Source organism: Amblyomma mixtum, chromosome 1 (genome assembly GCF_055824585.1).
Source record: "Amblyomma mixtum isolate Tamu chromosome 1, ASM5582458v1, whole genome shotgun sequence".
In the NCBI taxonomy this organism is placed as follows: Eukaryota; Metazoa; Arthropoda; class Arachnida; order Ixodida; family Ixodidae; genus Amblyomma; species Amblyomma mixtum.
The window spans coordinates 161070906-161215084 of NC_143012.1; the positions used below are offsets into that span (position 1 = coordinate 161070906).

Consider the following 144179-nt stretch of genomic DNA (forward strand, 5'->3'; position numbering starts at 1 on the left):
GAGACAGCCCATCAAACATTTTTGCGCCTGAACACAGGAGGTGCGAAAAAAATAAAGAAGCTGGTTCGGAAAATGATCGAGACATATTCTATAACAGGCTAAGCGACCATTGCATTAGCACGCCGTAAGTCGCATTAACAAAGAAGGAACCTCACATGCTAAATATTAATTCACGTTCATGATTACAAACTATTTTTTTTTTTCATTTTCGACTGCATGAGATATAAGGGTGTGGTACATGTGGTCTTACAGATGGATAAGAAACCCTGTTATTCGAATTAAACTGAGTGTTAATCAGCGCCTGTCTTCTGTTCTGTCCCATCGTTCTGCGCTATTCCGTTACAAATTTTCTACAGATATCTTCAAGACAGTTGTATAAGGACAAAAGGGGCGTAATAATTTAAGACTGTTTAAAGATGTCTTGTGGGTTTCTACGTGGACACAGGCCACCACCCACCGCGGGTTCGAGCTTCGCGCGAGCCAAGGGCCCCGATCAGCCGTCACCACACACACACTGGGACACCGATGCAGCACACTCAACCTCCGCTGGGAGGAGAGCGATTCGCCGCAAAGAAATAAGCCTCCAAGTTCACAAAGGAGACGTTTATTCACATCGTCCTCCAGCTGATACACACACACTCAATAGTCACCCCGTCCCGGGGGCGCGCGAGGAGCAAGGCTCCGCTGCGCGCACGAAGCGACTCGAGTAATGCGCACCGCTAGCACGCCGCTGCAGGAGAATGCCCCCGCGGCAGTGCTGTGATCTCTCTCTCGTGTCGACCGTTGGGCCGGTTGCGAGAGAGAGTGGGCATTCAACGCAAGGTACGCCTGTCAGAGGTCGCTGGACCCCGCTGGACAGGCTCGAGCCGCTGCAGGTCAGAGGACACGTGCGGGCGAGCTCGAGTAAGCACTGGTCCGAACGGCAAAGGCCGGCACGGACAAACAGTAACGTACGCACCTTACGCTGTCTCGGAGGGATCTCTCTCTCGGCCCCGCCCGGACGGTCGCGGGATGCGCGGCCGCCAAAACGGGTCCTGGATTCCCGCCAAAAGGCGCCAATGGCAAAGGCCCTTGGGGAGCCGGGGCGGAGCTGTGGCTAAATGACAGTGATTAGTCACCCAGCCGCCTCTCCACCGCCTGAGGCGGGAGCAAGGGAAAGAGGAGAAACGACGCGGTAGGCCGGCACAGCCGCGCAAAGGCGACGGCGGAAAGCCAGATTCCCACAGTCTATAGGACGTTTTGTTCTTTGTGGGCAGGCTCTCTGTACCGTGCCAATACGTAGTAACGTGCTCGTGTCTCGCTGGTCAGACAACCTCTGCTTGTGTGCATGTTGCGAGTTGCCTTGGTTGTGAATGAGAGGTTGCAAGAAGCACATTTGAAAAATAAAAGGCATATAGATGCGAACACACCTCTCACCCCTAAGGATGACACAATGTTTGCAGTGACGCTAAAGCCTGAAAAAACTGTCCGTGAATGCGATTGGCGCGCTTTTTGCTGATAAAGTGGTTGCGTATATAAAAATACTGTCTCTCTGGACGAAAAAGAAACTGTGTCTACTGAGAGGCAGAAAAACCGGCTCTCTCGCTTTTTGAAACTCTAGATGGCTGCTTTGCTACACAGAGACTTCTGGTAGTTGTTTTGGGGATTTGTAGTGCAGTGACGGTCTAGAGGTTTGAGCATCCACCTCGCATGTGCGAGGTGCTGAGTTCGATTCCCAGTGCCACTGGGTAGCCGCAGAGCTAGCAACAGGTAGAAGCTTTCACCTGGCCTGGTGCTGAGCTTCTTTGGAGTGACACTCTTGGGAAATGGGTGTTTGACCTCTCTTTTATTAGATGAAAACATCTTGAGCCACGTCGCTGCTGTTTGGCCACAGATGTCGTTGCTGCATAAAACTTCATAAGTATCATCATCATTCAGGGATCATTTTAATTAGGGTAAACCCCAAGAATGTGCCCAATAATGCATTAATGCCTACTCCTGTCCACACACAATGTGACTGCAGTTTCGCACAATATTTAAAGGGAGATGGCTGACCTATAGTAGATTAAATAAAGTGAATGTTTTAGTTTTTGAACCTATTTTTTACAGATTGATACAGCAATGGAAGGGTAACAGCGGAAGACGTGACAGCAGCAAGTTATGAAAACTTGTAATGGTCTGGGAGTCCGTTTTTTCTGCACTGCAATATCGTTCCTGTTTCATTGCCGGATCTCATCACCTTGTTCTGACAAACGACACAAGTGCACCTATTGCTGGCAGCAAGTACTGTATCTCCTTTATTTCGTGACTGTCTCCTCGGCTCCCACGAGGGCTCGTGCAAGCGCTTGTCGGCTAACTTTGGCCGTCTCCGTCTTTGGCAGGGAGTCCAAAAAGAAGACGCCGCCGTAAAGGTGCTTCTGGACGGCGAGATTGCCTGCGCAAACAGAAAAAAATATATATATTTATCTTTAACGCTGATCGTATATGCGGCAGCTTGCGATACCGACTTCAGTCATCCGTTGATCATCTCTGGAATTACCTTTACATTTATGAAGGCAGGAACACATCGGTAAGCCAGCGGTAAAGTAACTGGCTCGGTATAAATGTAGAAAATTCCATAGTGCCCATTTCCCACTAATATGTCTAACGCTTGGGCAGATGTGTAAGAAGAGAAAGATTTCGTCGCCGCTGTTGTAGAAAGCAAAGTATGAGTACGCTCGCAATGCTGTAAAAACCATGGCTTTAAGAGAGGATGGTAGGCTAAAGTAAAGCTAAACTTGTCTTCCCAATATTCCCGCTCTAATTCATGGAAGAAGATTCAAATTTTAGCCAGTGCATATAAACGGGTTCTGTTTTCCGCAAGCAATATCTCGGTATTCTATCCCTTATAAATTTATTACTAACTATAATGATCTAGAGAGCGGAGTGATAACAATGGTAAACAAGAGCACTAGAATGCAATAAGACTTTAAGAAAACATGTGTCCTATAATTATGCTGCTTTACCTTAGCACTCGTGAATAGTGTTCTGCATGATCAAGACACAGTTTCAGCAGGGAGGTGGCTCTATTCGCTAAACATACAAGGAATAAATGGAAGGAAAACTTTCATTGCTGCACCGATCCTGAACGATTTTCCGAACGTGCTCATTCTGATGCGAATTGAAAGCGGTTGAATAATTAGTTCGCCTGCAGTACAGGATGGTGGAAGAATTGATAAAATATACGATCTGTTTCGGACAGACGGCAACGACTCAAGCTCAAGGCTGGTTTTCTTCTCCTATACACCCGCTTTTTGGGTGTGAGTGGAAGGAATAAAGCGAGAGAAACTATTTTGCAGGATGTTAGCTGCTTAGTTTCACAAAGGCAGGGTCTTATAATCGTTAGGGTATCACAGTTTGATCGTATTGGTGCTTAAAGAACAAAATTATCGGTGAAGATGGAAGGCTAAGAATAAAACAGCAGGGATAACATGACACATGTTAATGAAGAAATCCAGGACATTCTCATGATATCGCACTTGTCATCTACATTGTATTAGAGAGGTATTTTACCTATTCTTTAATGATTTTTGGTTTTTGGATAAATATGCCAAATAAATTAAATGAAAATTTATTTAATGCTTGAGGGATGTTTATATAAACATTAATATAATGGCAATGATCCTACAGTCATGGGACTGTACCGGGACCCTCGGTAAATTAATAGTAAACTAAATTACCAAGAAGCAAGCAGCAAGAAAGACAGCAATTTATACAGTGACAAAAAACCAATACATATAGAAAGACGTTACATGCGATGTAAGCGAAACAAAAAGATTATCACGGCAGAAAAAAACAAAATGAAACGCTAAAATAACCATCGCTATTACGGTATGCTATGAGATACAAAAACAAGGAAGACAGAGTGCAGTGAAAACAAATAAAATATTCATTAATGAGGAGCCATATGAAGAAGGCTGTTAAGTCTTATACTGATATAGCCTGAGTCGCTTTGGGACGTCAAACCCCCCTTAAAACAAAGCAAAATTTCCAGACTTGATTTAAACATAGACCAAGATATGGTTGAAGCTTGGTTCAGCGCGAAAGACGAACACAAAGAAAGGAAACGATACACACGGAGCGCTACTCGCTGTACTTTCTCGGGTATAGAAACATCCCCCACGACGAAGACTGGCTTCTTAGGTTCTGGCTCATTCCTTCTAAAGCTTCTGAGAAGGTGCTTAAGTAAAAAGGCCCAATTAACCTCTGTAATTTGAGCAGCCTGGGACTTGAAACAGCAGAACATCTGAGTAGCGAGACCCTCAGAGGGGAATCCTCGCCGCATGGAAGCATTCCACGGTAATAACGGTGGCCTAATGCGGGTCGATACATGCAGCTACTACACAGCACTGTTGTGCTTGTACGTGTATGTTGCGGCTGAAGTGTCAACCCACTTGTGCAGCATAGATCGAAGAGGAATACTTGTTTACATCAGTGAAAAAAAAAACGAAGTTTCATTCTTAGTGCGGCTGCACTTAGAGCCCACCCATCAATTTTGCCACACTTTCTGGCTCTAGCGAAAAGCTTCCTCCTCGACCTTCAAGCAACCTATGTGCTTTATCTATGTGGAAGATGAGCCACCTAGGTCACGTGGCCGTGTGATGTCATCACAACCTGCCGACCGGATGGTGAGGAAGCTGCGCACCACGGCGGTTGGCAGTTCAATTATTTATTGGTCGCGAGAGGTGGCTCGGGAAGAGCAACCCCAAGTCCGACTAGTGGCAGCACCTGCTATCGCATAGCAGGTGCGGTATGAGGACTTCCAGTGACCTACAAATATACAGTGTACAATTGCAAATTCCGCATATATAAGCATTAAATCATTAACGCTATTGCGCCATACCCTCCAGGCTTACCTTAAGCTTCCTGTCCAGTTTTAGTGTTCCATAATTAAGGTCCCGTATCAACGATTTCGCTGATGTTTCCCTGAGTACTGCTTGACATTGAAAACTGAGCCTCGCACTGAAACCAAAAGAGAAAAAGTGCCAACGCACCTAATTCACACGTGGCCTAACCACGCTATATCATCCGTCATTTTTGCCCCGAGAAGATGGCGAGGTCGCTTATTCTACGCCTATCTTTGAGAGACGCATCCTTTCTAGCTATCTGACGTTTGATCAGGCCAAACGGGGAGTGAGGGCGGAAGCAATCATTGTTGGCTGATGGCTGGTGCAAGTGATCCGTGGCCGGGACGCAATGTCCGGGGCTTCAACTTGAAGTGGTTGGTAAGCCGGCCGCGCATCGTAGGTTCTTGGTAGACACCTGTATGTATATTTAATTAGCTCGGATAAAGCCTTCAGCCCCCCAATTACGGAAATTTGCATTGTCTTCTTTTCACAAGCCAGCGCAGCAGGGCTCCGACACACGTCACCAGACTGATTGACTGGTGCAGTCAAAAGGACTGCTGCGATGTATGGGCGGCGAGACAAGAAAACGCTGCGTAAGATCCACCACACTCAACGGAAGGATCCCCAAAAGGCATCACTGCAAGTCTTCAAGCGAGAACGCGCGGGAAGCATCGGGCGTCAAGATATTGCTGACAACAAGCCGGCGCTCAAGGAAAGGCCATCAGCTGAACGGCGCCGTATTTTAAGGCGAAAGCCTTTAATGGCTCAGTCTCCCGTCCGTCCGTCATTCATCCAGCGCCTGAGGCGACTCATCGACGAGCGCAGCTTCCAAAAGGTGACGTCATCTTCGTCGACAGGTGGAGCTGTGGGGCGACCTTGGCGGGTGGAATTCCCCTCCAATGTTTGCCGGGTCCCGTGTTTTGGCGAACTGCCGCCGCTTTGCTCCCACCGCCTCTTCTTCACCTCGTAGGGCGTGCGGTAGAGCTCATTGCATTTCTTATTGCCGAGCAGGTGTCCTTTGCCGCACACCTGACACTTGGTCTCGCATTGATGGTTTTCAGGCGGGTTGTCCTCCGCACATCCGCGGCACTTTACGTTTTTAGGGTCCGGGCAGTCGTCGGCTCGGTGGCCCATTCTTCCGCATGCGTTGCACACTTCGTATTTTTTCCGGTAGAGCGCGCACCGTTGAGCCAATGGCGTGATGCGCACTCACCTCGGGACTTTGCTGTCTTCGAACAGTATCAGGACTGTCTTCGATTCGTTGAGACAAGCGCGGCAACAAGTACGAGGATTTCCGTGCCGAAGTTTCCCGAGCCTGGAAGAGACCACGGGAAGCCACCCCGGACAGCCCCATCGTCGGGGCAGTTCGCGCTCCAACAGCAGAAGACGCTCCGGATCCAGAGGGCCCACGTCACCTCCTAGACCCAAGGAGGAGGACACTACAGGAAGCAAGCCGCAGAAGCGCGGCCGCTCGAGCTCCCGCACCAGGGGCCGCTCCGGATCCAGAACCAGGGGGAGATCGTGTTCCAGGGACCCGGCGAACCCATGGACTAAGAAGCGGAGCCCGAGCGGGGACCGTAAAAGGGTAAGCTTTGACAGGGGGGCTTCTCAGGCTAAAGACAAGGACGAGGAGATCGATAAATTAAGGAAAGAGGTTGGGGAGCTTAAAGATATCATTAATAAGCTCACTCAGGAATTGCATAAATCAAAATTGCCGGCGGATACGTGGTCCCCCTGCCACCACAGAGCGCCACCAAAATTGGTTTCGAGATCAACACCCCCGGCGCCTAAGGCTGTGACTCCCACACAGCCTGTGACACCGGAGGAGGAAAAAATGATTGTAGAATCGGCTAGGCCGCTTCCTACTAAACGCAAAGGGGAGGACGCTGATCCGTTGGTGGCACTAGAGAAAAGATTAGAAGCCAAAATCGAAACTAAATTTGATTCGTTCGTGGCCCAAATTCTGGGAGCAATAAATCAGACTCAAAGCCAGATACAAGCCCTTACGGTTGAAGTGCAAAGGCAACGGGCAGAATTAGTAGCCATCGGAGAATGGCAGCAAAAAGCAGAGGAAAAATTTGTCCAGCTCCAAAATGGCCAGAGGCGCGCAAACTGAGTCTTTAATCTGGCAGTGGAACTGTCGCAGATTCCAAAGCAAGCGGGCGTTAGTGCAACAATATCGGACGCTATTACATGAGAAACCGCTAGCTATAGCCCTGCAGGAGACGGGCAAAACAGCAAAACTCTCGGGATACCAAGCTTTTTCAAGTGAACAAAACTGGTGTAGCAGATGTGACGAGATGGAAGGGAGCATGAGCCTTTCCAGAACATGAGGTCTGCTGAGACACCTGTTAGATCCAACCAATTCAAAAACCCAATCTGGAATTACATTATCAAAAGCCAGGCACGCATTTGAGGGAACAGATGCGGAATTTATGCGCAAACTAACCGACATGTACATTGGTGATACCCATAGTACCACCCTACCAGAATACGACGGCGCTCTCAGAGAAATCTCGCGTCACAACGTTGATTAAGAGGAACATTGCGGCAAATGAGCACGAAGTCAACTCGAGCGAAATTGAAGCAGTGCTATTGGAAATTCTTATAGGACGAAAAGAGGAGCCGAGCGTGTTCCTCTTAAATTTGTACAGTAGCCCACAGCAGAGAAAGGTGAGATTCAGGGCCCTCTTTCGCAAAGCGATTAAGGCAGCCGGGAATAACCCTTTGCTAATAGTCGGTGACTTTAATGCCACACACCCAGAATGGGGTTACGCTAAACAAGATCCCAAAGGCAGGCAGCTATGGGAGGACGCGCATGAGCTGGGATTCACCTTACGCACGGACCCTAGTAGTCCATCCAGGGTGGGTAACAGCGTGTGCGCAGACACCTCCCCCGACCTGACCTTCTCTAGAAATGTGACAGATCTAAAATGGCACAATTCAGAGAAAAATTTCGGCAGCGATCATTTCATTCTGGCCTCGATCCTTAAAAAAGGAGTTAAGACGCGTCGTGCGCGTCAACGAAGAGCAACAGAATGGGAAATATTTAGGAAGAAGCGAGAGAAAGCGGCAACTGGGAAGATTACTAACATAGAGGAATGGACGGAGACCCTCATGCGTCATGTTGGAGCGGCAACAAAGACGCTTGAAGGGCACGATGCCCCAGAGATAGTTGATAGCAAACTGCTTCATATGTGGGAGGCAAAACATGGCATGGAGCATAGGCTAAAGAAGTAAAAATGGAACCGTAATCTTAGAAGGAGGGTCGCTAGAAATAACAAGGAAATTGAAAATTATGCGATCAAATTATGTGAACAAAACTGGTGTAGCAGATGTGACGAGATGGAAGGGAGCATGAGCCTTTCCAGAACATGAGGTCTGCTGAGACACCTGTTAGATCCAACCAATTCAAAAACCCAATCTGGAATTACATTATCAAAAGCCAGGCACGTATTTGAGGGAACAGATGCGGAATTTATGCGCAAACTAACCGACATGTACATTGGTGATACCCATAGTACCACCCTACCAGAATACGACGGCGCTCTCAACGAGGAGCTCGACGCACCCATCACGCAGGCGGAGGTCAGGGCAGAAATATTGGGACTAAAAACGAAATCGGCCCCGGGACCTGACGGGATAACTAAAAAATTTTAAGAAACCTCGACGACGACTCCATAGGCGCTGTGACGGAGTATATGCAAGAAATTTGGACTAATGGCCACCTGCCTCGACAGTGGAAGTCAGCAAATGTAATTCTAATCCCAAAGCCCGGTAAACCCCCGAAACTGGAAAATTTAAGGCCTATTTCCCTAACCTAATGCATGGGGAAATTGATGGAGCGCGTAGTCCAGACCAGACTGACGCGCTTTATGGAGCAAAACGATCTGTGGCCGCACGAGATGGTCGGCTTCCGACCGGGCTTGTGCACGCAGGACGTTATGCTCCAACTGAAGCATGACATAATCGATTCGCGCTCTAGAGACGCCAAAGTAATTCTCGGCCTAGACATGACAAAGGCTTTTTGATAATGTCAAACACGAAGCAATCCTCTGAGGTCTCCATGAAATGGGGGTAGGCGCGCGAACATACGATTACATCAACGACTTTCTGCCAGGCAGAACTGCCTGCATGAAGTTCCAAGACATCGAGTCTCGCACACTGAAGTTAGGGAGCAGGGCACGCCGCAGGGCTCGGTTCTCTCCCCGTTCCTCTTCAACGTGGCAATGAGGGCCCTCCCCGAAGCTCTGCGGAGCATAGAGGCGCTAAATTTCAGTTTGTATGCGGATGACATCAACCTCTGGATTAACCAGGGGAGCAATGCGAGTATCGAGGAGCGCCTGCAGGCTGCGGCGGACACTGTCGTCGACTATGCGGCCAGTAGGAGTCTCTCATGCTCTCCGCAAAAATCGTAATTATTCGTCTATAACCCGAAGTCACTCGGATGCAAGCAAAACTGAAAATTTGACATTAAAGTGGAGGGGAAACCAGTTCCAAAGGTAGATAAAATCAGAATCTTAGGGCTATTTATTCAAGATAAAGGATATAATGATGGGACACTCAAAAGGCTCGAGGGATTTGCCACGTAAGCCCTTGGCATATTTAGAAGGGCCGCGCTGAAAGGACGAGGCCTGAAGGAAAGAAGCTTGCTTAAACTAACTGAAGCATACGTAATAAGCCGCGTGAGTAATGCAACACCTTTCTTAAACATTAGGGCTGAGGAGAAGAAGAAACTACACTCGCTCATTTTACGGTGCATAAAGAGGGCCTGGGCTTACCGATTAGCACCTCCACAGAGAAGCTGCTCTCTGTGGGAGTGCACAATACCTGGGACGAAATATCGGAGGCCGTCAGAATTTCACAGCTCGAAAGATTAAGCCGAAGAACCACAGGCAGAGCCATTCTTGAAATGGTAGGCCTGCAAACAGATAGGCGACTACGAGTCAAATCGAACATTCCGCAGGACTGCCGAGAAAATCTAATCATTCCGCCACTCCCTCGTGACATGCATCCCATGTTCAACACTGAAAGGAGGGAGAAGAGAGTAGAATCACTTATTAGACGCTTCGATTCGATGGACAGCAAGTCCATGCGTACGTAGCCGCAGCAAGTGGCAAGTCGGGTGCGGCGGTCGCCTCAGTGGTCGACGGCCGCGGTGCCCCCGTATCGGCAGCCACCATTAGAAGCCGCAACGCCGAAACAGCTGAAGAAGTTGCGATAGCACTCGCTTGCGTGGAACGGAAGCCAATTTTATGATTAGCGAGAGCAAAACGGCCATCTATAATTTGGAAAGGGTAGGATCTCGCCGGAAGCGGCAAGGATTCTGGCCAGTAGACAGCTAAACACAAAAGTTAGCCTAATTTGGACTCCCGCATACACGTTCATTCCTGGCAACGACGCTGCCCACGAGTTAGCCCGAGCTCTCTACTTCCGGGTAGCTGTGGAGCCGCCCGACTGCCGAAACATGGATGAGGGTCTGCAAAATTGTACTGAAATTGTTGAAAACAATCAGCTACAGAGGAGACTGGTACCACCACCAGATAAAAGTCTAAACAATAGGGAGGCAATCGCATGGCGACGCCTCCAAGCTAGGAACTTCGTAAACCCGGTCTGGGACTATCACGTTCATAGAGATAAAGAACACGATAAGTGCAAGCACTGCGGGGCGAGAGGGACCCTCGACCACATAATCTGGGAATGCACTAGCTCCCCAGGGGCTAACGAACACATAAATTGTAGAGAAACCTGGGAAGCCCTGCTGCGGAGCGAGGCCCCTGCTTCACAGTAACAAGCCATCCGCCTGGCGGAAGAAGCCGCGAGGAATCAAGACCTCTTCGCCCGCTTCTAATCGCGAAGGTCCCGGACCCCGTCACCAAGGCCTGCGTGCCGGGGACGGGGAGTAGGGGGCTGCCTTATCTGGAGCAAAATAAAGTTGTTAACATCATCATCATCAGGTGGAGCTGTTGGTTCGGCAGCGTCGAGCGCTGCTTCGTCGTCAGTCGGTGTGCGGCAGGTAGCGGAGGAGGATGGCTCCCAAGTGGTGCAGCGATTCCGCGCCAGGTGGTTTGGCTCAGCTGAGGAAGAGCGACCCTCAAAACACGTGACGACAAAAGATCAACGAACGCATGCATCAGTGGCAGCTGAACGCGTCGCCGACAAAAGCCTTCGCCTAGCGCACTTTAGGCTGCCAAAGTGCCCCCATAGTATTTATAAGCTGTCCATTTTCCACTGCTCACTTCGCGTCTATTGTGTCCTCCCTTAGTCGTCACTCAGATATATCCGCGGATTTCAAGCGTCTGTGGCAAGGTATACCCAGCTATTGGCTGGTTGGCAACCGGAGGTTATAACTGGTTGCGTCCGACCGACCAGACCAGCGACCGGACTTTCTGGAATTGGATGCAATATGCAGCTAATGAGGAGGTGCATCGCAGTGCTGTGTAAACAGCAGACGACCAGACCAAGCCATCGGCTGTTTATCGCAGCCGATAAGCACTGGCTACTATCGGCTGCTATCGCAGCCGTTGATAGCTAGTGTTCAGGTCTGGGGCGGTATTCTCCCGGTGTCGCCTTTTGCGACATGTCGCATTCGCTCTTCGCTGATTGGCTCGAGCCGCGGTGACGGCGGCGTGACGACACGGACCCGCCTTCCTGCTACGTCATCGTGACGTCGCCCCAATTTACTACGCTTAGTCGAACAACGGAATGCGCTGAAGCGATTCGCGCGGGCGACAGGCTACCTTTAGCGTACGAACGCAATCGGCAGTTGCGGCTTTTGCGCCCTTGGCGTGAAAACATGGCGACGTCCTTTCAAGCGAGAGCCGCCCGCTTCAGCCACTTCAGCAGTCCTTGCGATTCCGGTCGGCATGTTTACCGGCAACTACTGGTGTTGTTACTTTTCGCTATGACTTACCTTGCTTCGACGATAAAGTTTAAGCTGAAATCAGCCTAATGTTCTAGATACGCTCTCGATTCTGGAGCGCGCAAGCCTAATGGGACCTCCAGCTACAATGCTACCGTCTGCAACTGCCCGAAACGCAGCCGAAACCTAGCACAACCGTCCGGAACGAAAGAAATATAGATTTGGAGTTTTTTCGCGGTGTTTTATGGACTTAAATGAAGTAAAGCGAGTTTATATTAAATTTGCAAATGTTTTTTTGAACATTAGACGTCATGTGATGGCAAATATTCTTGCTATGAAAGATACGAAACTACTGCTGCTAGTGGATAAGCAGCGGCAAATTGTCGCTTCTCGGAGTGAATGAATGCACCGCAGACGAAAGTGCCGGCGGCTTTTTCCGTTCCTTCGAGCATCTGTAAGCACTTTTTTAGGCCACGCCCATATGCGACATGTCGCAAAAGGCGACACCGGCAGAATACTAAGAGGATTCTGGTGTGGGCTAGTTACCACCCCTGGTCGCGTGCTGCAAGTAGAGCGCTGCGATCACCTCACCATTGGCTGCATATTGCCTTCAATTTCACCCCCTCGGGTCGGTACGGTCGCGAACCACCCAACGGCCGGCTCGCATCCCATAGACGCTTAAGAGGCGCGGATATAACTGAGAGACCACTGACAGAGGTCCGAATGGATGCGAAATGGACAGTGCAAAATAGACAGTTTATAGAACATGGCCCCGGGAGGTGGACGCTGCCGAAGAATAACACAAGTGCAGCTCAAGAACGCTGATCAAAATAACGAGGGACAGGGACTTGCGCAGCTGGTATATGAGTACACCCAGATTCGCTTTATTTGACCCTGTTGCACGCGAGTGTGCTAACTGGTCGTGGCCAAGAGTTAGGCGCAACGGAGATTTCTCAGGCTTCAGGACAGCGATGCCTTGTACTGGAACAAAATGCTGCCCGAAAAGGAGACTGAGATGCAAAAAGATACGGAGGGCAGTTAATACTACTTTTGTGCTGCGATTGCGAAAGCGGCCTACAGGCCTTTCACTAAAGGCCCTCATTCTAATGACCTTCGACCTAAATACCTTTATGAATGTCATTTTCATAATGACCCTCATCATTATTTAGTAACGTCCTTTATCATTCCATCAGTCGCATTATGACTGGTTACCCATTAACTACCGGAAGAGTACTGGTGACATCACCGGGTTTCTGGTGGGCACTGCTTGTGGACGACACCGGGTTTTGTTGTCGTTGAGCCATATATAAAAGGAAGAAAAAAAAAAACTATTGAGCGAGCAAGTTTGGGCCCTTAAAAGGCACAGGGCCACCGCGCAGTCCTCACATTACGAGCATGTGTCCAAGCTAAGCAGGGTCATGACACTGGCACCCCGGTTCACACAGCAAATTTGAGCGTCCAGGTCCTGCGACGAAAGGAGGGCTTCCCATTCCTGTCATGTTCCGATGGCGAGCTGTCCCTGCGAGAGACGATCAGCAGGGCAGCCGAAGAGGATATGGTCTAAGGTGGCGTGCGATTCTCCGGAGAGTTCACTCCGGGGAAACGGGTTGGAAGTGCGTTAAAAGCTGAGTGATGGGAAGAGTTCGGGCATGGAGTCCCCTCCAGGGCATTTGTTGGGAGTGGGATAGGCGGCATTGGGGAGGGCTAGAGTCGACGGGCAAGGAGTGTTTGTTGGGTGAGTTCAGAGAACGTGTGTGCCCGCTCCCTCAAGAAATCCCGGCTGTGCTCACCATTAGCCCCCAAAGATAAGGCTTCTGGCTATGTTATCGGCGGCTTCATTTCTGGGATTGCCAGAATGAGCCAGCATCCACACGAGCTCTATACGCCTATGAGAATTTTCAATATTTTCACGCTGGGGTATGGACGCGTCTGCGGGAAATAATGGCTGTTTTGGAGTCACCAACTACGTAATACACATTGGTTTCGGTGGTTACTAATGCTGTAGCACTTTCCTCTGCTTCTCTCGGGGTACAGGGGGGCGGTTATGAAGTAGATGAGTGCAGGATTGCTGGATAATAAGCAACAAGTACCGAGCGGTCTGGACCACACGCGGCGTCTACCCAGCGCATATCCTCTAAAGCGCCATATTCTTTAAGGAGAGTTTTGGCTCGCGCGACTGAGTGGGATTAATGATGTTCTGGGTGGCCGTTCTTCGGGAGAGGCTTGATGATAGGCGCGGCTTGCATGGCGCGAGGGGAGAGAAATTAAATCTGCGGCGTTTGTGGGCACGCGAGTCTCTAAAGAGCCTACTTTAGGTACTCTTCTTTACGCGCCAACTAGACGAAGGTACTGTGTGTCCATGTGCTTCTACAAGTTCTTGTATAGCGTTGTGCATTCCTAATTTTGGGAGCCTGTACATGCTAGCGCTCTTTGATAGGTCGGGCGCTGCTTTGGTAGCCCTTAAGATCAGAGCATGTTTTTATCTTTTTCGACGCAGTAGAGGCTCACGTAAGGAGAGGCGTAGAGAATGCGACTTAGCACAAAGCCATGTAGCAGCTTCAGATTGTCTGCTTCGTCTAGACCTGATTGTGAATGTGAAACCTTTCTAAGAAAATGGTTGACAAAGCAAGTACACTGTTTTAGACTTTCAGGCAAAGGTTGTTTTCCCGTGTTCTGTAAATACAGGTATGATGAATGAGGAATCCTGTATGAGGAGCCGTAGTATGAGGAATCCTGACTTTGTGGCGGAGCATCCAAGGCAAGTGCTTGCAGCGCGGGCAGCTATTGCACTGGCTGCTTCCTGAAGGGTCGATTCTATGTTAGAAAACGAGCCGTACATGGTCCAAACCATTATAACATCCTCGTAAAGTGAGTGTCCCAAGTCCGGGATGCGGCTAAGATGCTTTTCCGGGTGATTAGGGTGATTATTGAAGAGAAGTGGAGATAACACCACCCCTTTCCGGGCGTCAGTATAATCAAGGGTGAATAAGGGGAGTCTGTATATAATCTATGTCCATGGAAGCGGTGTGCCTGCTTAGGAAGGCCCGGGTATAGTTGTAGGTCTGAGGCCCTACCTGTAGCTCTTCCTGCTGGATGACACTGCATAACTTTGCTAAGGCTTTGGTGAGGTCTACAGCCAGGATTGGTCTGGTGTGGTGTGGTCATTCAGGATAGCATGCGAAATCGGCAGCAGGGCGTCCTGTGCCGAGAGTTGGGCTCGAAATCCTACCGCGCTGTGGGGATATATTCTCTGGTATTCCATGTGTTGCGTGAGGCGAGTGGGGAAGACATGCTCCAAATATTTGCCCAGTATTGAAGTCAGCGAGACGCGACGGAAATTTCGGGCATTTATGAGCTTATTCAGTTTAGGGATGAAATTATTGTCCCGTGCTTCCATTCTGCAAGTAACTCCCCCGTTTCCCAGCACTCATTGTTGTACTCGGTGAGAAGAGAAATAGAACTCTTGAAGATTTCTGAGCATGACATTGTGATTTCGTCATCTCCAGCAGTTGTGTTGCGAAGCTTGATGAGGTCTGCCCCCTTATGGACACTGTTCCATATAATGATTCCACGTTAATAAACGATCGGTGCAACCCTGAAGCGCTGTTGTACAATAGACGCTTGCCACATAAGTGGTCCGTCTTCGAATCGCGCCGACGCATGTGTTGTTTCTCAAGGCCACCAGTAAGACGAACACATATTGCCGTATGTTTCTGGCCGCCACTTTTACTGGACGACGCCAGGTTTCGCTGCCGATGAGCCATAAAATGATTTCGCATTCATAATAAAGTTGAGATTTTGTTAGTGGTTCTTCAGGAAAGGAAATGGTGCAGGACGTAACCGACTCACTTCTTGAAGGACACCTGAGGTTAGGTTAGGTTAGCTTATATATTTTTGGGAAAAGGGTAGGAGTCGTAATTGTATGGCTTCTCGGTGGCGATCTCAACAACGCCGTGAGGAAAAAAGGAGGGTCGAACAGAGGGGAGAAAGCGAAAGGGGCCGTAGTGGAGGGCTGAGAGAATAATTTCGACCACCTGGGGATTTTTCTCGTGAATGGTCAGCGCGCAGCAAACGGGAAATATTCGTTTTTGAAAACTTACTGCTGAGGACTGGAAATGGCGCTGTAATTGTCTCACATGTCGGTGGACAGTAAACGAGCGCGATTTGTGTATTGTCTCCATCTAAACGTGGTCGCCGCGCTCCGGTTCGCATCCGAGTACTGAGGCTCAGTAGCCCAGCGCGCTAACCACCGAGTCATCGCGTCGGGTAGTTCAAATTCCACAGGCTCAAGCTCAAGCCCAAGCTCTGGGATGAGGCAAAGAAGGGCCAAATAACATGTGTAGGAAGCGTCAAGGTGCTGCCAGGGGTCACTCCGCAGCATCAGATTGGTGCACCGGTCGAGTCTAGCACCGAGAAAGAAAGCAGCGGCTTGGCTGCTGGTAGAAGCTATTCAGAAAGCGGTAGCGATGTCTAAGTTGGCAGCCAACAGGGCTGAGGCCCCCTAGTAATTCAGCTTCCTAGCGAACCGAGAAAATGTACATTGAGTAGCGCGAAGTCGACACTGTGGTTTATCCTAACTACGCGAGCACCGAGCCAGACTGCGGTAGCGGCGTTTCGTCGGAGCCTGAGAAGGGCTCCGGCCAAGTAAATCATTCGGTCGCCAAACCAATGTAAAAGGTGGATGCTGAACTGCAGGTTTCCATAGCAGCCGCGGTGGAAAAGGTTTGAGCCCTAAGGCACGCAAGGGCGAAAGGCTGGTCGAACGATATGTGCAACTGGTGATTTGGCGAGAGTGCCGTGTTAGAATCTATATCACTGGCTGCGACATGTTAACTAGCGCTAAAATACAGCGGACAGAGAGAGAGAAGCAGACGGGACACACGCTAGACATCAACTGAAGTTTAATAGAAATTAAAAAAAAAGATTCTCAATTCGTCAAATCACGTGTTCACATGCGCAAGAAACTCAACTTTGCAAAGGCTTTCTTTCATACCAAGCAAACTCAAAATTCATAGCAAGGTAATGCGCATGATTTTTGCTATCTCAGCTAGTCTCCCAGTATCAACTAGCCCAACTTTCTTGTTTCGGCGCATCCGTATCAGCTTCACATGGCGGGTTGAGGGTGCAACGGATGAGCCCAGAATGCTAACATCGGTGACACGGACTCGGCCTCGATATTTCCGGGTATGGACTACGTCTCACAAAGCGGTAGACACCGAGATGTTTTACAGTTCCTGGGCCATTTACTTTCGTCAAAAATGGATGCAATTCGCAAATCGTAGGACCACAAACGGAGCAAAGTCTCGGGTTAACGTACGGCGAAATTGCAGCACGTAGCTGTGTAGAGCAGGCGCTTGAAGACACGTTGTTTAGCCTTAGTAATAGACCGGAGTTCGACCAAAGAGGTCACCAGTAGCTGGTTTCAACGGCTTTAGCCTTTCCAGTGCGTATTGCGAACGGTGACCGTTCGTCAGTGCCGAGAGCACGAGGAGCACATGGCACTCATTGGCGTTTATCATGGTTTTGTATTAGCAACTGATTTTGCATCAGCATTCTTTATGAATGCGAAAGCATTATATGGGCCATGGGAAACGAAACCCAGCTTTGTTGTCCAGCAGCAGTGCTCTGAAAACCCCAAATGACGTCAGCACGGCCTTCATGATGTACGCACTACACCACCACAGAATAATGGATTTAATGAAGCAGACATTATACGAGTCACTGTGTTTTACAGTGAAGGGGGGCTTAACGTCCCAAAGCGACTCAGGCTGTGACGGACGCCGTACTGCAGGACACCGGGAATTTAGGGGTTCTTTAACGCACTCTGACATTGCACAGTACATGGGCTTCTAGAATTTCGCCTGCATCGAAAGTCGACCGCTGCGTCCGCGCTCGAAGCCGCGTCTTTCGGGTCAGAAACCAAGCGCCATAACCACTGAGCCACCGTGGCGGCATGTACGAGACAGTCGTAGTTATCGTCATAGTTATTTAATGTGATAGTTTTGGATTGATAAAACACGTTACTAAATGATAAACAGGGTCATTAATGACAATGAAAGTCTAAAGGCATTTAGGCTAAAGGCCTTTAAGGTAAATACTCTAAGGTCAGAAGCTTTAAGGGTAAAGGCCTTCAGGATAAAGGCCTCTAGGGGAAATTAGTTAAAGCAAAGGCTTTACTGTAAAAGCTTTTAGATCACGGTATGCTTTCGCATTCACAACACGTAAGGTCTATTGGTGCCCAGCGTAACTTTTTATCATTGTTCTCGCACCTAATTTAGCTGGCTTTTGTACCACGCTTTAAATTCCCTGTCTGGAGAAAAATAAACTGACCTCAAAATAATTTTGTGTTTATTGCGGTCCAGAAGAGCGAGAAGCTCCAGAAGAGCGGCTTAGCATGGTTAGCGTCTACCGACAGTGTAAACCGCCACTCTTGTGCCGGAAATCCAACAACAAAATGCTGAATCTGCCTCCCTTGTTCGTTTGCTTTTCCCAAGAACTAAAAGAACCTTGCACTGATGGAGACGGTCATCCTGAATCTTGCAGCACCACTGATTAGTTTGCTGCTTAGAAGCTTAACCTGGGGCAAGGCCCGGCCCGCGCTATGGCTGGGCCGGGTAACGCGCTCTCTTGCCAGGCAAGTTGCGGCCTGGGCCCCTAGATAGACGGGCGTGCGTCGAGATTTCTTAGCAATAACTACAGTACGCCAGCCGCTTCAGGAGGTCAGCGTGGCTGCGCTCTGAGCCGTGGCACCACCGCTCCGCCAGCGGTGCGCATGCACGGAGTGACGTCATAGCCCGCAGCTGGTGAGTGCTACGCGCCTCGCCGCTGCGCCGACGGCAGAGCAGACGGCGTCTGCCTCGCCAGTCGTGCGCATGCGCGGAATGATGTCAGAGCACGCAGCTGGTGTGCGCGCCGCGCGCGTGCGTTACGCTAGCATTTCGAGTCTTCAACGAAGCGGCGCCGTGGCTGATCACGTGGTTGGTCACGTGGCGCGGACCAGCTACCGGCGACGCGGCGCGCCGGCAAAACCAAGGGGGAGGAGTGGAGAGGGTGAGAGGGTGAATCCACGTCCAGGGACAAAGATGAAGGAACGCCCAGCGAAACACAGCGGCGACAGACTGACTGCAGTTCGACTGAGCGAGTTCCACTCTGCCAGCTGTAGATACCTCGTCACTCCAGTTTTAACCAGAGCTAAACCACAGCCAATTTTACCGCCTTTATCGAATGAAGTACACTTCTGGCGTTCTAGCGGAAGAGTTTCTGGCAGCGAAGAATCAAGGTTTTTCCTGAGAGGTCATAAAAAAGAATTGAACATTTATATACTTTGCGGATCTTGCGCCCGATCAATTAGCGTTGTTCTCACGGCGGGAAGATTACAAAGAATGCTATGATTTATTTTTGCTCGCCGCTGCGAACGTTCCAAGAAATGAAAGAATGCGGCCAGTGAAACTTCACCAGAAAGGTTTCCGTCGATGTGGAATCAGGGAAGTCTGAATTTTTTAATTTGCAAACGGAACATATGAAAGCCACAGTAACGCCGGATGCGCCCGCTCGGCCATGTTGAAAGATATATAGGGAGAAGTGAAATGACGCTGTCTCTGGTTGAAGAGCAGCAACGTAAGACCCTTTCGCCGGTTCTAAAGAGCAAAATAAAGCGGCTGAGAGGCGGTCTCAAGGTTGTCGGAGAATTGCCCCACTCGGTACTTTATTGCGCAGTGAGAGCGAATTTTGTCTCCCCGTTAGTGCCATGATGGTGCAGTCCGGAAAGTTTCATTGACGGCCGTTGAATTTATAGCATAGCTGTTTTCTAGACGGCCATTTCATCAAACGGTTTCCGTTCTCTTCTAAAAAATTCGTCTGTGTACGCCTCGTGCAGGTTTAGCAATTTGTGTTTTCGCCCTTCGCAAAGGTAACTTTCGCATTGCCTAACCTTGCTTACTCTAGCTAATTAAATTAAGAACAGGTAAAGCCTTGCTGACCTTTATTTGCGGTGGTGCTGCTGGAAGTGGGCTTGGATCGGGCCTTCAGTTGAGGGTGGCGGGCCGCGCGGGGCTAAGTTAAGAGATAAGGGCGGGCTTAAAGTTACCGGCTCGGGCAGCACCTGGGCTTCAAAATGAGGCTGCTGTATTGCTCTAAGTCCATTAAATTTCCTTCGGTATTACGGATGGCAATTAAAACACATACCTGGTGTGGAAAAATTTGCGCACCTTTGTATCCATCCAGCTATAATTGCGTAGATTCAAAGTATGTTTGGGTTTGGGAGTGCGTGCTTGGGCGCATGTCAGCATGTTTCTTTTTCGGAAACCTTTCTTGTGTAGTAGAATTATTTAAAGAGAGAGGTCTTGGCCATCTAAGCGCCCTTCCCAGGCGACACGTCGTCTCCTCAACAGCAGTCGCCGCAATGGCTCACTGAACACTCACGTTCCACAGTGGCCTTGATGCTGTTGGCGAGTCGCTGGCGGTCCCGCTTGCTCCCTTCTGCCGTGAGCACGACGGCTGCTGCAGGCACCTCTTCCAGCTCTCGGTGTGGCAAACCCACCACAGACACCTCGGCGATCTCGGCTGCGTGTTCGCGAAGAAGCAGCTCTTCCAGTTCTGCCGGAACTACCTGGTGGCCCATGCACTTTATCATCTGCTTCAGCCGGTCGACGACGTAGAACCGGCCGTCCTTCTCGTAGTAGCCACAATCACCTGCAAGTGTCATTCGCGTGAAGTGGGTAAGACGCGCAACAAGAAGTTTTTGTGGGTCTGTATTTTGCGCAGCATAAAGAAATATTGGAAATGTCGCATTCCCATATTGCAAATGTCTATTTAAAAGCTTACCAGAAGCTCTGTTTCCTGAGGAGGGAGTTGCCGAATGCGACTAGAGAAATTAAATTGATTGCGTACAAGACGTTCGTGCGGCCAATCATAGAATACGCGAGTGCAGTGTGGAGTCCTCATGAAAAGGATTTAAAACGAAAACTGGAAAGATTGCAAAGGATGTCAGCACGTTTTATATGCTCTAAATACCGCCGCACTGATTCAGTCACAGCAATGCTAAAAGAGTGTCAGTTAGAAGCGCTAGAAATAAGAAGAACAAAGCAGAAATTGAAACTTTTTTTTCTGGTAATGAATGACAAAGTCAAAGTTAACACCTCCTTTGAAGCGTTGCACACGGAAAAATCACAGTAAGGTATTACAACCTATTATTACACGTACTGATGTCTATCGCTACTCCTTTTTTCCCGATGCTGTAGAAATTTGGAAACAACTACCAAGTGACGTTGTGGACCAAACAGATGTAGACAAATTTGTGATAGGTTTGAACACGTTCCTGGAAGATTGCTGTGCAAATCTGTAATTCTGTGTATTTGAGTGTTTTTTAGCGAAGGGAATTCCACTTGTATCTGTATATCTTTCCCTCCCTGTAATGACCCTCATGCAGAGGGTTAACAGTATGAATAAATAAAAAAATATATATAAGCAAAGAAGAGGTACGGAATGGTGAACAGCGATATTTATTACTACCTACTACCGTGCCTCGTTGAGCTGAGCAGACATCAGCTCACTGCTTCTCTCACGGGCGTGCTTGCGCTCAGCCCCGACCGACTGTCTCCGAGTAATGCCCGACATTAATGACATAATATTCTGTGCTGGAATAATTAAAAAAAACAACAACACATGAATTTCATTCCTTTGTGTTTAATGACAGCGCATATCTGTACAGGGTGTGGATGGGACTTTCCTTGAGCGCAAGGCGGAAATAAGACACCATAGGGACTTATGTGAATTTTGTGCTGCATTAATAATTTACAGGCGCATTTACCGTAACACAGTTAAGAGAGAGTAGGACAAGCGGCACACCAATGCGTGAGTAAAATTTACCGAGAACCTATAGCAGGGAGCATAGATAATATTTATATTAAAATGAACCTTTAAACGATGCCTACTGCGAGTAAGATGTTAGCGTTCCACAAGTGTAGCCATGAGGGCAAATACATTTTATCAGCCTATGCTCCCTATGTTAAACTCCGTATTACGTTCAGAGGGTTTCAAACTGGGCCAGTCGGTAGTAAACATGGCAATCAGAAAGCTGTGGGAAGCTTACTGCATGGAATCAGAAGAAGGGACGCTTGTTGATACGATTAAAAAATTGCTGCTTAACTGCGTTTTTTGGTGATTTCTGTTATGAGGTGTGAAGCTCATATATGTGTGCTCAACGCAATAAATACTTCAGTTGACAGTTTGCGCACCAGAGTTTGTGTCGTCCCTGTGTTGTCCCAAGTCTTTTTCAAAAGCGCAATTATGCGTGACCATGCATGAAAGGCAGGAGTTTTAATTCATCAATTGCTGTCAAGAGAGCAGAAGTGTTGAAACTACTTATTTTGGATTGTAATAGGTGTAAAATTACCATTGTAGCAACGTGTGAGTGGTGCAAATGAGATCTATTTCGAACAGAGACCAACATTGAGTTAAGTAATTATTAAAACTTACATTCGAGCGAGTTGGTACAGCATGTTGGAAAATTTCCAGCACGCACAGGACAGGGAGAAACAAGAGGAGGAGGAGGATATAGAAGAGGAAAGGCAGGGAGGTTAACCGAAATAATAATCGGTTTGCTACCCTACACGGGGGGAAGGGGGTGAGGGGATAAAAAAAAAAGAAAGAGAAAGGAGAGTAACAGAAAATTGAAGTCACTATAAAACGTCACTGTTCGTTAAAGTCACAGCCTATCGTGCAGGCCAGAAGTTCTCAAGAAGCGGAGCAGTGCCTTGCAGGCCTTCTCCGCCGACGACCGCCGCGGCCAGGGGCCGAGAATCTTCATTTCCGTGAAAGGGCGTGTATCTAGGCGCTCCAGCGCATGGCTGAGAGATTGCCTTTCGGTGGTGTAGGCAGGGCAGTCACAAAGAATGTGGGTTATGGTCTCGTCTTGCCCGCAGATGGAACATGCAGGACTCTCAGCCATACCGATTAAGAATGAGTAGTGATTGGTGAACGCTACACCAAGCCAGAGGCGACACAGCAAAGTTTCTTCTCGTCGTGGTAGGCCTGATGGTAGCCGGAGCTTCAGGTCTGGGTCCAAGGATTGTAAACGGGAATTGCAAAATTGGCCGGAATTCCACGCGGCAAGCGTGATGTCCCGCGCAAGTGCGCGAAGCCTGCTCGCTGCATCCGATCTCGAAATGGGGATCGATACAAAATCGCCGTCGTCGTGCGCAGTTCGCGCGACCTCATCCGCGCGGTGATTACCTGCTATGCCGCTGTGCCCCGGTAGCCATTGGTAGATAATGTCATGCCCTTTGTTGATGGCAGAGTGATGTAGCTGTCGAATTTCTGCGACCAGTTGTTCATGGGCTCCACGGCGAAGAGCAGCTTGTAAGCCTTGGAGGGCAGCTTTCGAATCGGTGAAAATAGACCACCGCTGAGGGCGCTGCTGACTGATGCACTCAATGGCGACACGAAGAGCGGTGAGTTCTGCACCCGTCGAAGAAGTGCGGTGACCTGTCCTAACTCTAATTTCTGTAGTGCTTGCGGGTATGACGACGGAGCCAGAAGAAGATATAGGGTTCACTGAGCCGTCGGTGTAAACGTGCACCCGGTTTGCATGGTGCTCATGTAAATATTCAAGGGTGACTTGTTGTAGTTCTGTCGGCGATAAGTCTATCTTCTTCCTGATGCCAGGTATCGAAAGAACAACACGGGGATTATGCAGGCTCCAAAGTGGCGAGGACGGTCTAGAGGCAGGTGTAAACTGGGACGGCAGAATGGCTGGATGTGCGTCAATGACGTCTGTAAACGATGTGCGCGGCCTGGTAATAGGAAGACTGGCAAGATGGTGAGAGGGAACCCGGGAACAAGAGAACACCACAGCGCTTGTGGTGTTCTCTTCCTTGTCCCTGTCCTGTGTGCGCTAGAAATTTTTAAAGTAATTACTGCTGAAAAACAATACCTTAGGATGTTTGCATAGTCAAGGCACCAATATTTCACGTATTCTGCATGTCACAGACTCCTTACATTTTCAATTTGAAAGCATGAAACTAGCTTTTTTTGTTTGAATTTTCTCATCTTTTACATTTGTTTTCCCGATACGCATTCTGTTGTGTCTTGCGCGTAGACGCGTAGACGGGGGACAAACGAACCGCTCAGCCAGTGCGCGATTCCCGCCACGGTGTTGTGTTCGGGTTGCGCGTGTGCACTAAGGGCCGATGAACCTCTCGACGCTCCCTTCCTCCTTTCCCCCCGCCCTCTGCATCGGCCAGCCGTGTCTGGACACAGACGAGATGACTTCGGATCGCGCCGATGAGCGGCCGCCAGCGCGTACCGCTTGAGTCGAGTTCTAATAAATAGTTCTTATGTTCGCGAACGCCTTGTTCCTTCAAGCCAACTGCGGACATAACAGTGGCGACGAGGAAACAGATCCGAGCCCAGCGTTAAGCTACGCCCTACAACAATCATGGCTACGCTCACGCTTCCTGGACGGATACCGGAGTTCAGCGGTTCCTCATGGACATCGTGGTTTGGACGCCTTTAATTCTATTTTGAGGCAAACAACATCACGGAGAATGCCCAGAAGAGGGCCCACCTGCTTACGCTGTGCGGGGAGGAGACATACGACACCGTATGCGCTCTCGTCCAGCCAAGCACTCCAGCTGCCGTGGCCTACAACGACTTCGTAGGTGCACTACAGAAACACTTCGACCCGCGGCCATCCGAAGTCTACAGCCGGGCTCGATTCCAACGACGTGACCAGTTGGAGGGAGAAACCACAAGTGCCTACGTTGCGGCACTGAAGAAACTGGCTGCCGACTGCAACTTTGGAACGCTGCCTGCGAGCACAGCAGCCACCGAACAGTCAGCCGGAGCAACATCATTCCTGCCGCTCGCTAACCCAATGATGCTCCCCCTGGACATCATGCTGCGTGATCGATTTGTGTGTGGACTGCGTGACGAGTCCTTGCAACAGCGCCTGTTCGCGGAGAAGAACCTGACGTTTACGAAAGCCTATGACATCGTCTTCCGAACGGAAAGTGCGGGGCAGTAGCAGCGACAAATGCGGCGATCTATCGAATCAGTTCACCAGACAAGCCATTCGAACAACCAGAGCCACAACATGAAGGCAAGTTCGAAAAAACTTCCAAAGGTCCAGCACTGTTTCCGCTGTGACGAACAGCATAATCCGCAAACGTGCCGCTTTCAAGCAACTACATGCAACTTTTGCCACAACCGTGGACACATCGAGAAAGCTTGTATAACGAAAAAGAAGCAGGGTAAATCAACCCAGTGAGGCAATCATAACGTAGACGCTTCTGAAGTCGCGGCACAAGTTGAAAAGCAAGGGTTTCAATCACCTCCGTCAGCGCTGTACGACCTAAACACCGTTGCCAACATCTGCACGCGTCACAAAATAATGGCCTGCTTAACCATCCACAATAGGCTGATCCAGTTCGATACGACTCCGGAACTGCATGCACCCTTATCAGCGAGGACACCTTTCGAACAACGTGGCCGGAGCACGCACCCAGACTAAGAGACGACGACACGCACCTCAGGACGTGGTCAGGTCAGAGCCTGCCGCTACTGGGTAGTGCCGACGTCGACGTTGTGTAAACGGGAAGAAACTCAAGCTGCCACTCTTGATTGTTAAAAACAGTGGATCCAGCCTCCTGGGAAGGAACTGGTTTGATGCACTTGGGATCACCATCGGTGGCGTGCACCAGACTGCAACAAAGTCAGTGGTGGAATACCTTCAAGAGAAGTGCAAGAAAGTCTTCTCCGATGACATCCCAGGACACGAGGGACCTCCTATCGACCTGGAGTTGATCAACGACGCCAGCCCTAAATTCTTCAAAGCAATACCAGTACCTTTTGCCTTAAGATCTGGAGTAGAAGCGGAACTTGATAAATTGCAAGAACAAGGCGTCATTGAACCAACGCAACACTCCGAATGGACAACACGACTCGTCGTAGTTTGGAAGAGTAATGGCACCCTACGACTATGCGGAGACTACCGAAGCACAGTGAACAGGTTTACCAAGCCGTTCTCCTACCCGCTGCCAACGCCAGAGGAGGTCTTCAGCACACTTCGCGGAGGAAAAATGTTCACCACTGTCGACCTTACGCAAGCGTACCAGCAGCTGAAGGTGAGCGAATCAACATCTCAGTTGCTTACCATCAATACGCTGAAGGGCCTCTACAAAGTCAAACGACTGCCATTAGGCATAGCGGCAGCCCCTGCATTTTACCAGAGGTATATGGACACAATACTTCGTGGAATTCCTGGAACATGCGGTTATTTCGATGATGTAATCATCACAGGAGCATCAGACGAGGAGCATGCTGCACGTTTGGAACAAGTTTTCGAAAGGATAGCCAACGCAATCTTGCGCATAAGCAAGGAAAAATGCTGTTTTGCCGTACCTAAGGTGAAATTCCTTGGTCACGTAATTTTTTGTTATTTACATAATACTGCAGACCTCATGAGGTCCAAGAAGGAAGGGCAGATAAGGCATAATTACAAACGCCATAAGTTATTACATAGGCAAAAGGTTTACACATGACACAAATGAGGAAATACACAATTCAAAGGAAATACATTACACATCAATCTGCACACAAGAATTCATTTCTAACATTATTTTCAAAATTATCACTTGATACAATCTTGATACACTTGATACAATTGACGCTGAAGGCATCCATCCACCTGATGACAAGGTTCGAGCAATAACCGAGGCACGAGCACCAACTAACAAGCAGGAACTCCAATCATTTCTTGGACTTCTTACATTCTATGACCGGTTCCTAGAACAGAGAGCAACTGTGGCCAACGACCTGTACAAACAATTGCAAAAAGAGGTACCATGGACCTGGTCGCCAAGCCATCAGGAGTCATTCGTGGCCCTGAAACGGCTTTTTTTGCAATGCACAGCCCTCAAACATTACGATGAGAGGAAACCCTTGATCATAGCCTGCGACGCATTACCCTACGGCGTAGGTGCTGTTCTTTCACAAGCTGACAGTCAAGGAAGAGAGGCACCAATTGCTTTTGCTTCACGCACTCTATCAGCAGCAGAGCAGAACTACTCTCAGCTCGATCGCGAGGGGCTTGCTGTGGTCTACGCGGCCGAACACTTTCGCCAGTACATCGCTGGGCGAAAGGTAACTTTCATAACAGATCACAGACCACTGCTAGGCATTTTGGGGCCCCAGAAGTTAATACCGCAGGTGTTGTCACCATGCATGACTCGCTGGTGCATTAAAATGTCAGCATATGACTACGACCTTGTACACCGATCGAGGAAGAAGCACCAGAATGCAGACGCACTGAGCCGCCTACCGCTGAGCACGACTCACGAAGAACCACCTAACCCGGGAGACGGGTTGATGCTCGAGGCCCTGCCTGAGCCGCCGCTAACAGCGGATACAGTTGCTAGGTCGACGCAAGAGGACCCATGCCTAGTGGAGCTTTTCAACGCCATTCAAGAAGGCAACGTGAGCCAACTAAAGGGAGAATGCTTCAGCGCCTATCGCAAGAGAGCTACGGAGTTAAGTACGCACCGCGGTTGCATCACCTGTGGGTCACGAGTTGTTATCCCACCAGCATTACGTGCGCAAGCTATGTCACTGCTTCATGCAGGCCATCGAGGCATTGTTGCTATAAAGAAGTGCGCCCTAAGCTTTATGTGGTGGCCTAGAATCGACAGCGACATCGAAGCAAGTGCTCAGAACTGCAAGATATGCCAAAACAACCGAAAGGCGCCACCAAAGGCCCTGGCCCCACAGTGCGAGAAGGCAAGTGAGCCCTGGCATACTATTCATATCGATTTTGCGGGACCGGTCGAGGAAAGCACGTTTCTTATTACTGTCGACGCCTACACTGAATGGGTCGAGGTCAAACAGATGACCAAAGTAACGTCAACACTGGTCATTGAGGCGTTGATAACATTGTTTTCCACGTTTGGATTGCCAAGAAAAATCGTCTCTGATAACGGCAGCGCCTTCGTGTCAGCGGAGATCAGGCAGTTTTTCAAACAAAACAGTATCGCAGCCGTCACATCAGCTTCCTACCATCCGGCTACAAACGGCCAGGTTGAACGATACGTGGCGGACCTCAAGCGAGCTCTACTGAAGGAACAAGCTGGGTCATTGCACCTACGCATCGCCCGCTTTCTCTTCAAACAGCACAGCACGGTGCAAAACATAACCGGCCGTAACCCAGCGCAGCTCATGTTCGCACGCGAGCTGCGAACCCACCTGAGCGCCGTCCTTCCGGAGCCAGCACCTGAAAGCGGACAGAAGGAAGACGATCCTCGCCGCGTTGAGAGAATGCGAAAGGGCCAACGCGTTCTTGCTCGAAAATTCCACGGACAGCAGGCGTGGGCCCCAGCTGTAATAGACACGCATTGGGAAGAGATCCTGGCTCGTACACATGGAGGGGTGCATTGCCCGCCGACACCTCGACCAGCTTCGTCTTCTGAAGGCACCGCCGCAAACAACACCTTTCCAAACAAGCAGACCTTCGGCCCTTGGTACCGTGGCTTGGCATATCGTGGCGGAAGACGCACCGCTCCAACACTCAAGGGGTAGGGCAAATACAGAAACGGCAAGCGCCTCTTCTGATGGCACGGCCGTACTACAGCGCGCTTCCGCACGTGCACGCCGGCCTCCTGACCGCTACCAGCCCCTTTCTAAGGGGGGAGGAAGTGTTGTGTCTTGCGCGTAGACGCGTAGACGGGGACAAACGAACCGCTCAGCCAGTGCGCGATTCCCGCCACGGTGTTGTGTTCGGGTTGCGCGTGTGAACGAAGGGCCGACGAACCTCTCGACGTTCCCTTCCTCCTTTCCCCACGCCCTCTCCTGTCTGCATGGGCCAGCCGTGTCTGGACACAGGCGAGATGACTTCGGATCGCGCCGATGAGCGGCCGCCAGCGCGTACCGCTTGAGTCGAGTTCTAATAAATACTTCTTGTGTTCGCGAACGCCTTGTTCCTTCAAGCCAACCGTGGACATAACACATTCAACATGAGGCTTGCATATTCTACGGTACAGCATACTGGCTAAGGTCCGCGCTTATGTTTGCTTTGCTGATGCCATCCTTTGTTCGTTGTTAAAAGCAAGAAATTATTTTCTGCTCCTGGACATGCACAGGGTGGCACACACCGAACAAGATTTGTAATTTTCAAATGTCTTTCTGAAGAAACGACCAGCGTTACTTTATTGCTTATACGTTGATTGTAATATTTCAGCTAACCAACTCGCCGCTCAGCATGAGTGGTCAGAAAAAACAATTAGAAATGACTATGGACCCTTACTCAAAATTCATGGTTCGCGCTTCATTTTTCGAATATTTGTTCATTTTCAACGTATTCCTCATTCCTCTGCACTCCCTTTTTTCCGCAATCGGGGATTTTCAGAATGCCCCGTGCGTAGAACTCTGTACCTCCCCTGTAGAGAGAGCGACGCACTGCTGGAAGCGCCTGTCCTGTCTGGTATTGTTGCGCTCGCAATTCAGACTTCCAGGTCAGGGCTGGCTGCAATGCGGTTGCAATAGAACTTCCTACCACCTCCTTTCAGTTTTAATCAGGGCAGTGCGAAGTTGCACATTTCCCCCCTCTGCAGGATCACTGTTCATGGAAGTCGCTTATCGCAACATTTTTTGTAGCCTCAGGCTCAAAGAAATTAACTAAACTGACACCTCCCTGTCTTCCGTGAGGTTGTGCCCATGATTCTGTAGAAGGAGGCGCACTTATGCTTTTTTTGTTAAAGGAGAAAGTGTGACTGCTGGCGTTATGTGATCCGCCGTTTCGTTTCTGGCTCAAAGTGGTGGAACCACCTTTCATCGTCATTGGCAATACAGAGAAGGAAAACATTGCTTTGCCTTTGGTATCGTTGGAGAAAATGTGAAGTCACAGTTCCGCGCTGAACTCTGAGGCACATGGTCCGTAGTAGCCAATCCCGGCGGGCACAAATTTCATGGCAACCTAAACCTTAATTCACACCACCTGGATACGCTTAGCTAAGCCTTCAGCCACCTCCTTAACTGCACTGTGCTATGTTTAAAACATATTTTCGATATTTCATCTATTGTTATTCGCCTGTCCTGTTTGATGAGCGCACCAAGGTTCTTCCTGTTGGCTTCCGTCGCGGCTGTCCGAGGGCGACCACTCTAAGGACGATCTTAGGTGCTAGTTTGGCCCCCTCTCTTGCCCCACTCTTCAAGCTCATGCGCGCGTCGGCATAGACAAGCTGATCTTACTTCCTATGCCGCGCTGACAAATGTACAAATCCCTCTTCAATAGCATTGTTCCGGATGCTAAATTAAATGACTAAGCCTCACCTCTTCGCGCCTCCACTCTTCTGAACAAGTATGCACTCAGTTGTACAAGTAAAGGGAGAGGGCATTCCATCGGGAACAGTTGCGTACCTGACTTGCACCAGCCTTCCATGTCGAAGAGCTCGGCGGTGTCTTTGGGTCTTTTGTAGTAACTTTTCACCATCGATGGGCACCGGTAGCAGATCTCGCCTATCTGATGAGGACCTAATTTTAGGCCGGTCGCCACATCCACCACCTGGAAAATCAGGCACAAATCTCGTAACCTTACGGTTGATGTGGAGAGGACATTCAGAAGTATATGCCAGCTAAATATCTAATTTATCAGTATCGCGATCAAAAAGATAGATGCCGGTTTTATAACACACCGTCGCGTTTTGCACCACCTTGTCTCCTTTATCAACTGGACAGACACAGGGGAACTGGGGAGACGTACCTTCTAACGCAGGCGGAGGAGGAGGGATTGAGCTAAGTTAGAAGGCGAGCAAATGGGACTAGACAGGCGTCATTGCTGCGCTAATACGTAAATAGGCACCCCAACATGGCTAACAATGATGATAATTGGTCTTGGTCGTCGCTATGTGAGGCTGCACGAGTCGATGTCGTGTTCCCGACTCTCCTGGCGACAAGAATACGGTCGATGAAGAGAGTTGGGATGTGCAAAGAGACGGCCGCAGGCTCGCGAGCGCTGGGACTATGGCCGCCCTCTCCCAGGCAGTGAGAACGCATCAGGGAAGCCCACACTCTCTGCAAGAGAGCTTACGTGAAGTTCATGAGTGTGAGCATGACGGTGCACTGACCAAGCGGCGAATTAATGACGAGCTCAGGAAGTTAGCCGGGGCAACGAGCAGCATCCAGCGCAAGGAGTAATAGGGGTACGTTATTGGGATAGGCACTCTTCCTGCGTAGAGGAGATATCGATTGTCGATTGATGATGTTATTTCGCAGGCTATAGTGCCGTTATGGAATGCAGGAAATGTAATAAGACTTGTTTTGTAGCAGCCAACCGGATGCAAAATTATTGAACGTGAGCTGGGATTCACTCGAATTGACTCATAAATGTGCGCACAAACAATTACAATGGAATGCGCGATCAGTCAAATGGCTCGCGGACGACTCGAAGAAAGCGCGGCGGCTGGAATTTCTTTGGAGGAGAAATTCTAGAGGGCCGTGTACTGTGCGATGTCAGTGCACGTTAAAGAACTCCAGGTGGTAAAAATTTCCGGAGCCCTTCACTACGGCGTCTCTCATAGCCTGAGTCGCTTTGGGACGTTAAACCCCATAAACCAAACCAAACTCGTGAAAGCCCTTTTTTATTTATTGTATAGTCCTAGGACAAAGGCCTGGATGCACAGCATTTCTTCCCTCCTAGACACTCCCAGGGTATGCATCACTACGGGTATACAAATTCCTGAACAGCCGCCATCTATCTCTAATTAACGGCGTCCTGTGCCAGGTATGGCTACCTTATTCCCACAAGCCTGGTACTGCCCTGAATGGACGTAACTAGAGGAACAATTCAAAACATCTACATTTTGCCAGTTAATGTCCCGCAGTTAGAAAGCCATTGTTAAGAACTTTTTAGTGGCACTGAAATTCAAGACACCGATACCTCGCGAAATCGCGAGGGTAGGCATTTAGTCCATTTTATGAAGCTAGTCCAAGCTATGCAGACAGCAAATTCACAGGCCTTCATTTTTAGCCTCCCAGTACATAAGTGCAGCGTGCATTTCCAGCAATCGCGCTCCATCTGGCAACAGCACTGCAGTCGTGTTCTCTCTGTATGCTTGGCAAAGGGAAGTTTTTGGGAGTCTGTCATCAATTATTCCATATTTTTTCTACTAATCCGAACAATAAGCATACATTATCTTCAACGTTTTCCTCTGCCCATACCCTGCACGCTGCTGATACATTTCTTCTACTCTCTGGCATTGCTGCTTTGTAAAACGTGTATGGAGTTCATGGAGTTGAGACTGGCTATTTATTTGCTAAGAATACCTACATCGCGAGAACGAACTATTCTAGGGCTGTCATGTGCATGGGGATAGCACAATGGTAAAAAGTTCGACATAGTGCACATGAAATTATGGGGTCTCAATAATCCTGGCCGTGCTGACTCGACCCGCAGCTTATGATAGAACAGAGCGCAAAGCGACAACAGCAACTGGCCTTATCGGTATAAGTGTGTTAATCCTTGGCGGGTATCGTACAGCCGGCTTTTCGAGGAAAGAACACTACAACGGAGCGAAGAAAAATAGATACAGGCGGAAGTGGCTTCGAGAGTGGCGTAACGTGTTCGAAAAAACCTTTCTTTTCGTGTAAAAGAATGTGCGCATTTGAGGGGATTGAGATTTCTGCTTCCTTCATGTTCAAGTTAGTGCGTGATGAAACAGTCGTCACAATATTTTTTGACAAAAGACGCCTGCTATAGCCTGATAGTCTATTACAGACTGTGCTACACAATACGTGCCAGGAAAACGTGTAAATTCTTAAGTGAAAAAGTTTTAACGCATTTCCCACGGCAGATTCAAAGTGGCGCAAACGTCTGATGTCGCAAATTCTTCCAACTGATCAGTAACACATTATCCTCTAAAAAGGAGTGTTCGTAGCCGGTAGTCCTTACGCAAACTAATTCCAACGATCAAGGAAGATGAGTATTTTTACTCCAACAAGTTTCGTAGTTCTTCGCAACTGAACTCCCTGAATACTTCTAGTAAGTACACGGTAAATGTAACTAAGCAAATTGCACTTCTTTTCTCACACGCCTACTGATTTCTATTTTTTCACTTTCCCTGTGGAGGGCCGTGCTCAATCTGCAGTCCCTGCAGATACTTTCTAGGAGCTTTACATACTCGTCATACTGACCCTGCTTTCGCAATGATGTAAAGTTCTGCCGATGCTCTTCGTCAGGCGTGTAACTGCGTTACCCTGCAAAATTGAGTTCCACATATCCTCGGAGCAGCCGTGATGGAAAAGCTTGTAGCATTATCCTTGTAGTATTAGTATCATTCTTGACGCACCTTGACCTCGCCCATCGTTACGGGCACACCCACGTCATTTCCGGCGAGCGGCATGCCAGTTGCTGGCTGGCCCAGAACGATGCCACAAGACTCAGTCATGCCGTACATGTTGAGCAGCTTGTCGATTCCGACAAAGGCTTTGCGAGCGGCCTCAGCCACAGAAGTTGAGAGCACGCTTCCGCCCATTGCTATGCGCCGCATGCTGGGTAGACTTCTTCCTGTGCTCTGCATCTCTCGCACCACAGCTTGCAGTTGGGCCGGAAAAAATAATGCTGCGGTGGCCTGCTCGGCAAAAAGACACGTAGAGGGAAAGATATAAACTGATGCTCATAAAGACGCCTTACGCAGAACGTTGTGTCTGCGGCTGATATGGAGAGATAGATAATTTAGAAGGGAAATTCTTCTGAAAGTTAACCTAACAGCCACACGTCCTGATGCCTAGACCGTAAATAGGATTGATCTCGGTGACCAGCGCATTCATGTGCCAAAGATCTTCAGTTACATATAGAAGTTGTAGATTCTGTAAAATCTCTTGACGTCAGCTTTCATAAAAAAAGGCATGGGTACACGAATGCTAACCAAGTTAACAAGCAGGAAGCGTTATAAGGCAGTGACTTATCTAACTTTAAATCCTATTTACCGCTGGCCAGCAAAGTGGATATTTATAAGGCACTTTTCCTTTCACATGTCAATTGCTGCCTTTCGATATGGAGTAAAACAACGGCTACAACTTTGCATAGATGTCTTACCGAAAAGAGCACTGCATGGTATAGTAAGCATTGGTTAGCTTGGACACACACCAGAACATTTCATTAAACAAAATAATCTTTTCATACAAAATATACACTCGTTCTGTCTACTAAAAAGGTATAAACATAAATCACAAGAATACCTGCGCGCACTTGCAAGTTTTATCCGTAACACGGTATTAGAACAAACAAAATTGCCATTCATTTAAAAGTCCTATTTCAAGCTTAAAATTCATTGAACAAATGCTCCGTTATGTCCTCCTTGCTTTCCAGAACCATCTTGATGGTCCAGGGATGAACATCTGTATCATTAGCATCTACATACTGAGAGCTTCTTTTGTCACGCAAGATTCACTGTATAATATTGTCTATAAGATATATATTTACTCTCGCTTTCTATTGTTTAAACATATGCGTTTACTCCAAACTGCCACTGTACTCCATGGGAACAGGAAGCTTGAAGCCTCCTATTCCTGGTTGAATTGCAAAATACAACCTTTTCTTCCTGCTCGCCCCTTCCTCTCGCTCTTTTTTGGTTTTGCAGAAGAAATAAAAACACAATGATTGAGTGATCACTTCCATACACCGCTGAGAGTGGTTAAGAAAATTCTTTCGAGTATTTGTGTGCTGTGAAGCGGCGCGCACGCGCCTGTCGACGTTCTGTCACTGTCCAAACGGTGACTGCAGCAGTGAGCAGCCCGGCCACAATGTGGCTACGGCACGGCGCATGTCCTGTTCGGCGCATAGCCTCCTCGACCTCTGCTTGTATAGCTTTACAGAGTGCAAGAACAAGTTTACTGTTTTTTTACAGTGCTCCGGCAACGACGCAAATATTGTCTTCCTGTTCATACTTGCTTCTATATTCCCCCTCTATAATCAACCTTATTTAGTCTAAAAAGCAGCGCATTGACTCATGCGCACCGCACAGCTTTTCCTTCCACACTGCGTTCCTTCCGGCTCCCTAATCACACAATGACACTTTTATGCGTTGCATATTGCAATCACTTAGTTCAGCCCTTGGACGCGGCCGGGCAGCCACCATTGACCTTGAGCGCAACCACGTGACGTGACGTCACGACAGCCGGAGGAAAAGCTGGGCCCCAACTCGCGCGGTCGCGCGCGGCCGCAGCCACCACCTGACTCCCGCTCCTCCCGCTAGGGTCGCTGCGCCGGCGCGTGACGTCTTGCCGAGAAAATCGAGTGCCGCCAAGCAATACCTCGCCCTCAAAAAAAAAAGACCGCGCAATATGCAACGCATTCTTGGCTTAACCAAGCTAAGCCTGGGCATCCTTTTTATTTCATGATTTGTCTCTGGTACTCAGTTCTGGTTTTGTAGAGTATCATTCAGATGTTTGGATGCATATAATTCTCCCTCTTGTTGCCTGTGCACCCTGGTATAAGCTTTCTAGTCCTTTTCCTCCACCATTTTTCCTACTTTTTGCTGTCTAAGTAGCTGAAGACTTGGACTTTAGCCCTCATTTCATACATCATCTTAGTCTTTCCCGGAACGATATTTTGTTTGTGTACCAAACGATGACCTACTTATATCTCCCGGCACAGTCTCTTTTTTCTTGCGTTAGAATTACTACTGTAGGTTTCGCCTCGTCGAGTAGCCCCGGTCGGTACGGACGGATGATCATCAACAGCGTTGCTTCAGCCGCGCTCCGCCAGATGACAGCGCCGTCGGCGCCGAGCAGTTTGCTCTCTCTACGGCAGATGGCGCCACTAGTAGGACCGCCACTTCTGGCCTTCGAAGCCGGCGTTTGCAGCATTGGCGCGCAGTGCATCGATGGCATTCGAATGATATCGGTTAAACGATTAGCCTAATATCTATTCAGACCACATAAATAAATAGCACTCAGTAGGAAATTGGTCGAGTTGGGGAATCAAACCAGAGACTCCGGAGTGAGAGACGAGCACGCTAACCACTCTGCCATGCCAGCTCGATGGTTTGGGATAAACAAAGGCACGTCTAGTGAAAACGGTGTCTTCGTTCACTCCCTTCCCGTTACAGGCAGGTTCAGATGCCTACCGATGAATGCGAGACAGATACACTTCCCTTCCCCCAAAACCAATTACCGACGAGCAAGGCGCAAAGCCAAACGGGCGATGGCGTTCTGTGGACTCCGTGGCAGTGTGGCGGAATGTTCATGTGACCAAATATGGCGGCGCGCATGCACCCGCGCTCTAAAGTGTCTATAAATGCGCGCTTGCCTTGGCGCGAATACTTTGCTATGCAGCCCTCTAAGGAAAAGTGGCAGCGACAGGAAGAAGCGAGAAAGCGACAACGTGCACAAGAGACGCCAGAACATTGTGAAGAACGTCTTGAAAAGCGTCGTGCGACAACGTTCTACCTCGCAGAGTGGTTCCACTTCATCGGTCACCGATGAATCTCAACACCTGACTGCTGAGGAACGCCTTAATGCTACCAGGCGAAGGCAACGCGCCGAAGAATCGCCAGAAGAACGCGCGCAGCATTGCTAACACAATTTACCTGGCTTAACCAGACGTAAACCTCTGCAAATTTTTTCCGTTACTTTATCATCTAGAAGCTATCTGCACAGCATTTTATGATTAAGTGTAGTCTTTGAAATCGGGTTCGTATATCGGAGCCCCGAAACCATTACACCCTTTCAAAGTCGTACTGCGTAGTCATGTCTATTGTATCCCCATATTGCAGTACAGCTAATTATGGCCTCTTTCCTTCCGTCCGGTGGCGTTCTCCACGAGTATACAGTGTGGGCACCTTGTCCCGCTCCTCCCCTGTGGTTTGATTCCTCGCGATGCGTATTCCTTAGTTAGTTACCTTAACTAGGAAGAGCGCCGGTGTCGTAACGAGACGACCGCCTCGGAAGGCGTGATTGCTGCGCGCGTGCGTGGGGGAGACGACCGCCTCTTCGGCTTGGGATTTCGGCGCGGGCTGATGTTCAGGCGCGGTGCCCCACTTTCCGCCAGTGGTGTGTGGCCTCTCGGTGGGAACATTTTCCCGCCAGCTTGTCCCGTCCGAAGCAGGAGTTCCTCCCTTGCCGTAGAGTGGGCGAACCCTCGCTCGTAACCTTTGTGATGAGTCGGACGATCTCGATTCTTCAGCGTATTTTGTTGCTAGCTGGCATTATTGATGTTGTAGCAATAAACACCTGTTCGTGTCAGCCACAGTAACGTTCCTTTGTTTCCTCATAGGAAGGCCCGGCGCGGTCGATGTGCGCTTGGTAGCGTACTCGCTCTCAAGGTGGGGTCCGGCGGTTTTGAAATGTCAACCGCTATTAATCGCAGGAGAACGTATTATACCTCTATTAAGACCCCAACATCAGCTATCCTCGTAATTCGCAAATAAAAGCGATATTAGTTAACCGCATCAGTAAAGCGCTGTAGAAAAGCGCCATCTTTTACCAGGACTCTGACTTATATATCAGGATGGAACAAAAAATAAATGCTGAAAAAGCAGTATGCCACGCTGCAGACATTCTTCGCCATCATCGCGATGAAAACTTCCGCAAACTGCGGAGCAATTTCTGACGGATGCCATAACACCAACCTGTGTTTCCTTCAAAGCTGCCTCACTGAACAAAAGGGCTTGAGTGCAAGTATATGTTGCTAAAAAAAATGAAAAATCAGAGGGTTTTCTTAAGCTCCACCGTACGGGTATGATGCGATAGCTACTGAGCAAACGCGCATATATACAGCATTAGTCTCTCTTTACTTAACATTCATAGCTCCCTGTAAGGTCCTCATTGAAAAGAAAAGGGAAACGTTTGAAACGTGGAGGCGCCAGTCGTTCCATTATTCAGTCTTTTCAACTATCCCTTAATGCAGCTGTGAGGACCGCTAAACGCCATTACTTTGAATACAGACTGCCTAATTTCATTCGTGACGGAACAGCGCAAAACACCGGGACAAGAGACAAGCGCTTGTCTCTTGTCCCGGTGTTTTGCGCTGTTCCGTCACAAATGAATAACCAACATGCCCAAGCTGCTGTCCTGGCTAATTTCATTCGAACTTCACCTGAAAAATTTTGGAATCACTTATGTCAAAAGAAAAAACCTATTGACCGAATAATGCACTACGGCAAGCCTCTCACAGATAAAAACGATATTGCTGCGCAATTTAACCGCTACTTCCGCAGTGTCTTTGCTAGTGCAAGTGGTGAACACGGTCCTTTTGAAACGCCCTGTACTATGTCTTTTGTTACTATATCAAGACCTGGCATTGTTGAATTGCTCCTAAACCTGAAAAATAAAGCGTCGCCAGGCCCTGATAAAATTCCGAACGCTTTCTTGCGCCGGTATGCCGAAAAGCTTTCCGAGTTTCTTGTTGTTATTTTTCGCGCATCTTTGTCATCAGCTGTGATTCCTTCAGAGTGGAAAACTGCACGTGTCGTTCCTGTTCTAAAGAAAGGGGACGCATCACTGATATCAAATTATCGTCCCATCTCTCTCACTTCAACCTGTTGCAAATTACTAGAACACATAATAGCCAAGTTCATCATCGGTTTTCTTGACGATAACAATATCCTTTCTAACGTTCAACACGGGTTTAGGAAGGGCTATTCTACTGTAACTCAACTAACATCGGTTGTTCATAGTTTCGCATCTGTACTTGATAAAACCGGCCAGGCTGATATTATTTTCATGGATTTTAGTAAAGCATTTGACCTCGTCTCCCATTCTAAATTAATTGACAAGCTTAAACAAGTTGGTCTTCCTAACTTTATAGTTAACTGGGTTTCAGCTTACTTATCTAACCGACAGCAGTTTGTTAGTATTGACGACCATTATTCACACAGCCTGCCTGTCTCTTCTGGTGTTCCCCAAGGAAGTGTCCTCGGTCCCCTGTTATTTTTAATATATGTGAATGACATTGTAAAAGTAGTTACTCATCCCGTTCAAATCCGGCTGTTTGCATATGACTGTGTTTTGTTTAATGTAATTACATGTCGTGAAGACCAACTATTACTCAATTTAAACCTAAACAATATTCTGGATTGGTGCAACCAGTGGGACATGAAACTCAACGCTCAGAAAACCGTATTTATGAGATTAACCAAGAAAAAAAACAGCCTTTTATACCCTTACGCTCTTCCATCATTTCCACTTTCGGAGGTAACTGAATATAAATATCTTGGCGTGACGATAACTAATAATCTAAGCTGGAACAAACACATAAGTAACGTATGTGCATCAGGGTTTCGTAAAGTTTGTGTCCTCAAGCACAAACTGAAGAATGCTCCTGCGGACTTGAAATTTTTAGCCTATTCATCATTAATCAGACCCAAGTTAGAATACGCTTGCATTGTCTGGGACCCATTTACTAAAACTAACATTCAAGCGCTTGAAATGAAGGCCATTCGATTCATCTTTTCAAAATACCGTTCAACCGACTCACCTACTGCCATAATGCGAGCAAACCGAATTCAAACATTGCAGGTAAGACGTAAAATTCTCAGATTAAAATTTCTTTTCCTTCTCAAACATAACAAGTTGTCAATGTGCCCGGATCCCTACGTCAAGCCATTTTCCGCTCCACGACCAACAAGACATCGCCACTCTGATTCACTAACTCCATTCACCGCCAGAACTAACCTATTTAAATACTCCTTCTTCCCCCGCACCGTAACTGAATGGAATGCTTTACCTTTAACAGCACTATGTGACATTGACTCCATTGAAGAAATAGAAGATTGACGCCATCTAACTTATTTGCTTTGTGTTTCGAATTTTCTTTCAGTGTTTTATTTTGTATATTCATTTTGCACTGTATTGCCCCTCCTGCTAGGGCCCAGAAGGGCCTGCAGTATTCTGTAAATAAATAATAAATAATAAATAATACCACTATGGTTGTAGTGGTGCAGCGGCTACGCGGTGCGCCACTGCCTTGGAATGGCAGGTACTGCCGCCGTTCTGATTTGTTGCTCGTCCCGAGGTTGCTCGTCCCGAGCAACCTCGCATGACCAAACAATAAATTGACTTTCACGGTGCCCAGTTTGTTCACAATACGGTGGGCAGGTTGTGATGACGCGACAACGTCCCGTGACCTCGGTAGGCACATACCTTCATCGTTGATTCTCTTTGGATTTTTCGTTTTTTTTTTTTGCTGATAGTCAACGACGGCGACGTCCGATTTTTTGCGAAACGAGTTCCTTAACGTTGTCGTGTTAAAACGAAAGAGCCGAAGGAGATCAAAAAGGCATGATGAAAGCCTTTATTAAGTTTTCACATGACACAGTCGCTGGCTTCAGCTACCTTCTGAAAGTAGTGTCATAATTAATTTGTGCTATAGTTTTTTAGCGGTGATGGTGTAGCACAACCTCAGAAGCGAAATTTAAGTCATTTTCGGCGCTATATACTAACAATAATACCTTCATAATGTCAGTCCTCTTATAAGGTATAGTTATCAAGGGGTAGCGTCCTGAAACTGCTGGCGCGCTACGTGAGGAGTCGACTACAATGGCGACATAATCATTTATCCAGCTCCGGCTCGTTAATTCGCACAGAAGACGAACGTTTTAACATCCTACTTCCATGGAAGTGTGGCAGGTACGGATGGTATTTGATCCCGCAAAATTGCTCTGAGTGCTCAGCTACCATAGATACTGAGCCGCCGTGCCTTGGAAAACAGTTGATCTTTGCAGCTTTCCGGCCACTTCTCAGTAGTTTATGTGCGAGAGCTAAGCCCAGTTAATTCTTTTTGTAGGTCGCGGTGAAACTTCCTGCGTGCGCCCCTTTTTACATGCCTGATCACAAACCGTATTAATTTCGTCAGTCTGTGGAATCATTAATTAATCTTTAACCGAACTTCAAGCACTTGCTTTCTCGCCTTATTTAGTTTCACTGATTATTATCTTCATTCCATGAGTTTTGAGCTTGTGCTGATTATTCTCCTCCTTCGATGGGTTTAATAATGTAGTGAATTCTGGAAGTAATAGATTGTAGGCGACCCTTCATTGTATGTGAATGTGCTGCTTATACCGCACTTATCTGAGCATATTAATATAGGTCTCAGAAAATTGTATTTTAGTCTCAACTTGATAGCTAAATAGGCTGTTGTCTTGTGGTTATGTTGCACCACGTCATTTGACAGTGTCTGTTCTTGCAGCTGACGCTTTCTGCTGTACTTCAGCTTTTCGATAAGATCTGCAAGTTTCATGCTCGAAGAGACGCTTCAGAAAGTGTCTCGAAACGGTGGCAACAAAATGGGGCTAGGCACAACTTCGATGTGTACTGCAACAGTGCCGTGCGGTTTTTAAGCATCAACCTTGCCTGCGCGAGGTGTGAGGTTCGATCGTAAGTGCCACTGGTTTCAAACGGGTGCAAGCTTCGCCTGCCCTTGTACTCGACGTGTCTGAGATAAAATCCTTGGCAAATGTGTCTTTCGCACAACTTTGTGTGAAGAACGATACCTTAAGTGATGGCGCTTTGGCCAAAGGTGCTTGTGTGCAATTGAACTCGTCATCGTCCTCTTTGGCTTATTTACCGTGTACTTATCGACGGCGTCAAGGAATTCCAGAGGAGACGTCATGACCGGCGCCACAGCGCACGTGGCGCCGCCCAGCATGGCTAAGAAGGTGAACAGCATTCCAGACTGGTGCATGATAGGAGTTGTGCCCAGCAGGAGATCGTTTTCTACCCAGGGCATATGCAACCTGCATACAAGAACGGCACGACTGTAAGAAAAACAAAAATGTGTTACTCCCACTGCTTTCGGCGATTATTGGATCTAACAATGAGCTAATGCGTAGTGCGTGGTCATGGATTATTTTCGATCACTCAGGCCTCTTCAAAGTGCCTTGCCATTGCACAGCACATGCAGTTATTGCATTTTCCTCTACTGCAATGCGGCCTCGCTTTCGTTCCGCGGCCACGAGCAGAGCAGCTGAACCCCATAGCTTCATAGCCACAAAAGCGATGGAGCTGATATGTTTGCCCAGTATTTACATGCACCACATACAATGCACATATGGAAAAGAGTGCCTTTGGGGAGAATTTATCTCGTATCTTCAAGGAATGATGACTGCTGTGAAGCGGACACATGACCTCATCGGCCAGAAATGAATTTTGTTACAGGTTCCAAACACCAATTAGTTCACAGAGGACTGCATTTAATGTTCATACGGGAAGACATGCTTGATGTCCGTTCGCCACCCCAAAGTTCCCTAGATGCCCACCTGGAAAATAGGGTTACTGCTCTAGAAAACACGAACACTGTACGCGAAAGTGGGCTGGGCGACACGCAGTCTCTGGAGGCTTCTGCCTCTGTTGTCAGTGTTTTCTAGCGCAGCAACACTATTTTCAAGATGAACATCCGCCAGCTAGCCCATCCTGGCGCTCTACTTGCTTAGATGCTGCTTTCTGTAAGAAATATAATGTGATCCGTAGCAAAAAAAAAGTGCAGTGCTCCGAGTTCGATGCGAAGTCACGCCGCCGAGTGCAAAATAGCGTACTCGTTTAACGCCTTTGTCCACTATGCTACCGAACGTGACTCAATGAATGCACACAGCTCCCGAAGACACAAATCAATCGGCAGCAATAGCACCCAAGAGAGTGGCGGGTGTGATTACACGCGGGCTTGAAAATATTTTCTCTCAGTGTCACGATCAGTGTGCGCGGAGCCTTGGAAGCGTTCCCACAGGAAACACACTCTGACGCCTGCGCAAAGAGCTCGCTACTGACCTGCACTCAGTTTTCACCCTCTCAAAAGCAGCCGGGTTACGCCAGTGGTACCGCACACTATTCTCCGCAGTGCAGGCACTGCGCAGAGGTAGCTAGCGTATACCACGTTGCGTGGGCTTGTAAATTTAATCCGATAGTAGAAACTGTTCCAAAACCTGGACTACCAAACTAGGCAGCCCACCCACATGGTTTAGGAAGATTCTATCAGAAAAAATGCTTTCAATCAATCAATCAATAAATAAATAAACCAATCAATCAATCTATCCATCAGTCAGTCAGTCAGTCAATCAAACAAATAGTCAGTCAATCACAGAGGAAGTGGTCATGAGGAGACAGAATAGGTATGCGTGCCTGCAATATTTTTTTCTAGCCATCAGAGATATTACTGTTACTTTTACTGCTACTGCTGCATGCATCTCCCTATGGGGAACTGCATGGTATCGCTGCACTGCTTTAAATACAGGTTGCACCGCAGCGGTTGTGGGAAGAAGAGTGTTATAGCGGCGTGTGCCGCCGATGAATGAGAAGCCGTCGCACCTACCAAGCAATCAGTACATCAAGTTCCCTTTATTCAAGGATACGCATGTTCTTATACACAGGCGACACTAGTCCCACTAGCGGCGGTGACCATCAAATCAAAACCAAAACAAAATATAGAGCATATTCCCTTTCTTACAAAAACAAAGGTACATGTATTAGTGAACTAGTAGATTAGTGTATGTATAAAAAATTCTATTTACAATAAGAACAGCGTACGTGTAGCATTCGCTGTAACAAAACCACCAAAAACAAAAACAAACCCATCTCGGTGTTTCTGTCCTTCGGAGTCCCAATTAAAATGTGTATAACACTCGCGAGGGATCTCACTGGCTCTTCTTCACAGCAGTACAACATCGCAACCTACACTTGGTAGCCGTAGCGATCTGGGGGTCGCCTACTTCTTGGTGGCTGCACCCTGCGTTGCGGCTCTGGTGTTTTAGGGAAACCACCGTCGACTGGGATCAGCTCGGGCTCATTGCCAGTGACCGGTGCCATGGTCGACTGTTTTGCACCAACAGCTGAAGTCCTGGCGGTCGCTTCCGGAGTAGAGCCCTGACTTGTTGGCGGAGAGCTGTCTTAACTAGCTGTACAGTTCCTTTAACCCCATGAATAAACTGCAGCAGACGCTCGTGGCACCTTTGACAAATTCGACGCATTCCACGTCTTGCAGTCATCAAAGCGGAAAGATGATGGTCTCTTCTTGCTGATAACTTTTTTTGGGTAACTGAATCCCAGGTCACTTTTAAAGTAAATTGTGAGTTTCTTTTGTCGGACGTAGTCGCCCACATCCACCCTGGTTCTCCGCGGGCCTCCGAGCCTCCGTGTATCTTTTACTGTACTGTTGTTTTTGCTTCACCCGCTCGCGTAGGTGGCGGAGCCCCGAACCAGGGCCTGAAAAGAATGTGGCTGACGGGTGCCCGACCACATACAGCCGCGTTTTTGACAACTCCGTGCAAGAGAAGGGCTGGGGCATTCGCAGTTGCGGCGTGCGGCGTGCAACAGTAGACTCCCAGGTATTCTGCTACCGCCTGGCGCACGGGACGTTGCTCTAGCATAGCCACTTCAACGAAACATTTAAAAACTCTGTTAAAGCGATCTACTTGGCTGTTTGCTCGCGGTTAGTACACGGACGAACGCCTCAAGCGGGTACCTCGATTCTTTAGGAAATATTCGAACTCCCGAGAAGAAAACTGTGGCCCGTTGCCGCAAACAATTTCTGCCGGGTAGCCTTCGCGCGCGAACACTGATACCAAGAAGCTTGGTACTGTGCGGTTTGTAGTTTCGCTACAGAAGTGTACTTAGAACCACTTTGAATAGTAATCTACCACCGTGATTGCATACCTGCAATTGTGATGCGCTCTCTCAAATGGACCGACAATGTTCATTCCCAGCTTCAGGCAGGGTTGTTCTGGTAACGGGATTGGTTTCAATGGTGTAGCCGTCACCTTGGTTCTTTTGTCCGTGGTCTGGCATATGCTGCACATCTGGATCGCTAGTTCGACTTGCCTGTCCATGCCTGGCCACGAAAATGTTTCTCTCAGTCGTGCTTTCGTTCGCACTACTCCGGGATATGCTTCGTGGGTAGCAGTAATCACCTGGGACGTAAGTGATGCGGGAACCACGAGACGTTCGCCACGCAAGATCAAATTGTCCTCCACTTAAAGTTCGTCGCCCACTCTGAAGAATGGTTGAAGCTCCTCTGATAAGGATTTGTGTGCGGCCACAATGACTGGATATAGGCCGTGCTTTGTTGCAGCCCGCTATCGTTCGACTGGATGGATGTGGGCGACCTGGTCATAAGCAGATGCGAGGTCAGGCTTTTCTGTGTGAGGAAGGGGAAAGGTGTCTGCAACGACGGCTTTGTTTGCCTGTCGGAGGTCTACACAGAGACGAATGCCTATATCTTTCTTTTTAACCACCACAATGGAGGACACCCATACCGATGCCTCAACGCGCTCTATCACGTCCATCTTTTCCAACCGACGGAGTTCTTCAAAGACCACTGGTCTGAATGACAGCAGAAGGCGCCTAAGTTTTGATGCAACTGGCTGGACTGCGGATCGCATTTTGACCCGGTGAACAAAACCTTTCGCGAGGCCAAGCTCGGGTTCGAATATAATTTCAAACTCTCGCACTAATTCGGTTGGTAGGTTAGTGAGCTGCTTGGCGCCAGTATGGTCGCAGGTCTCCTTTCCAGCATTAGTAGTTAGCGTTGTATCAAGACACTGCAGCGACGAGCCATCAATTTGCAGACCTAGCGCTTTGGTGGTATCAATACCCAAATGTGAGGTACCTTGTTCCACGACATAGAAGAGAAGGCATGTTGTGCAGTCCTTGTATGTAATTCTGCGAAAAAACAACCACGGACTGGCATTGGCTTCTCTGAACAGTCTACTAGCCAAACTTTATGGCCAGAAAGCGTCTGTCCTTGGAAATGCTGCCTAAATAGGGCATAAGCTATAATGGAAACCGATTAGCTTGAATCCACGAGGAAAGTCATCTCCGATCGACCAGTCACCACGGTAATATGAATTGCAGGGCGAGCTGTCGTCACGGCCAGAACCCTCGAAACTTCCTCGGACGAATTTTCGCTTTCTACAGAACGAAGTGGAGCCGCGTCTTGTTTGTTGCAAACAGAGCGAAAGCGACCAGTGATACCGCAACGTTGACAACGCTTCTTTCTGGCTGGACAGCGAAATGAGGCGGCATTATGCTGGGATGAACCGCAGCGGTAGCAATGTGACTGGTAGCTACGTGAACGTTTCAAGCTGCCGCCGGAATATGATGCTCGCACTGGCATGTTTTGTGGCATGTTTTCACGGGTATTTATGCGTCCAACATCTGCAGAGGCAAATTCTTGCTGGTCGTTGGTTGACTGTTTAAACTGTGTTGCCATGAGTACGTCTGTAGCGAACGACAGAGACGGCCCTTCCAGAAGAAAGCGCTCCCGCAAGCTCCGGGATGGTACACCCGCAACGAATTCGTCACGCAGCGAATCTTCCAGGAAAGCAAACGAGCACGTAGCAGAAACTCACGCCATCCGGTAACGTACTAACTGATAGCTTCACCAGCTTGCCGTACACGCCTACCGACACGGTGCTGCTCGGGCACAACATTGCTTGCTGTCGTAAAATGAGCGTGCAGAGCTGCGACTGCGATGTCATACGACGACCGTTCAGGCTGTGTGTCGGAAGTGCGCTGGCTATCTCCTGATGCCATATCACTAGCCGCTTGCGTACCGGGCGTAGCTTTGTCTGAAGATGGAAGCGGCAGGGTGTAAAATATGCGCTAACCTTCTACGACGATACTGAGAAGCAGTAGGGCCTTGCAACGACCCGGTGTGCAGTCGGAGGCACCCGAAGCAAGCAGGAAGTTCTCGAAGGTGCGGAGCCATTGCGGCCATGCCAGAGCAGGTCGGCCACGCGTGGGTAGGGACGGGGTGGTGGAGCGAGCCCTGAAATGCTCATGGCGAAGGAAAACCGATGACGAAAATAACGCCCCCTCCCCCCCCTCGCCCTCAAAACGATTAATCCTCGTCGCCAATGTTATAGCAGCCTGTGCCGCCGATGCATGAGAAGCGGCCGCGCCTGCCGAGCAACCTGTACATCAACTTCCCTTTATTCAAGGATACGGGGCGTGCTTTTATACACAGGCGACACTAGTCCCACTACCGGCGGTGATTTTCAAATCAAAACCAAAACCAAATATACACCAGAGGAAACGCTGCATGCGAGGTAGCCAAAGGTAGCGCCCGCTCAGAATAGCAGGCAGAGGATGTGGCGATGGGAAGCAGAGGGAAAGGAGTTACGCCGAGTAAACACTCTAAGCGGTTTTTCGTCCTCTTGGATGAACGGTTGGTCCCATGGGTTGGCGAACTGCGTTCCCACAGCTATTAGCCTTTCTGGAGACTAAATACAGAGAGGCTAACCGCTAGTCTAGCCATGAATGATTCCTAGGTCTCAAGTGCTCGTCCGGGGGCGGCAAAGAAGGCTGCAACCGTTCATTCTAGGAGACGAACAGCTGAACGAGGAAAAATAATTTCGTGTTGGGGACGGGTACAGAACCCCTGCTTTTAAGAATGGGATCCGGGCACCCTGGGAAGAAGAGCATGACTACTCTTTTCTTCGTTTTTCATAAAATGACGAGAAAACATATAGTAATACAAAACTTAAGCTACAGTTCAGCTGACGTAAGTGAAGTTAAAATTTCACATACAGCAGCTCCAGCCATCCTTATACGGCGGTTACATATAAATCTATCATGAAATAGGTGAGTAGCCCAGTCGCGATTTGTAGCAAATATTGCTTTAATGCACGCAATGTGCGGTTGTATTATTGTCGTGCGCTTCTGCAGCAGGCTTTGCATAAGCTTAAATATAGAAGACGGGTTTAATAACGGCGTTATTTGTGCAATATTAGCGTTCGAGCCGTCTGTTTATTGACGCACAGTCCTTCGCTGCGTTTCGGCGGCGTTCGGCGCGATCTGCATTACTCATCGCTGTTGCCGCGGGTTTGTGGTGTCTTTTCAACTACCGCAGCGGTATAATTACTGTACTCGCTGCGCTCGGCGCACGTCGAGTGTGTGGCACCGCGACGACGACAGGCCGCTTGCGACTTTAGAGCACTGCTTCAGTGCCCAGTAATATGAAGCCGTATGCGTAAAGCAACGAAACGAAATACTTTTTTCGCGCAGAACTCAACTTGAAAATGGTCGCGCATATAACCGCCGCACTCACATCTGCCGGTGGCTCCAGTACTACTAAGCATCTCTTAAAGCGACAGTCATCGCCTGCGCACGAATAGCGGTGGTGCTCTTGTTCGCGAATGTCCATACCTGATTATTTTTATTTGTCGCGTACTCTCGTGGTCTTCGATTGGAAAAGGTACCAATTTAATAGGCATTAATTTAATAAGTCTGAAAATGGTGCCGTTGATCGCTACGTTTGTCTCCTTGCTGTCGATGGCCTAGCATTTAGGCCGTGAAATCTGCGCTTGGCTGCCTCACCCCACGGTTAGCCTTTTCGCTGGCCAAGATTACTTTCAGGGGGCTCGTTGCTCCCGAAGGGGCGAAAAGTCGCTTACAGTATAGGCAACAGAAAGCACATCAGCCAGAACGGGAGGTAGGAGGCTGCGCTCACGTGAATCATGGTGGATTATTCGTCTTGAGGTGGGGTCCTTGCTTACCCACGATCACGTGACCACACCATGGCTCGTGCCTGATGCAACATTCGCCTTTATCAAGCGGGACGCTCGGTACTCAAAGGCAGCCAAACGCTACGAAGCGCAAATCGTATGCTGCGCGTATGCGGGTGGCCAGACCCCATAAAAAAGCTGGCAGACCGCACAGGAGCTGCTGCCCGTAAAGAGGCTGCTGGAAAGTATGTGCCAGCACACTTCTCATGGCGACAACGTATATTGCATGCTACTAAATGCGGTTAACTCAGCGGTGGAGCTTCACACTTGATTCGTGGCACAGCTCTAAGCATGAGTGCCCTTGCTTCGCCGAAACCACAGTGAATGGCGTCTACATAGGCTTGCATGCTGCTATAAACAAAATGGTTTTCAGGCAACGAAATGCGCATCAAATGTCGCACTTCTCGGCGGACGCCTCAGTCGGAGTGTCAGGGCGGGAATGAAGGTGGCAGCGAGTGAAGCTAAAGAGAACGAGGTGCCGTGGTGGAGGCCTCCGGAAAATTTAGGAGGACACTTAGTCTCTTATTACGTGTGATAGTGCGCCACCATCGCCTTGCGTCCACAAACGAGCTTGCAGTGGGGGTACGACCAACTCTCATACACACCTAGCGCTTGTTGGTTGAGGGTTCGGCTCTCATATGAGTCCCGACTGGCTTTACGGCTAGTAGTTCTGTGCTACACATCACGCGTAGTCGAACAAAGCCAGTCCTGTACTTGTGCGGCAATTTGGAGCATCACAATCTTTGATCAAACCACATCACTGGGCAAGCTGATCGTTAAAGTTACACGTGAGTGTGCCAACTGTGACCGGTTCCGCTACCGCTATGCGCCGACACTACGCTGCGCCTGACGACCACGAAGTCGCCCCGATCTCTTGGTGCTGGCTACGCCTGTCTACGCTGCCAGATCCTTTACGGCTGTTCGGTCTCTTGAGGACGCCTAATAAACACACCGCTACAATTGGTGGAGGTGCGGGGTACATCGCCTACCAACCTGGAACTCCGGAGCCGTACGCTGTCGCCTGTGTCAACCATGCCAGATGAGACTGCCCCAACACCCGCGGCCAGTTCAACCGCAGTCATTTGTTCTGGCGTCATTCGCCTGCGTGACCCTTCCCTCTTCAGTGGCACTGCCGACCAAGATGTTGACGGCGGGTTGTCATCGTATGTGCGAGTTAGCAGCTACAACAAGTGGGATGACACTATCAAGCTGAGTAACGTCATCTTTTATTTCACGGACGGGGAGAACCTCTCATTTCGAAACCATAAAGTGGACCTACCCACTTGGCCCGTATTCAACAAGAGTTTTGCGGAAGTGTTCGGCCGCCCTGCGGTGCCCAAGCTCCGTGCCGAACAGCGCTTACGGGACCGCGCTCAGCACACTGACGAAACCTTCACAAGTTACATTGAGGACATCGTTGACCTCTGCAAACGTGTCAACGCCGTCATGCCATAAGCGGACAAGATCCACCACATTCTCAAAGGCATCGCTGACGACGCATTTCAGATGCTCCTAGGGAAAAGTCCACCACAGTCAGTGAGGTTATTAAGCTTTGCCAGAGCTACGACCAGCTCCGCAAGCAGCGCGCTTCTACACGGCGTACTGGTGTCTGCGACGAGGCCCTCTCCACACTGGCCCTGGGCGTTACTACTCCTGAAGACTCCCCTCTTCTCAACCAAATCAAAGCCTTCGTTCGCGAAGAGTTCGCTCGCCAGCTGTCCCTCATATCACATCTTCAAGGCCCCGCCCGCCAAGTTCCTGACTCGACCCCGTCTTTGGCTCCTACCATTCACCGTGTCGTGCAAGACCAAGTCGCTGATCTGCTAGTGTCCAGCCCTGTGCTCCCGCCTGTGACAGCACCCCTGACGTACGCCCAAGCGGTGGCCAGGCCACGACAACCGCCTGCAACCGAATCCTACCAGGGCGTCCCTCCTTTCCGTCCTCCCCCGCCGTCTCAGCCCCCGTCACAAGCTCCGTTCTCAAGAGGACGACCACATCCTACGAACCCCTGGCGTACTGCGGACAACCGACCCATTTTTTAAGCCTGTGGTCTGCCCGGCCATGTCGCGCGGCTTTGCCGCCAGCGCCTTCCGCCTTCTCCACCTGATCTGCGCTCCTACCTATACGATGCCGACCTATCCTCGCCGAGAAGGCCACCCCGTCCCCCCTTTGTTTCCCCCGATCGCCAAATTTACACCACTCGCCGACTGCCTTCCCCACGACGCCGTTTCCCTTCTCCGATACTGCGACGTACTAGCTCCGTACTTGAGGGAAACAGTCGCAGTTACGGAGGCAAGAACTCCGCTTATTTCGAACTCCTCAAGTCCTCCGTGTCGTCCTGCTAATGTAATCGTAGTGTTCTTGGAAGGCGCTAAGGTTCTCGCCCTCGTCGACACGGGCGCTGCAGTATCTGTCATAAGTGAAGCTCTCTGCCGCCGACTCCGCAAAGTGACTACCCCACTTCTTGACTTTTCGTTTCACACCGCCTAATCACAGCGCATTCAACCCTCAGCCGCTTCTACGGCCCGTGTCCTCATTCAAGATGTTTTGTACACCATCGAGTTTATTGTGCTGTCTCACTGGTCACACGGCATCATCCTGGGATGTGACTCCCTTTCGACTCATCGTGCCGTTATTGACTGCGCCCGAGCAAAAACTGCCTTTTCTACGCTGTGTGACGCTTCCTTTTGCGACCTACCTACGCAGTCTGTCAAAGTTGTAGTCGTAACTGATAGCGACATTCCTCCGTTTTCTGCTGCCCTCGTACCCCTCTCCTGTGCCGGCGTCACTCATTCAACTGTTTTCTTCACGCCTTCCGAAACCGCTTCCCGCCATCCGTGCCTCCTGCTTCCCTTTGTTGTTCTCACGATCAACCATGGACAAAGTGCAATTTACGTCTCGAACCCATGTTCGTGCCCGTCAGCGGTGCTCCGAGGTGAATGCCTTGGGCGTATTGAAGAACTTAATTCCTGCCTTCCTTACCCTATTCTTGATACCACCGCTACCTTTGATGTCGATGTGCTCAGCTCCTGTGATGTTCAGAACGATCCACCACCCTCCGACGTCTTCCACAGTGCCATTGACGCTGACCTTACACCCGCACTAAGCGATCAACTCGTCGCCCTCCTCCAGCGCTTCAGTTCTTCTTTCGATCTTCCTCAGACTGCCTTGTGCCGTACGTCTGTCGTTGCGCACACCATCGACAGCGGTACACACGCCCCTCTTCGCCAGGGCCCCTATCCTGTCTCGGCTTCTGAGCGCCGTGTCATTTCTGATCACGTGGACCACATGCTTCGTCGGTATGTCATACAGACGCCCCTCCCCCCCTAGTCCCTGGGCGTCTCTGTTGTGTTGGTAAAAATGAAAGATGGTTAAATCAGGTTCTGTGTTGATTACCACCGGCTCAACATCATCACTCGCAAGGACGTCTATCCTCTGCCACTCATCGAGGACGCCCCGGACTGCTTGCAGGGAGCTTAGTGTTTCTCCTCGCTGGATTTGAGGTCAGGCTACTGGGAGGTGCCCATGGCTGACGCTGATCGCTCAAAAACTGCCTTCATAACACTTCACGGCTTATATGAGTTCAACGTCATGCCGTTTGGCCTTTGCAACGCCCCGGGAACTTTCGAACGCCTGATGGACACTATCCTTAGTGGACTAAAGTGGGAGAGTTGTCTTTGCTATCTCGATGACATCGTCGTCTTTTCTGCGGACTTTCCTTCTCATCTCCTCCGCCTGAGTGCGTGCTGACTTGTCTTACTGACGCTGGGCTTCAGATGAATTTGAAAAAGTGCCGCTTTGCGGCCCGACAACTCACCATTTCAGGACATGTAGTCTCTAAAGACGGTATTCTTCCGGACCGCGCCAAACTTCGTGCAGTTGCCGAATTTCCGAGGCCCACCTCACTGAAGCAGCTCCGTAGCTTCGTTGGCCTTTGCTCGTACTTCCGTCGCTTCATCTCGACTTTCGCCTCGATCATCGCTCCTCTGACCCAGCTACTCGCAGGTAGCTCCAACCTCTCCGCTTAGACACCTGCTTGCGATGACGCCTTCGACACCTTGCGCTGCTTTTTGGTCTCGCCTCCTATCCTGCGCCACTTTGGCCCGACTGCACCAACTGAGATCCACACTGACGCCAGCGGTATTGGACTGGGTGCCGTTCTCACCCAACGCAAATCTGGCTTCCGTGAGTATGTGGTCGCCTACGCCAATAGGACCTTGAGCAAAGCGGAGGCCAACTATTCTGTTACCGAACTAGAATGTTTGGTCATCATTTGGGCCATTGGAAAATTTCGTCTCTATGTCTACGGTCGCCCGTTCTGTATAGTAACCGACCACCATGCCCTGTGCTGGCTGGCCTATCTCAAAGACCCGTCAGGCTGCCTAGCTCGCTGGGCTCTCCGACTGCACTAGTATGACATTCATGTCATTTACCGTTCTGACCTCAAGCAGAATGACGCGGACGCTATTTCCCGCTCGCCGCTACCTAGTGCTTCATCGCCTGCCCCTGTGTCTGCTTACGACTTGTCCTCGCTTGCCACAGCCGACATGTCCGCCGAGCAGCGGAAAGACCCTTGGCTCGCCACTCTTATTAACTACCTTTCGAGTCCTACGACTGATAATTCGTTACGTTCCCTCTTACGTTATGCCCGTCACTTTCCTATTCGGGACGGTCTCCTCTATCTTCGCAATTACCTGTTCGACGGACGCAAATGGCTCCTAGGGATCCCTCGTCATCTACGCACCGATATTTGCGCCGCTTTCCATTCGGGCCCCTAGTGTGCACACGGGGGCGTCTTGAAAACTTACACGCGACTGCGTCTCCGATTCTACTGGCGTGGCATATACCGCTTTCTTCGCCACTTTGTGCGATCTTGCCCATCCTGTCAACGGCGTAAATGTCCGCCTCACACCTCGCCTCCTCCATTGCAGCCATTACCCCGCCCTGCCCGCCCGTTTGACCGCGTTGGCTTAGATCTCTATGGCCCCTTCCCTCCCACTCCCGCTGGTCACCGCTGGATTATCGTGGCCGCGTATCATCTCACACGTTATGCCGAAACGTCTACATTACCATCTGCATCCCCCCGTGACCTGGCTTCCTTTCTTCTAAAGAACCTGATTCTTCGTCGTGGCGCTCCTCAAGAACTGCTCAGCGACTGTGGACGCGTATTCCTGTCTGACGCTCTTGAGGCCCTCCTCTAGGAATGCCGCATTATCCATCGAACCGCTTCATCTTATCACCCTCAGGTCAACGGCCTGACAGAGCTTTTCAACCGAACCCTCAGTGACATGCTGGCCATGTACGTGGACGCCAACCACTCCAACTGAGACCAGGTTCTTCCCTTCGTCACCTACGGATATAACACTGCGACACAAACCACCACTGGATTCTCTCTCTTCTTTCTTCTGTGCGGCCGCGAGCCCCCCTGCACGATGGATACTCTTCTTCGCTACCGGCCCGACATTTCCGAGTCCACGCCACTGTTGGACGCTGCCAGGTACGCCAAAGAATGCCGTCAGCTGGCTCGCTCGTTTACCACGCAGACCCAGTGGCAGCAAAAACATGACCGCGACACTTTCGCGACCTCTACCTCCTATCCTGCCGACTCCCTTGTGTGGCTCTGGGTGCCTCCCACAACTGCCGGCCTTTTGCGGAAACTGCTAGATCGGTGTCATGGTCCCTAGCGGGTTCTCAAGCAAACATCTCCGGTCAATTATATTGTTCAGCCCGTTGCACCCGCTGCGGCCTTGCGTCGCTTTGGCCGCGAAACCGTCCACGTCAACCGACTGAAGCCGTACTGCGACCCCTCTGTTCTTCGATCCCCTTAAGACAACAGGCTGGCTCCTTTTCACCCGGGGAAAACTGTAGCGTGCCAACTGTGACAGGTTCCGCTACCGCCATGCGCCGACACTACGCTGCGCCTGACGACGACGAATTTGCCCTGCTCTCTTGGTGCTGGCAACGCCCGTCTACGCTGCCAGATCCTACACGGCGGTTCGGTCTCTTGAGGATAAACGCACCCCTGCACACGTAACATTTTAATCAATGATGCGTGATGCATGTAAGGAAAAGGCCCTGGTCATAGCTGGAGTCGCACCACATCAATCAAAAGCGCTCTAATCTAATTCTGTTTCAATTATAAACTCCGCCTTTGTAGTTAATGCTATTGTAAGTACTAGTATTGACTATTACTGGTTAACATTAGATTTTTTCCTGCCTTTGATGATGTCGCAGTGTTTCGAACAATCGCGAGTTCAGTGACAGCACTTTATGGACGACTCCCGGTTTTCGTGTTCGTGAGTCATGTACTGTGTTCTCATTAATAAATTTTACCATTATGGGATTGATAACGTGGACTGATATCGCACATCAGACGGGAGGGCTTTGCATTTCGCCTCCGTGCAAACGAGGCCATCGCGGCCGGGTTCGCACCAGTTACTCCAGCTCAGAAGCCGAGCGCCCTAACAACTCAGTCACCCTGGTGAGTATGTAGTCGTAACGAGAGTAGCCGAAAAAATTTCATGGTGCTTGGATAACTCAACTGTAATGAGAGAGAGGGGTTACGGTGGTGGTAACAGAGAAAACGGCACGCGATGAATCAGAGCAGGTATTACAGAAGGCGTTAAGTTTAGATCAGACTGACGTCAGCCTGGACGCAATTCCAAGGAGGATTTTCGCCCGAAGGAAGAGGCTATGCCATAACTTGACATCAATTTCGGGATGATGTTGCACGAGCATGTCACGCGGTACTTCGAGTTACTCTTGGAGGCCATACAAAAACCTCGTTTGTTTTCAAGCAACCTGTAACCCAACCTGTAAACAACCGATTCCTTTAAAATAAATATTGTCACGTGGTAGCGACGGCAGTCCAGCCGCCACTGCCAAGATGGTAGCCTTTCATGTTCCGGACACCCCCTGCAAGTCGTGACGCCAGCTCTGAGTCATTCACTGTAGGACCTGACTTCAGTACACCGCGCAAGCCGACGTCTCCTAGGGGACGCACCTGAGTTCTGGACTCTTCCGGAACCTATCCGGAAGCGAAAGCAAACCACAACGTCCGCCATGAGCTTGCCCCAGACGTCGACTCCAATCATTCTGCAGCAGCCCCGGGTGCCACCAACCTTCGACGCTTCGGATGGCGCCGACCTCGAAGAATGGCTGGAATCATTCGACCATGTGCCTATCTATAACAACTGGGTCGATGCCACGAAATTTAGGTACGTCTTCTTTGCCTTGGAGGGACCAGCAGGAATCTCGCTTCGGAATGAGGAAGCTGCCCTTACGAATTGGGAAACTTTCAAGGAAAAGCTTCTGGAGACTTTCACAAACGTGCTGCGAAAGTAGGGAGCCCTGGAACTGCTACAGCCTCCCATACAACATCTAAAAGAGACCATTGCAGTTTACACTGAGATGAAGCGTCTCTTCCGGCGTGCCAACGCAAACATGAAGGAAGAAGAAAAGGTAAAGCTGCTTATGCGAGGGGTTAAAGACCAACTCTTTGCCAGCCTCGTCTGCAACCCACCGAAAACCGCCGCGGAATTCGTAGAAGAGGTATCCACTATTGAAAAAAGCTCTTGATGCCATAGCCTGCCAGTATGACCGCCAGCAGCGTGTTTTTTCAGCAAGTAGCTAACAAAGATAACCTGCGGGAGGGTATAAGTCCAGTTGTGTGAGATGGCCTACGATTGCTGCCAACGGGAACGCAGCCGCAGCTTACATCGCTCGCTGACGTCATCCGGGACGAGGTTCAAGAGGCCTTGGGTGTGACGCCGACAACCACGTAGCCTCTGAAGCCCCAGCCATGGCATACGCCGCAGCAGTGGGCCGTCCTGCACCTCGACGACGGGACCCAAGCCGCTATCGCCCGCAGCCAGCTGCGTTGAACCGCCGCCCTCTCGCCCCAGCCCGCCTGACCTACGAGTGTCGCACACGGGCGAGGAAATGCGACGAGTGGAGAACACACGACCAGCGCCGCCCACTATGCTTCCACTGTGGTGAAGACGGTCACATCCCCCGGCACTGCCCATACAGAGGAATGGGCATCCGAGGATTCTCTTACGACGCCCCACGACCCAAACCCGGCCATAGGCCAGCCGAAATCGCGGAGGTCTTGCGCCGGGAAGAATACACATTGGCGAGCCTGCCTATCACGTTCTCCGTCACCATCGTCATCGCGCTATCTCCTAGCCCAGGCTACGTCGTGCGTGGACGCTCCCCCAGCCTCTGATGGTTAAACTGAATAAAGGAGCCTCTGGAGGTGAGGTTGCTTCTAAGCACAACAACAAAGATCCTCCATCAATGAAAACGGACTATGCCTCAGCTACGACTACAGCACCGACGACGACGCGGCCACACTTGAAGCTTTTACCGCTGTCCAGAGAAGTAATGTGTGAGTACGACCACCGCAGCCTCACTACTCGACGAACACAAGATAAGACACCGAAAACAACGTGCAATACGAGAGCGCAAGCAAGTGACCTTGAAGTAACGGTCGACGGTCACGCGGTTACTGTCTTGGTCGACACGGGAGCTGACTACTCCGTCATGAGCGGCCCACTCGCTGTCAGACTCAGAAAAGTAACAACAACTTGGGATGGCCCGCTGATCCGCACTGCAGGTGGCAACCTCATTACGCCGTCAGGACGCTGCACCGCGAGAGTTACAGTAAATGGGCGAACCTATGCTAAAGCCTTCCAGGTCCTACAGTAATGCTCGCGAGAAGTGATTTTCAAAACGGACTTTCTGAACGAACATCACCCAGTAATCGACCTTCGATCTAAGTCGATCAAGCTTTCCACGGACAAAGCCATACCTATTGCGACGAGCGCGACTCATCACGTTGCCTTAAACGTCCTCGACGAAGCATGCAGCGTGCCGCCCTGATCAAGTGTCGTCCCCTGCATAGGTACTGGAAGCATCGAAAATGCCGAAGGTGTCGTCAAGCGGAACACCCATGAACCCCTGGATTGAGGAATAGGCGTCGCAAGGGGAGTCGCCCAAATCCGAAATGGCCAAGATAGGGGGCTGTTAACCAACTTCACCGATGAATACCAGCATCTAAACAAAGGTTCAACGTTTGCCTTTCTCAACGAGCTGGCAGACATCGGAGGCATATTTGCCCTCCCCGACCAACCCGTAGAACCATGTGAACAAGGCCATCAACCCACGTTTGATGTCAACCCAGCATAACCCCGCACCTCCACCAGATGTCACGTGGTAGTGACGGGAATATAGCGGTCAGGAAGGCAGTAAAAAGACTTCTAAACGAAGCTCTTTATTTGGGGTGACTTGCGCCCGCAAAAGAACTGAATCACTCGGCGGTGGGGTAAGCAACAGACGTGCTCGTCAGTCCTTGAACTACGAATGCCGGTCGCTCGTGGCATTACTCAATTTAAAGCCGGCGAGGAAATTTCGACATAACAGGTCAAGTTCATCTACAGTAACCTGGAAAAACGTAGATGCAGTTCTTCACGGCTGTCATCAATCGAGATTAGTCCGGTCGCTTCTCGCGTCACAATCAAAAATGATAACGTCCCGTTCCTGCGGCCTTAAGCGCGAACGAATGAACACTACAATAATACGTGGCATTATTTCACATTGTCTCCAAAACCTGGCGTTTTCTAGGAATAATGTAATCGCTGTCGCATTTAATGTAATAGCCTCCGTGGTCCCTGTCGGGTCGCGACACTGGGTGCACAAAATGGTTGTTTTGGTTTATTGGGAGTTAACGCCAAAAGCGACTCAGACTACGAGGGACGCCGTAATGAAGGTCTCCGGAAATTTCGACCACCTGGGGTTCTTTGCCAGACGGACAGTCGCATATGCCCGTCTTCCTTCGCACGGAGGATCTCTGGCAAAGTGCACTGATATCGCACGGTATACACAAACCTCTAGAATTTCGCCTCCATCGAAATTCGGTCACCGCGGCCAGGATAGAACCCGCGTCTTTCGGTTCAACATCCGAGCGCCGTAAACACTGAGCCAGGTTAGGTTTACTTTAAAATATTTTATCACTACGGTAATTAAATGTGTTTCTGATTTTTCTGCTGTTTGCAGCCCAAGACGGATGCGCCTTCTGTGGTCATTTTGTACCTGTTGGTGTAAAAACTGGCCACGTAGTTGTAGTGCGTGACCTCAGCTCCTTTAGGCATGCCCGTGGTCCCCGACGTGTAGCACACAGCGAGGACAGTGTTCCGGGGATCGGCGACCGGGCTCTCCTCGAACTCTCGTTCCTCCAGGGCTGAAAAATCTGAGGCCGAGACGAAGCCCGCAGCGCGTCCCATGCAAAAAAGGCCCTGGGTAGAATGATAGGCATCATAAGATGTCCCTGCAGACTTCACCAAAGGAGCACTTCCCAGCGCGATCAGCTACCATCGGGTGCTTACAAGTTGAGATATGCATTCTCTGATCAAGGCAAACTAAAAACGCCGGCCAACACTCTCATTGACTCTCGTAGTAAGTTGGTAGAATGAAAGGGCACATGGCTCGCGTCATTGTATCTCACTGGTGTTCTGGTTGCAGTTGTCGTCATCGCACAGATTTTTTGAAGGGCGTATGTGCACTGCCAGCGTGCCAAGAATCTGGAAAGCAAGTATTTCGCCGAGCATTTTAAAATACATGCAATAACTTTAGCGTCTCTGGAGCTGCGCAAACGTTCCATAGAGCCTTTTCCAGTAAATTTTAGTTTATCAGCAAGACAGCCATTGCCGCAAGGAGTGGCTAGAGTCTTCTGTTTACTCTTGTATACCCTGCCGGGAGGTTGCAGCAACGCTTCAAACAAAACTCTTTGGGACCCTCTCCGTATCGCACTGTTCTTTACAAACTGTCGACGTGCTGCATTAATCGTACTCTATAACACCGCATCAGGGGGTCACCGGTCGTTTCATCTGCATGACTGGCACTGCGATCCACCCAATACTGGTAACGAGCCTCCAACCAGTTATACAGGCTGCCTTCGCAACAATGTAGTCGCAGTCAGGGCCATAGCATTACAGGATGAACGGTGAAATTCACCTTAATGGGAGGGGAAAGTTCAGTTGAGCTCCGTTAGTTATCTTCAATCTAAGGACCTCTGAGCAGATATGGGCGTCTAAAATTAACAAGTCAGTTTGGAGCATGGGAGTGTTATGATCGTCTCTGCGTGATTTAGCGCCATGCACGCTCCGAGGTGAAAATTCAAGCCAATAGCCTCTTCCACTGCATTGGTGGCCAATGTAGAGCTGTGGCGACTACAGTCTGCATTGACTACTCCATATTCTGATTCAAGGGCAATATGCGGACAGCGTCTCGCTGTGTGCTAGTTATTCCAGCTTTTTTTCCGTTGCGCCGTTCAATCTGGTTAAAAAAAAGCAGTATTTTGCTGACCAGGCACGTTTATGTGCCTGCGTATCTTTTATCGTTCACCGCCGTTCATTACTGCCTGTTTCTTACAGCTTTCAATGCCCCCGCCCTCCACAGTTGACAATCGTCTTCAAGCACACATTAAAATAATAATAGGCACTGCCTTCAGACTACATCTTCACCGAGAAACGCGCGGACGCACGCGTGTCCATATTCCCGGGAGCAAGAAACGAAGAAGAAGAAAGTAACTCCTAATGAGGTGTCTCTATTCTGTCGACATCTAACGTACTCCGCGGCTGCCCATAAAGGGGTTTTGAAAGGGGCTCTCAATAAAGGTGCGGTATTCCTGGGACGTTGAAGGACGCCCAACGTCCAACGGACACCAACCACGAATATGCTCCACCAAGATTTTTTTAGTGCGTTTTGTAGAAACTGAGTTATCTGTAGTCAAACTCTGAAGTTCAGCCGCGTAGCCCCTTTCCCTCTCCTATCATTGCTTTCTGCAAGTTCAAAGCTTGGCACTGCTCCGCCGGCTGCCGACGGGCGCCGGGATTCCCCGGGGGAGGAGGGCAACCTTCCTGACCTGTGGGAGCGGCTGACTGGCCGCGACCACGGTAGCTGTGTGACGCCTGAAGAAATCTAACCAATAGCCATTTCTGAACAAAATTACGCTGCAGTGCTCGGCTGAGGAGGGCACGAGCATGAAAAAGTCGCCGGAAAGGACCTGCTAAATTTTGGAAGCGATTGTGGGTTCTCTGCTCCCAAGAGAAGTGTATTATTTTCCGACGGCAGTATGCACTGAGTGGGCTAATTTATCCGCTCTTCTCTGAACGTGTTTCAAAGCCCATTTAAAAATAGACGAAAACCGAAAATCTATATCGGGAAAGATTGCTGTCCGGAACGGTAAGAGATACTGACTTGGTGTGGGCAGGACATGAGAAGCATGATGAAGACGCTTGATTGCGACCGCCGTAACTATGTTGTTATTCGCTTATGAATTAAAAACTGCGTCTGGTGGCTCCGGACACGACGCCTCAAAGCCGCCGCTGTTCAAAACCTCTCGGTACGAGGGCTCTCAGGCCCCCCCTGAAGGCCTGCTTTTTAAACAGGAAGTTTGCGGTGATATGGTGGCCGCCATATTGGAGGCAAATGGCGGAGAGCCATGGAAGAGGCTTTTCCTTGCAGTGGGCGTAGTCAGGTTGATGATGATGACACAGAGGAAGGAATTTTGCGCAAGCAAAGAAGCAAACAGCGATTAATATTTTCATTTAACGTGAGAGGTTACATTTTTTAGAAAAGCAGGCGAGGAAATGATGGCCACAATATCAGAGGCTAGGCCGTTCCAGTATTAAGCTGCAGAAAAAAGAAATAAAGTAGAAAAAGGAGTAACCTGCTATAATGGGCCGGCAACATTAAGTGGATGACTGACACAGTGAGATATACTTGCTACGGCTGTGATGTGTCAAGTCTGCTTGAGGGAAGAATAAAATATAGGACGGTACACACAATACTTAGAAGGAAAGGGACGGTGTTCAGAATTGTGTTTTAAAGATTTAAATGCTGACGTCATGTGAGTATCAAGAATGAATAAATATAAAAGAACCGTTATGAAGAGTTACCAGTGCACTAAATAAATACAGTTGATACGGGCTTGAGGAGGCTCACCATTTTCGACTTCGGCAAAATAGCAACAAAGGATTCTCAACTAAGGCTTCCTGTGCACCGCGGTTTCTGCTTGAAAGTACGGACGTTGAAAATTCGTTTTCATCAGTGCTGGATTGGAAAGGCCAGGAAAAACCTCCAAACAACCTTTATTTCCAATCGGAGGCTGATGTTGTCCAGGAAAGAGCCAAATACCTGGCCGACGATGTGACGGCCACTGCTTCAGCCCGTTCTACTGGGTGTTGTTAGGTAGTAAGTGCCGCTTTAGTTGTTTCTTCCGCAGCATCATGGTCGGACGAGATTGAGAAGGCAACTGCGAATAGCCTGGTAGTATTATTCCAGGTGGCAAAGGATGTACGATTTGCCCCAAAGTGGACACCGAGCCAATGGAGCATGCAGCAGATTGGAGCACTATACCGGCCTCACTCCGAGGAACGAGCCCGGCCGGGCTTGCTATATTATCCGGGCTCGACCCGCTAAGCTCGCCGTGAAGCCCGGCGCACGCCCGGACTGCCCTTGCAGCAGCTGAATAGGTAAACTGCTCACTGTGTGCAAGTATTCCCCGGATACACAAGTAACAAGTGTTCGACCGAGGCGAGCAAGCTTCGCCCTAATTCTAAGAAAAATTGATTTGGTAAATCCAAAAAATGGGCTTTACGAACAGCGATCTTGTCTGTAAGTAGCCCCGACGTTATAAGCGCAAAATTTGAAGGGTTGCATTCGCGTGTAATAAACGATTTTTGCTTACGTATTGAATTATAACAAGTCCCGCCGGGGTGGAAGTCCCGCAGCAGCGCTAGGCTGCTGACCCGAAAGACGCGGGTTCTATCCCGGCCGTGGCGGCCGAATTTCGATGGAGGCGAAATTCTAGGGGCTCGTGTGCTGTGCGATGCAAGTGCACGGTAAAGAACCCCAGGTGGTCGAAATTTCCGGAGACCTTCACTACGGCGTTCCTCATAGCCTGAGTTGCTTTGGGACATTAAACCCCCCTAAACCAAACCAAACCAATTATAAGAAGTGATATTTTGCGTCTCAGGATGCGTTAATAATAACAAGCCCTAGAAGGTGCTTTTTTTAATGAGCACAATTTCACGAACTGACTTCATGGCCGCATTTTAGCGTTCAAGTGCTGACGCAAAGAAGAGCGTTTGTTTATTGCGAATTTTCTGTTAAGAGATCACAAGTGTGCTAAACTATGACGCTCTTCCGTATTGGCGTTTCTTGAAGCTTAGGGATAAGTTTTTGGGAGGTCCAAACACAAAATCAACGATGTTATTGGAACAGACAGGCGCCTGTGAAACGATTTCATAGGGGTCCTTCTCCTGCGGTTCTTTTGAGGCTTCAGTGTCTAGTCGCGAGCAGTAACAAAAAAACGAGTCGATGCAGAGCGCCTTTCGGTAGGCGTACGACGTCGTGTGTTCGTTCATAACTGAAACAGGTCGAGGCAGTGGGGATGATTTATTTGGCGAGCAAAATTTACGAGCCATCTGTAATGCACCACACTGCTCCATTAACAAAGCCGCTTTGCAGGAACTAGGTGCTGGATTTTTTTTAAATTTAAAGCTTGCAGGAACGGTCTTTCGCTGCTCCTCTTCAATCATTGCTAATCAGCCTTTAACTTCTTGCTTGTATTCTTGAACGCAGCCGCACGGACGCGTCCGATGTTACTTGGACACTACTGTGAGTCACGTGCGACTAAAAAGTTTTAGAAATGACGTAGTTAAGGTTTCTCTCATTCCACGTCTACGAAGAACTCCCTGTAAGGATTTCAGCGCCGAATTCAGTACCGAGATATTCCGGGCAAGACGCGAAGAAAAGAGTACCGTGCTTCGTGTAAACAGAAGTAAATAAAAGATATAAAGCGTTGCGTTTTCTTCTGAACCAACACCATGGCCCTGTTTCATTTGTGTCGCTACTAGAATTCTACAAGTGCAGCCTGTCAGAGTTTAGAGCACAGGGGGTTTGCTTCTGAGCCACATTGTGTACTTGTAAAGCATAAGTAGTGATCAAAGTTTCTTGAAGGTAAAAGGATTTTTGCTAGTGCCTCCTTGAAGGGGTAGAACTTCCAAGAATTCTACAGCAGACTCATTGCACGGTTCAAAAGTAAACCTACTGGACTGTAAACTTTTGACGAAGGTTTCAACCCGCAATAATGAATGAAAAGCCAGACGAACCACCTACGTACGGACCGAGCCCGCAGATTCAAGTACAGGCCAGGCAGAATAATTCGGGGTGTGCATATATTCGAAAATATCGAAAAGTGAATCGAATATCCTTCTATTTGATAATTGGAACAAATCGAATAGCGCGTTTTCAAAATTATTGGAAACAAATCGAATATGTTCTCAACTTTTTGAATAATTATCAAATAATGCCAGGAGGTTCAAATAAGCCATTTATTTTTTCGACGAATATTGCAAAAACGGCCCCCACCGAAGCCGCCCACCATCCTTCCTCGAAAAGTATGGCGGAGATGAAAGGTTGAGCGCTATGATGCGGTCCATCTGTATCGTGGCGTTCTTAACGTTTGTACGCGGCCTCTAAGGTTGTAGGAGGCGGTAGAGCTCGCGAAAATTAAGGAAAACCTTGCCTTGATTAGTCTCGGAGGCCAAGGCGGGCACGTAGGTAGGGACCACCTGTCTCATTTTCTGCGATGTGGTCTTAGTGAAGTCGGACACCCAGAGGGTATCTTATGAGCACAAGGCTTACCCCGGCCTGATGTTCTGCTTTTCGGGGGTGTAATGCTTGTAAAAATGTTTTTGATAAAACCAAGCGAATAGTAATGTTTCTATACTTATAACTCGAAGGTCTTAGAGTTAATACAGTGACCTAATGTTGTTGCGCGTTAGTGAAGATTACCGTTGCATCTTTTAGCAGCTATAGATCTAATTACAATAGTACAGGATTGCCGCCACTGGCTCTTTATTGTTTTGCACGATATCTCGTTTCGAACAAATATTGCCATGAATCTGTACTGTTTGCTTGTTCACGCTCGAACCTGCCGGCACTCAGCTTTATCAGCAGAGTGGTTTGTTGGGCGAGTTGGTTTGCCATACTGAAATATACCTGCGCTTAAACAACTTAGACAACCATAGTTTAAGAATTCACTGCTGTACTGTGGAAACGCTATGGTGAAGAGCTTGTTTCAGAAGTCTGCCCTGCAATCCAAGTGTGTGTGTTTCTATCTTTCAGTCCGTGTCTTTTAAGCGCAGGTATATTTCAATCAGCTATATTGCCATGAATCTGTACTGTTTGCTTGTTCACGCTCGAACCTGCCGGCACTCAGCTTTATCAGCAGAGTGGTTTGTTGGGCGAGTTGGTTTGCCATATTGAAATATACCTGCGCTTAAACAACTTAGACAACCATAGTTTAAGAATTCACTGCTGTACTGTGGAAACGCTATGGTGAAGAGCTTGTTTCAGAAGTCTGCCCTGCAATCCAAGTGTGTGTGTTTCTATCTTTCAGTCCGTGTCTTTTAAGCGCAGGTATATTTCAATCAGCTTTATCAGTTTGCTGGCGACGTGAGATGCGGCTACACTTATATCGAATGATCGCAGCCACGAGTGACCGCTTCCACATTATTCCAAATTGTTGTAGTTGCTTCGGCGCCTATCTCGATGGCTCTTTACAAGCTTTAAGTTGAGCGCGGCATAAAGCGGCAGAAATTGTGTTTGACCACCAACGACCAGGCTTGTTACTATCACTGCCACTGAGTCATTCAGTTCTTTGTGTGCGCAAGTTAGCCCCATAAAAAGATTCTTTTGAAGCATTTACAGTGATTTTCTGACTGCCGGACCGCTGTCATAACTACGTGAGAATTTTTGCACATGTAGCGAATATCAGCGCTCATATTCGATTTTTATTTGGTTCCGTCCTATCACTAGTGGATTCATATTAAATTCGGATTTTAGCTACACTATTCTTATTCGATTTGGTTTTGAAAATGTACTATTCGTACACCCATAGAAATAAAATATTTTCCGGTGTAACCCACATCTGGCTTTCGGCCGGCCTGAGCCTGTGCAGTGGTCTAGCCGCTGACTTAGTAGTAGAATAACTACGGCGAAGGTGTGGGTTTCTGTAGCAAGAATTCAAGTAGGATAGGCTGCCACATTTATGCATAATCCGAGTCTGAACGGCTGTTCTCTCGTGCTAAGGCTACAAATTTAAAATAAAGCACTAATGTTCTGCAACAATGCCCGCGCTATCACCACTTTCATACCACCCTTACCCTCAACTGGAAAAATAATTTGCTCTTCAGTCTTCAGGAGAAAGAAGACAACCATAGTTTAAGAATTCACTGCTGTACTGTGGAAACGCTATGGTGAAGAGCTTGTTTCAGAAGTCTGCCCTGCAATCCAATGTAAGCATAGCGACACTGCGCTGTAACTAGAGTGGCTTGGTGCAGAGCAGCGTTGTCAAGCAAAACGCAACTCAATAGAGGTGAGAGGAAAAGAAAAGAATGGAGGGAAGGCGGACTATCGGAAAGATGGTTCCAGGGTAGACGTCTGAAAAGTTATCGACTTAGTGCCGAGTGGGCTCATGAGCGAAGTCGCGAGCCTACCCACGCATCTATAGAAGCCCCTGCGTCTCCTTAGTGTCCGAGAAAAAGGGTTACAAGAAATGACGTGTGCTAGGCAAGATCGATCCTGTCGTAGAGGGAGTAACCGATATTGGCGCACTTGAGCGTTAGTTGCTTCTGGCCTGGACGTGTGATTTTTAGCGTGTGATACACTGGAACCTAATTGTACGTATGTGATGTGTCCGAAACCTGCATTGCTTTCTATTTTGGTCACTTGACGCTTTTCTCGCAACGCATGGCTGCTGAGCCTTCCTCAGACTGTCTTGTTGCTGGTACCTCGCGATGGCATTCCTGAATTTTTGTTTTCTCCTTTCCCGTCAGGTGTTTAACAGAGTCCACGGCTACTATTTACCTTCTTTCCAAGATTGGTAACAGCTTTCCTGGCCTTCTCCGTGTAATCTTCGTCCGTCAGGATATGTGTGCTGTCGCTGTCCTGCGCTTGATAGCAGAGTTCACCTGGAATTAATCGCAGCGTAGTGGCCAAAAGAGGATTTCATGAAAAATTCAGGGGGGGGGGGGGGGGGGGCACTTTGTTGACCTAAAGTGCGGTGAGGCGAAAGCCTTAAGGTGGTGGTGGTGGAAAACATTTATTTACACACACACTACTGGAGGTATTGCATGAGCTGACCCAGAGGAGGCCAGCCCTTACAAGTACTAGGTGGAGGTCCCTAGTTCGGGACCCCAGTGGCGTCGGCCGCCGCCCGGGCTCGCGCTACCAAGGCCCGTTGGGCCTGCAGGTCAGAGCAGCCGAGCAGGGTCGCCTCCCTGTCCTCCCGGCTTGGGTTAGGGTGAGGGGGGATAGCAGGGTTGGAGGGGCAGGCCCACACCATGTGGTAAATGTCCGAAGACTTCTCCGCACAGTGCGGACAGCTGCCCGACAAAGAAGGGTCGAAGTGTTTGAGAGCTGCCGGGAACAGCAAATTATTGGTATACAGGCGAAGCAGAAGCCGCTCCTCCACCTTTGAAAGACCTTTACACGGGCGGGGATAAAGATCGTGGTCAGAATGATAAAGCGCCGTAAAGCGCAGATTGATAAGGTACAGATTGATAAAGCTTAAGCGCGGTGTTGCTGCTTGTGTCACTGATGCGTTGTTAAGATATTAGGCTTCGCCTCTAAGAGTGAAACGCGACAGCGTCTTGCAACGCTGCCAGGGAGTCCATAGAACGCCATCGCCCGTTCGGTTCTACGCCTTGCTCGTCCGTAAATTGGTTTTTGAGGAAAGGAAATGTATCTTTCTCTCATATCTCGGTGGACACCTAGAGAGAGAGAGAAAACTTTATTGTCGGAAAAGAAGGGTTCCTGGATGCTTAGTGGTGGTGGTGGTGAAAAACTTTAATGAGGAGAGCTTGAGGGTTAAAAAAAAAAATAAATAACCCTGCTGCATGGTCGGTATCCTTAGTCCGGGACACCGCATGACGAGGCCCCGTCTCGCGCCCGCTTGACCAGAGCCCTTTGGGACTCCAGTGTGGAGCAGTTGAGGAGGGCAGTCTCCCATGCCTCTCGGGTGGGGGTGGGGGAGGGGGGAAGGTGAGGATTCTGAGTACATGCCCACACCATGTGAAAGATATCGCAGATCTCTCCACAGTGCGGGCAGCGCCCATCTGTGTTCGGATCGAAGTGTTTTGCTATTGCAGGACAGAGAAGGGTTCCTGTCTGCAGGCGCCGCAGAGTTCGCTCCTCCGCCTTACTCAGCCCCTTGGCAGGTGCCGGGTAGAGACGGTGGCTGTCGCAATAATAAATTAGGATTTCGCGGAACCGCAGAAGCGGTTTATGAGCTTCTGAGCCATGAGAGCTAGGATGAGGAGCCCGGTGTGTGAGCGCTCGGGCGGCCGCATCAGCGGCCTCATTGCCTCGTAGACCCTGGTGGCCAGGAGCCCAGATCACTTTTGTGCGAGTTGGATCGGCGAGAGCGCGTCTTAGAATTTGCGAGGCCAGAGGTGATATTTCGCCTGCAAGATAATGTTCACAGGCCCGGCGAGAGTCTGTAATAACCGTTTTCGATTTTGGATCGGCGGCAGCGAGAGCTATTGCGACTTCCTCCGCTCGTGTTGAATTTGGGGCCCGAAAAGATAGCCCATCGACATTCATTCCCCGGTGGACTACGGCAGCCGTGAAGAATCCTGCGGGCGACGGCCCTGTGATGTCCACGTAATAGACGCCCTCTTTATACCCATATTGCCTCTCAAGCGTGCGAACCCGCGCTTGTCGTCTGCCTTCATGTGAAGCCATGTCCATGTTACGCGGGAGCGGAGCGACCAAGAGCATGTGGCGCCACAGCACCGGGATGTTCTCCGTCCCCTCTGGTATGCATGTGTGTTGGATGTGTAAGCGGTTTAGCAGGCGGCGCCCAGGCACCGTCTGCGATAGCCGCGTATATTGGTTCACGAGGTGGGCCTCCCGCAACTCCTGATAGGAGTTTACCACTCCCAACGCCTTCAGTTTGGCGTTGGAGGTAGCCACCGGGAGGTCCAGTGCTCGCTTTGTTGCCTTCCTGATGATGGCGTCAATGCGCTCGTCTTGGGCCAGGTGGCCGTTAGCTGATAGCTGGCGGCGACCTCTTTGGCGCGTTCGATGGCTCCTGCCTGGACGGCGGGGTCCGAGCTGCGCAGCACTTATTCCGAGGTGTCTGGTGAGGGAGCTTCCATAAGAGCTTCCGGAGGAGGATCCTCCGGGCAGTCCTATAGCATATGATTGAGGGTAGCAGTGCTACCGCAGTGTTTGCAGGTGGGGTCTATGAGATCGGAGTAGATCTGGGCGTAAATGTACTGGTTCGGGTAAGAATGGGTTTGAAGTCTTCTCCAAGCCACCTCTTGGTGTTTGGAGAGTGACTTGTGCGGGGGAGGATAGATTCTTCTAGAGAGTTTGTAGAATTGGGTAATGTCGTAGTACGAAATCACTGCCTCCATCTCGGATCCCCCTGGACGAGAGCCCACCGCTCAGCCGGCAAAACCTCGAACGTGTTGGTGGGCTGCTTCGTTCCCTGGGTTCCCTGGATGGGCAGGAGTCCATACCAGTTCTATTTCTCGTTGCAGTGTAATATTTGTGACGATGTTTCTAGCAGTTAGGGATATTCTACCGCGAGAGAAGTTGCGTATGGCAGTCTTGGAATCACTGAGAATGATGTCAGCGTCAGTATTTGCTATGGCCAAGGCTATGGCCGCTTCTTCTGCTTGATCCGCGTACTTGACCGTGACCGAGTCCGCAGAGATGCAGTCGCTTCTTCCTGCATTGAATTTGGATGCACAGATATCGAGGCCCCTTGGCTTAAATTATAATCGGCTGCATCGGTGTATACTGCTCCAGGTTGATGGAGGTACTTTCTATGCAGAGCCCGCGCTCTGGCTCGTCGTCTGCCATCGTGGAAGCCCGGTAGCATAATTTTGGGGAGCAGTTTAATGACTAGTTTGTCGCTCACTCCTCGTAGTCGAGGGACCGGTCGGTTAGACATGGGTTCAGCGTTTACGCCTATTCGATCGAGAATCTCCCTTCCCGCTGTAGTGTTGGCCAGTCTTTAGATGTGCATCGCCTTGTGTGCAGTGATGAGTTCTTCTACAGTGTTCTGTATACCCAAGGATAAAAATCTGTCCGTGGGTGTGTTTCTAGGAAGCCCTAGACCAGCTTTATATGCCTGTCTGAGTAACATGTATAATCTGTCGATGTCCACCTTAAATAGTTTGAGGTATGGTAGAGAGTAGGTGAATCTCCTAATGACGAATGCATGTATAAGGCGACAGATGTCGGCCTCCTTCATACCTCTCCTTTTAGCAGTAATTCTTCGAATGAGCCTGACTATCTGGTTGACCGTTGTTTCCAGACGGGTGATTGTAATGTTGCTCTTACGATTATTCTGAATGAACAGACCTAGTACTCGAATGGTTTCGACCTCCTTTATCAGGAGACCTTGAAGGTTCACCTCTATGGTGTTTTCTTCTCTGTTTCTTATGTCTGATTCGAAGGAGTTCAGACTTGGGTTGAGAACGTTTGAGTCCTATACTACTCGCATGCTCCTGGACTACTTGTACTCCTCTCTGAAGAGTTTCTTCTATGTGAGCATCGGAGCCATTAGCCACCCATAGGGTAACGTCGTCCGCATAGAGTGTATGACGTAAGTCCTCTATGGCATTTAGCTTGCTAGGCAGCGATATACACCTAAACATCGCCGTAACGGGAAGGGAGAAAGATGGGAGTGAACGAAGATACCGTATTCACTGACGCGCCTTTGTCCATTCCAAACCATCGAGCTGGCATGGCTGAGTGGTTATCATGCTCGTCTGTCACTCCGGAGACCGGGGTTCAATTCCCGAGCTCAACCAGTTTCTAACTCGGTTTTATTTATTTATCTGGCCTTACTAGAAAGGTTAATTAGGCTAATTAAGTGATTAAGCAATGAACTAAACTCGGTTCGACTTACTTGGAGCATCACTATACGATCCCTTTAATTGGTTGCATGGTAACTAGGTAAAGTACAATTGGTCCCGTTTGAAATTCGCGCACAGTGACATCATAATCGTTTTGATCAATTGAAAAGCCTGACATTTCTGTCGACAACTCCTCCTTAGAACGATGAGGCATTAAAGGCTTCCGCCTTAAAATAACTCCGCCTATAAGGCTTCTGCTTGCCATTGGAAGATCGTTTCTAAAGTTTTAATCATGCCAGGAAGACGCACCATAGCAACACAAAAAAATCATAACAGGCAAAACGGGGTCGGATGTCATCGACAAGTATTTAGAGGGAGCGCAGTTACATAGGACATATAAAAAACGATCCTGCGGCCAGGCCTGTAATAACTCAAACTTCCTACAACCTCGGTGCATGAATTCCTTGCAAAGATTTCGTGGCAGTTCAAAACTATGTTAAGCACGAAATAGCCTATATCGTAGATGTTGACTGTTCTGGAATGCGAATGCTATCGGTTGCATCCATTAAAATAGCGGCAGAAGGGAAAAACCGGGCACGACCGCATACCAAACTCTTTATTCCGTAACTTGGATGGGTCTGCTTTGCAAACCCTACTGGATACTTTCAACCAAGTGTGGCGTTCTGGTGTCATCCCTGGAGAGTGGAAGCATTCTATTGTGGTCCCAATACCCAAGTCAGGTCAGCCTCCAGTATCTCTTTCGGCCCTTCGTCCAATTTCTCTCACGCCTACCATCTGCAAGCTTTACGAAAGTATTCTCGCCGCACGCTTGTCGTGGTGGCTAGAATCACAAGATCTGTTACCCAGATTCCCAAATAGGTTTCCGTCCCCAAATTGGAACGGAGGATGGTCTTCCTACTTTGGCTACTGACGTGCTTCACCACTCTCCGCAGAGTCACCTCGTTCGAACGGTGATCGCGACAGACAAAACAAAGGCATATGATAACATCCTTCACTCTGCCATTCTTGCCTCCCTTCAAACTCTTGGTCTCCCTCACCGGTTTCTTCTATTCATTCACGCCTTTTTAACAAATCGAACCTTCAGTGTACGGGTCCATGGAAAGCCCTTTGGTAACTTCACTTCCAATAGAGGAGTGCCTCAGGGCTCCGTTCTCGCCCCCACGTTATTCAATGTGGCTTTTATTCCTTTTGTTAAAGCCCTAGAGACCATCCCTTCTATCCGTGTGCTTGCGTGCGCCGATGACATAACCTTGTGGTGCTGTCACCCAGATGCGTCTATCCATCAGTCGGCCCTCCAACATGCGCTAGATGTCTGGACATCTCGCCTCCCACCTCTGGGTCTAACCCTCTCGCCTACTAAGTCTTGTTTCATTCGCATTGGTAACAAAGCCGGCTTACGGAAAGCTGCCCCTTTAAACTTTACAGTAGATAGTTCTCCGATTCCTCAGGTAGAAACTGTTCGTATTCTTGGCCTCCTCCTTCATACCTCTGGAACTGGCACCCCTTGGCTGACAGTCACACGTAAATGAGCTCACGCTACTATAGGTCTGATTCATTGCATAGCTATGCGATCTGGTGGCGCACGTGCTCATACGGCCCGCCAGCTTGTGCGCACAATCCTTCAGCCACGGATAATATATCAGGCACAATTTCAACGTCTCACCCGCAGACAGTGGGACTCCCTTGAAGCTATCAATCGTGAGGCTATGCGCGCCATAACATTTTTGCCTCGTTTGACACCCATACCCGTGCTTCAGGAGTTCGCCCAAATTAATACTCTCAGTAAACTCATCGACCAGCGGGTGGCAAACAAAGCTCGCAAACAGTCTCTGCAGCTTCATTGTTTAAAGACGCTCCCTCCGTGGTCGTATTGTCAGCTCACAGACAATCGTCCCACTGTTTCCCCGTCGGTATCAGCCGCGCATCTGCCTGAAGTGTGCATATTGTACACCGATGCATCACATACTGCAGAGCGGGGAGTTACTGCTGTATATAGTCCCTCCCATCCGCATCTCAACTCTCGTGCGACGTACACCGCAGATACATATACCCCCCTGGCATTGGAACTTCAAGCCATTTACAATACCATTGCTTCCCTTCCGCTCATTCCCACATTCAATGCAGTTCATATTTATACAGACTCCCTCGCCGCCCTTAAACAGCTTAAGGCTGTTCGACGCACATTCCAGATTACACAATCAATTCACGTACTCTGCGCAAAATACCCATGTCCTGTACGCATACACTGGATTCGCGGTCATGCTCACGATCCACATAACATTCAAGCAGATGCTATGACTCACACTGACACATCATACGACCCGCCACCTTCCCCTCTTCCCCCAGATCCGTTCCTGTCCCATGTCTCCGATTCACAAGCTCTGCGCCAGCGAACACGCGCTCTAATTCCTCCGTGTTCGCACCCTCTCCCCCGTAGTCTTACTCGGCAGGAGTAGGTATCAGTGCGCCGGATTCGGGCACGGGCGGCCCTGACCCCATCTGTCCGTTATCAGTGGGGTGATAAATATCTGCCAGCAACTGACAGGTGCCCTCACTGCGGCGCTGCACCGGACAGTTGTGATGTGCGGCACCTGTTGTGGACTTGCCCAGCGACGGCCCCTATTAGAAAACGGCTCCTGAGGGAGGTCGGCCTGTGGTGGAACCGCGACGGGGACTATGTGAAGTGGACTACGGACAATCACTTTACCAGCAGCCTATGCGAGGACCTCGCCGAAAGTGGTCTACACTCCTTCTTTTAACTTTCTGTAACCTACATTCCACTCCCCCTTTTCTCAACTTATGCCTCATGGCAGAATTCTCGAATAAAAAAAAAAGAAGTTTCATAACATGGCAGGTAACATCGTTTCTGTCGTCGTCATAGGCCTGCGGTTACACTCAAGATTTCACCCATCATAAACGTATTCGCGATTTGCCTAACTTTGTCCAGAAGCACACGAAGGCAGCTCCCGTTGTCTCGCTGTATTTATCCATGTATCCCGGTTCTGCGCCATTCTTAGCCAATTTATACCCAATTTATAGGTAAAGAGGAACATGAGCAGCGGCAGCAGCCGCACCGCTACCGCGCGGAGCGAGAGCGCTGGCTTGATGACCGAAGCTCGGACCGGCATTTTGGCTAGCTGTCCTTAAGCTATTTCCCCGGAAATCCTGCTACAATTTGGTGGAGCTGTGCTGGGTACAGCCCTTGGCCTACGTCCTGGAGCTTCGCAGAAGAACGATCGCTTCAGCTATGTCTACCGACGCATGCCAGTCAGCTTCCCTTTCGCCTACAACCGTCGTTTGCCCTGGCGCTCTTCGACAGCGGGACCCAGCCATTTTTAGCGGGTCCGATGATCACGACGTGGAGGATTGGCTTGCCTCCTACGAGCGGGTAAGCGGCCACAACCGTTGGGATGATGCCATGAAACTGAACAACGTGGTGTTCTACCTCGCGGACGTGGCCAGCCTATGGCACAAGAACCATGAAGCAGACTTTACCACCTGTTCTGCCTTTAAACGAGCCTTTTCTGACATCTTTGGGCGCCCTGCAGTACGCAAGCTGCGCGCCGAACAGCGCCTGCGAGTGAGAGCCCAGCTGCAAGGAGAATCGTTCACGAGTTATATCGAGGACGTCATCAACCTCTGTACAAGGGTAGACTCGTATATGTCCGAGGCGTACCGGTTTAAGCATTTGCTGAAAGTCATCCAAACTGAAGCATTTCAGATGCTTATCGCCCGGAACCTTACTACCGTTGCCGAAGTATTCACCCTGTGTCATAGCTGCGATGAGCTCCGCAAGCAGCGAATTCTGGTGCCATCACCTTCCGTGCAGCCTGACTCGCTTTGCAGCCGCGCTGTAACAACCTCTCACAGCTCGCTGCTTGACCAGATAAAAGACTTTGTACGTGAGGAGGTGGCTCGACAGCTGTCAATTTTTCACGGCGTTCAGGGACCTCCCTCCAACCTGGATCCGACCCTCCAAACTGTGATTCGCGAGGAAGTGACCGAAGCGCTACCACCTGTTCGTCCGCCGGTTCCTGCTGCAGCGCCGCTCACGTACGCCGACGGCGTCCGAAGACCAAGGGCCGAGCCGTTTGTCCCGTTCTATCCTCGGACGCCGCCGCCTGCCTTTCCAACCCGACCACCTCCTGCTCGTGTGAACCCTTGGCGCACCCGTGACAACCTCCCCATTGGCGCACCCGTGACAACCTCTGCCGACGCCGTGGATGACCCCACAACCTACGTCTCCGCGGCGCCACAGACACCGCCACGTCCGTCGGCTGCCGAACACCTTGATGCCTCCGATCGCCGCCCGTATTCTCGCCGCCGTTCGCCATCCCCGCGACGCCGTTCTATTTCGCCACTGCGTCCTCATTCCCCTATGCGCCAGGAAAACTAGTTGCCGCAGTTCCCGAGGCAAGAACTGCGCATCAGCGACAAGTTCAAGGCATCGTTTGTCCCCAGCGAATGTGCTCGACGTTTCTGTGGAGGGCCACACCGCCTTGGCGCTTGTCGATACTGGCGCTGCTGTGTCTGTTATGAATGAGAAACTTTGCCGCAAACATCGCAAAATGACGACGCCGTTATCCGGATTTTTGCTTCATACAGCTACTGCGCAGCGAATCTCGCCTTTAGCCGCCTGCACAGCCAGGGTTATCATTCACGGTTCTTTATATACTGTTGAATTATTCGTCGTTCTCTCATCGTGCTCGCATGACATTATTTTACGTTGGGACTTTGTTCCCAACATGACGCCCTCATCGACTGCGCTCGTGCCGAGCTCAAACTTCTTCGTGCAGTGCTGCCTCGCCTGATTCGTCATCTTCGTGGGGCAAACTCTCTGTGGCTGACGACATCGAGATTCCTCCATGCTCATCTGTTCCTGTCCCTGTCTCCTGTCTCACCGCATCTGACGGCGCCGTCGTCTTTACACCATCCGACGTCTACATCTCTCGACACGGTGTGCCTCTGCAATTCGCTGTGCTCACTGTTCAAGACGGCTGCAGCCTGATCCCGATCTCGAACCCTTTTTTGAGCCCCTGCATATTCCTCCGTGGCGAATGCCTTGGCCCCATTCAGCCCGTCGACTCTTTGCTATTTCCCGAACGTTGCGCCGAATCATGTTCTTTTGCTACTAATTCTCTTACTTTGCCCGCATCTCCCGCTTCGGCCACAGACGATGCCTTTGCTGATTCCGTCGCCGCGAGTCTTGCCACACCACAACGCGCCCGACTTCTTCACCTACTGAACCAGTTTCGCTCTACTTTCTACGTAGCTCAAAACCGACTCGGCCGCACGTCTACCGTGACCCACAAGATCGACACCGGAGCCCACTTGCCGCGTCGTCAACGCCCGTTCCGAGTTTCCGCAGCCGAACACCAGATTATCAACACTCAGGTGGACGACATGCTTCAGCGAGGCGTCATTCAACCATCCAGTAGTTCATGGGCATCTCCTGTCGTTCTTGTGAAGAGAAAAGATGGCACAATGCGATTTTCCGTCGATTATCGGCGGCTTAACAAGATCACCCGCAAAGACGTTTACCCGCTGCCGCGAATCGATGACGCCCTTGACTGCCTCCAGGGCGCGGAGTTCTTTTCATTTTTAGACCTACATTCGGGGTATTGGCAGGTCCCTGTGGCAGAGGCTGACCGTTCCAAGACGGCTTTTGTTGCACCAGATGGCCTGTACCAATTTACCGTCATGCCTTTCGGCCTGTGTAATGCCCCAGCGACTTTCGAGCGAATGATGGACTCCATTTTCCGCGGCCTGAAGTGTACCACATGCCTGTGCTACTTAGACGACATTGTCGTCTTCGCGCCTCATTTTGAGACGCACCTTCACCGCTTGGAGCACGTGTTGACATGTTTAACTGCAGCGGCGCGCCAACGTAATCTCAAAAAATGTCGCTTTGGCGCCCGCCAACTGATAATTTTAGGTCACGTCGTCTGTAAGGACGGCGTGCTTCCTGACCCACCTAAACTTCGTGCCGTCGCTGAGTTCCCCAAGCCGTCGACTCTGAAGGAACTTCGCAGCTTTCTCGGCCTGTGTTCTTATTTCCGACGTTGCGTCCGAAATTTTCTCTCTATCATCGCGCCACTTACGAACCTTCTTCGGGGCGCCAACGACCTGCCCGATTGGTCACCTGACTGCGACGACGCCTTCATCACCTTACGCCAGCTGCTCACAGCGCCTCCCTTTTTACGACACTTCAGCCCCACTGCTCCCACTGAAATTCACACCGATGCCAGTGGCGTTGCCCTCGTTGCTGACCTTACGCAACGTAAACCCGGATTTCCCGTGTATGTCGTAGCCTACGCGAGCCGTGCGCTGACAAAACCGGAATCCAACTACTCAGTAACTGAGAAGGAATGCTTGGCGATTGTTTGGGCAATCGGAAAGTTTCGCCCTTACGTTTCCGGCCGCCCTTTCGATATTGCCACGCATCATTGTAGTGTTTGTTCGTTCACGCTCAAGGCTGCAGGAAAGGGTTGTTATCACTTTTGTTCGTGACGCGAGAAGCGACCACACTAATCTCGATTGATCGCAGCCATGAAAGGCTGCATCTAGGTTTTTCGAGATTACTGTAGATGATCTTGTCCTGCTATCTGGAAGTTTCCTTGCCGGCTTTAAATTGAGCGATGCCGCGAGCAGCGGACATTCGTAGATCGACGATTGCCGAGCACGCTTGTTGCTTCCGCCACCACCGAGTGATTTAGTTCTTTTGCGGGCGCAAGTCAGCCCTAATAAAGAGCTTCGTTTGCAAGTATTTCTGGTGTCTTCCTGACCGCTGGACTGCCGTCACTAAAACGTGACATCTGGTGGAGGTGCGGGGTAGCCTTCCATGTACCGGACACCCCCTACAAGCCGTGACGCCAGCCCTCTGAGTCATCAACCGCAGGACCTGAGTCCAGTCCACCGCGCTAGCCGACGCCTGCAAGGGGACGCACCAGAGTTCAGGAATCTGCCGGACCCTACCCGGAAGCGGAAACCAGCCGCAACGTCTACCATGAGCTTGCCCCAGACGACGACTCCAATCATTCTTCACCAGCCACGGGTGCCACCAACCTTCGACGCTTCGCCTGGCGCCGACCCCGAAGAATGGCTGGAGCAGTTTGAACGTGTGGCTATCTTCAACAACTGGGACGATGCCACGAAACTTAGGTACGTCTTCTTCGCCTTGGAGGGACCAGCAAAAGTCTGGTTTGAGAATGAGGAAGCTAACCTGACGAACTGGGAAACCTTCAAGGAGCAGCTTCTAAAGACCTTCACGAACGTCGTGCGAAAGGAGAGAGCCCAGCAGCTGCTACAGTCTCGCATACAACGCCCAATCGAGACCGTTGCTGTGTACACTGAGGAAATGAAGCGTCTCTTCCCGCGTGCCGACGCGATATGAACGAAGAAGAGAAGGTGAAGTTGCTTATGCGAGGAGTTAAAGAGCAACTCTTTGCGGGCCTCGTACGGAACCCACCGAAAACCGCCGCGGAATTTGTAGAAGAGGCATCCACTATGGAAAAAACTCTTGATGCCCGAGCCCGCCAGTATGACCGCCAGCAGCGCATTTTCTCAGCAAACTGCCTGGACACCACTAACAATGATAACCTGCGGGAGGTTATACGTGAAGTTGTGCGAGAGGAGCTCCGACGGTTGCTGCCAACGGGAACGCAGCCGCAACTTTCATCGCTCACTGACGTCATCCGGGACGAGGTTCAACAGGCCTTGGGTGTGACGCCGACACCCACGCAGCCTCTGCATCCCCCAGCGATGACTTACGCCGCAGCTGTGCGCCGTCCTGCACCTCGACGACGGGACCCAAGCCCCTATCGCCCTCAGCCAGCTGCGTTGGACCGCCGCTCACTCGCCCCAACCCACCCGTCCTACGAGCGACGCGCGCAGCCGAGAAAATGCGACGAGTGGAGAACTCCCGACCAGCGCCGCCCACTATGATTCCACTGTGGCGAAGCCGGTCACGTCCTCCGGCACTGCCCATACAGAAGACTGGGCATCCGAGGGTTCTCTTACGACGCTCCACGACCCCGACCCGGCCAGCGACCAGCCGAAATCGAGGAGTTTTTACGTCGGGAAGAATACTCATCGCCGAGCCGCCTCCGCAGCCTCACTACTCGACGAAGCCGAGATCGGACACCGAAGACAACGTACTATACCAGAACGCGAACAAGTGACCTTGAAGTTACGGTCGACGGTCACGCGGTTACTGCCTTGGTGGACACGGGAGCTGACTACTCTGTCATGAGTGGCCCACTCGCTGTCCGACTCAGGAAGGTAACAACAACCTCGGATGGCCCGCTGATCCGCACCGCAGGTGGCAACCTGATTACGCCGTCAGGACGCTGCACCGCGAGAGTTACTGTAAATGGGAGAACCTATGCGACAACCTTCCTGATCCTACAGCAATGCTCGAGAGACGTGATTTTGGGAATGGACTTCCTGAACGAACATCGGGCGATCATCGACGTTCGATCTAAGTCGATCAAGCTTTCCACGGAAAAAGCCATACCTGTTGCGACGAGCGCGACTCATCACGTTGCCTTAAACGTCCTCGATGAAGCATTGAGCGTGCCGCCCCGATCAAGTGTTCTCGTCGGCATAGGTACTGGAGACATCGAAAATGCCGAAGGCGTTATCGAGGGGAACACCCAGTTACTCCTGGATCGAGGATTGGGCGTCGCGAGGGGAGTCGCCGAAATCCGAAATGGCCAAGCGCAGGTGTTGCTAACCAACTTCTCCGAAGAATACCGGCATCTAAACAAAGATACGACGATCGCTTTGCTCGACGAGCTGGCAGACATCAGAGACATATTTGCCCTACCCGACCAACCCGCAGAACTATCTGACCAAGGCCATCAACCCACGTTCGACATCAACCCGGCATTACCCCGGAGCAGACAAGACCAAATACGCAGTCTTCTTCAAAGGTACACCGATTGCTTCTCATCAGCATCGAATGTGCGACGAACCCGGCTTGCCAAGCACCGCATTGTCACAGATGAACACGCACGACCACTGCGACAGAGCCCCTACCGCGTATCGCCGCTAGAACGCCAAGCTATCCGCAAGCAAGTTGAGGAAATGCTTCGTGACGACGTCAACCAGCCATCGAGGAGCCCCTGGGCAGCACCGGTCATCCTAGTGAAAAAGAAAGACGGCACCCTTCGCTTTTGCGTCGATTACCGCCGCCTGAACAACATTACGAAGAAGGATGTCTACCCCCTCCCCCGCATCGACGATACACTGGACCGGCTGAGCAACGCTAAGTACTTCTCATCGATGGACCTGAAGCGCGGCTACTGGCAAATTGAAGTCGACGAAAGAGATCGCGAGAAGACTGCGTTCATCACGCCAGACGGACTCTTCGAGTTCAAGGTGATGCCATTCGGCCTCTGCTCTGCCCCAGCGACGTTCCAGCGAGTAATGGATACGGTGCTCGCAGGCTTGAAGTGGCAGATTTGCCTAGTCTACTTAGATGACCTGGTTGTCTTCTCCTCAAGCTTTGAAGAAAACCTCAGAAGGCTTCAGATAGTGCTGGAAACGATCAAGTCTTCAGGCCTGACACTGAAACCAGAATAGTGCCACTTCGCCTACGAGGAGCTGCTGTTCCTTGGTCACGTCGTAAGCAAGGATGGAGTTCGCCCAGACCCCAAGAAGACGGCTGCGATCGCAGAGTTTCCACAGCCTAATGACAAGAAGGCTATACGCAGATTCCTTGGATTGTGCGCTTATTACCGGCGATTCGTCAAGAACTTTTCGCGCATCGCTGAACCTTGACCCAACTTACCAAGGCTGACGTTCCTTTTAAATGGGAAACGCCGCAAGAGGAAGCTATCAACGAGCTGAAGCGCCGCTTACAGTCCCCTCCTGTGCTCGGGCACTTTGATGAAAATGCCGAAACCAAAGTTCATACCGATGCAAGCAGTGTGGGCTTAGGAGCGGTCCTCGTTCAGAAAAACGGCTGACAGCTAGGAGAAATTTATTGCCTACGCTAGCCGTTCACTGTCGAGAACGAAAGCCAACTAACTATTCGACGAGAGAGAAAAAATGTCTGGCCATTATTTGGGCCACGTCCAAATTTTGCCCCTACCTATACGGACGACCATTCAAGGTTGTGAGCGACCACCATGCTCTGTGCTGGTTGGCCAATTTGAAAGATCCCTCCGGCCACCTTGCTCGTTGGAGCCTGCGTCTTCAAGAATTCGACATAACTATAGTCTACAAATCTGGCCGCAAGCATTCCGATGCAGACTGCCTATCGCGAGCCCCCGTAGACGCAGCACCGGAAGAGGAAGACGACGACGCTTTCTTAGGACCGGTAAGCGCCAGCAGTTTCGCACAGCAGCAGCGCTCGGATCCTGAGTTGCAAAGCCTAGTTGATTATTTGAAAGGCAAGACCGTATCGCCTCCCCGGGGGTTCAAGCGCCAACTGTCGTCCTTCGTCCTTCACAATAATGTCCTTCTGAAGAAGAACTTCGCGCCCAGCAGGACAGTGCATCTTCTTGTCGTGCCCAAAAATCTCAGGCAAGAAATTATGCCGGCATGTCATGATGAGCCGACTGCAGGGCATCTCGGGATTGCTCGCACGTTGCACCGCATCCAGGAGAAGTACTATTGGCCGCGGCTAGCTACCGACGTTTCCCATTACGTGAAAACGTGCCGTGAGTGTCAGCGACGCTAAACGCCTCCGACTAGACCAGCCGGACTCCTGAACCCCATACCACCGCCAACTCAGCCCTTTCAGCAAATCGGGATGGACCTCCTCGGCCCCTTTCCGACTTCATCATCAGGTAACAAGTGAATCATCGTGGCCACCGACTACATGACCCGCTACGCCGAAGCAAAAGCGTTGCCTAGTGGTACCGCAACAGAAGTTTCAAAATTTTTTGTCGAACAAATTCTCCTTCGACACGGCGCGCCCAAAGTGCTCATCACAGACAGAGGAACAGCATTTACAGCGGAGCTGACGCAAGCCATTTTAAAGTACAGCCAGACAAGCCATCGGAGGACAACTGCCTATCATCCGCAAACCAACGGACTCACAGAGCGTCTGAACAAGACCATCGCAGACATACTCTCCATGTACATCGACGCCGAACACAAGACGTAGGACTCTATTCTGCCCTACGTGATCTTCGCCTATAATACTGCCGCCCAGGAGACAACCAGGTTTACTCCATTCCAGCTGGTATACGGCAGGAAGCCCACGACAACACTCGACGCAATGCTCCCGCACGTTTCCGACGAAGACAACCTCGACGTCGCCGCCTACCTTCATCGCGCCGGGGAAGCCCGAAGACTTGCACGGCTTCGCATTCAAGACCAGCAGCACACCGACGCCCGACGCTACAATCTGCGCCGACGAGACACGCATTACAAGCCAGGTGATCGGGTTTGGATATGGACGCCAGTTCGCCGCCGTGGACTGAGCGAAAAGTTGCTGCGACGCTACTTTGGCCCGTACAGGGTTCTCCGTCGCATCGGTGACCTCGACTAAGCAGTCATCCGCTACGGCACGACAGCATCTCAGCGACGCCACCCACGCCCGGAAGTCGTACATGTCGTACGTCTGAAGCCATATTAAGAACGCTAAAGGACTCCAAGTTTCATTCTCCGTGTTGATTTTCATTTTAAAGCATCGAGACGATGCTTCTTTGGAATGGGGTTAATGCCACGTATCATTGTAGTGTTTGTTCGTTCACGCTCAAGGCTGCAGGAAAGGGTTGTTATCACTTTTGTTCGTGACGCGAGAAGCGACCACACTAATCTCGATTGATCGCAGCCATGAAAGGCTGCATCTAGGTTTTTCGAGATTACTATAGATGACCTTGTCCTGCTATCTGGAAGTTTCCTTGCCGGCTTTAAATTGAGCGATGCCGCGAGCAGCGCACATTCGTAGATCGACGATTGACGAGCACGCTTGTTGCTTACGCCGCCACCGAGTGATTTAGTTCTTTTGCGGGCGCAAGTCAGCCCTAATAAAGAGCTTCGTTTGCAAGTATTTCTGGTGTCTTCCTGACCGCTGGACTGCCGTCACTAAAACGTGACAATATCGTCACGGACCATCATCCCCTGTGCTGGCTGGCCTCCTTGAAAGACCCTACAGGCCGCCTCGCTCGCTGGGCCCTACGCCTACAAGAATATGATATCCGTGTCATCTATCGCTCCGGCCGAAAACATAACGACGCCGACGCTTTGTCCTGCTCTCCACTGCCGCCAGACGTCTGCAATTCGCCAGTCGGTTGCGTATAGCTGTCGTTTTCAACAGATACCATGGGCAGCGAGCAACAAAAGGACCCCTGGATATCTTCGCTTGTACGTTTTCTCTCAAATTCCTCGGCGGCACACGTGCCCCGTGCCCTACGCCGCCAGGCCGCTCGCTTCGCCATTCGTGATGATCTCCTGTACCGCCGCAACTACGTCTCTACCGGCAGGAAGTGGTTGCTTGTCGTCCCTGCCCATTTGCGGTTGACATTCTGCGCCCTGTTTCACAACGACCCAAAGTGTGCTCATGCCGGTGCCTTTAAAACATACACGCGACTCCGTGTCAGCTATTATTGGTGCGGTATGTTCACCTACGTCCGCAAATACGTCCGCTCGTGCCCTGACCGTCAACGTCTCCAGACGGCTCCTCACCACTCAGTCGGCCAGATGCAGCCTCTCCCTTGCCCTTCCCGTCCTTTTGACAGAGTAGGGATTGACCTCTACGGCCCCCTTCCTTACACTGCTGCTGGCAACCGCTGGGCTATTGTAGCCGTCGACCACCTCACGCGTTACGCCGAAACCGCGGCTCTTCCTGCTGCTATGGCACCACACGTTGCCTCTTTCATCTTGCATCACTTCATTCATCGCCATGGAACGCCCCGGGAACTGCTGAGCGACCGTGGGCGCGTCTTTCTGTCCGAGGTCGTGGAATCTCTTCTCAAACAGTGTAATATCACTCACCATACCGCCACGGCCTACCATCCTGAGACTAACGGTTTGACGGAACGGTTTAACTGCACCTTGGGCGATATGCTGTCGATGTACGTGTCTTCCGACCATTCCGTCTGGGACCGGATCCTGCCGTTCCTCACCTACGCCTACAACACCGCCACGCAGACCACCACCACCGGCTTCTCGCCGTTTTTTCTCCTCTACGGGCGAGAACCTTCCTCACCACTCGATACCGTACTTCCTTACCGGCCCGACGTGTCTAAGTGCACCACTATTTCGGAGGCTTCCAAGCATGCCGAGGAGTGTCGTCGGCTCGCTCGGTCGTTAACATCCGGCGAGCAGGGGCGTCAAGAATTCCGTTTCGACACCAGCCACACTGCTGACAGTTTTCTACCCGGCTCTCTCGTCTGGCTTCGCGTGCCGTCTACCACACCCGGCCTTTCCTCCAAACTTCTCCCCAAGTACCACGCACCTTACCGCATTGTAGAGCGCACTTCCCCGGTCAACTACATTCTCGACCCCATGACACCCGCCACAGATCAACACCGATGTAGCCGCGAGACTGTTCATGTGTCACGCTTGAACCCGTACTATGATCCGTGTGTACTATGATCCGTATGATCCGGGCTGAAGGCGAAGCCTTCAGCCCGGGGGTGATTGTAAAGAGGAAGATGAGCAGCGGCGGCAGCCGCACCGCTACCGCGCGGCGCGAGATCACTGGCTTGATGACCGAAGCTCGGCCGGCATTTTGGCTTGCAGTCATTAAGCTATTTCTCCGGAAATCCTGCTACACAATCTTTTTTTCTTGAGTTCAGGTAGTATAATGTTTATTTCCTGCCTCACCCTCCTCACCTTGTGCGTCTTCAAAGCTCCTAGCAGGTTACTTCATATGGGTCTTTCACTTACCAGAATTTTTTGTCTCCAAACTTTAGTGTGAAAGCTTTATTTCACTAGCAAAGCTGGAAAACCCAGTGCACAATGGAGGCCTCAACCTTTGACGGGCAAGCGGGGGAGGCCCTGCGAACCTGCTGTGTCATGGCGCGAAACAGGCGCGTCACCACCTCCCCCATGGCTCACTCAACGTGGCTACAAGAGGGGAGGGGGGGGGGGTGAGTGGGGCAGCCTCGTAGACCGGTCGCGGAGCTCCCCTGGTTGCCTGTTCGCACATGTTCCCATTATCGGTCTGTTGCTCCAGGTAATGGACTCTTCTCCTGCCGTTGCCGGCGCGCTCCACCGTTCCCGAGCCCGACATGCGAGAGCCATCGGCGCCAGAATAAAGGGAGCAACCGCACGGAAGCGATGTACGCGCCCTCCTCGTGCCGTGTGTTTTCATGCGGTTGTCTTGAGGCGGTGTTCCCTCAAGTTGTTTCGCACGTCGTACTCGGTGTAGCTACGTTAAAATACTCCATCTTTTTCTTCCTCGGTGTGTATTGAGAAGGTATCTAGATAACAAATTCCTCATGATGGATATTGATAAGATTCCTCATTCCCGGCCTTCCGCCACCTTCATTTTGTAAAATTATCTGATCCTCTCTCATACCCATCCTCACTTCGTAAAGTAAAATTCCCTACATCATATATACTGCGCTACATAAAATACACTAAAAATACTAAAAGCAAAGGGCAAATCATATACCAGCTTAGCAAAACGTTCAGTTGGGCGAGTTGGTAGATATTCATGATGTAAACAGCGCGAACTACAAGGGACAAGAAAAAAAGGGACACAGGACGAGCGCTGACTCGCAACTAAAAGGTTTATTCACTGAAACCTTCTTATATGAAGAAACAATCAAAGGGAAGAAACAACACAAAAATTAAAAACCATGAAACGCAACATTCGTCAGGTGCTCCCGAGAAAATCCATCTCCCTATCGCAAAGGAAAACAGATGGTTTGCTGACGCAATTCAGTTGATCCCCTGCGATGTGAAAAGCCTCGACAACTTCTCGTGTCGTCTGATCAGTGTGGGTGTATAGTACACGTGTTTGATTAAATAATGCGGTGCATTTTTTCTTTTTCTTTTTCATGACTTTACATTCTAGACAATGTTTGACCAAATGTGAAAGGTCATCACCAACGCGGACGAGTCAGCGCTCGTCCTGTGTCCCTTCTTTTCTTGTCCCTTGTAGTTCGCGCTGTTTACATCATGCATATACCAGCTGTATTGATATTGGTGATTGTAGTGGTGCATCAAAGTATCGACGATACGGTATGGAATATCTGTACTGGAAATCAATTTTGGTTCGGTATCTGGTGCAGGTATCGAAAATACAACTTTGAGGGTATCACGCATGGGTATCGAAGATACTTTTTCCAAGTATCTTGCTCATCCTGCCTTGGCACTGCGCATGAACATTAAGAGAGCACTGAAAGAGCAACTTTGACATCCCACCAGCTGGGGAACTGGCGCATCTCTTAACCACTGCACCTTTGCTCCAGTGGTGGTATGAGGACTACTCGCCGTCTATGAATCCTGTTGAGGGGCTCGTGACGTCTTTAACACCAAGTGACCACCAGTGCAGCACTGAGCGATCTCCGCAAGATTTCAAAATCAGTGAAACCTCAAAATTTGGAAGTCGGCCTAACTCCAAAAGTTCTAAAGGATCCCTAAATTTTTGGAAGTAGGACCAGTCCCCAAAATTCCAAAGGACAATTAAAACTTTGCAAGTAAGGCCACCCCCGAAATGCAAGAAGGCGGATTAGTGGGAAAGACTGGGGAATGCAGGTCTATTAGCGGGTGGGATCAGTATAATCCGATAAGATAATTTGCTTCTGTTTGTGGTGTATGATTACCTGCATCACAGACTTTTTGGTGGCACACATTCGCTCTGTTCAATGTTACATTTCGCTCATAGGAAGCTTCTCTTCATAGAGATTGTATAAATTTAATAATCTTCTTAATTTCTTTTCGTTTCCTGTACTGCTCATTTCGCTAGTTTATACTTATGTTAATTACCCTGTATGGTTTTGTTGCCTGCCAAGCACTGCCGCTCAAGCCATCGATTTCATCGACGGGCGTAAATATAGATACTGTTTTTTTTTTCTCTAGCAATAATTTATTATTAATGTTACTCTTAGCAGTATTATTATTAGAAGGTACTCGATCATTCTAGGCGATGGCTCATGCATACCATATAAAGGGAGTGGAGGCGGTACTAACCGGAGTTTCGACGGAAAAATTGTCGTGTCAAAGACACCCGTTGTAGATAGCACAGCAGACAACCTGAATGATGTCGCATTTTCTCCTAACCCGAACACGGCAACCGCATTTCGATGGAAGCAAATCTCAAAAGGTTCCCGTGCTCTGTGAAGTGTCAGTCTGCATTAAAGGTCCCCAGTTGGTCGAAATTATTGTAGAGCCCTCTTCTACGCATGACGTAATGCAGCGCAACCGCACGAGGCCAAGAGGCTTGGTGCCGTTGCACTGCTTCACTTGATATATCTCTAAGCAACTCGCACACCAGTTCATGCCGTATCTCCACTATAGCACTGCCCTTTTTTTCTTCTTTTCCTTCCACTTTCTCCCCTTGGCTTTCGGCGCCGTCGAGGTGACAACAAAGAAGTGGGAAAGTTACTGCGAAATTTCCTGTCCTCAGAAATCACTAATTCAAGAACGTGGTTAAGAAGGCCCGCAAGTTTTTGCTCATATGTGCCGATGTCATTGAGTCCACTATGTGGAAACTATTGTTCACTGCATCCACTTCCGGCTTTGTTGAGCCTCGTGAATGATGCTTAGCACTCCAAATACTCAGTGGCCAAGATTGGAAGCAAGAAATAATATTCGAACTATAGTCATATAGTGTAGCAGATCAGTGGTAAAAACCGCGGTTCTCTTGTACTTCCGGCAGCATCTGAAATGAACTGTGCCTGGAGAAACGGCGCAATGAAAATCTCACGGCGCCCTGAGTAGCGAATCAGATGATAGTACCACAAACATTTTATTAAGGAAATCCTCCCGGCTGCCGCTAGAATAGAAACTGCGGTAATTGATTGGGCCGGTCTACCGTGTGCACTTCGGAGGGCCGGAACGACGACACCCCACGTGCGAAAGAAGGAAAGTTCGGACTGCTTATCGGCGACAGGTGGAACGCCTTATTAGCCGCTGACCGAAGGCGTGGGAGTACACGGCTGATTGAACAACAAAAAGAAACTTAGTTCTGAATGTAGCAGGAATAAAGCACTACCACGCACAGAGCTTAAAGACTAACAACGTGATTTCCAAGAGGCAATCTAATGTAGAGTAAACGAGTGGGGAATTACGAAGCCACATAGACGAAAGAAAATATGTGGTGTCGTTAAAATAAGGAAACGATAATGCCGGTGCAATGGTTGAAAACAGATTCATAAACATACACAATGCTGCGAAATTGAACGAAGCAATACAAAATTACAAATGGATACAGGGATAGAGATACGCGGGCAAAAAAATGGCCTGGCTTAGCTTATGGTTAAGCCTAGGATGCGAAGCATACGGCATCGGTTGTCGAACGCTGTCGTCTAGATGCATACTGTGCACGTCGCTTGGCAAGCCGTACTTCTCGTTCTTCTCCCGTTCCCGTGGCTCTTTGTAACTTACGCTTTGCGGTCTGGCGAGCCGCCCTCTCCCTGGCCGACATCTCGCTGCTCAACTGACTCAACGAGTGCGTCGCTTTGTATACAATTGCGTGACGTCAGTATCTCCTAGCGGTAGGAGCGGGACTTATGCCGCCGGCGGAGGCTGCGCGTCCGCAAGCGAGCGCACGAGGCCCCAGCTTTCACAGCTGTTGTGACGTCATATCACGTGGTAGGCGATGAAGGTCAAGTGGTTGCTACGCGGCCGTGCGTGGCGCAGCAAGGAAGAGCTCGGTTGTGCGAGTAATATGCTTCGCATAAAAGGAATTTGAGAGAGCAGGGGCAAGCGGTGGCCTATCTTCACAGTGGCAAAGTCTGATGGCAAGGAAAGCAGCAGGGTTGCAGATGCTCGCTGCGGGGCCCATGTGGGGTCGCGCATGCCACTGAGCTTGGGGGCTTGGGCCGCGCGCCTTCCAGGCCGCGGTCACCGCAGCCGACATATTAGACCCGGACCCCAGGCTCGCGTGTCGACCACATGCATGGCGCCCATCATACGCGTCGCACCCACCGACTTCCTCCAAACAATTTGCCCGTCTGGCGTTTTCCTCGTCACCGAGTCATCGTAGCAAAGGAAGCCGATCAAACAAAAAGAACGGCGCGCAAACCCCACAGCTATATCTCGAAAAGAAGGCGAAGATGTCACAGGAGTCACTGCAACACAGTGAGAGACACGCGTACGGACGAGCGGAAACTTACAACTGGGCGTTGATTTCGTCGAGCGAGGGGTGGAAACGGGCAGGGCGACAAAGGACATAACGGCGTAGGGGACAATAACTAACAACAGCAACAAAGGAAAAATTGCTGAGGCTCAGCTTGGCTAAGCCTGGGGAATGCGAAGCATATTAGTGGCTAGGCTTGGTAATACATGGCTTTCCTTGGTTGAATACTTGGTCATTTTAATACAACCACTAGAAGCCTTCGTCGTGGGGGAAGACAACGGCATGGCTACAGCGGAACGCCGACTAACCCCGAGACGCGCGTTAGGTGAGCGCCTGGATTGCCACGGAAGCCTGCGTTCAAAGGGCAAGGCATCGCGCCGAACGGGTGGTGGCGTTCCTCCCTTCCTTTACGGTGCGGTTCGGGTGTCCACCGAGATGGCAGAGAATTACTGCGCCATTTCCTTTCCTCAAGAAACCTTGGGTTCAAATGGCAAGGCATCGCGCTGAACGGGTGGTGGCGTTCCTCCCTTCCTGTACGGTGCGGTTCGGGTGTCCTCCGGATGACATTAGGCCCGTAAACATTTCATGCTTACTGTACTCTCGGTTACGGGAGAGGCAGAGATTTTTGTCCTGATCGTTTGGAAGTCAATAAACTTCTCTTTATAGTACGAGACACAAGGACATTCAAGTGGTTGTATTAGAAACAACGCTCTTCCAGCCGGTGCTCTCGTTCTTCGGAGGATTCCATGGCGCGCCTTTGTCGTCTATAGGCATTCCGACGCTCCAAACGAGTCGACATACTACTACACTCACTACCGTCCACACTGATTGAAGCACAGTTTAACTCTTGCACCAGAGTCGATACACCACTGTTTGCACTGGTTGAAACAGTTCGACGGCGCGAGGTGGAGGCCGGCTCTCTCATCCGATGTCACGTGGTGTGACGTCAAGGTGCCACGTGGTGTGACGTCACGGTGTCACGTGGTGTGACGTCACGGTGTCACGGGGGGGGTCCCACGGCGACGGTGTGAGTGGTAGCTCTAGCAATATGCTTCGCATAAAAAAGATATCGCGGACGAAACCTTACACGAGTAGCACTTCTCTTCCAGGTGTGGCCTAGTCGTTCCATGGACTCACTCGCTGCTTAATGAAGCGTGAGCATGGTAGGCGGGAAAAGTAGGGTGCTTCAAGGCTTGGAAGACCAGCGCCGACTGCGCACGTACACAAGGAGTGCGGACAGCTTCCTTCAATAACATTCGGCTACCACTGAAACGATATTTTGGGCAAGTGGTTTACATCCCTGGGACAAAACAGCAGCGCGAAAACCACGAATAAAAAAAGGGAGAAATATGCGCAGACAAGGTTAAAGGCTGCTTTTGTTTGCCCATGTCTGTTTCTTTCTTTTGTATTCGTGATTTTCACCCTCCAATCATATCCTAAGAATTCGGCTATCCCTTTAGAAGGTTAGCTCTTATCAGCTTCTTCTGAAGTTCCGCGCCGTCATCTTCGTCAACGTCAGCAGCACCACCTGCCTCGGCTCAGGTGGCAGGTGGCAAACAAGGAGGGAGCAAAATACCGATTTCGAGTTTTAAGGAGTAGGAAGGAGAGGGTATATGGGAGATAGGGTTGTACGTGGATGAGCACGCACGTCCGCCGCCCGGCGTTCAGCTTTCTTAGGGTTTTCCACCTGAATGACGCTCCCCAAACCGCACAGAGTATAGTTGCAGGCATGGGCAAGTTCGGATTCAGCTCCGACTGTCAGGCTTTACGTGAAAAAAGAACAGCAGAAAATACCTGTGAAAATTTGTTGCTGTCAGACCGCATACTCGTAGCCGTGATGTAATTTTCCAACCACCTTAAGTTGTATTGCTTCCTATCTTCGTCAATTTTTTTTGTAGCACGTCGCTTGCCACCTTCTGCCTCACGACGGCGTGTAAACTCTGCGGTCTTTGTAGCCCGGGAGGACTTCAAAGATACTTCCAAGGATACTTTGCGCCTTTGTTATCAAGCTTTTTCGAGTGATATATCGGCATCAGTATATTAAGCCTAACTTCTATGACTCATCTCTTGCAGCTGGATTCTTGTCGAGAAGCATAGTATCACCTACATACCGGCGTTTCGCCTCGTCAACAACTGTTACGGCTTTTTCTCTGCTTCTCATAGTTTCATGGGGTTTTCGATCGCCTTCACCCGTTTCGTGTTTAGTTAGTACGCAGATCGCAGTGTATGGGCTCACAGATTCCGCAGCCCACCCTAAGGCTTTAGCCCTTGTTTATTTGTCGTTCCCGCGTGTTCTGGATTACGCTGCGCCCCTGACCGGAAACTTAGAAAAGGCCGGATAAGGCCCGAACATTTACACACACCGTCCCCTCAACCCGTGCACCTTTGCTTCGCTTGCCCTCTCCTCACCACCTCTTCGCTCCCTCAGCTTCGGCCTCAGAAATTTTTCTTCGCCAGTCCTCTCTCACCCTCACATTACTGAGCCAAAGCCCTCCTGAGGGTGTCCATGTCTGGTTGCATAAAAGATGGGAAGGGGGCGACAGTTAGGAAAAAAAAGTTGAAAACACAAACACTAAAAAGCCACTAGAACTTGTATATAGGGACATATACAGATTAAGACACACACACGCCCGCACAGAATTTCGCACTACAGGGACATGTCCACTGTCTGAACTCTATTTTCAGAATACGTACGCGCGAACGCGGACGCGCAAGGGGTTCAAGCGCATGCGCACATTTCCGCTCCACGATTGTGTAAAGGCCACAGCCCATTTGGAGGACCACGGCTTGATTGAAAGGCGGTTGTGGACGAGCTCCAGCATTTCCCAGAAAACAAGCCCCACTGATTAATCCAGAAAAGCAAGAAAAAACGAATGTCTGTCGGAATTTGATGGCTGGCCACGCTTTGCATTTTAGAACATAGGAAGGAGATGCCTTTGTGGGAAAAGAGTGGCATGGTGCTTCGCGATCTTTTGTTAGCCTTGCCGTATTGCTCACGCATTGCGATGGACACAACAGGCGCGTTTCCACCCCGTGCGTAGAACTCTGGACCGCTTATATCCATTCCTGAGAAGAAAATGGACCCAGTGCGCAATTTACAAACCTTCTAACCACGTTTATCTAGCACAAATGAAAGGAATTAGATTTTGTTGTAAGTTATGGCGAATGTAAGTTTATACGAATTCCACTAACACGCTAGAAGAGCCTGCGATAAAGGACTTAAAATTAATTTAAAGGGCAACAAGGGCCTCGTTGGGTGGATCGCTTTTCTCCGTTTCTTTCTCTGTTCCTTATTTTCTGCGAAACTCCTGGCTACTGCGTCTTCAGCCATATTCATAGGGTGCATTTCGTTCACGAAAGGACTTCATGTCGGTGGCTGAAGTAGATGCTGTCTATCTTTTTGGTGCACGTGAGATGAAAGGAATGAACGGTTTCCCTACGCTAACTTACCTTCGGTAAGCGATGTCTTGGCGAGGACGATGGTCGCTCCTGCCAGAATGCAGCCGAACATGGCGATAAGATTTTCCACGTTGTTCTTCAAGTGCACGCACACCCGGTCACCGGCAACCACGCCATGTTGCCGGAACCCTAAGGCGTACCTCTTCATGTGGGCCAGCACCTCCGCGCGAGTGAGGTTTACGAAGTCATCCACCTAGGACCAGCACCAGAATCCTTTAAATGCGCGCCAAATTCCACTTCGAATGGGTGGTTTAGTTTTGTGCGGTTTGCGTCCGAAAGTGACTCAGGCTATGGGGACGCCATAGTGGACGGCTCGTGATAATGTCGCCCACCTGGGGCTCTCTCGCTTGCATAGACATCGCCCAGAACACCGGCCTAGAGCATTTCACTTCTATCGAAATACAACTGTAGCAGCTGAGATAGAGCCCGCGTCTTTCGGGTCAGCAGCCGAGCATAACTATACTTATCAAACGCAACGGCTCTTCGTGGTTACGCCCGACGTCCACTGTAAGCGCGGTCGCAAAATCGCGGAGGAGGAGGAACGGTGAGCAAAACATTCGCAATCGCTTGATCTCCTATGGTGTCGTACCTTGTTGCTAAAAGCACTAACATAAGCTGCTTCAAACGACGCTGATGTCTGGTTCATAGCTATCGAACAAGCTTGCTAAGCGTTCAGATTCAAATTCAGAACACGAACTTTGTGTAACTGAACATCTGCTAGTGCCTACCAATACAGTCGTAGTGTTGTCGCAGCATATCGAAAGAATAAGTAATTAAGGTCGAATTACGGTTGTGAAGAAATATGGCACTCCTTTTCTTGGTGTTCCTCATAGCTTCAAGAAAAACAAACGGGTATTGAAGAATTTTTCTTTCGTTACCGGTACCAAGACACACTGCCGATCTGATCATGAAATGAACGTTTCGGAATTGCAAAAACAGAAACAAAACTGTCCGATGAACGAAAACCGCGTCGCGTAACATACGACCGAATTCATAGAGGTCATAAGTGGAAACAGGAGCCGGAACAGCACTGTACATGTTATCTGTCATGTATTGCGCTCGACGTCATTAAACTCTGAAATAAAAACTGAAAAACTCCCAAAACTAGGTAAATTATCGAAAATGCTAGGACAGATCGGGTTCATTCTTCTGTGCCCGACTAGGAAAAATAGAAATTGTCCAGAATTGAGGGGCCTCGTTTTTGTCGCAGATCTAAAGCTGGGATAATTAAGGTAGAAAACGACCTCATTGCGATCACTACGAAAGTGGCAGACATATAATTCGCGTTTCAGTTTATTTGGCCCAGTATAACGGCAATATGGCTGCAGATAAAGAAATGTTTACTTGGACCTACAGTACCTCATACACCGTGAAGATGCCCTCTTCGTAACCTCGTTTGCCGACTTAAAGTACCCAGCTTTTGTTATTTCTTACGATGAAATATTGTCACCGACAAATGGTTGAAGAAACAGACCAGGTTCTAAGTAGACGAGGTCGGCGTGCCAGCCAGCAGGCAGCTCGAGCGAGGAAGAAGACGTTCTTCGAGCACCTGGAGTGCCCAAAGCTCGGCCAATCCTAGCTTAAACAGCTCGGCCGCGGTACGGCGCCACTGAATGGTTTGTACGGTGGCATTGTTCCCCCTCTCTCAAGGGCACCGACTCGGTGCCGCAGCAGTGGGCAGCACGAAGAGAAGGGACGCCGGATGTGTCCGGCGGTAACTGTAGACACGCCTGAAGCGCTAGCGGGCGTGGTACGGCTTCATCCGGGCGACATGGATGACTTGGGAGGTCGGCCGTCTGGAGGAGCGAACGGTTCCTTGGGGAACAACTTCGTAGTTCACCTCACTGACTTTGCGCAGTACCTCGTAGGGGCCGAAATATCTGCGCAGAAGCTTTTCGGAGCGTCCACGCATGCGGATTGGGCTCCAAACCCTGACTTGTTCGCCGGGTTGGTAACTAACAGCTCTGTGGCGGAGGTTATAGCGGCGAGCGTCGTGGGTTTGCTGGCGCCGGATGCGCTGTCGAGCGAGTTGGCGGGCGGCTTCGGCGTGACGAACGAAGTGGTCAGCACCCACAACAGTTGAGGGAGTACTGCTCGGAAGCAACATTACGTCCAGCATGGTGGTGGCTTCGCGACCATGCACTAAACGAAATGGAGTGAAGCGCGTCGTTTCTTGCAGAGCAGTATTATAGGCGAATGTTACGTAAGGAAGTATGGCGTCCCAGTTCCGGTGGTCTGCGTCAATATACATGGAGATCATGTCGGCGATCGTCTTGTTGAGCCGTTCGGTGAGTCCGTTCGTTTGAGAGTGGTAAGCGGTTGTTTTGCGGGGACAGGTGCCGCTAAGGCCCATAACCTCCAGCGTAAGGGCCGAGGTGAACGCAGTTCCTCTGTCAGTTACAACGATGGTCGGTGCACCGTGACGAAGCACAATGTTCTGAACGAAAAAGTTCGCAATTTCGTCAGCGGTGCCACGAGGGAGAGCTTTAGTTTCACAGTACCGGGTGAGGTAGTCGGTGGCGACCACAACGTAGCGGTTACCCAGCGAGGACTGTGGAAATGGGCCGAGTAAGTCCATGCCAACTTGGTGGAAGGGGGCTTGTGGCGGATCAATAGGCTGCAGTAGTCCGGCTGGCTTAGTCGATGGCGTCTTGCGACGTTGGCACTCGCGTCAAGTTCTGACGTAACGCTGTACAACTGCAGCAACCCTGGGCCAGTAGTACTTCTGGCGTATACGCGCCAACGTGCGCGAAAAACCCAGGTGACCAGAAGATGGGTCATCATGGCACGCCTGCAGGACTTCGTCGCGCAAGGCCGCGGGTACGACGAGCAGATAGACAGCTTTCGTCGGGTGGTAGTTTTTCTTATACAGAACGCCATCGCGCAAACAGAACGACGACAGTCCACGTGAGAAGATTCGCGGTGGGGACTCAGCGCTTCCTTCAAGATACTCAATGAGAGGCCGTAGTTCAATGTCGTCTCTTTGGTGTTGAGCGAGGACGGACGTGGAGATGGCGCCGAGAAAAACAAAATCGGTGTCGGGATCAGCTCCGTTGTCCTCAACAGGAGCACGAGACAGAGAGTCGGCATCACTGTGCTCCCTGCCGGTCTTATAGACGATGGTGACGTCGAATTCTTGAAGGCGAAGGCTCCAGCGTGCAAGCCGCCCCGAGGGATCTTTGAGGTTCGCCAGCCAGCACAGCGAATGGTGATCACTGACGACTCTAAAAGGGCGGCCGTATAAGTACGGGCGAAATTTGGTCACTGCCCACACAATTGCCAGGCATTCCTTTTCAGTGGTGGAATAGTTCGCCTCCGAGCGTGACAAGGTGCGGCTTGCGTATGCGATTACGCGTTCGAGACCATCCTGCCACTGCACAAGGACCGCACCGAGGCCGATGTTGCTGGCGTCTGTGTGCAGTTCAGTGTCGGCTGACTCGTCGAAGTGGCCAAGGATGGGCGTACTTTGCAGACGAGTGCGGAGGTCTTCGAAGGCCTGTTGTTGCTCCTGGCCCCAGAAGAACGGTTCGGCATCTTTCGTGAGGCGGATGAGGGCTCAGCAATCTGGGAGAAGTTCCGCACAAAACGCCAATAATAGGCGCAGAGGCCCAGAAAGCGGCGCACACTTCGCTTATCGGTTGGCATGGGAAAAGCAGCAACGGCGGCAGTCTTATCGGGATCAGGGCTTACTCCCTTAGCGCTCACGGTGTGGCCCAGAAACTTCAACTCCTGGAAAGCGAAGTGACACTTTTCGGGCTTGAGGGAAAGACCGGCCGAACGAATTGCGGCGAACACGGCGCGCAGGCGCCTCAGGTGCTCTTCGAACGTAGCGGAGAAGATGACAACGTCATCCAGGTAGACGAGGCAGGACTGCCATTTTAGGTCGGCAAGCACGGTGTCCATCATCCGCTGGAAGGCGGCAGGATCCGAGCACAGTCCGAAAGGGAGCACCCGGAATTCGTACAGACCATCCGGTGTAATAAAGGCGGTCTTTTCCCGATCGCGGTCACCTACCTCGATCTGCCAATAGCCACTACGTAAATCTAGTGACGAAAAATACGTGGCGTGGCGTAGCCGGTCCAGGGAGTCATCAATCCGCGGCAGAGGATAAACGTCCTTTTTGGTGACTTTGTTTAGACGCCTGTAATCAACACAGAACCGTAGGGTTCCATCCTTCTTCGCCACAAGAACAACAGGCGATGCCCACGGGCTCGTCGACGGCTGTATCACGTCGTCCTGGAGCATTTCTTGAACTTGTCGGCGAATAGCGCCACGTTCCTTTGTAGAGACCCGATAAGGCGGCTGGTATAACGGTCGCTGGTTTGCGTCAACAATAATGCGATGCTTTGTGAGTGGAGTCTGCCTATCTTTAGAGGTCGATGCAAAACAGTCGCGGAAAGATTCGATAATGCTCTCCAGGCAGCGTTTCTGATGAGACGGGATGTTCGGGTTGACGTCGGTCTTTATGGGAGTGGTCGGTGCCTCCACTGATGCCGGGATTTCGGACAACGCGTGCTGTCCCGGGAATTCACGAAGTTCTTCGAAATACGCAATAGCTGTTTTGCCGGGCAAACACTGAGGTTCAGAACCAAAATTGGTCACCAGAAGTTCGGTTCGCCCACTGTTCAATTCAATAATTCCGCGAGCTACACAGACTTGCCGACCAAGGAGCAGCGAGATGTTGGTTTCAGCGATGCCACGAGTGCTGGGCCTGTTATCGCACTCTACGGTGACAAACATGCTGGCTCTTGACGAGATTAGTACCTGGTCGTCACAGACGCATAGCTTAGCCCTGCGTGGCTCGGTATCGTCGTCGACAGGGCCTTGAGTGGAAAATAACACGATTAGCTCCTGCAGACTGATAACGGCACCGTACTCCGAAGAAAATCCAAACCGAGTATGAGGTCCTTGGAGCACTCGGGTAACACAGCAAAGCAACCAGGGAAAGTAACTCCGCGGATCTGGATTCGTGAAATGCAGACACCGATCGGAGTTACGACGTGGCCACCAGCTGTTCGGATCTGCGGCCCAGACCAAGGGGTCAGAACCTTCCTCAGGGCCGTGGCTAACCGACTGCTCATTACAGAAAAATCGGCGCCGGTATCCACTAGGGCGGTAACGTCGTGGTTGTCGGCGGATACCGGAATTTCGGCGGAAACTAGTCGGTCGCAGCGCGTCGTTGAGGTCGTCGGGTCAGGTCGTCGTTGGTAGGAGCGTCGCGGCGAATCTTCGGATGGAGGCTCTTGACACGGTTCAGTAGCGGCGGCCCTACCCCTGAGGACGCCGTCTTCAGTTTTCCCGATGTGGGGACGCACCTCTGAACTGGCCAGAGGACGACGGGCGGCCGGGCGAAGAGAACCGCCTTGGGGATGGCGATCGGGACTGACGCCGCTGCGGGGTGGAGGACTGCACGTTATCAGCCAGGTACAGCTCGATATCCCGTGGTCTTTCACCGTAGCGCGGTCGAGGTGCATCAGGTGAAAACCCCCCTTAAACCCATTCTCCGGTAGGGGCAGTGACGGAGGATGTGGCAGGGCTCCCCGCAGTGGTAACAGAGCGGCCGATTGTTTGGCGTTCGCCACACGTGGGCTTTGCTCATGGGGGGCCTGTACTCCTGCGGCACAGATGGTACTGCTGCGCTTGGGTACTGCAGAGATGGCACTGGCATGGGAACGACGGGGGAAAAGGCTTGCCTCGCTGGCCCAGGACTTCGTAGTGCCTCGCTGTACGTCATAACAGAGGGCGGCGCCGGGTGTGGAGCTGGGGGGCGGCTGCACAGCTCGTCGGATTTCGTCACGGACCACGTCGGTTACGGCAGCGACATTGGCCTGCGGAGCTTCAAAACGAAGTTTGGCCAATTCCTCACGCACAACGCTTCTTACGAGCTCCCGAAGCTGCTCGGCGGGCAGCGACGTAGGCGTGTACTGGGTAGCGGCTGCTACAGTAGCTTCACGTCCGTAGTGCGTGCCTCGTTCCTGCAGAGAGCGCTCGATACTCGTTGCCTCCCTTGTGAAGTCAGCCACTGTTCTTGGCGGGTCACGCACCAGTCCGGCAAATAGCTGTTCTTTTACGCCGTGCATTAAGTGGCGCACCTTCTTCGCCTCTGGCATAGCAGGGTCGGCCCGATTGAACAGTCGCGTCATGTCCTCGATGAACATCACGACGCCCTCGTTGGACTGCTGGGACCTCGAGTGCAGGGCGATTTCAGCCTTTTCTTTTCTTTCGCTGGTGGTAAACGTCGCTAGGAGTTCTCGGCGAAAAGCCTCCCAGGTGGTAAAGGAAGCTTCGTGGTTCTCGAACCATGTTGTGGCCGAGTCCTGCAGCGCAGAGTATACATTGCGCAATTTGCGCTCGCCGTCCCATTCATTGAAACCTGCCACTCGGTCAAAGTTGGCCAACCAGTCTTCTACGTCCTCGAACCTGTCCCCGTGGAACGGTGGCGGCGACCGAGGTGCGTGAATGACGAATGGCGGGGCATTCTCGGAACGCTGTGTTGTCTGGCTAGCCACGGTTGATGTCATTGCTCTCACCGCTCTTACCGGCGCTGCCAGTTGGCCGAACTCTGGTTGTAGGCCTCCCAGGCGGCGGCTCGCTTTGTGGACGGGTGTTGTGTCCACGCATGGAGAACAGGTGTCGAGAGAGTCCTCGCAGTCACAGTACATGGGACGCTACCCCGCACCTCCACCAAATATGTCACCGACAAATGGTTGAAGAAACAGACCAGGTTCTAAGTAGACGAGGTGGGCGTGCCAGCCAGCAGGCAGCTTGAGCGAGGAAGAAGACGTTCTTCGAGCACCTGGAGTGCCCAAGGCTTGGCCAATCCTAGCTTAAACTGCTCGGCTGCGGTACGGCGCCACTGAATGGTTTGTACGGTGGCAATATATTCTCGGTCAGGCAGCTACAGTTCGAACGCCTTTTTGCATCACCAGGTAGTGAAATAACGTAGACAGTCAGCAGGTGTCATCCACACCAGGACGAAGATAAATTACCACAACACGCGAAGCACCCTTACTGAGGAACACTTTGTTCTTTCCTGAGCTCGTATGCTGAAAGTTATGTAGATTAATCAAACAGCTTACCTGTTGTTGATTTCTGCAGAGGTAATATTGTTGACTTTTTTGTACAAAGTAAAGCCTTTACATATTTACCGCCAGTCCCTGAAATTCTCGGCATACGCAAAATAAAATATACACACCACCAGCTGAGGCTGTGTATTCTTCTGGCCCGTACCAAAAATTTATCGGGAATCTCGTTCAGCGTAATACTTGGGCAAATGCGTTAAACGGCAGAACTTTTGAAATCCCTTCCTTGGGATGAACGCCAAGAACTAGGCCGTCAATTAAGTGACTATAATCAGTTGCATTTGCAAAGGTTTATAGCCTAAAGGTTCAGCCAAGGCTTAAAATAGAGGACCAATGGTTGTCAGCAAGAGGATAATAGAATTCTCGCAAGCATTGACGCAGTGGCACAAAGCATATAAAACTTTCAATTAGCGTCACAAGATGTCGTACAATCTACCGCGAAACATTGCTGGACAATGATAGAAGCAGCAAAATAAACTAATGGTGTCGTCCACCCCTCCTCTGAGTTTCATAATTACATCAGTAACGCAGGTGGCTAGAATTTCCGGAGCCCTTTACCGCGGCATTCCTCATAGCCTAAGTCTCTTTGGGACGTTCAATCCTCATCAACCAAACCAGTACAGTTGTGTTATTTCCAAGTTCATTCACGACCAAATTTCAGCTTCAAATATCGGTCGTAACAATAACGTTTGTCTCTACCCAACCACTGGCCAGAGCTCTGCTGCGGTGACGAGCGCTTGCTTCGCTCAGGCTCCCGCCTCGCTTCTGAATGCCACAACTCTCATTTCTGCTGGAATGCAGAGCTGCGGAAACAATAAAGAGAAGGAAGCTTTTCTTTTCTCAGTGTAATATCGCGGCTGTCTTCACAAGAATTAAAACACAGTTATTTTCGTTCAAAAAGAGCAGCAGCGATCAATTAATGCCAGCGTCCAATAAAACATGGACAGAATAACTGGAATAAAAACACAAGGAGAGAAAGATATTTGCTGCTGGAGAGGAAACATGGACGGCACTATTAACACTCCCACGTAGCGCCTTCCCCACCTTGGAAGTGAAAATCAAAAGTGCTAGTATTCAGTCTCTCTCAACTAGAATATTTTTTGCTTCGTGTTGCTGCGCAGCTCTAATCTTCGCATCTCATTCGGCTTTGTCAGTGCACTCCATAAATCCAAATATTCATAGTGTCCTCTCTAGCAGCTTTTATCTAACCTTTTGTCGCCGTTGGTTTGGATTGGTTTCTGGGGGTTTAAGTCTTAAAGCGGTGCAGGCTATGAGGGACGCCGTAGTGGAGGGCTCCGGAAATTTCGACCACCTAGGGTTCTTTAACGTGCACTGACATCGCACAGTACTCCTCGGACCTCTAACTTTTCGACTCCATCGAAATGCGTCCGCCGCAGCCGGGCTCAAACCCGTATCTTTCGGGTCAGCTGCCGCGCGCTATAACCATTCAGCCACCACGGCGGCCTTTTCTATCCGTTCCATGAAGTGCGTATGATAGGCGGAAGGAATTCAGCGTTGTGAATGTTATCGGGGGTTTCGCGCACCACACGAACCGTGTGAACGATGCCTGATGTCGTTATATCTCGTACTTATGGGGGTCTAGGCATCACAGTTAAAATCCCAGACTTTGTAGTGTTCCGAGTGGGCCTTTGAAAGCTTTCCAAAGGTTTCCAAAATTTCTGCCAGTCCTCAAGGCAGTGTGTATCTTAGGGGCCCGGTGTCCTGCATTCATCAAACTGACTGCGTTCTAGAGACATTTTAAATATCAGTGCAATTTGCCGCAAATACTGGCATGTACAGAAAGCATTTCTTGTAACGTCTCGTGTATAGAAGGTTACTGTTTATGTAAACAGCAGCTGTCAACACTGACCCACGGTCTGCGAGTGCCTTTGCTGCTGCTAACCAATGGCAGCAGTACTGAAAAAAAAAAGTTTTATGTTTCATAGTAAACAATCATAAATAAGTCAGATGGAAAAAAAAGCCCAGCGCCTATAATTTAATTTTGATATCAGATTTTTCCTTAGCAAAACAAAGAAAGATTTCGCATTATTTTCTTGTTGCGGAGGAATAGTGTGTGCTGGTCATGTATTTGGGCATCGATTCACTCCTGGCTTAGGTTCTATCCGACCGTAGGCGACGAAGCAGATATCAAGTCTTCCCCGAAGTGAAGAAAGAATGAGAATAGGTGGGAGATATTGGGGAAATTTCTTACACAGCGGCCGTCACTTGTAAATGAGCTAACATTATATTTGCGCATTATGACCTACCGCATGCTATCTACAATAGAATTTAAGGTTGACTAGGTAGGCCCTTTCTAAGCACTGAAAAAATTTTGAGGTGAGTCCTGGTAAAAGAGAAAGCGTTCGACAAGACGGGAAATTCTGCGCGCCAAATTTCTTAAAGAAATGCAATTCAATGAACCTGGTGTCCTAGATTAACTCAAGTGTTCAGGTAATAGAGTTGGTCGTCGATCTTGTCTTGGTCAAAGTTAAAGAATTTTTGTGCTTCGCGTATTTGACCGATAAGATTTATTTTAGCACCAGGCTATATGTCGGACAGAAGGTAACGTTGCGCTGTTCCGATGGGACTTGAATACAAGTAATTGATTGCTTGCTGCAAACCTCTACCCCTGCCTACCCACACCGATAGCCTGAAATACGTCTGTAGTATAGTGTGGAAGTACAAAACGAAAGCAATGAACGGGCGACCAGCGAGCAGAAAAGAAGAAATCTCGGGAAAGATGCAATTAGTGCTGCTCCCATCAATCGTTTTGGTGTTTCGAAAGGCACCTGCTGCAAGACAGTCAAGAAGAGGTAACATAAAAACATTAAGCAGTATAAAACGTCTTGCGAACATAAGCGCCACAATCCGTACAGTGGGAGAGAACATTTATTTTTACAACACATTCTGAGAATAGAGGCAGCTCTGTCCGCTCTGACCAACAATTGCATAGAAAAACCTTGCGTTCAGGCGCTACGAATCGAACGAAATCGCATGTTCATTCTACACGGCTGAACGAAAGAGCACCAACATCGAGGCTAAAGAAGAAAAAAGTTGGTTGAAGACAGGAAATTCAATAACATCGCGGAACAAGGCTACGCGCAGAGCCCAGCTGTAGAACTGTAGAGCAAAACAGCCAGGTTCGATCAGAGTACAGTGGAATAGAATACCACTGAAAATTGTCTAGATGTTCACGAAGCCAACTTTATGTGCATTCTTTGCCGGGATATATATTATGGTGATGTTGGACAAGTGCCTCATTTTCCCCCTGCCCTGCCTTAATTCATGAAGAAAATTGCGAAATTGTGTACATTGAAAATTCATTACAATTTATTGCGTTTCAAGTCGGCTGACGTTTCATATTAGGTCAGCGGGAGGCCAGCATAGGTATATTTTTCCGCTCTGTTCCGCTCTGTAATTCCACGTGTTTCGCTAAGTCGTTTAGCTTCAAATTTGAGAAGGGATAATCTGTCCGTTCTTCCGTCAGATAAAGAAGGTGGGTTTGTTGTGTTGAACAGAGATCAGTTTGGAAAGAAGGCCATGGAAGCCGTACTGTCAGTCATGCAAAAGGCGCAAGCGGTATCTGGGAAGAAACTACGGTTGGCAGGCAAAGCTCTGTGTAAGAAACTTAACCTTGAAAGATTAGCGAAAAACATTGAAAAAAGCAATGCTGTTTTTTTTTGCAGTTCCTGTTCACCGCTAAAACACACAAAGTGGAGTGTCCCCTAACGGTGATTGTATCGGAAAATGGCACGTGGCAAAAATCAGTCGCAGTCTTCCTGCAGAGCAAACTAAATCTTTTAACGATTGACGATCCCTTTCAAATTCGGTCCTCTGAAAAAGTTTTGGAGTTCTTGGAGGAGAATCACGACAAAGGTTTTCTGGCCTGCTCTTTTGACGTAAAGGATTTATGCTACTCCGTGCCACAGGAAAAACTCCTCAGATGTGTGGAAGAGTGCATTGATTGTTTTGGGTCAATAGCTTTTCAAAACGCAGCAGGTTTGTCCGTAGAAGGTTTTCTGGAATTGCTTTCATTTTATCTCAGGTCAACTTACATTCAATGGAATGACCAGGTTTTCATTCAAAAGCAAGGGGTTTGTATAGGTTCTTGTATTGCTCCAGTTCTTAGCGATATAGTTTTAGCTCATTGTGACAGAGTCGTTTCTGACCGCCTGAAGGTTTTTAACAATGTGACTGTTTTTAGATACGTCGATGATTTTTTTAATTTTATTACAAGGGTGCAGTGATTTCTCGACCACTGTCAGTAAGCTTTTAGCCCTTTTTGGTGAGTGTTTTAATCCTTTAGTACTGACGCATGAAATTCCAAAAGACGGTATTTTACAGTTTTTAGATTTGAAGCTAATTTTCACTGACAAATCTACGTGTTGGGAGTACCATCCAAGAGCTAACAAACCCCTCTTACCGTTTCATTCATCTCATACAAAACTTGTTAAGAGAGCAATCGCTAAGCAATGCCTAAATAAGGCACTAAAAAAATCGTGTTGCCCTTCACTGAGCCATAATTTCCAAAAGCAAGTGACGCGTCTTCAGTCAGCTGGGTATCCGACAAACCTCATTGTATCTGTATCTGAAGGAATGTTAAAAACCGTAAAGAGAAAAGACAAGAACCAGATCGAAGCAAATGGAAACAGAACGGTAGTCATCCCCTATTTGCACAACACCTCCCATCGCCTAAAGAAGATTGCGAAACGCAGTGACGTCAGAGTAGTGTTCTCGGCGCCTGAGAAATTAGAAAAACTAGTCAAGTTGACTAATCCTTTTCTAAAGCCTAAAGAACCATGCGGTATCAAGCACCGGGATCCTTTTGTACCATGTGTTTCTGGTGTGGTCTATGACATTCCTCTATCGTGTGGCTCTAGGTACATCGGTCAAACTGGCCGATGTCTGAACGAAAGATTACTGGAACACAGGAGGAAGGTAGGCAATTATAGAGACGGTAATCTTTCTGAACATTGTCATGATTGTGCTGTAAAGAATAAGAAACCATGTAAACCTGTCTTCAGCGCATGCAAGATTGTGGCCAAACATAGTTGTCAGGATGTGAGAGAGATAATAGAGGCAGATTTCATTAGAAAAGCCGGTCCATCCTGCGTCAGCGCACCATCTGTCACACTGACTAAAAAGGAAATAATGTTTTTGGGAGCAGCCACGTGATGTCGGCAGGGTTATCAGTTTGACGTCATGCAGCAAGGTGTATAAAATTGTGCTTGTGTATCAATAAACCTTCAGTTGAAAGTAAGCGCTCGTGTTGTCCAAGTCTCTTCTCTGTCCGTGTTTTTTAGCGCTTGTACGTGTCTGTTTTTGTATCCGTGGTTAAAAATAATTGCGGCAATTTGCACATTTGGTTGACCCTTTACCCCATTCAGAAATTAGTTGCCAGTAGTTCAAATGTCTTCAAAAATTTTGCAGAGAACTCAAATTCTGTGGACGCAATTCGCTGAAAGAGAAGGTAGGTTTAGCTGCCCACCGTAGCATAAGTGGCAATAAAAGTCCGGCCATCTTCAGCGCAGATAATTTTCCGGCGATCATAAAGAGCTATTTGTACTACACATTTTGACAGTGGAGCAAAGCGTGGTATCGTTTACTTGGGGCGGACAATAAGCGTGCTCACCAGCGCTGTCTTGTCTGGGTTCGTGAGCAGCTCCTTCCTGACGAGGTCGTAGAAAGAGCAGACGGGAATCTCGATGCTGGGTAAGCCTGAATAGACGACGCCATCTTCGATGCGTGCTTTCATCTTCATCGAGGGCGTAGCGTTGAGCCCCTGCATGCAAGAGGTAACATTGTTCACCCTTACTTCTTGCTGGGCTAGTTGGTGCATGGTTGTTCTTAAAGACGAGTTGCGCACACATAAAAGGCAGACAGAGAAAGAACAGAGCACCGCTTGCATCTTTTGTTTCATTAACAGACGGAGTAAGCAAGCTGGTGGCGGCAAACAATAGCGTGATTGGGGCCCCAATCGTGCCCGACGGGTGGAACCCGCGTTTCAAATGTTTCCGATTTGTCTCTCTCACGTTTCAGTGTCCCCTTGTTCGTTTCAAGACGGCCACCTCGGACCTAGTTCGTATGAAATAAAAAATCAATCAATCAATCAATCAAGGAAACAAGCATTCAATCAATCAATCAATCAATCAATCAATCAATCAGCCGGTCAATTAATAAATAAATGAATGAATCAACCAACCAATCAATCAACCGACCGATCGATCAACAAGTATTACGAAAAGTGTTCTTGGAGGCTGACGATTCATGGTTGTTAAAAAATATTTTATTACGTGAAGAAATGACCCTTTGCAGCATGTATAATGTAATTTCAGATGTATAAAGGAGCTTAATGTAATGCCGCTATCTGTAGTGCAAAATGAAGTAAAATAGCAGGCTGCAAGTTCTTTTTTGTTTTTTACTGTGTTTTTCGGTCATATCTCGCTAAACAAATGTGTTAGGAGAAAAAGAGGGCATAGTCGTTACCAATATGGATAACATTGTTAAAGTAGCCGAAGAGGCCAACACAAATCTATACAGTAGCCCGTATAATTAGGGAATAAATGAGATAGACTGTATCACACAGCCATGAGACATCCCGCCAGTAAGAAAAGAGGAAGTGAAGACAGACTGAGGAGCAATACGTAGGCGAAAAGCTGGAAGTGAGGATCAGTTAATAGCAGATGCGTTGTAGGACGGAGGGGACATTCTGCTGTAAAAACTAGCCTTTCTCTATACATAATGCCTGATGACCTAGAGGGTAACAGAAGCTTAGAATAACGCTAATATAATACCAATACTAAGAGACGAGGCGTGAAGGACTTCAAAAAGTACAGTCCGACCAACCTATTGACCATTGCCTGCAAGGTATTTATTAAGATAATTGCTAATAGTCCGGACCACCATAGACTGCAATCAACCAAATGATCAGGCAGACTTTCGTAAAAGATACTCCACAATAGACCATATTCACAGTATCAATAAGGTGATAAAGAAATGCGCACAATATAACCAACCGCTATATATATACATAGCGTTCTTAAATTACGAGAAAGCATTTGATTCCGTCGACACGTCAGCCGACTAGCCGGCATTGCGGCATCAGGGTGTACAAGAGCCTCATGAAAAATTACGAGGAACTTTAGCGGCTAAAGTGCTGAAAGGCGAAAGCCTGAGTGCTGCATTCTGCTACGTGATTGTTCACTGCACATTTTGTTGGTGCATTAATTAACTGCCAATTAATGACGCTTAAGCTTCGCCTTTACAAGTGGAACGCGACAGCGTGTTGTAGCGCTGCCACGGAGTCCAAGGAACGCCACCACCCGTTCGGCGCGATGCGTTGCCCTTTGAACGCAACGCTTTTTGAGGAAAGGAAATGGGGCTGTAATTCTCTGTCATCTCGGTGGACACCTGAGCCGCACCGTACAGGAAGGGAGGAAGTGTGAGTGAAAGAAGAAAGAGGGGCCGTAATGAAGAAAATGAAAATTGTATTTGAGGAAAGGAAATTACGCATTAACTGTCTGACATATCTGAGTAGACACTAGTCGAAAATTGTATTTGAGGAAAGGAAGTTGCGCAGTAACTGTCTCACATATTTCGGTGGACAGCCGTCAAAATTCGCGCGCGGTGACGTCACGACAATTTGGACCAATCTGAAACGCGGACAATTACGCCTTGCTCGTCGGTAAATTGGTTTCTGAGGAAAGGAAATCTGTCTCTCATATCTCAGTGCACACCTAAACCTCACCGTAACGGGAAGGGAGGAACATGGGAGTGAACGAAGACACCGTATTCACTAGACGCACCTTTGTTCATTCCAAACCATCGTGCTGGCATGGCGGAGTGGAAGCGTGCTCGACTCGCACTCTGGAGACCGGGGTTCGATTCCCAAGCTCGACAAATTTCTTACTTGGTTTTATTTATTTATCTGGTCGGACTAGAAAGGTTAATTAGACTAATTAGTTAAGTAAGCAATTAACTAAACTCAAACTTACTTGGAGCATCACATACGACCCCTTTAATTGGTTGCATGGTTAGTAGCCAAAGTACAATTGGCCCCGATTGAAATTCGCGCACTGTGACGTGGGACGACCGTTTCGACCAACTGAAAAGCGTGACATTCTCTGTCGACAGCTCCTGCTTACAACGATGAGGCATTAAAGGCTTCCGCCTTAAAAAATACTGGAAGGTATCTGTAACGGTGCATAGCTACTATAGTCCTCCACAAAGTCTACAAAAAAATTCTATTATGGAAGGATGTCAGGCAGGGCGACGCGGTCGCGACAATGCTGTTCCATCCATCCATCCGTCCGTCCGTCCGTCCGTCCGTCCGTCCATCCATCCATCCATCCATCCATCCATCCATCCATCCATCCATCCATCCATGCATTGTGCCGTCGCGAGGCGAGGCCGCGCTTGGTGGCTGCTGCCTAAAGGCCAGGATACATGCGACGTTTTTTTCGACGACATTCGCGCGGCAGCAAACGTCGCGGCGGCGCGACGTCCGGCTGGAGACACATAAAGCGTTGCAGCGGCGGCGCGCCGCCGCGTATCCCTCGACGCGAAAGCAAATGTGATCAACAAGTGGCAAGCACCACTGTGCAATGAGGTCTGTGAGAACAGCGGCGCTGACCATTCTGTTAAAATCAGGAAAGTTTCACTTCGACACCATTGTACAAATTTTAGCACGCGCGCTTAAGTATCTATAAAGACTTGCGCGTTCGAATGCGTGCCGTCGCGTACCTTTGGACGCCCGCTCAGCCGCGGAAACCAGCGGCTGCGGTTTTCTTCGACACATTCGCTTCAGGGAGGGAGCGCAGGCATTCCGATCCAAGATTCGGTTGTGTTCTCCAAAAAAAAAGCGACATTTCAAGTCTGATGGAGCGTTTATTTTCACGACAAAAACATTTCAGTGCCAAAAACACTGCGTAGCTCGACGGCCGTGGCGGCCATGTTGGCGGCGGCAGGCAGAGGACCGGAAGAGCGGGCTTTCTGCGCTGCTATTGGCTCGCTTCAGCCGCCGCTTCCGGTCTCACCGGACGCCGCGCGTCAAAATCTAGCCGGTCCTGATCGGCGGCGGCGGGCGTTTCTCTCGACGCCGGGCGTCAAATCCGCGCCGTCGAGCGAAAATCGACGACTCGCCGCGGTAAAAACGCTCCATGTACTCCGGCGCGTGCCTTTCAGTCCTCTTCATCACACACCGGGATAACGGTAATCTACACACGACCACTTTAGCATGGCATTGGAGTGGATTGGATTGGATTGTATCGAATTGGATCGGATTAGATTGGGTTGGATTGGATTGTATTACATTGGATTGCATTGCATTGAATTGGATGGCATTGGGTTGGATTTCAATGGATTGGATTGTATAACCGATGCATCACCACAAGTCTAACCACAAGCACCAACACCACCCACACTACCAGCTGAACCATGGCGTACCTACGGATATTGCTTTCGCAATTACCTGGCTTAACCAAGCTAAGCCACAGCCATTTTTTGGCATGCTCAAAATGAAATTATGAAAGATGGACAGGTTACTTATGGGTGGCGATGTAACGGTTAGCAGAAAGTGGAGCCCAAATTTACAGCTGAGCAGCTCCGTGGTCGTGATTCATGGGTCACCCTCTCTAGTAGCTAGCAGGCACGCTGCTCCTTCTGCAAGTGAAGAGTGAGGATAAAGGTAGCTGCCGACAATGGAGGGCTCTGAGGCAACACGAATCACTCATGGGGAAATCTGGTTGTCGAGAGTAGCGGTCAGAACGAATTGCAGTGCACAACAGTCGTAGCCCATTCAAGGACTGTTCTAAGCTGCTGGTAGCCACATACCTCTCTTTGTTGCATGCCACAACGTGCCTCTGTATTAGTTCATTTCTGTACTTAGAATTTGCTAGGGTGCATGTCAGGCTCCATACTTTTGCGTGTGGCGAAATCTTCGCCATAAAGTGCTTTCTTTAGCGCTAAAGCGTACTCAGCTTGCTTCTCTGCTTTTGTTATGCACGTGCTTTACTTTCAATTGCTTCTGGTTTTTATGGTGGTCAGCGCACTGAGCGTACCACGTGGCTTTCGGTCACTGACATGCCGCAGCGGTCGCCCGCTCTCAATTTCTGCTTTTATTATGTCAGCATCTTGCTAGAAACGTCATCATAACTGTGTTTTTACGTCTCTTTTAAGTTGTCTCGGGACGTGCTCTGGGATGTATAATCAGTACGTATTCTATGTATTATTATCATTTCTTTATCATGAAATATTCCGTATTAGTTTAGTATCTTCGCAGAACTTTTCTTAACAATGCGCAAAAAGCTGTACATCTTTGAAATGTTGCTCGGTTATAAATCAGAACATGCTGCGTCTATCAGCAACTCGTGAAAACTATTCTTTCGGATTTGGCACTGAGCAAAACCGTTTTTGTCGTGTCGTACATCCAACATCGCACCAGTACTGTTACTACCTTCAACACAAATTTAGCTCTGCTGATTCTTTCTTATCGCCGGTCAGTAGCTTCATTATGTCGTTTGTGTAAATTGAGGACCAGCAATATTTTAAGCAAAGGTTCCTAACGATACCAACGAATATTACAAAACGCATTGATGAGCGTCGCATATTTGGGACCCAGTCTTATCACGTGAAGTATCTTCACTTTTTTAGTTCTGTGAACTTATGTCACTTGAAGACACCTTCTCGATTCCCTTTCTGTATTCACAAACACTGCTGCACTGCGTAAGTAATCTTATTTTTCTCTCAACCTGCGCCTGTATGTTGTTTACATGTTTGCTGTTAGTATTGGAGCTATGACGCATCCTAGTACACGGAGCAATGCTTGAGGTCAATCTGTGCAGGCAAATAAACATATATATATTCCTTAGCGACACGTTCAGCGTTTTGGATTCCAGCTTATAATTTGTGTACGGCCACCATTGCAGACGTAATGGAACACTTCTCACTCATTACTAATGACTCTCACTCATTTCCACGGCAGCAATACTGGTTCTGAGTCCATGAAATCATATAAATAAAGGTGTAAATATGAGCAAGCCACCTATTTCAAGCACGCAGCGCGACAGTCAACTAGCTGGAACACATAATGCTAGATGTTGGGATGATGGCAGAGCGGCGCAATACATAAAAAAGAGACTGCTCTTCCAACTGGTGATGCTTGGAATCCTACTGGGCTATTAGTGCGCTAACTTGCTTTAGAGCGCAGCTCTTATGCGCCAGTTCCTGTGTTCCACCTCGCAGTCTGCGTAACCTGTTAAGTAAGAGGCGCAACCGGAAGCGCCACATTCCACTGCGAGAATGTAGGAAAGGACACCCAGGACATGGCTGCCGCAGGAATATCCCCAAGGGTGGCTATGAGCATAACGCGCCTCCTGCCAGCCGTGAGGAGCTGCTCTCTATCATTGCATTACCGACTATCGTAATCGCCTGTCAATTTTTGTAGCGTGAGCTACACTGGCCGAGGTTTAGCAGTTTCGCGTGGCTCCTGGAGAGCCGTGCTGGGCATGCGCGAGGAGCAAGTGACGTCACTACGCACCGCTGGCGTGCCTCGCCCCGTGCGCTCGCCATCCTTTCCTTAAAATGATCGATCGGAGGCTGAAAGGTTGACAACGACAACGCCAATGAACACAATGAACGCCGACGGCCTATGGGTTCAGCGCAGCGTTTGTGGCACAAGCTTGCCAATGCCTGCAGCGCATATCTCTCTCCCATCACTCCGTGTACCTATAAGCACGATTCATGGGTCAACTGACCCAGGGAGCCATTATGCGAACTTCCTTTCCTTAAAATGATCGCAGAGTGAAACGTCAACGCCAACGCCAATTAACTCAACGAACGCCGACGGCCTATGGCTTCAGCTCCGCGTTTCTAGAACAACGTTGTCAATCCCAACGCATGCAGCGCATACCTGTCACTACCACCACTTAGCTTAAAGCACGGTTAAGGTGTCCACTGTTCTAAGATGGGAGTTATGCTCCTTCCCTCTGGTTCAGGTGTCCACCGAGATGTGGACACGAGATGTGGACACCTCGCCCTCACCTCACGCTACGTATATCCTGGCATAGCAGAGCTAAGCCACTGCTAATGTTTTTCCTTCTGGCCATCACATTGGCAGAAAAGGGTTTACAGCTTTCGAGCCTGCTCTCTTTGTGTTTGGCTCCTTATTTGGCCTTGAGCTAGCCGCGGTTTTCGAACAATATTCTCCTTAATTTCCTGAGATTGACACTTCAAGGCATTTAATGCTTCCATCTGTCCAGCTGGTCGCTAAAATCATCATAAGCGACTGCTTTCACCAACCTCTGTACACGTGCACGCCGCGCTTCCCTTGGGCACCAATGAACTCGGTGCGCACTTCCGATGCAGCTTGTCAGACAGCGCAGATGTCATAGATGTATCTAGTTTTTGTTATCTGCTCGTACTGCTGGAGCGGGAATTCCATGCAGGAACAGCACTGCTCACACAAACGCTGCAAAAGCTGGCCGCTATATCCGGCGCTTGATGAGGGTGGTCAATGTGCTTAGCAAGCAGCACCGCTGCGCTGCACAGACACGGTGCATGGGGCAAAAGAGTGGCAGCTGTGCATTATGAAGGAAATACAGTGAAAGCTCTGAGTACAGAGCAGCAAGCGCGGTTCAATACTATCATAATTACACGTGGATAGCGAGCAGCGTACTCATCGGCGAATCCCGGAGCTAAGCGGCCTTGGTGGTCGGTGAGGTGGGGCGTTTTTGAAGGGGCGCACCATGTCTGTCACAGCCCCCCAACGTGGGGCGGACGACGTAGCAAACGAACGCGCTGCGGGACAATAGCGAGTTTTGAACTAGGTTCGTTTAGGGTGACAGGGCAATACCAGAACGCATGTGCGCACACGCAGAACGGAAACGCCATTTTGGCCTTTGGGCTGAGCCCACCGCGGTGACTCAGTGGTTAGCGCACACGGCTCCTGAGCTGGAGTTCCCGTGTTCGAACCCGTTTCGTTGGCGAAACGCGAAAGCGTCCTTGTACTGTGCTATGCCAGTGCGCGTTAAAGATCCTGAGGTGTTCGAAATTATTCTGAAGCTCTCGACTGCAGTACCGCTTTCTTCTCACATTGCCTCCTTTACCCCTTCCCTTACGGCGCGGTTCAGATGTCCACCATGTGAAACAGATACTGCGTCATTTCCTTTCGTCGAAAACCACTTTTCAATTTTTTACTTTGGGCTAGTGTTTAAAGCGAGCGTAACAAATGAAAAACCAAAATGTGATAAAGCTAGCGCTGGTCATCTGCATTGCCACAATTGGAATGAGCATTTTTTTTCTATTTCCCGAAGTGAGGGCTTCATCCTACACGATACACCGAGTAGTTTCGCAGTGAGCTACGATAGTCATGTTGAGCTGGCATTACAGGCTGAGCTGTAATAGTGGGGCGGGAGATAAAGTTTTCTACTAGTGATTTGCTTGTTTGTTCTTTTTATTCCTTCAAGAAGTGCGTTCAGATTGTGTGAAGTTTTATAATGAGTTCGTGATTGCTCTTTTTTTTTGCAGGAAGCGAGGCAGCGAACTTCCCTTGCCGGTCATTCGAGATTGAATTCAGTAGCGAAGCACAAAAAAAAGCTTGCTCAACGAATAGTGCTCAGGTGATTCGTAAACGTCAGCTTTATTTCCTGCAGTGGTCTTCCAAGCCGTAAAAAAAAATTCCAAGCTCCATATTATAGCGCAATTTTAGACCCTTTCTCTTTGCAGCAGCTTCAAAGCTACGTCAATTTGGAAATTCTGAGACAAGCATAGTTCTTAATACGTCGTGAAACTACAACAGCTCTCTTCTCGTCATTTTAGGCTTAAAATTACCTGAAAAATAAAACTTTTACCAATGAACTATCATTGGCATAGTGCCGGCAGATCGAAAAAATAACGAAAATGATAATTAGGAAAGCCAAAAGAAAACATCCAGAAATTTTCCGAAAACAACCAAAAATCGTGAATTTTGTTTTAAGACAAGCGAATCTCGGGTTATGACATCGAACATCGCGGTTCAGTGAAGCGCGTTGGTATGCAATTTCTGGCCTGCAGAGCTTCGCTTTGCAAGTCTTGCTCGGCGACCCGAGCGCAGTTCTTTTGTTTATAGAGAGCGGGAACGAAATGGGAAGCATGAAAGGAAAAGTGTTGTCTGCTGTCCATACATAACAGTCACGAAGGCATTCGTAGAGTCCGGGTCGCGACGCGTCGTTTGTTTTGTTTTGAGTTGGCACTTTTTAGAGCGCAGCTCTTTGGCGTCCGTTCCTGGGTTTCGCGTCGTCGTCGGCGTCCGCGTCGGCGTCGGCCTCGTAACCAGCTCCGCCCCCAATATCACGCTTTTCAATTGGTCGAAATGCTCGTGACGTCACAGTGCGCGAATTTCAAATGGGGCCAATTGTACTTTGGCTAGTAACCATGCAACCAATCAAAGGGATCGTATAGTGATGCTGCAACTAAGTTGGACTGAGTTTAGTTAATTGCTTAATTAATCAATTAGCCTGATTAATATAGAGGAGAATGAAGAGGTCAGAAGAAAAGAAAAGAAAGACGCGCGCCGCAGCGACAACAGCGGCCGCGGAAGAGACGGTGCTGAAAAAAAAAACATACGTACGAAGCCGCGTTCCCTCCACCACCACGCACTTCCCCACTCAGTAAGACGTTGCTCGTTTCATATACGTTGTGTCGAACATCCTAGACAGTTCCAACAATTGACAGGTTAATGACAGAACACGATGGATAGAAATACAAGAATATAAATATGAAATAGCCTAATTAACCTTTCTAGTTAGACCGCATAAATCAATAAAACCGACAACGAAATTGGTCGAGTTGGGGAATCGAACCAGGGTCTCCGGAGTGCGATACGAGCACGCTAGCCACTCCGTAATGCCAGCTGAATGGTTTGGAATGAACAAAGGCGCGTCTAGCTAATACGGCGTCTTCGTTCACTCCCATCTTCCCCCTTTCCCTTACGGCGAGGTGCAGGTGTCCACCCAGATATGCGAGAGAGATACATTTCCTTTCCTCAAAAAATAAATTTACCGTCCAGCAAGGCGTACAGCCGAATTGGCGATGGCGTTCTGTGGACTCCCTGGCAGCGTTGCAAGACGCTGTCGCGTTCCACTCTTACAGGCGAAGCTTAACATGTTAACCACACATCAGTAACACACGCAGACAGCCAATGGACGCGTCATTCGCTGGCAGCACTTGATTCATCATTCACAACCACATTCTTAACGTACGCTCCCTTGCCGCACATGCCAAGGACGTACACCACGATCACATTCTGCGCCATTCCTCTGTACTTTGCTTTGCTGAAACCTGGATGGATCCCGAAGAGCCTCTCGAAATCATAGATTTCCTATACTGCTGTGGTGCTCGCAGAGACCACAACAGAGCGGCGGGAGTCGCTATCTACTTGCGCACAGGTCTCTCTGCAATACCAGTCGAAATGTTTGCCACGTCACATGAAGTTGGCGAACTGTGCGCCGCAAAGTTGCCCAACGGCTTGCGGGTAGTAGCTGCCTACTTCGCCCCTACCGCACTCACGAAAGACGTCGTGCACTTCCTGCAACTCGCATTAACCGTCCATCGATCCACACCGATGTTAGTAGTGGGGGACTTATGCGGGAGAACATCCCGTTCCTCTCGCTCGTAACGCGTCCCACGGCTGTGACAACCTCGCGAGGCACTTGTATAGATCTCGTCTTTGAGAATCAAGCATTGGTGTACCAAGTTGAACATATATCAGTCTATTTCTCCGACCACAAAGCTTCCTTCATGACTGTCAAGAACTGTTAGTGGAGTCTTTGTTAAAGGAATACGTGTGAAAAAAAAAAAAAAAATTCTGTGATAGCGCATACATGTGTTGCTCGATTTCTTTGCCTCAATCTATCGAAAAGGTGAAACAGCTTATTTGCTGCGCTCAAATTTCGCATTAGGAAGTAACGTAATCGTCGGTAACTTTTTTCTCTCCAGAAGGCTACCTACTCTCCGCCGTTCAACTCTACGGGTTGAGGTGACGCACCGCCTGCACAGCGCACTGCACAGCTGAAAATTCGGAAAATAAATGTTTACTGCTCTCCCGGTTGACCTTGAAGGCGGTATTGGAGCACCTGTGTTGCGTGACAGTTGGTAAAATTGGAGCGTGCTTCAAAACACCCCATTCAAAAAGGCATCGCTATGTGGTGCAGTTTTTACGAGCTCTTTTTCACCACGTATTCGTCGTGCTGTGTGTCATGCCCATCAGCTCGTGGTCCGGGCATGAGGGTACCCCTACGGGAAGGGCGTTGCTATGTCCGTTCTGCGGAGGACATGCTAGTGGTAGGCAAATTAGTATGGCTTAACGACTTCCTGGCAGCAAGCAACTTTCGCGCCCGGGGCGTGCAGGCTGCCATCACATAGTTTTTCGAGCGTCTACAACCCAGCAGTAAAAGTGCAGCGATGTACTTGCTTTCCATAGCGTTTTCTCCGTAGTGCTTTTCTCCATAGCGTTCTTCATAGCGTTTTTCAATAGCGTTTCTCCTTTCCATAGCGTTACAATTCAAGCTTCTTAATAAAACGGCAACCCGACGGAAGTTTTCGTTAAGGGAGACCAGTAGCACGCAATTAGCGAAGCGAGAGCCGCCAAAAACCGCCCACGAGCGGTGATTCGAGAGCTGCTGGCGTTTCCTTTGCTATAGCAGCGCCATCATGTAACAGGTCTTGAAGCGACTGCGAAAAACCTCTCCCCACGCCTTCATCGGTCTACAATCGCTCTTGCACAGTTAACGTACACTGACAGTAGACCGATAGCGAAGGCTTTACCAGTGGCAGTACACGCCCATATACATTAGAGTCCAGCCAATACAGACGTCAGTGCAAATTCCTGCTATAGCGGCAGAAGGGAAGCTAACTGCAGCATCCTCTCTTCGTCATAACGAAAGTATCGAAAAGAAAAAAATACGGGGGCACCTAACCAATTTTATAATATGCGAATTCATTAATTATCGCTGAATGCGTTGCAGAGTTAGGCTGCTGAGTTTAGTGTTGCGGCAAAATGCCGCTGGGGTTAGCGCTGCTTCATTACGTTTTTGAGTGTAATATTGCTGCTCATCAGTTGGCAACAACGCAGGTCGACAAACCGGCAGCCGCTCGGGACTTGGGGGAGAATGTTTTTTTCGCTTTATCAGCTCGCTTCGCACTTTTCGCTGCTTTGCGGTGGTGTCGTACTTCTTCGGCAGTGAATTGCCGCCTCCGACCATTGTTTTGATGTCTCGCCTGATTATGTAGAGGCAGGCGATTCAATTTCGGACAATGAAGACTCTATAAGACGCGTTTACATGAATACGGCAGTTCCGCTTCGTATTTAATAGCCTATCTCGCCTAGCCTACACGCAATTGTTTCCATGTACCTTCTACCGCGATTTGAAGGCTATCGCGCGAGCGCCGACTGTGATCAGGAAGAGCGCCATGGTGAGGGAGGCATCAGTCCAGCATCCCTCACTCTCTCTGGTGTTCCCTAAGCAGCCGCCACTCGCTTGTGGGAAAGTAGATTTTTATTATTTTTTTTGCTTCATCGAACAGGCATTGATGGTATTGCGCACGACCTATTCTTCGCGTGTTATCTGGAATTGGACGCGACGATGCTGCATGTGCCGTGTGTAACAGGTGTGATATTCTTTTGCAAACATCATTCGCGAAATTTCGTTGGTGGTCAAAGAAAATATGACGAGGCGATGTGTGATGGTATATTTTCTTGAACTCAGAAAGCCGTTGAAATGAAGCAGTTCCAAGGATCAGGTTTACCAGATCTTTCCCACCAATTTTGTCGTCATCCGCTGCTGTAATAATCATTTCTGCGTACTTTTTAAGATCAGGATAGTCAAAAGATCAGAAAAATCATGCTTTAGCAGATGTCAGCACTTTTTAGCGTAGTGCGCTGTTAAATTTGCGTCCTTTTTTGTGCATGCCACTGATTTCCACTACGGGGATCGATGGCACATCAGGCGCCTGAAATCCAAGCCACCAGAAGTAAGCGATCTCCTCCCTGAAGTCAGCCTTTGGCAGTGCTCGCAATGGGCAATAAGCACGGTTTCGCACATTAAGTTTCCCTTTCTAACTCGACATTTCGTGTTCTCGTCGCTCTCGTCTTTTTGCACGACAAGGCTGGCGACAAGGCATGAGGTCGTCCTGATTGCATCTATCCTGTATCTTGTCCCCTGCTCAGTTTTATGTTTTGTAGTCATGTCATACCAACTAGCCCCTCGTTGCACACTCTTGAAAGGCCAGCCTGTTACGCTGTCAGCTGCATGAGGAGACCAGCAATGTCTTCGAGAAAGACGTTATGCAAAAAAACAGCGCGAACAAACGGGGACAAGACGAAGAATACACAGGAACAAGCGCATAATTTTTGCATAATGTATCACCAACTCGCCCGCTTAACTATCCTGTTGAGAAAGACGTGTCTAAAAAGAAGGATGCTTTGCATCTCAATGGGACGATGCTAGCAGAGGACAGGACTCCGCTAGACAAAACACGTACGCAACACGAAAGGCACCTCGTCTGTTCAGCCTTGTGTTGTGCGACAGCACAAGCGGCGCCAAAGCTGTGCATTTTTGTGATGGAAATTCCAGTGCTTCTAGTTCCCATGCTTCTAGTTCACGTTATATTATGGGTTGGGGATACATTTAAGAAGGTATATGTGCAAGCGTTTTCAAGGCAGCTGACCTTGCAGTGACCATTTTACCGCACTAAGGTTCTGTGTTGTGTGTGTTGTGTTGGGTTTAATGGCACATAACCGGATAAGGCTATCCTGCGCTAAGCTCAGGGTATAAAAAATTGTTTTATATACCGTGTTATACAAAACTGTAAATCAACCTTGGTGTAATGAGCCTAAAAAGTTATTTCGTGCTGCCTAGTCAAGATAAAAGACAAAAATTTAGAAATGGCTTATGGTAAAACCTTTAAAGAAGGTCAGGTAGCCTCAGCGGCCGTCCTTGGCTGGGAAAGGATGTTGAGCCTCCCAACCAACCAAATAAAAACTTCAGTTCTCTTCACAGGAATGAGAATGTTGCTTAAGTGCATATAAAAGTACACCGAGATATTAGGTAAAAATTTGGAGTTTGTCGATCAAGCATGCTTCTCTTAAAAATCCAAACACACAAGCAATGTCAACAATTTTATCTTCTTCCAACATTAACATCGGGTCCAATGAAATATAGTCAAACTGTGTAAAATACTTTTCTGTTTGTTTTTCGACTTTCGTGCACTGGTGTAAAATGTGACTAACTGTTAATTCTCTTCCACACTTTTCGCAACGCGGCTTTTCTTGCTTTGTCAATAGAAACTTATTAGTAAGGTATGTCCTATAAGAAGCCGGCAGAGAATAACTTCCTTGAAACGCTGTTGGTGTGTGCAAGACTTCCCTTCATTTAAAACTGGCTTTATCAAGTGTAGTTTGTTATTTACTTCATTGTTCTAAGCTAACTGCCATTTTCCCGTTAATTTACGGTGTACTAAGTGCATGAAATATTGAATGGTATGTTTACTTTGTTTATTTGCTTGCAACGGGCTTGAGCAGCACACAAGTCTGCTCTCTCGTTGTCTTCGTGTATGACTTGGTACACAACAGAGATTTATGTTTTGTCCTTGAGCTATGGCTGTCCTTGTGTGGTGCATGACGTCGCCAAGTAGAGGAATGATTGCATTGCACTTAGCATGTTTGCACTTAACGAGTCTGTGTATATGATACTGTTCGCGAGGTTCTCGTTTACTGTTTTTTGCACGGCTATGGCGATGGCGTAAAATTCGGGGAAGATAGATGCGCACTGTAGAAGTCTTACTATTTCATTCCAATCCCCTGTACCACTGCGCTTCTGACATAAAAGACTGTTTTTGAACCATATGAATAAAAGCGGTGAAAGTACTGTACTTTTCCTTGAGTGGACGAAATTCTTGTATTATATGTTGCTGTGGAGATTTTTTTTTTACAGAACTGTGTAAATGTGAAATCGTAGACTGGTGAAATATTGAACCATGTAAGCTGTGCATGTCGTCTTTGCGCAATACCAGGCAATGTGTTTAGTACGCCAAGGTCCTGGCACATCTCTTCAAATCGCAGTAGTAGTGGTATGGTAGCGTGCGGTTTATTGTTAGAGTGTTCTGAATGGGCACTCTGTAGCGACGGCGTAACATATATGCTTCTCTAGCGAACAAATTTTTGGAACGTATGTACGAGCATGTGAGCATGTCTCTGCATGTCTGTAAGGGATGGTTAGTTAGTCTCTACATAAAGACTGTTTATGGGCGACTTTCTGTACGCATCAGTGGAAAGACGCAAACCTATATTATGTATGGCATACAGTCGTTTAAGATACGAAGGCGTCGCTGACCCATAAACTATATATCCATAATCTAAGGTAGAACGTACCACACCGGGATAAATTTGGAAAAGAGACGTCCTATCGGAATCCCAGTGTTTTCGTAACAGTATATTTAGTATACTCAGGGATTGACAAGTTTCTGTTTGAGACCATTAATATGAGGTAGGAACGTTATTTTTTTGCCAAAAGTAATGCCTAGAAATTTTGTTTCATTTTTTATAGGCAGATTGGTTTTTTTTACATGTAAGGAGGGGTCGCATTGCAGGCCTCTTTTTAGTGAGGACAAAACACCCACTGTTTTCTGTGTCCAGAACTGAAATCCATTTTTGTCTGCCCATGCCTCTAGTTTGTTTAGTGTCAACTGTATTTGTCTCTCGCATGTTGCGAAGTTGGAGGACATGCAGGCTATTTGAAGATCTTCGACGTAGACTGAGTACATTATTGTCTTCGGGAGTATTTTGTTAATGGAATTCATCGTTGCAACAACAAGAGTTGTGTTTAAGATCGCCCCTGAGGAACCCCGTTGTCTTGAACGAAGTACCTCGAAAGGGTTGATTCCAGGCGTACTTGAAATGATCGGTTCGACAGGAAGTCATTTAGGCAGTTAAACACACTGCCGCAGTTGCCTAGTTCTGCAAGGTCACGAAGAATCCCAAACCTCCACGCTGTATCGTAAGCTTTCTCTATATCGATTAAGACGGCAAGGCAATGTTGTTTATGTATAAAAGCTTCTCCGATTGCATTTTCGAGGCGGACTTGATGGTCTGTCGTTGAGCATGGCGTGTATCGCGTTGAGCATGGCGTTGAGCGTGTATGGAGCGAAAAACTAGATCAAGTGGTTTATGGTCCTGTGACTCGGGGCCTGTCTTTTTTTGACCGATCCAGGGAGCTCCACCGACCGTCCGACGTAGACGGCACGCGGCTGCCCTGGGTCCTGTCCATCGCCTCTGGGGAGGCGCTCGACGATCATGCAGAGGGCCCGTTCACGTTCGAGTTTGACCTCGACCGGTGGCAAGGGGCCTTGAGGCCCGCCGACCCGGGGATCTGCGCAGCCTGATTTTGAGTTGGCGGAGTAGCGTTAGCTACTCCACCTTGAGACGCCGATGGCCCCACCACAGGCTCACTGTGTGTGGCCTGGACTGGTACCGAAGACTGGTGTGGCGCGCCGCGTCCACGCACCACAGAGGCGAAGTTTGTTTTTGCAGTGAAGGTGAATTTGTTTTGCTTAGTGTATCGCCTTCCTGCTTCCTTGAAAGAAAGATTTTCAGTAGATTTCAAGGTAATTATTCCTTTTTCTTTCTTCCAGGACGGACAAGCCCTGGAGTATTCCATATGGTCTCCTTCACTGTTTGCGCAACGCGGCATAACAACACATTAATCGGATTGGTGGTCCTTCGAAGAGCACTTCGCGCAAGTTTTGCGGCCGCGACCACTCTGCGAGCCGTGGTCGAAACTCTGGCAATTGAAATATCTGCTTGGGTTGGGTATGTATGGTCTTACATTTATTTTCAGGTATTCGACTTCAATACTTTCAGGCAATACGCTGGTCTTGAAAGTGAGTATGAGGTGTTTCGTGTCCATTTCTTTGTTGCTCTTCCTGATCATTTTTCGCTGAACATTTATGACATTTTGGTGGATGAGGCCCTCAAGCATTTCTTTTTTAGATACTTGGACAAAGTCGGTTTCAGATACGACGCCTCGGACAGTGTTTAGAGATCAATGTGAAGTAACGGAGACTGGAATCTCCTCTATGGGCACGAGGTTTGGGAGCTTAGAGTACTGGACGGTGTCATGCAGCTCGAGGAGTAAGTCACCGCTGGGCATTTCTGATACCTGGTACCCACGGCCCAAGGTATCTGTCAATCAATTTGCTACCAGAAACAGGGATATGCGTCTTGCTCGTTTTTCTTCTGCATTGCTATGCACAACATGAAATTTCGAAAACTTATCTTTCTTTTCAGAAAAAAGTGGCCTGCATCGTTCCACCTTTTTTTTCAGAGAGCGATCATATTTAGAAAGGGGGGAAGCCACAAAAAATTCATGTTTTTGGTCATGGTGCCAGCTATCCACCACGGAACCCAACGAGGGGACGGGACAAGAACTTGCGAGCAAGTCCCTCCCACGCCAGCTGTACACCTCCATAACCAAATATGACACCACTCAGGGTGCTTGGCCCCACAAGGTTAACCGTAGCCGCCAAGAAAAAAAGGAAAAACCAGGAAAAAAGGAGGAGACAGGATAGTTGCAAGAAAGGAGATAGGAAAGTGAAAGATGGATGGGAGGATAGCAAAAGGCGACTGCCGATTTCCTCCGGTGGGGTGAGCCCGGAGGTGCTGCCTACAGGACGCTGGGGCCAAAGTGGTGTGTTGCCTCCGCCGAGGGGCCTTAAAGGTCCAAACGCTCGGAGTCGGTTCAAGAACCAGGATGCCGTTTTCTGCGGACACACCAAAGCCACGCACGGCTGAGCGTGTGCGCTCGGGTCCGTGGTGACACACTGCTAACCATCGTCCCCCTGCGGGGATGTCCGTGCGGATGCTCAGGAACCCGTGGCGTCGCAACTCACCAACGTCTGCATGAAGCAGACGCCCCTGCGGTGGGCGCTAGGTTCCATCAAACCGGAACGAGGGCGCGCCTACTGCCTCATGGGGTGCCGACAATGTTCTGGTTCACATAATCGCCCCCAAGAGCTATGGCACTGCTTTCCAACGGAGTGTATGAAGTACGGTTTCGTATTGCATCCAATAAAATGTGATAATTTTATTGGTGATGCTAGGTGCACCTGACTTCTAGCAGCGCTTTTCCTCTGGTCCTATTTGTTATCGATCATTTAAGCTTTACACATCGAAAAAGCCCGCACTGCAGCATTCGTCGTTTTCCTCACTCGTTCTCTCGCGCTGTGCATATTTGAACATGCTAGTACTGGTCCGAAATTTATTTTGCGTGCTTCTTGCAGGTTGAGCTGCACAAACGTGGTTGTCCTACGGCAATAGGTTAAAAGCACGTTGGTTGGCAAATGGCGCTCTAAAGCAATAAAAATCTGCCCTCAGTATCGACGAGATGGGACATCGGTTGCCTGCAAGCTCGAAACTGAGACTACAACTATTTAACCAGCGGACGTTTGAGAAACGCCTGTCTAGATTTCTGCCATCATTGGCCGTGTCTTTGCTACGCGAAACTTCGGTTTCAAGATGGCTTTAGCTTCATCTGCATTCCACTAGTGCTTATTTACACTTGGAAGACGCGAACCCTACAAAGCCGTAGTGTATTGTGTTCGTACCCCTCTAGCGCACCAAAGCGAGGCCTGTATGCCTTCTTTACTCGGTTCTTTAATTACGTGGTCGTTCAAACGATGCTCACATTTATCGCGTTAAGCTTGCTTATTCCTTTGATATAACAGCGCATATTACACGAGAAGAACGCAAAAAACTGCAAGCGAAGGGACAAAAAAACGGGACTTTTTGCATTGAAATACAGAGTAGACACCGGACTTCCGGGAGAAGGCGCTCAACTTCCGGGCACTTCACTGGCGTTCGCTTCGGCAGACGGGAAAGTGGCACCCAGTGGAGATCAGTGCTGCGCGCATTCTCATTATTAACCTCACGATAGCGTCTCCGGAGGCAAGCACTACATTCTTTCCGCGCTTCAGCCCCATGGCTGCTTCAGGGAGCAGGAGGAATATAGCTGCTATTTCGCTCTTCGCTGTTCTTGTTCTGGCGTACTTGGTGCAAACTATGAGTGACTGCCACTAAGAAAATCAGCGCTATAAACCTTGCACTACTCGCTATTGGAAAAAAATATGACCTTTTCGAACCGAGACGTAAATCATCTGTACTTAAATTTGAGGGTTGATTAGAAATTTATTCCCTCCTACAAGCAGACAAATTGCACTGTGCAGCTTCAAAGAATACTGCCGTGTACTGTAACTCTATGCCTTTCCATTCGTCCCAATCCTATCCTCCAAGCGTGACAGCCATGCTGCTGTGTGAAGGAGTTCTTTCTTGGGGATCGAAAATACCATGATTTCTCTGATCATGATTTCGCTGGCTTTTTTAAGCCATATTTTTTATTTTGCACTTTTGTTATTGCTTATGTCAGGAGCGCAAAAGATTTTTAGTACGGTTCCTACCAAGTTTCATCTCAGTTATTGGTCCATGCGACAGATGGATGGTTTGGTTTACCGGGTTTAACGTAGAACAGCTACTCTGGCTTTGAGGGACGCCGTAGGGAGGGCTCTGGAAAATTTCGATCGACGTGGGTCCTTTAACGTGCAATGACATCACACAGTACACGGACGTCTAGCATGTCGCGCCCATCGAACGACTGGATAGTCTCCTTAGCTAATAGTTTCTGGACCAGTTTGACTGAGGCACAGGAGACCTCAGCATTGTAATAGTAGTTCACTTCTGAATATGCTCACAACAGATATGGCGCCAAATATAGGAAAATCAAAAACAAGTAAGCACAGAGTTAAAAACAGGATTGACCCCTACACTGAAAGCATAAATCAAACATTCTATAGCAAACGTTTATAAAATATTGCGCACGAACTACTAAATACTTATATGGAACTCTAGCGGCAGGACAGACAGGTTATCGAACATTTCAAGTATAAAGCTCCAGGCATGTGTGTGACTATATTGTCAATTTTTCATTCACTGACACCAACCACCTAAGAGGATTTACGGTTTTTGACACGTTCATCTTCGTACGCGTGTCACATACGGTACACTTGTCTGAATTTTCTAGAAGGTCTTGTTCGTGTGCACCAAAAGCATAGTTCTTCCTCTTATCAGTCCGTTCATGCAAATTGATTTTGACTTTTCATGTGTTTCAGTCGCGTGTTATTCCCTCACCTTTACCATGGCCAGCTTTCCAGTACATTACCAACTGGCTTCATCTGCTGGCCGCCAGTAGCAAAGACCGTGTAATTCGATGGGGATATTTTAGGCTCGTAAGTTTCAAAGAACTAGGGAGTCCCCGGAGAATTTGCACAAAAATGGTGGTTATCATGGCTGACGCTTCCTCCTTGGTATAAAATGTGTCCCTGAATTCATTATTTGATTGTTTGATCAAGACCCTCAAATGACAAAGGTGGTGGTTATTTTGGATATATTTCGTTTCTCCTAATTATTGTTACTGTAACTAACCAGTGAAAGCTCGCTCCCTGCCTGATTAAGCATTTACACACGATATTTTCTCCAATTAGAGCTATTTTCAGTATAATCAGTTTTGTCTTCGAATAAAGACCATGTTGTGGCTGTGGAAAAACTGCATTTCAACGCTTGTTTTTCATTTCATAAGTTTCATTCGTCAACGGCTGCCTGTTATTAAAAAATAGGTACTAGACCCTTTTGAAAGCCACATGATAATTCTATGGCTAACGTAAAGCCATTGAACGATATTTAAAGTTTGAAGTTTGAAGTTTATTTCCATTGTTACGAAGGAGGAGCCGGGACTAAAAGCTGTGGTGACAGCTTGACAAAGGGTCCCGGCTCCTTTACATTCCCGACAGTACAGGAGGAGGACGATGGCTATACTCATACATACGTACATACATACATAACAAAGATAGCAAGATGAATACATCACTCACTGCTGGAAAAAAATAAATAAATCAGCATTTTACAGACCACTTGTGCACATCATGCACTAACGAACACACAAAAAAAGATAATGTCATAAATCATCACAAAGGAACACCGCGAATAAAATTAAATAAAAATAATAAACGGCACCTGAAGTTCAAGGAAAACAGTTTGTCCGGCAATATTCCAGAATTTCAAGTTTTGATTTGTTGGTTATATCAAAATTTTCTTGGATTAATTTGTTCAGCAGAGTTGGAAGGTTATAACATACAGATATAACATATTGCGAACAATATCTCGCTTGTCTGCTGACTGCTTCAGCAAAAGCGCAGGATATGCTTCAAACTTAATAAACAGATTCACAACAGCGGTGCGGAACGAGGACAGAAGGAACACGAAAAACACACGACGGGCGCTGCGTGTTCCCTCTGTCCTCGTTCCGTAGCGCTGTTGTGAATCTGTTTATTAAGCACGAGCGAACTAGCCCACACCAGAATCCTCTTCGAAGGTATATGCTTCAAAGTTGCCGCTGCTGCGGTACGCTGGCTCGAATTCAGCTACAAAGTTCTAAAATCTATTAATGGGCCCGACATTATCACAAATCAAATGCTATTGTAACGACATCAATAAGTTTGGAAATTATGTACCTGCTGTATTAATATCCGTGAGTGCGGAGCAATCCTGCTGCCGTCCAACGAAGATTGGAGAAGATGTGAGAAGATGGGAGGTTTTTATGAAAGCACGGAGTTGGTAGTGCTGCTAATTGAGAATAAATCTGGCCAATGTCACATCTGGCGGCACGACAAGATTCTGACTGGAGTGGAAAGGGCGTACTGTGACGCGTGAACGCTGTATGCGGTGCTTGCGCTCTAGTTTTTTATTTGCAGCTCATCCGGTTTCGTGCCTGGGATAGGAAACAGCTCTCCTAGGTTGTTTGTGCCAGAAGGTTTGCGACGGAGGTTCCTGCAGCTGGCTGACGTGGAATCCAGGCGCCGTGGTAGTAGGCGCAGCACAAGCTAAGCTCGGTGCAATGCAAACGCCTTAAACACGCAAGAACGTGCCCGGTGCAGACATTTTGCAGACCTTCCACGAAATATTGTGACTGGTCGGCCTCCCGGCGGGTGCCTTGCTGGGGCGGTGGAGCGCCCGATGTAACTATTGATCATAGTTGTGCCAAATGTCTTGGCCCGAGCCCTGGCATCCGGGATATCATAGCGGGTACGCTATTTATTCTCCATCCACTCTGTTTCAATTAGTAATCGAAACTTAAGTAGAACTTCCTTTTTAAAAATTCAGCTTGAAAAACTTGAACCAAGGTCATCGTACTGAAATCATGAAAAAAATTTATACACGAGCATTAAGTGGAAGTGTTCCAATACCTGTTTATTAAACACAGTTCTGGCCATATTTTGTAGGTGATTTTGTGGTACCAGCCGCCGCGGTGGCTCAGTGGTTATGGTGCTCGGCTGCTGACCCAATAGACGCGGGTTCGATCCCGGCCGCGGCGGTTGAATTTCTTTGGAGGAGAAATTCTAGAGGCCCGTGTACTGTGCGATGTCAGTGCACGTTAAAGAACCACAGGTGGTCGAAATTTCCGGAGCCCTCCACTACGGCGTCTCTAATAGCCTTAGTCGCTTTGGGACGTTAAACCCCATAAACCAAACGAAACCAAACCGATTTTGTGGTACCGCGTTTCAAGTAGGGCTGGCTTGCAGAGGAGGAGTTTGCAATGGCGTCCTTAAAAAAAACCAGTCGCGTACCGCTGCCCTGCAGGCATGCCCATACAGACCCACAAGAATGTACCCCGTCTCCGATAAAATTAAAGGAGCTCGAAAATGACAACCAGAACGAGCGCATTCTTATCAGTTGTGGGGAGGCCATGAAGACTTACACCAGTGAGATTTCTTGTAAGCACTGTTAAACGAATGCATATCTTTTACATCACAATACACCGAGCTGCATTCTCGAATCAGGCCGTACTGTTGGAAATGCCGGAACTAAAAGGAACGATGACGACCAACTGCCTTCGGCTGGAGCACGTCCAGGGTACGAAAAGAGCTGCCTGACAGAGTTAATGTGAGGCGAGAACAGTGGTTCGCAAGTGTCTGCAGAAGCCAAGGCGTTAGGCGGCAGTGGAGAAGAGAACCTGCTTAACAGATTGGGTGCTACGGAGGTCACTTCACCCGTGAAGGGTCAAAATGACGGTTCACAGAGAAACACCAAAGAGAAAGCTATATTTTAGAATGCAAGTAATGACTTTGAAGCCACTGCTTATTCAGCTAGCTCAGGTTTATCGAACAGGACCTCTAACCAATGTAACTTTTCTTAAGCACAGTATACTGACGGAAGATGAGATATGTTTGATTCGAATATTTCAATAAATTATCAAAAACTAAATATGCGCTCCCATTGCCAACAATTCTTCCTCAACGTATCATTTCAGAACGCAAAGAACACCGGTTCCTAAACTACAGCCTGATTAACGTAAAAAGGCACTACACTACCAAGTTCCTGCGGCTGTTTCTAATTTACCTTCACGTATTACTCCAGTCTGATGAGAACATTAAGCAATACTCTATAAGTCGTAGCGTTCTATGTGAATAACAGTTCTTTAGCGATTTCCTTACGATTCTTGTGCGTGTTCTATGAATCTTGCGGCTTTGCTTTATGATTATGTATACTGGTTTATTCTATGACGTTTAACGTCCCTAAGCGATTCAGGCTCTGAGGGACGCCGTAGTGTAGGGCTTCGGAACGTGTACTGACTCCGCATAGTACACGGACCTCTAGAATTTCGCCTCCTTCGAAATTCGACCGCCGCGGCCGGGATCGAACCTATGTTTGCTATTCTGATTACATATTAATTTTGTTGCGTTCTGTGAACATCTATGGAGAAAAGCGAGTGTTATAAAATGTTCGGTGAATCATTGTTTCATAAACTACATATACGTCCTCTATTCCCCAAACTTATATTTTGAATCAACTGATATTCCCGAGTACAATAAAAAAAAAGCTTTTTTGCCTCGGTCTTACGTAGTGTAGTGGGCGCTGAGGCCTTCGTCACTCAAGCCTGCCTTTTGCCACATCTTCCCCTTTCCATTCAAAGACATAAATGAATTGAATGGAGAATAAATATATTGTGACAGAGGACGGAGTGAGCTTAATTCACATTCGCAATAATGGTGGCCGCTCCCGCGAAGACGAAGATCAGCGAAGATGATTAATGCATGTATGTACAGATGAAGGCGAAGATCGCGCACTGTGCTTAGACTTTCTTCCCTCACGGCCGAAAGCGACCGGACTGGCACAGGTTAGAGCGAGGTTAGGCGACGAGCAAAGGGCTTCAACGCGAAACATGGACGATCTCTGCACCGCGGTAACGACGGTCCTTTACACGATTGGCAGGTTTGACGTGATAGTTTGCAAAGGACGTTTGTTCGAAAACGATGTACGGTCCAATAAAGTGACAGAGAAAATATTCGGAAACGCCGCGTGTTCGCATTGGAGTCCACAGTAACAATTAATCGCCAGGGAAAAAAGGAAACAGCACGGTGGCCGAAGACATAGGTGCTTTTTCGGGAGGTTTCGCAGGCGTCAGTATTCAGGGGGGGGGGGGGGGGGGGGGGGCAACGGTGTGGCAGGAGGCAAGACGTGAAGCAAATTCTTTGTAGCAGAGTGGAGAAGAAATTGGGGGAGGGGAAGAAGAGAAAAATGCGCAAAGAGTGACGGCAAGTTGGCGGTCATGCACAAGATAAAAAATGGCAAAAGCTGGTTGTTCATTGCAATACAGTGTTGTAAGCAAAGGTAAAGAAAGGGAGCATGGTGTCCCAGTTGGTGCGATCGGGCTTGATATTCGTGGACCCCATATCTGACAGCGCGCGATGAAAACGTCACTGTTAGCCCATTGGTCTGGGGGTTGATAGGCGAAAATGGTTTTGAGGGACAGTTCTAGACTCATAAAGAACTTCGGCAAGGACATTGGAGAGCAATGACTTGCCGCGGTCACTAATAAGGACATAAGGGGCTCCACGGAGCAGAACTATGGCATTCAGGAAGAAATGGGCAATTTCATCAGCAGAGCCGGAAGGAACGGGGCCCGTGTCAGCGTATCTGGTTAACTGGTGAATGACGGTGGCCATCCAACAGTTTCCTCTTGAGGTAATGTTAAGGCACCAAAGAGGTCAATTCCAAAGACTTCGAAGGAGGAGAAGGTACAGGGCCCGCAGTAGGAGACGAGGCGCGCTTGCAGCGTTGCCAAGGAATGCAAGAGGCAACATACTTGCCTGCAGAGATTGAGAGGCCAAGCCAAAAGAAACGGCGCTTGAAGCGGTCATACGTTTTCTCAAACCTAAGTGGCCAGCCTTGGTGTTGTCGTGAAATGCCGGCAAAACTTCAGCGCGAAGTGAATGAGGTATTACAGATACCTAGGAGTATTCTGGGTTTATTTGCGCAAAATACACGACACAAAAGAAACGAGGTAGACAGGACAAGCGCTTACAAAGAACTGAGGTGTTTATTGACGGAACATTTGCTTAAATACAGCAGCTGCTCTTATCAAACAAGAAGAGGGAAAGAAGAGACTTCACATACATACATATCAGATCAGCACAGATCCCATCATCGCACGAGTGAATGCATGCTTCGAGCTCTAATTCTGCGCAAGATAACTGATTTCTTTTTTTTTGGAGCAAAATTAAAAGATTGCTGACACACGAATTACCCGATTTTTCTACCTCATTAGCCTAAATTATCTCTCTTCCAATTTGTGTCTTGCACCGGCGCAGTACTGACGTTTTTTCGAGCGCGGGAGTGCAGTTGCGGCAATCTCGAATATGGTCAATCATTTTGCTACCTGAACTGTTTCTGATATCTCTTGCGTGTTCCCTCAGCCTTTCATTAAGGCACCTCCCAGTTTGGCCGATATACTGCTTACCAGAGGCAAGCGGTATCGAGTACACAACGCTCTTTTTACATGCCACAAATCGCTGCTGGTGCCGCTTCGAACAGGCGACGGCCGCATCCTCCGCATTCACTCTCTTGCAAATCCTGGCGAGTTTTTCTGGAGCATTAAAAACCACTCTAACGCCAGCCCTAGCACCGATCTTCTTAATATTATGCGAGATTCCGTGAATGTACGGAATAACCGCCACTTTCTTCCGGTCAATTTGATCGGGTATGCTGGCTGGTTTCTTCAGCAGGTTTCTTCAGCAAGGCCGGCTGGCAGCCTGCGCTCGAAAGGCGCTGCAACTGGATGTCAAAGCTGCGTCCTACCAAATGTAGGCAGGACTTGCTGAGGGCGTTGGAAAGGCACGATTTCACAATGCCTCGTTTTACGGTTTTGGAGTGTACCGAGCTGAAGGGAAGCAGGGGCTTGTTGCCTCTGGGCTCGAAAGCCCAACATACGTGTTCACTTGAAAAATGAAACCCTATATCTAAACACCTGATGAAATTATCTTCCGGTAACTCGTGCGTCCATTCTAATGGTGCTAGGCACTCGGCAAACGTCGTTAGATGGTTATGTACACTAGCCGAAAAAGATTCTTTGTCACAACCCACGAACACAATGAAATCATGAACAAATCTAAAAACCTTTAAAACGTTAGTGTCGCCAAGGCAGTCATGCAGCATCTTGTCACGTGTCGCTAAAAAGTTGTCACTAAGACATGGTGCTAGGCACGATCCAATGCAAACTCCTTGTTTTTGAATGAATGTCATATCTTTCCCCTGTGCGTAAGGGGAAGTCAGGTACATTGTTAACAGTTCGACGAAGTTGTCAACCGATAAACCTGCATTATTTTGGAAGGTTGTTGCGCCATGGCTGTCAATACAATCGCGGACATTTTTTAGGAGACAATCGTGAGATATGGAATAATACAAGTCCTTTATATCTACGGACAGGGCTGACATGCGTTTGCTGTTGTTTGAATTTACAAACTCAATTATTCCGTCCGAACTTTTTACCCTAAAGGGATTGTGCTGTCCCGAGTCCAGTTTGAATTTCCCGCCTGGGCGCCAGCCTCATCTGCGAACACTGGACTACTCTCTCCCCGCTCTTTCTCTTCCTTCTCCCCGCGTGTCTTCCCTCTCGCCCGCGTGCTTTCTCCCTCTTTACACCTCCCTCCTGAGGTGTCATGTTACGTAACTCGTGACTCTCTCGTTCCTTCTACCGCGCTGCACGACTGTGGCAGCACCGCGTTTTTACAAGTTGTAAATGCCTGGATAAATATTCGATTTTCCTTGTGTTTGCGACCTGTCATCTATCTGAGGAGTGGCCGCATCCCCAACGCGTGCCACGGAATCAGAATAGTAAAAACGCGATGAACGTCGAGTCGGTGTATCGCGCGCTCTTCGAAAACACCTAGGCTCCGCTGGCTGGCTCCGCTCTTCAGAAGTTCCGTTTTCGCATCGCAGCCACGGACGACATGGCGTCACAGGACCGCAAGTCGCCCGCTGCTCAAGTGAGTCCGGACCAGTCTCATTTTGCATGCTCTGAGAACACAGCAAGCTATGTGCAGTCACGGCATTCGTCGCGCTCAGCTCGTTCGGAGCGTTCGGCCGTCTCGACAACGCCAAGCATGCTGGCCGCCAGAGCAAGAGCGGAGGCCGCCGCGGCGCGAGTACAGGCTTCTCTCAAGAGGAAAGAAGCCGCGGTGAAACTGGAAAAGGCCAGATTGGAAGAACAAGAGAAAAGTGCGGCTGCGGCAATCGAACGCAAGAAAGCCGAGCTAGACACAGAGTTACAAGTCATGCAGTTGGAAAGAGAAGCGGCCGCCGCGGAAGCGCAAGCGGACGTCCTGGAGGCTGCCGTAGATCAGCACGGCGGGGAGCATCACATCTGTCGGACTGTCTCCGAGGCATCCGAAGACCGCGCTCAACGTACTTTTGACTACTTGCTTGACCAGGCTCACGTGCGCATCGGCCCGCGCCAGCAATCGCAGCAGCATGACGGCGAGGAGCATTACGTCTGTCAGAACGCTAATGAAGCACCTGAAGACCGCGCTCCATGCACACCAAGCGCTCGCAGCCAAGGCATCATGCAGAGCATTGCTCGTCATCAGGGAGATGAAGCTAACGCCCCTGAACTGACCGCCATAGCAAAGTATCTGATTCGGCGCGACCTTGTGAGTACCTCGCTTACGAAGTTCGACGACTGCCCTGAAAACTACCGGTCGTGGAAATCTACGTTCAAGGGAATGACTCAGATTCTCGAAGTCACGGCAAGCGAGGAACTTGACCTTCTCGTGAAATGGCTTGGGACCGAATCGTCAACCTACGCGAAGAGGCTGCGTTCCGTGCACGTCGACCGACCAGAGGCGGGGTTAAAGGTAGTTTGGGAAAGACTTGAGGAATGCTATGGTCGCCCAGAAATTATAGAAGAGGTCATCTTTCGAAGAATTTCGAACTTCCCCAGACTGACCGACAAAGACACCCAAAAATTGAGAGAGCTGGGAGACCTCCTTCTTGAAGTTGAGGCAGCAAAATGTGACCCTCACCTGACTGGGCTCTCCTATCTCGACACCGCAAGAGGGGTAAACCCCATTGTAGAAAAGCTGCCCCAGCGCTTGCAAGACATGTGGATCGCGAAAGGCTCCAAGTACAAACAGAATCATCAGGTCGCCTTTCCCCCTTTCTCGTTCTTCGCCAGCTTTATCAGGGACCAAGCGAAAACGAGAAACGATCCTAGCTTCAAACTCAGCTCCGCAAGCGGCACCCCTTCAAGGCTCACAAGAGTAGACAGACGGGCAACGGATGGAAGCCCAAGAAGAGCACCCATCTCAGTGCAAATGACGGACGTGGAAGCAAGCACTGACCATCCGCCCTCAAACGCATTAAAGTGGCACGATGCAACCAAGTATTGTCCTCTGCACAGGAAGCCTCACCCCCTCCGGAAGTGTCGCGCATTCAGGGAAAAGCCGCTGGATGAACGAAAATGTTTGCTGAAAAATTTTGGGATATGCTACAGGTGCTGCGCTTCGACAGACCACTTTGCAAGAGACTGCAAAACAGTTCTCAAATGTGACGATTGTGGTAGCGATCGGCATGCCACGGCGCTTCATGCTGGAAATGTCAGCCACAGGCCTCCTGTAGCTCAGAACGATGCTGAAGATGCAATTCTAGACAAAGATTTTGCACTTGAGGTGTCATCCAAGTGCACAGAGGTCTGCGGTCAAAACAACGGTGTCAAATCCTGCTCCAAGATCTGCTTGGTGAAAGTCAGTCACCCGACTCAGCCTCACAAGACTGCAAAAATGTATGCCATCTTAGACGACCAGAGCAACAGGTCCCTTGCGAGAACAGAGTTCTTCGACATTTTCGGACTCAATGGTGACAGTTCCCCCTACACACTGAGGACATGTGCTGGAACTACGGAGGCAATAGGAAGAAGAGCGTCTGGCTTTCTCATAGAAGACATTCATGGCTCCGTGAAGCTTCCCTTGCCAACGCTTATCGAATGCAACGAAATGCCTAACTACAGGAACGAGATTCCAACACCGGAAGTGGCATTGCATCACCCTCATCTCAGAGCTGTGGCTGAATTCATTCCTTGTTTGGACCCGGAGGCCAAGATTCTACTTCTCCTCGGGAGAGACATCCTCAGAATACACAAGGTTCGACAACAGCGCAACGGACCGGCTGATGCGCCATTTGCTCAGAAACTAGATCTGGGATGGGTCATAGTAGGAAATGTCTGCATAAGTCGAAGTCGCACACCGGACTGTGTCAGCAACCTCAAAACGAACGTCCTCGAAAATGGACGTCCCTCCCTTTTCGAGCCATGTTTGAACCATTTCTTGGTCAAGGAGCAGATCACTGCCATGCAGCGGTCGACACACTGCTTCCAACCAGCTCAGCACGCTGCTAAGAAACACAGCTATGACGATGGGATCGCTGAAACGCTGTTCCAGACAACGGAGGATGACAACAGACCTTCACTTTCTGTCGAGGACAGGAAGTTCTTGAAGCTGATGGACGAGAGAGTTCTGAAAGGACGAATCCAACAGTTGGGTAGCGCCACTTCCCTTCCGTTCTCCAAGGCCTTGGCTTCAGAATAACAAGTGCTTGGCCGAGTCACGCCTCACTGCTGTCCAACGGACTTTGAAGAGAAAACCAGAACTGATGGAACAATTCACGAGCTTCATGGACAACATGTTCAAGAATGGCCATGCCGAAGAAGCTCCACCGGTTCAAGGAGGAGAAGAGTGTTGGTACCTCCCCATCTTTGGTGTTTGCCACCCACGAAAACCCGGCGAAACACGAGTTGTGTTCGACTCCAGTGCACAGTTCAAAGGCGTGTCTTTAAACAGTGTGCTGCTTACCGGTCCAGACTTGATCAACAGCCTGCTCGAAGTGCTCATCCGATTCCGGAAGGAACCCGTGGCCATAACTGTGGACATAAAGCACATGTTCTACTGCTTCCTGGCACGAGACGACCACCGAAATTATCTGAGATTTCTGTGGTTCCGCAACAACAACATCTACAGTGACGTGGTGGAGTACCGAATGAAGGTTCATGTGTTTGGAAATAGTCCTTCACCAGCAGTTGCAACCTATGGGCTGCGGAGAACAGCGCGAGAAGGAGAGGAAGAATTTGGCAGTGACGTCAGGCAGTTCATCGAGAGGGATTTCTATGTGGACGATGGGTTGAAGTCTCTCTCTGCAGACAAGGAAGCCATCAGCCTGATACGCCGCACACAACAGATGTTGGCTGCGTCAAACCTCAAGCTCCACAAAATAGCCTCTAACTGCCCTACAGTGTTGGAAGCATTTCCAGAAAAAGACCGTGCCAAGGATTTGAAGGATCTTGACTTGTGCAATGGCACGCCGCCAATCCAACGCAGTCTGGGAGTTTCTTGGAACCTGAAGAAGGATGTCTTCACATTTACGACTCCAATCCAAGAGAAGCCATTCACTCGACGCGGTGTCTTGTCAGTGGTGAATAGCCTGTACGACCCACTTGGGTTTGTTGCTCCAGTCATCGTTCAAGGGAAGTCCCTCCTCCGAGAGCTGGTCGTTGGGACATGCGACTGGGACTGTCCACTTCCTGAAGACAAGAGAGCCGCGTGGGAGACGTGGAAAGACTCCTTGCAATTGCTCGAGCAGCTGGACATACCTCGCACCTATTCCCCTGCCTCACTCACTACCGCACAGCGCAAGGAACTGCACATATTCTCCGACGCATCAACCAAGGCTGTGGCTGCAGTGGCTTACCTCAGAGTGACATATCCAGATGGTGCGTGTCATGTTGGGTTCGTCATAGGAAAGGCTAAGCTAGCACCACATCCGGAACACACCATTCCAAGGCTTGAACTGTGCGGCGCGGTGTTGGCAGTGGAGCTAGCAGAGCTCGTCAGTCGTGAAATAGATATGGAGCTTGATGCTGTAAATTTCTACACTGACAGCAAGGTGGTCCTAGGTTACATACATAATGAGACTCGGAGGTTTTATGTGTATGTCAGTAACAGGGTCGAACGCATCAGGAGCTCTACACGGCCAGAGCAATGGCACTACGTTCCTTCAGACGTGAACCCTGCGGACCTCGGAACAAGGTCTGTGCCAGCAGCCCAAATGGCAGGATCGGCCTGGCTGACAGGCCCGGAGTTTTTGTATCATCAAGAACACTGCTCGCGGGTATTGAAGGGCAAGTTCGACTTGGTCGATGCTGATTCCGACACGGAGGTGCGGCCCCAGGCAAATGTTCTCGCAACCAGTTTAAACGTGCAAGAACTCGGCAGCAGGCGGTTCGAGCGCTTCTCGAGTTGGATTAAGCTGACTCGCGCAGTTGCAATGCTCGTGCGGCTGGTGAGCAAATTTCGGGGCACCTCTCACAACGTGTCAGACTGCCCGCATAACAGCTCATCTCGACAACTAGGGCCTTCTACAGAACACCTAGCGCGAGCGAAGGCAGTCATTATTCTGTCTGTCCAGAAAGAAGCCTTTTCAGAAGAGTTGAAAAGCTTGCAACGAGGAAAGCGACTTCCGAAGTCAAGCCCTCTGTGGAGGCTGGACCCATGGGTTGATTCCGACGGTCTTTTGAGAATTGGTGGCAGACTAGACAGAGCAAACCATTTCGACCAGCAAGAGCGGAAGCCCATCATCATGCCAGGACGACATCACGTCACCACCCTGATTGTGCGGCATTACCACGAGCAGGTCAAACACCAAGGACGCCATTTCACTGAGGGAGCAGTCAGGGCAGCTGGGTTCTGGATCGTCGGAGCTAAGCGCAGCATCGCCTCATGCATACACAGTTGTGTTACGTGTTGCAAGCTCAGAGGAAGGCAGCTGCAGCAGAAGATGGCAGACCTGCCTGCAGAGAGACTAAGCACCGAGCCACCTTTCACTTATGTCGGATTAGATGTATTTGGCCCGTGGAAAGTCGCTTCTCGTCGGACTAGAGGCGGTGAGGCCAACAGCAAAAGGTGGGCCGTGCTCTTCACTTGCATGAGTATCCGCGCTGTTCACATCGAAGTGATCGAGAGCATGGACACCTCAAGTTTTATTAATGCTCTCCGGAGATTCTTCGCTATAAGGGGCCCGGCAAAGCAGCTGAGGTCCGATTGCGGTACGAACTTTGTTGGAGCGTGCTCAGAATTAAAACTGGACACCAGTGGCCCAGACCACGAGAAGCTAGGAACATTCCTGTCAGACCAAGTATGCACTTGGGTATTCAACCCCCCTCATGATTCTCACATGGGAGGAGTGTGGGAAAGAATGATAGGAGTCACACGGCGAATTTTAGACTCCATGCTTCTTGAGAGTACCTCTCGTCGCCTTACTCACGAAGTCTTGGTAACCTTCTTGGCGGAAGTCTCGGGGATAATGAATTCCCGACCCCTCGTTCCTGTCTCAACGGACCCCGAGTGCTGGGAAGTGCTGACTCCTTCAACACTCCTGACCCAGAAAGTCCGCGGCAACACAGTGCCACCAGCCTTCGGTGAAAAGAATGTGTATCGGCGACAGTGGCGGCAGGTTCAGTGGCTGGCCGACGCCTTTTGGTGCCGTTGGCGACGCGAGTTCCTTACCACCCTGCAGAGTCGTCGGAAGTGGCAGGGGACAACTCGGAATCTCAAGCCAGGTGACCTCGTGCTCCTGAGAGATAGCCAGATTCATCGCAACGAGTGGCCCATTGGACTCATTGTGAACGCCATCGCGAGTGCGGACGGCAGGGTGCGAAAGGTCGAGATCAAGACGGCGACACGGGGAGTGATAAAGGCCTTCCTCCGTCCTGTTACTGAGACAGTCCTGCTTATTCCGTGCGAGGACTGAACACATCACATAGTGGTTATATGTATAACCAGACGGGGAGTGTGCTGTCCCGAGTCCAGTTTGAATTTCCCGCCTGGGCGCCAGCCTCATCTGCGAACACTGGACTTCTCTCTCCCCGCTCTTTCTCTTCCTTCTCCCCGCGCGTCTTCCCTCTCGCCCGCGTGCTTTCTCCCTCTTTACACCTCCCTCCGGAGGTGTCATGTTACGTAACTCGTGACTCTCTCGTTCCTTCTACCGCGCTGCACGACTGTGGCAGGACCGCGTTTTTACAAGTTGTAAATGCCTGGATAAATATTCCATTTTCCTTGTGTTTGCGACCTGTCATCTATCTGAGGAGTGGCCGCATCCCCAACGCGTGCCACGGAATCAGGATAGGGATCGTTAATTCCTAAAACACTCAACTTCTCGTGCAAGAACCTGGCTACAGCTTGCTGACAGGACCCCTTTTCCGAAACAATCACTCGGAAAGGCCACGCATCCTTGTGTGTCTTGCCACTGAAGAACATGTTTAAGGATAACTTCTCAGCTTTCTCTACAGAGTGCACTGGCCCATCCAGCTTTAACGTCTCCATAAACTTCGTTGCGTTTCTGTTAACGTTCGCGAGTGAAAGCTTTTTACACTCTTTCGAAATACACTCGGACACTCCGACACTCGGGACTCCGACTTACACTCGGACGAAATAATTGAGTTTTTAAAATCAAACAACAGCAAACGCATGCCAGCCCTGTCAGTAGATATAAAGGACTTGTATTATTTCATACCTCACTATTGTCTCCTAAAAAATGTCCGCGATTGTACTGACAGCCATGGTGCAACAGTCTTCCAAAATAATGCAGGTTTATCGGTTGACAACTTCGTCGAACTGTCAACAATGTACCTGACTTCCACTTATGCGCAGTGGAAAGATATGACATTCATTCAAAAACAAGGAGTTTGCATTGGATCGTGCCTAGCACCATGTCTTAGTGACATCTTTTTAGTGACACATCACAAGATTCTGCATGACAGCGTTCGCGACACTAACGTTTTAAAGGTTTTTAGATTTGTTGATGATTTCATTGTGTTCGTGGGTTGTGACAAAGAATCTCTTTGGGCTAGTGTACATAAGCATCTAACGACGTTTGCAGAGTGCTTAGCACCATTAGAAAGGACGCACAAGTTACCGGAAGATAATTTCATGAGGTTTTTAGATATCATCATCATCATCATCAGCCTGACTACACCCACTGCAGGGCAAAGGCCTCTTCCATGTCTCTCCAATTAACCCTGTCCTTTGTCAGTTGCCGCCACTGTATCCCCGCAAACTTCTTAATCTCATCCGCCCGCCTAACTTTCTGCCGTCCCCTGCTACGTTTGCTTTCTCTTGGAATCCACTCCGTTACCCTTAACGACCAGCGGTTATCTTGCCTTCGCATTACATGCCCTGCCCGAGCCCATTTCTTCCTCTTGATTTCAACTAAGATGTCATTAACCCGCGTTTGTTCCCTCACCCACTCCGCCCGCTTTCGATCTCTTAACGTTACACGTATCATTTTCCTTTCCATAGCTCGCTGCGTTGTTCTTAACTTAAGCTGAACCCTCTTTGTTAGCCTCCACGTTTCTGCCCCATAGGCGAGTACCGGTAGGATACAGCTGTTGTATACTTTTCTCTTCAGGGTTATTGGTAAGCTACCATTCATGATCTGAGAGAACCTGCCATATGCGCTCCACCCCATTCTTATCCTTCTAGTTATTTCCCTCTCATGATCCGGATCTGCGGTCACTACCTGCCCTAAGTAGACACATTCTCTTACTACTTCCAGTACCTCGCTACCAATGGCGAACTGCTGTTCCCTTGCCAGGCTGTTGAACATTACTTTGGTTTTCTGCATGTTAATTCTTAGCCCCACCGTTCTGCTCTGCCTGTCTAACTGATTGATCATGCTTTGCAGTTCTTGTCCTGAGTGGCTTAGCAAGGCAATGTCATCAGCGAATCGCAAATTACTCAGGTATTCTCCATTAACTCTTATCCCCAATTGTTCCCATTCCAGTCCCCGGAATACCTCCTGTAAGCAGGCGGTGAATAGACTTGGCGAGATCGTGTCTCACTGCCTGACACCTTTCCGCATTGGAATTTTATTGCAGACTTTATGGAGAACTGTAGTAGCTGTGCAATCGTTGTAGATATCTTTCAATATTTTCACATAACACTCTTCCACACCCTGATTCCGCAATGCCTGCATGACAGCTGAGGTTTCCACTGAGTCAAATGCTTTCTCGTAATCAATGAAGGCTATATATAGGGGTTGGTTATATTCTGCGCATTTTTCTATCACCTGATTGATAGTGTGAATGTGATCTATTAATGAGTATCCTTTACGAAAGCCTGCCTGATCATTTGGTTGACTAAAGTCCAAGGTTGTCCTGACTCTATTAGCGATTACCTTAGTAAATACCTTGTAGGCAACGGACAATAAGCTGATTGGTCTGTAATTCTTCAAGTCCTTGACGTCTCCTTTCTTATGAATTAAGATAATGTTAGCGTTCTTCAAAGCTTCTGGTACCCTCGAGGTCACAAGGCATTGCGTATACAGGGTGGCTAGTTTTTGTAGCACAATCTCTCCTCCGTCCTTCAACAAATCTGCTGTTACCTGATCCTCACCAGCTGCTTTCCCTCTTTGCATTGCTCCTAAGGCTTTCTTTACTTCCTCCTTCGTTACTGGCAGGATGTCCCATTGCTGTGCTCGACTGCCTCCCTCAGTAACTTGATTAGATTCGCTACAGTGTAGATTTTTGTAGAACTCTTCGGCTAATTCAACTATCTTATCCATATTGCTGTTGACATTGCCCTGTTTGTCTTTTAGCGCATACGTCTGGTTTTTACCTAAGCCCAGTTTTCTCCTCACTGATTTTAGGCTACCTCCATTCCTTAGAGCATGCTTGATATTTTCATGTTAAACTTTCTTATGTCCGCTACCTTGCGCTTATTTATTAACATCGATAGCTCTGCTAGTTCTATCCTGTCTGTGGAGTTAGACGTCCTCATGCTTTGACGTTTCTTAATCAGATCTTTAGTCTCCTGAGATAGCTTGCTGGTATCCTGTCGAACAATCCTACCACCTTCTTCTGCGGCGCACTCTGTAACGATAGCTGTGAGATTATCATTCATTGTTTCAACACTACGGTCGTCTTCTTCAGTTAAAGCGGAAAATATGTTCTGCAGCGCAATTCTGAATTCCTCTACCTTCCCTCTTAATGCTAACTCGTTAATAGCCTTTCGCTTCACGAGTTTCCTCCGTTCCCTCTTCAAATCCCTGCTAATACGAGACCTTACCATTCTGTGGTCGCTACAACGGACCTTACCGAGGACCTCCACATCCTCTACGATGCCAGGGTGAGCACACAGTATGAAGTCTATTTCGTTTTTAGTCTCACCATTGGGGCTCTTCCACGTCCACTTCCTGTTTGCTCGTTTGCGGAAGAAGGTATTCATAATCCGTAAATTATTTCTATCTGCGAACTCTAGTAATAACTTTCCCCTACTGTTCCTAGAACCTATGCCATAGTCACCTACCGCCTTGTCTCCAGCCTGCTTTTTACCTACCTTTGCATTAAAGTCGCCCATCAGTACAGTGTACTGTGATTTTACTTTAGTCAAGCTTTCAACTATCTGGTCATCATGGCTTGATGTAGGCGCGTAGGCCTGCACCACCTTCAGCTTGTACCTCTTATTAAGCCTAATTACGATAGCTGCCACTCTCTCGTTAATACTGTAAAACTCCTCGATGTTGCCAGCTTTATCCTGATTAATGAGGAATCCCACACCTAGTTCTCGCCTATCTGCTAATCTACGATAGCACGGTACATGCCCGCCCTTTAGTACTGTATACTCCTCATCTGTCCTCCTAACCTCAGTAAGCCCTATGACATCCCATTTAATACCGGCTAATTCCTCCAATAGCACTGCTAAGCTAGCCTCACTTGATAAGGTTCTTGCGTTAAACGTTGCCAGGTTCAGTTTCCAATGGCGGCCTGTCCGGAGCCAGAGATTCTTAGCACCCTCCGCTGCGTCACAGATCTGACCGCCGCCTTGGTCGGTTGCTCCGCAGCTGCTGGGGACTGAGGGCCGAGGGTTAATTGGTTTGTTCATAGAAGGTTATGGCCATGTACTACACCAGGGTGGTCAAATCTTGTTCTGGTGAGGAAGTGCGTTGTCGGTTAGGTTCACCGAAATCAGGCCGCACTCCAAGCCTGGGTATGCAATTCCATCGACACACGGAGTTTTTTTTTTCATCCGGTGGAAAATTGCGTGGCACCAGGATTCGAACCCCGGTCCTCCTGCACGCGAGGCGGATGCTCTACCTCTACGCCATCGCTGCTTTTAGATATAGGGCTTCATTTTTCAAGTGAACACGTATGTTGGGCCTTCGAGCCCAGAGGCAACAACCCCTGCTTCCCTTCAGCTCGGCACACTCCAAAACCGTAAAATGAGGCATTGTGAAATCGTGCCTTTCCAACGCTCTGAGCAAGTCCTGCCTGCATTTAGTAGGACGCAGCTTTGACATCCAGTTGCAGCGCCTTTCGAGCGCAGGCTGCCAGCCGGCCTTGCTGACATCAACTGCCTAGAACCTGCTGAAGAAACCAGCCGGCATACCCGATCAAACTGACCGGAAGAAAGTGGCGGTCATTCCGTATATTCACGGACTCTCGCATAATATTAAGACGATCGGTGCTAGGGCTGGTGTTAGAGTGGTTTTTAACGCTCCAGAAAAACTCCCCAGTATTTGCAAGAGAGTGAATGCGGAGGATGCGGGCGTCACCTGTTCGAAGCGGCACCAGCAGCGATTCGTGGCCTGTAAAAAGAGCGTTGTGTACTCGATAGCGCTTGCCTGTGGTAAGCCGCATATTGGCCAAACTGGGAGGTGCCTTAATGAAAGGCTGAGGGAGCACGCAAGAGATATCAGGAACAATTCAGGTAGCAAAATGATTGACCATATTCGGGATTGCCGCAACTGCACTGCCGCGCTCGAAAAAATGTCAGTACTGCGCCGGTGCAAGACACAACTTCGAAGAGAGATAATTGAGGCTAATGAGATAGAAAAATCAGGTAACTCGTGTGTCAGAAATCCTTCAATTTTGCTCTCAAAAAAAAGAAATCAGATATCTTGCGCAGAATTAGAGCTCGAAGCATGCATTCACTCGTGCGATGATGGGATCTGTGCTGATCTGATATGTATGTATGTGAAGTGTCTTCTTTCCGTCTTCTTGTTTGATAAGAGCAGCAGCTGTATTTAAGCAAATGTTCCGTCAATAAACACCTGAGTTGTTTGTAAGCGCTTGTCCTGTCTACCTCATTTCCTTTGTGTCGTGTCTTTTGCGCAAAAAAAAAAAAAAACAGAATGCTTTGGCACAAACTAGCCTGCAAAAGCATACTCGCAACCTAGGAGTAACCGAAGGCGCTATAATTGTGCTACAGAAGGATGTCGTCGACCAGCTTGAACTAGTGAAGTTGGCGACGTAGACAGTCATTGGGAAGCGGCATAACGCCACTGAGACTGTCCATCAGAGTTCGATAGTAAGGGTAGGCCCGCTGTACTGAGGTGAGATCGCCGAGCTTGTCAAGGTGAAGGTCGAGATAACAGTTGAAGGAGCAGATTGGGGAGATGGAGGATCGGCAGTGACGCAGGGAGGTGGCCGTGAGACGGCGGGCCAGAGAGAGCGCATCGTCGTCCTAGCGGTAAAGTCAGATTCTTCCAGGCGGAGAGTCCAGCTTCCGAGGCGCCCGGACAAGGCCTTCTGTGACGACAACCAGCACACGGCACAATGACCAGTGACTACAGTAAACTGGCAGCCATACAAAGAGACGAAATTTCTGGACGGCCCAGGCAACTGCGAGGCACTACTGTTTCGTGATTCGGTAGTTCTCTTCGGCTGCAGTCATGGTACGACTTCCGTAGGCAATCACTTGCTCGCTCGACAAGCACTGGCCTGCAAAAGAACGGCACCTGAAGAAATAGGAGATGGTCCCCGAGTTCCGGAGCGCGGACGGCAGAAAACAGGGGAGCATGCCGGCTTCCAGGAAACTACGCGGTTCGCGCATCGGAGCCGCAAGACGACACTGCGCCTCAAGGTCACGAGCCCGGCCGGGCCGAAACTGCAGGTGGCCTCCTTTCAGTGCGTGCGCCCCCCCCCCCCCCCCCCCCCCCACCCCGCTTTCCTTCACCCGCTTTTCCCTCTGTGTGTGTTTTGTTTTCTTCCTTCAAGTGCTCTGACTCTATTGCAAATAAACTCCTAGTCTCAAAACGGAACCCATCGAGTGAGCATCGTTCTTTGGAGGCTCCTGCGTGCGCGGCCCCCCGCCGCCCGAACGAGTCTACGCGCAGTATAAGAACACTAGTGCAGCTCAGTCGTTTTTAACTTTGTGGCGCTAACTGCATTTGTGAGACAGTGACCTAAGTGTCGAAGAAACAGAGTTGATAATAATCAACAGCACCAACGCCGTGTCCACTGTAGTTCGTTCGTATTGTTATGACATTGCCATGTAAGTGAGCCAGTATCGGCTCAGATGTGAGGGCCTACTTTAAGGTCGTAAAGGCTGTCTCACAGACCAAATGAAAGGCATCCCGGCGCCAAGAAGTTGATGAAAACGGGGCCACGATGAAGGTGAAACGGCGGATGACGCGCCGAATGTATGAAGCAGTCCCACAAAACTGCGCACGTCTTTAACGAGCGTTGGTCTGTCTGTCTGTCTGTCTGAAAAACTTTATTATTGTTACATAATAGGGAGGTAGTTTGGGGTATCACGGAAAGGTCTACCTCTCACAACCACTAGTAGCGCTCCTCAGTACAGGAGCCCATTGGCGACCGCCTCGGCTCGGGCGCGCTGGACCAGGGCCTTCTGGTTCACCGGGTCGGAGCAGCCGAGCAGGGCTGCCTCCCAGCCCTCCCGGGTGGGGTTGGGTTTTGGGGCGAGGCTCGGGGTTGACTGACGGGCCCATACCATGTGCAAGATCTCCGAAGACTTCCTCCGCTCAGTATGAACACTTTCCTGCCCATGCAGGATCAAA

The 144179-nt window shown here is 49.3% G+C and overlaps 1 protein-coding gene across 1 annotated transcript; it reads right to left on the reverse strand.

The window, feature by feature from the left end:
• Positions 1-2276: 2276 nt before the first annotated feature.
• Positions 2277-104699, reverse strand: LOC149369547 (putative 4-coumarate--CoA ligase 1). Its single transcript, XM_089558876.1, has 9 exons — positions 104556-104699; positions 91833-92034; positions 66144-66247; positions 58299-58501; positions 41279-41447; positions 33060-33341; positions 30133-30277; positions 20149-20418; positions 2277-2413 (listed from the first exon to the last, which is right to left on the reverse strand). Exons 1-9 carry the CDS (start codon positions 104682-104684, stop codon positions 2277-2279), a joined length of 1641 nt encoding a protein of 546 aa, XP_089415002.1. The 5' UTR covers positions 104685-104699.
• Positions 104700-144179: the final 39480 nt, after the last annotated feature.

Bases quoted from the DNA above. Each gene is read 5' to 3' on its own strand.
- LOC149369547 (XM_089558876.1), bottom strand. From the start codon at position 104,684: ATGAAGATGAAAGCACGCATCGAAGATGGCGTCGTCTATTCAGGCTTA. The intron at 58,502-66,143 runs GTAAATAGTAGC...CATTCTACCCAG, and splicing joins TTACCAATCTTGGAAAGAAG to GGCCTTTTTTGCATGGGACG. The intron at 30,278-33,059 runs GTGCGTCAAGAA...CTGATTTTCCAG, and splicing joins TAACGATGGGCGAGGTCAAG to GTGGTGGATGTGGCGACCGG.